Here is a 110,969-nt window from a genome sequence, read left to right as displayed (position 1 = left end):
ATAATTAGATCCTATTCAAGCCACCTGATCTCATTAGGTTTAACGACACTTCAGAGATGGGTGATTGTCAAACGTTAGCATGAATCATTTTCAGATGTGGCCATGGGTTAGGCAGCTGATTGGTGACATCATGTTTTGATAGGTATTTCTAAACATCTATAGCTCTCTACCTATAATTTTCTGCTTGGATTTAGGATACCTTTCAATCAATAACAGTTGCTGCAGAATCTGTTACAACAGCTCTCCTTATTAGCATGAAGATTACACTTATTTTAGTTGCAAAAGGCTGCACAGCAACCAGAGATGGTGCTCAACAGTATGAAGCCTTCATGAAGCCGTTCCCTTATTTGTAAGCAAAGTTGAGTGAGGTTTTTCATGATAAAGTCCTGATGCTGGGCTTCTCTGACTATGCATGAGATATAATCCTGGACTAGATAACATCTCTCTGACCCAACAAGGTTCTTTTTTGTATTTAGATAGATTTCATGGATATGTGGTACACTAGGATTTTAAAATAATTCTGACATACTATAAAGTTTGGGATAAAATGGATTACACAGCCCTTGATTATTTTTTTTAAAAATCTCTTCCTCTGTTATTTGTGTGGCATATGGTCAGAGGTAACCTCATTAACCCGGATTAATGTGATAATATCTTGTTGACAAAGATCCATCACTAATGAGACAGCATCAAAAGACACCTTCCTATTTTTTCCCATCAATAGAGTGTATAAAACAGGAAGAAAAAAAAAGCATCAGACAAAAGCATCTTCAGATCCATCAGTGAGCATCAAAGAAAAAAAATCATCAGGAAAATGATCGTGACAGGGATATTTTTGTGTTTTTTGCTGCTTCCTCTGCAGATTCTCTTCTTCCTGAAACAACTCTGGTCCCGAAGACATTTGCCTCCTGGTCCTTTGGCTCTACCTCTCATTGGCTCTGTCTTGGCAAGCGGGATTTGGCTCCGTGAAGATTACTTCCTTAAGGTATTTAATTCTGACCAGTAAAACGCAAGATCATTCTCACTTGTTTTCTTTATACCAAAATTGTGGACAAATGTAGTAAAACGTTCTCACACAATGAAGAATACATTTCTTCAAATGCTAGGGATGACGCTTGATTAGTTATTTTCCTCACCATTCCAGAATATTCAGGAAAGATTTGCTTATAGCTGTTTCACAGAGCATTATGTGAAATAATGGGGCTGAATTTTTAGAAGGCAGATTCTAGTTCAATCTTATCAGAAATATTTGATAATGGAACCAATTCTTCAGAGAGAAGGTGGGTTCCCCTTCATTTTGTTCAAATGAATCTAGACATTCTTCTGTTGAAGATGCTTTGTTCTATATTCCTGCGGTGGACAATAGGTGGAACTTTATAGCCTAAATAGACCCTTATAATTCTTCAATTCCATAATAATTTATAAAGCTTTTTGGATCTGAATTCTAGACAAAATTTATTTCCACTGTCTGCATGAGTCATATACAGTATGACAAGGAAGTATTTTCTCCTCAAGATGGCTGCTGAAGGAAATGTGTATCTAAAAAAGTTTGGAAACTTGGAATCCCTACTTGAAAGCCTTTTTAAAAACTTAAAAAGTTTGATGAACTTTTCCACAAAAAGTTTGTGGAAAATATTCAGATGCATGTAGCTGTGGATGAATTAGATTCAAAAAAGGAATGTGATTGGAAAGCAGCAAATTCATTGGAAAAAAATATGGACTGTACAGACTTAGAAAAACCAGAAAGTCCAGTTGCCTCTTGAAAAAGCACCTTTGGGTACAGACTTAAAAATAACTGAGTTGATTGCACACATCTCCCTGAATTCTTTACAACAGGAGAAACCTGAGTGGAGAAGTGAAAAATTGGTTTTCTTTAGGAGGATTGATGGTGATTGGGGAATAGATTTATCCCACTTAACTGGAAAACAATTTGATCTGGACTTTTATGGGAAGATAGACCAACTTTGGAGATTGGATTTATTATATTTAATCAGACAACAATTGATAAGAGATGGTATTTAGAAACAAATATGGATATTTAATTTTGGTTGAATCGCTGTTAACTTCTGAGATGATTTGGGATAGATAAGATGCCATGATAAATTTTCTGAGTTGATTACAATAGCAGTTTGTAAACAGAGGGCTTTAAAGCTTTAATCTTGCCCTTTTTATTATCATTGTTCTTCTTGTTAACTATTTTTTTCATTAATATAATATATAGATGATAGATTAATAATTTGCAAATATATTTAGTTTAAAAATTTTAGGAAACTAATATTGTAGCAATGAATAAATCAGTATAGAACTGGAGGGAATAATATAGAATAAGAAATAGAATGGAATGGAATGGAATAGAATGGAATAGAATTCTTTATTGGCCAATTAAGATTGGACACACAACGAATTTGTCTTAGGTGTATATGCTCTCAGTGTACATAAGGAGAATAAAATATAAAATAAAAAGATACAACACAGTGATAGTCAAGGTTACTAATAAGTTATCAAATTGTACTAGGAAACAAATAAAAACAATATAATTGAAAGATACAAGTGGGAAGAGATAGATACTAGTAAGGAAGAGAAGAATAATTTATTTCAATTTTATTTTTATTTATTTAGTTTGTCAAGCATGTATGAGAAAACAAGTATAAGTATGAACATAACATATAAACATTTAAGTATAAACAGGTATAATTATATACATCAGGGGTGAAATCCAGCACGTTCGGAGTACATAAAAGAAAAGATACATTCGTCATGAATCATAAGGTACAACACTTAATGATAGTCATAGGGAACAAATAAGCAATCAATCAGGTTCTGACAGGTTCTGGAGAACTGGTAACGGAAATTTTGAGTAGTTCAGAGAACCAGCAAATACCACCTCTAGCTGGCCCCAGAGTGGGGTGGGAATGGAGATTTTGCAATATCCTTCCCCTGGAGTGGAGTGGGAATGGAGATTTTGCAATATCCTTCCCCTGGAGTGGGGTGGGAATAGAGATTTTGCAGTATCCTTCCCCTTCCTCTTCCCCTTCCCCGTCCACCAAGCCACACCCACCAAGTCACACCATGCCCATCAAGCCACGCCCACAGGACCGGTAGTAAAAAAAATTGGATTTCATCACTGATATACATATTAAATAAATATGAATAAATGGGAATAGTAGGACAGGGACAGTAGGCACGCTGGTGCGCTTATGCACGCCCCCTTATAGACCTCTTAGGAATGGAATGAGGTCCATGGTAGACAGTTTAAGATTAAAGTTTTGGGGGTTTGAGGATGTAACAACAGAGTCAGGTAGTGAGTAATATAGTCTTAGTTTGTAATACAGTAATAATAGGAATAAAGTCTTAGTTTGACAGTGTTGTGGGAATTAGTTGTTAAGCAGAGTGATGGCATTTGGCGAAAAAACTGTCCTAGTATCTAGTTGTTTTGGTGTGCAGTGCTCTATAGCGTCTTTTTGAGGGTAGAAGTTGAAACAATTTATGTCCAGGATGTGAGGGGTCTGTAGATATTTTCACAGCCCCCTTTTTTTTGACTTGTGCAGTATACAGGTCCTCCATGGAAGGCAGGTTGGTAGCTATTGTTTTTTCTGTCTTCTAATTATCTGTTGAAGTCTGTGTTTGTCTTGTTTGGTTGCAGAGCCAAACCAGACAGTTATGGAGGTGCAGATGATCTCAATAATCCTCTGTAGAACTGGATCAGCAGCTCTTTGGGCAGTTTGAGCTTTCTGAGTTGGTGCAGAAAGAACATTCTTTGTTGAGCTTTTTTGATGATGTTTTTGATGTTAGGTGTCCATTTTAAGTCTTGAGATATGATAGAACCTAGAAACTTGAAGGACTGTATTGTTGTTACTGTGTTGTCTAATATTGTAAGAGGTGGTAGTATAGAAGGTTTTCTTCTAAAATCCACCACCATTTCTACGGTTTTGAGTGTGTTTAGTTCAAGATTGTTCTGGTTGCACCACAAGGCTAGTTGTTCAACCTCGCATCTGTATGCAAATTCATTGTTGTCTTGAATGAGACCAATCACTGTTGTATCATCTGCAAACTTCTGTATTTAACAAATGGATCTTTTGAGATGCAATCATTGGTTTATAGAGAGAAGAGAAGTGGAGATAGCACACAGCCCTGGGTGGCTCCTGTGCTAATTGTACAGGTATCTGATGTGATTTTGCCTAGCTTTGCCTGCTGTTTCCTGTCTGTTAGGAAGCTTATGATCCATTTACAAGTATGGTCAGGTACAGCTAGCTGATTTAGTTTAGTTAGAAGAATATCTGAATTATGGTATTGAATGCTGAGTTGAAGTTTACAAAGCGGACCCTTGCATAGGTCTTTGCAGATTCAAGATGTTGTAGGATGTAGTGCAGAGTCATATTAACAGCATCATCTGTTGATCTATTTGCTCGGTAGGCAAATTGCAAGGGGTCTAACAGTGGATCTGTGATTGTTCTCAGGTGGCTGAGCACTAGTCTTTCAAAGGTCTTCATAACTATAGATGTTAGAGCAACAGGTCTGTAGTTGTTCAGTTCCCTGATGGTGGGCTTCTTCATAGTAGAGCATTTGAAGCTGGAAGGAACACAAACATCTCTAGTGATTTATTAAAGGGTGAAAATGAGGGCCAGTTCAGCATAAATTTTTAAGCAAGAAGTGTTATCTTGTCTGGACCTGGTGCTTTTCCTGGCTTTTGTCTGTGAAATAGGCTTTGCACCTCATTCTCTGTAATCACCAGAGGTGGTGGGCCCAATGGGATAGGGTAGGTTGTAGGAGGTTTAGCTGTTGTTGGTGTGTCTGCGATGGGGATTGTGGAGATGGGTGTAGTAGTTTTATGTGTATGTGTATGTGTGTTAGTTGTTTTTTTCTTTTTGTAATGCACTTTTTTAAATTTCTTGTTTGTTTTATAGTTGTTTTCTTTTAACAACTCACCCAATAACTCAGATGGATAATTGCTCTTGTGGCCCAATTTTAATTCAGATTACAACCCATAGGGTTGAAGAACAATTTTTTAGGGCAGCCCATAAACTCTAGAATAGCAATAGCACTAGGATTTAGACTTATATAACACTAGATTTTAGGTAGAAACATAGAGAAAGGAACATCGGAGAAAAATAAATGAAGCATAAGAACAAAAGTTCTGGGCAGGAATCTTAGAGAAAATAAATTTCTAAAGAGTAGACAATTGCATATGGTGAAAGGTCTTGGAATTGAGGATTTAGGAAAGAATGTATTTTATTATTATTAAAATACTTTATTAAAGTATTTTATTATTAATAAAATACACTTTGGCACATTAACTATAAACAATCTGTTTTATTTGATTGTAATATTTCTCAACTTTGATTCACTTGGCAGCCTGCAAAACAATATGGAAATATATACTCTTTGTGGCTTGGATCTTACCTTCTAGTAGTGCTGTCTGGATTCAAAACTGTGAAAGAAGTAATGACCAGCTTCCCAGAAGAATTCTCTGATCGACCAGAGTATGCATTCTTGAGTACTTTAGGGAAAGGAAGGGGTAAGTGCAAGTAGTAAAAAATTGTACCTAAATAACCACCAGACTATTATAGTTTTTGGTGATATTATGCATAGCATGGGGCGGGGGGAAGTAAGGGATAGTTAACAAAATGACTTAATGGCATGAGGTAAGCAAATAGCTATAATTCACTTTATACCAAATTATTATACATCTCCATTGCATTCTACAGTATCTGGTTCATTACATTCCTATATTCTTAGACATTTACTTCTTTTTCACTAAACATCCATCTTTTTCTTCTGAGGTTCTCAACATCCCCATTCAACTAAAACTCTCCATTTTCCTTTATCACTTTAGTCCTTTCTTTTTGAGTAATATTTTTTCCTCTTCCTTCAAATTTGGCCACTTTCTTCAAATTTTGCAAATTTGATTTTAACCAATTCTCTCTATATGATCATCAACCCACCTAAAGCATTACTTTCATATTGATTACCCACATAATCATGGAATTAGATTTAATTGGGATTTATTCTGAGCTAATAACATTTCTAAAATTGAAATAAAATCAGCAGCTTTAATGATCTTGCTTGAAATCAAAATAACAATTTAAATAACCACATTCAATACCAATATAAATGACACCTAAAAAAAGAGAAGAAAACAGTTTAAAAAAGAAAAAAAAATTTAAGCCAACAGGAGTTGGTACTTGATAGATCCTAAATTGAGCACGAAGTGAGCAAATCAGCGCAAGGCCATTCCAAAGGAATTGCACAGAAAGCAACATTTGTATAACAGTATGAATTGATCATCTCTTTAAAAGTTAGCAGTACTTTTGTTTCTGGGGTCTTTTATTAGTGCAGTCATTTAGGTTTTCAAATTCTCAATTTGCCAGATAATAAATTTGATGGTTTGTAATTAACATCATACTTTTGTTCTCATACCAAGGGCTGAAATTTTTCTCTCTCTCTCCCTCCCTCCCGCACTATCCTTCTATATTTTGAGCTCTCCTCTTCCCCTATGGAATAGTTCCTTTTATGAATAAATGCAATACAAAAAGTTTCACACCAAATTGAGTTATAAATTTGATTATCCCAAAGGTGCTTTTTCAAAAGGCAACTGGATTTTCGTTTCCCTTGAAGACATTTCGCTTCTTATCCAAGAATCTTCTTCACTTCTGACTAAATGGTACAGAATGGAAGGATTTATATTCTTTGCAGTCATCTAGTTGTTAAATCCTTCCATCCTTCACATCATCTCTGTGGAATAGTATATTTGGAGAGAGGGATGTATATGATTAAAATGAAAATTAGTTGACTTGCTAGAATTCTTATACCTCTATCCTTTGTTTTATTAAAGAGAATGGAATGATGTATTTCTAACTATTTTTATTCTAATTTATAGACAGAAGGTAAACTCATCAAATTTGAAGATGACACCACATTGGGGGGAAATAGCCCTTACATTAGAAGATAGGCTCAAGATGCAGCAGGATCTTGACAGACTTGAGCATTGGGCCTTATCCAATAAGACGTATGTCAGGCTTCGATGCTATCTCAAAATAAATGAACTTCCAAACTGCCAATCTTTAAGGAAATTTTCTCTTTATTCGAGTACAGCAACTGGATCCTGGCTCTTCGCGGTCAATACTGACCTTTGGCCCCCAATCCCTCCCTTTCCGATCCCCAATTCTCTGCTTCACATTGGCTATCTTCCAAGTCACTCTCCTGATTCCTTTTCCTGTCAGTTCACAGGAATGTTTCCCCCCTCCTCATCTCCAAGGAGACCGAATCTTCAAAGGGATTTAGGAGGCAAAAGTTCAGGCTTCATCCTCCCTTTTCTATGTCAGCGCTGAGACGCTGACAACGTAGTTCAAAGGAGAGAAACATTAGGTCCTGCACCGAGTCAGGAAAAACTAGGTGCATAAGTATAGAAAAATGGTCCCTGGCTCAACAGTAGTGCTTGTGAGAGGGATCTAGATGTTCTAGTGGATCTTAGGTATGAGCCAGTGTTGTGCTGCAGCTGCCAAAAAGCCAGTGCAATTCTAGGTTGCATCAAAACAAGGATACCGTCCAGACAATGAGAATTGACACTATCACTTTACACCATGCTGGTGAGACCATACTAAGATAACTGCATCCAGTTTTAGTCACCACAATACAAAAAAGATGTTGAGATCCTGTAAAGTGTGCAGAGAAGCTGAGAAAGGGTTAAATTGTATGACAATAGCTATATCTAGCCTATTTGAAGGGAAAGATTGAGGGATATGATAGTTGTCTTCTAGAACTTGAGAGGCTGTCACAAAGAAGAGGGGATTTGATTATTCTCTCTCTTTTAAAAAAGTTTTTAATTTTTTATTTTATACATCTCATTTCATGAATGTTTTGATTCCTGGGTTTCATACATTTCAATATACATTTCAATAAACATTACAATATTTTTCTTAATAATTACAATCCATTTTCATTTTTAATTTAACTAACATAGTTTCTACTGTCATCTTTAAACTCTAAACCTCCTCATAATTCTATCATACTTCATATCATCTTAATATCTATTTTTACTATTTTCCCCCTCATATTTCTACTTCTATTTTAGCCCTCTTTTTTCCCCTTTTGCTTATCATTCTAATAATCAAAGACGTGATCTTTCCTTTCTTCCTTATTCAATATTCTAATATATCAATCATAATCTATCTCTAGTTTTTCTTTAGTAATCACATTTTTTTGTTTATGTTTTCTCTAATCCTTCATTTCTTATATTAATTATGTTACTACATTTCTAACATATATTCAAAAATATTTTTTATCTCTTACACTACATATAAACAATTATCCAAGTTATATGATTCTAATATTCATGCACATTATTAAAATACTTTCATAAAATGTTTGCTTCACACTCCCTTTCTTTTCATTCTCCTTTATCCCACATCTTTCACCCTCATCCAAATTTTTAATCTTTTTTTTTTTAGGTTGCCTCCCATATACTTCTTTTAGTTCATTTATTCCATCTACTTTGAGGTCTGTATTTTGACTATGACTTCTAACTTTCTCTCCCCTCATCCTTTTCCCCTGTTGTTTTGTTCTATGACTACTTATTCTAGCCCCTTTTTCTTCTCCCCCGCTATCTTCCTGTTTCTCCCATTTCCTTTTCACATCTTCTAAGATATTTTCCTTTTCTTCTTTTTGATTTTCTGATTCTACAGTCTCCTCTTCTATTTCAGTTATTTCCGTTCTTTCCTCATTGTCTTGGTCTTTACTTGTTATTTCTTGTACTATCTTTTCCAGTTTTTGCTCTATACGATCCATACAGCCAAATATTTCCATCATCTCCTTAGGTTATTCTTTTATAAAATCCTTAATATCTTGGTATAGAATAGAATAACAGAGTTGGAAGGGACCTTGGAGGTCTTCTAGTCCAACCTCCTGTTTACACAGGAAACCCTACACCACTTCAGAAAATGGTTATCCAACATCTTCTTAAAAATTTCCAGTGTTGGAACATTCATAACTTCTGCAGGCAAGTTGTTCCACTTATTAATTGTTCTAACTGTCAGGAAATTTCTCCTTAGTTCTAAATTGCTTCTCTCCTTGATTAGTTTCCACCCATTGCTTCTTGTTCTACCCTCAGGTGCTCTGAAGAATAGTTTGACTCCCTCTTCTTTGTGGCAACCCCTGAGATATTGGAAGACTGCTATCATGTCTCCCCTAGTCCTTCTCTTCATTAAACTAGACATACCCAGTTCCTGCAACCATTCTTCATTTGTTTTAGCCTCCAGTCCCCTAATCCTCTTTGTTGCTCTTCTCTGCACTCTTTCTAGAGTCTCAACATCTTTTTTACATCATGGCGACCAATACTGAATGCAATATTCCAAGTGTGGCCTTACCAAGGCATTATAAAGTGGTATTAACACTTCACGTGATCTTGATTCTGTCCCTCTGTTAATGCAGCCCAGAACTGTGTTGGCTTTTTTGGCAGCTGCTGCACACTGCTGGCTCATATCTAAATGGTTATCCACTAGGACTCCAAGATCCCTCTCACAGTTACTACTATTGAGCAAGGTACCACATATATGATACCTGTGCATTTTGTTTTTCTTCCCTAAATGTAGAACCTTGCTTTTTTTACTGTTGAATTTCATTTTGTTAGATAGCGTCCAATGTTCAAGTCTGTCAAGATCCTTCTGTGTCTTGAGACTATCTTCTGGAGTGTTGGCTATTCCTACCAGCTTGGTGTCATCTGCAAGTTTGATGAGTTCCCCATCTATCCCCTAGTCCAAGTCATTGATGAAGATGTTGAAGAGCACTGGGCCTAAAACAGAGCCCTGGGGTACTCCACTGCATACTTGCCTCCATGTAGATGCAGTTCCATTGAGGACTACACGTTGAGTGCGGTTGGTCAGCCAGCTATGAATCCATCTGGTGGTGATGCTGTCTAACCCACATTTTTCTACTTTATCTAGTAGTAGGTTATGGTCTACTTTATCAAATGCTTTACTGAAGTCTAAGTAAATTATATCGACAGCATTCCTCTGATCCACTAATTTTGTCACTTTTTCAAAGAATGCAATAAGATTAGTCTGGCATGATCTGTTTTTGACAAACCCTTGTTGGCTTTTGGTTATTACTTGGTTTGCTTCTAGGTGTTTGGTGATTCGTTGTTTGATTATCTTTTCCAGAATCTTCCCTGGTATTGAGATCAGGCTGATAGGTCTGTAGTTTCCTAGATCTATTTTTTTTTTCCTTTTTTGAAGATGGGAACTACATCAGCTCTTTTCCAATCCTCTGGCAGTTCCTCTGTGCTCTTTGAAAGATATAGTTCAGTGGTTCTGAGATCTCATCTGCCAGTTCCTTCAGAACCTTGGGGTGTAATCCATCTGGTCCTGGTGATTTGAACTCATCTAGGGTAGACAGGTGTTCACTTACCATTTTCTTCCCTATTTTAACTTGTGTTCCTAATCTGTTTTTTGATAGGTTGGACTGTTTTTTCCTTTTGTGTAAAGACAAAAAATGAGTTAAATAGTTCTACTTTCTCCCTGTTGCTTGTCAGCTTCTTGCCACTTTCTCCCAGCAATGGGCTAATTGTTTCTTTGATTTCTTTCTTGTTTTAAATATGTTGGAAGAAGCCTTTTTTTTTTTGGTTATTTTTTACTTTAGTCGCAAGCCTTTGTTCATTGTGAGCCTTAGCTTTCCTCACTTCATCTTTACAGGCTTGGGCTATTTGCTGATATTCTGCCTTAGTTATTTGCCCCTCTTTCCACTTTTTATACTTGTCCTTTTTGTCTTTCAATTTGTTAGAGAGTTCTTTATGCAGCCATGCTGGTTTCTTTTGAGATCTATTATTTTTCTTCTTCATTGGTATTGTGCTAGACTGGGCTTTTATAATCTCACTTTTCAAAATTTCCCAAGCTTCTTGAGTTGTTTTCCCCTTGAGGATTCTCATCCATGGAATCCTTCTCAAGCTCTCTCTAAGTTTATTGAAATTAGCTCTCTTAAAGTCCAAGACTCTAGTTTGACTTTGTTCTACTACTTGTGTTTGCATAATGTTGAATTCCAATATTGTGTGATCACTTGCCCCCAAGGTTCCTGTAGCTTCAACACCTTCTATCATTTCATCTCTGTTAGTGAGAATGAAGTCCAATATGGCTGACCCCCTTGTTCCCTTCTCTACTTTTTGGGAAACAAAGTTGTCTGCTAGGTTTGTTAGGAATCTGTTGGATCTTCCACTTGGTGCAGAGTTTGTCTCCCAGTTGATGTCAGGATAGTTAAAATCCCCCATTACTATTGTGATGTGCTTCCTACATACATTAGTTAGCTGACTAGCAAAAAGTTCATCTACTTCCTCTGATTGGTTGGGTGGCCTGTAGTATAGACCTATGGCAATGTCATTTCCTCCCCCCCCACTTTAATATTGACCCAAATGTAGGTCAATGTACCCAAAGGTATGTCGGCTCTATATCATTATCTTCACTTATTTCTATTTTACAGTCTGTCCAATTTAAAAAAAAAAAAAACATCCAGGGGGTTATTCACGTCCTTTCCAATCATTTTTATTTGCTCAACAGTTTTGTAATTTTGAAATTTAAAGTAGATTTGAAGTAAATAAGCTGACTTTGTATAAAAAAGAACACCGCTTGTGGGGGGGCCGAAAGCCCTACTAAGCAGGTATATACAAAAGTATGAAGGCTATTGCTTAATGCATTGTAAGCCACCCTGAGTCTCCGGAGAAGGGTGGCATATAAATCGAACCAATAAAATAAATAAATAAATCCTTATAATCCAACAAAGATAAAAATTCCCATAGGTGCATAGTTCTCCTTTTAGCAGCAGATGGCGCTCATGATTCAGCTTGGTGTTGCCTCTCTGCCTAGTGCTGATAATCCAGTTTTAATTATTTTAGGTTTTAAATACAATAGGTGGGTGAACAAATAGTACTAAAATTTGATAGTAATAAAATGTAAACAAATTCCAGATCAAATTCCAATATTTTTTAAAAAATACCTTTTCAATGTCACGCCTTCACTTTGAGAGTTCAATTTTTTAACTTAGTTTTCTTTACAAAGTTTCTCTTCTTAAATATTATGACTTTTTTTTTTGTAAATGTGCTTATTCCGCCTCTAGCAAATAGTTTATTTATTTATTTAATTCAATTTGTATACCGCCCTTCTCCTAGTGGACTCAGGGCGGTGCACAGCCAGAACTAAAACACATACCAATACAAAATTTAAAATTATTAAATTCCAGTATGCTTATTAATATATAATTATTAAGTTCCAGTATGCTTCCCCCTTGTATTTCTTGGGGATATTTTCAAAGAAAGTTATTCTTTTGCCCAGTTCACAATTGACTGACTTTCTCTGCTCCTGCTCAGTCTTGTGTATTCAGGTCATCTTCGGCTACATGGCAGCCATATTTGCTGCTGCTGCTCTTTGTTGTTGGTGGAGGGGGCTTTTCTAGTTTGGGGGGGATGCGTCTCCCCTCTACCTGCTAGGTGGTCCCCCTTTGCTTCACCAATCCTCCGGGGTGGCTATGGTCTGGATTTGGACCCTCCGATAAGGAGAGATCAGAGCTGATCACAGAGCTCGCGGATCAGGCTCCGAAGGCAACGGAAGTAAAACCGGAAGTCCAGGATTTGGTTATTCTCTAGGGCACCAGAAGGCAGGACCAGAAGTAATGGGTGGAAACTTGTCAAAGAGATCCAACCTACAAATAAGGACAAATATCATAACAGTGAGAGAAATTAATTAATGGAATAGCTTGACTCCTGGGGTTTCAGGGGCTCCATTACTGGAGGTTTTCAAAAATAGACTGTAGAATCATGTGCATGGGATCGTACAGTATAAGGGTCCTGCCTTGAGTTTAGGATTGGACTAGTATACCTCCATGCTAGGCTTCCAGGATTCTATGATTCATAGCTTGTTTTTCTGTAACTAAATATACAATTGTATAATTAGTATTTCTCATCTTTTTTTTTTCTTTTTATGACCCTGTAATCTCTCAAACTATTTTTATTTGTATTGATGATAGCTTGGTTGTTCCTATTACCAACCTGCAGCTATAGCCTGTTCTAGGAAGATTCATGTTTTCTTAAGTGCAGGGAGACAAATTGCATTTGTCAGTGAATTGAAATTTCTTCTACATTTTCTGACTGGTATATGATTAAGAAGAAACCAAAATTGTAGTTAAATTCTAAATTTAAGCAATTGGTTTCTTAGAGATTAGAAAGTGGTCCTTTTTTCATAATGTAACTTAGTAATATCTTGATAAAACTGCACTCCTATATCTTCCTGATTTATATCTTCCAGCCCATGAACTTGGCTAATATTTTCTGTCAAATGGGCATTAGCAAAGTTAATACATCCTGGCTTTTTCTACCTTGCTGCCTGATTTCATAAACTCTAGAGGTGATTTCCTTGAGACATTAATGATGTCCAGCAAATAATCATTTTGCTTTGTGGCAATGAAGCTAACAAGGTCAAACCAATCTTATTTCATTCTTTGATAAAGTGACTAAATTAGCAAACCAGAGAAATGGTGTGGACATAGTGAAGTTAGAATTCAGTAATGCATTCGACAAAGTAGATCACAATCTACTTCTTGGTACACTAGAAAAATGTGGGATAGACAGCATGACCACCAGATGGATTTGTAACTGGCTGACAAACTGTACTCAACGGGTAGTCCTTAATGGTACTACATCGACATGAAAGGAAGTAAGCAGTTGAATGCCACAGGGTTCCATTTTAGGCCTAGTATTTTTTAATATTTTCATAAATGACTTAGTTGAAGGAATAGAAGGGGAACCCATTCAATTTGCAGGAATAGCCAACACCCCAGAAGACAAGCTCAGGATCCAAAAAGATCTTGACAGAGTGGAACAACGGGCTGTTATTACTCAATCAATCACCTCCATTGCCCTATTAATGTAGAGAAAAGCAAGGTTTTACACCTAGGCAAGAAAAACCAAAGGTACAAGTACAGATTAGGTGAAACCTGGCTCAAAAACAGTAACTCTGAGAGGGACCTTGGAGTCCTAGTAGATAATGACTTAAACATGTGCCAGCAGTGTGTGGCTGCAGCCCAAAAAGCTAATACAGCCCTTGATTGTATAAACAGAGGCATAGAATCAAAATCACATGAAGTATTAGTACTGCTTTATAAATCTTTGGTGAGACCACACCTGGAATATGCTTCCAGTTTTAGTCGCCACATTACAGAAAAGATGTTGAGACCTAGAATTTGGGTAGTGAAAAGCCTGCAAGAAAACACTCAAGCTCAGAGAGCATCAAGGGACCCCCTCATTTCAACTCTGAGCTACAAATAGTCTCCTTTATTAGTATTTTGATTAAACTTGGTGAATAAAAAAGCAATTTGCCTATTTTGCTGGTTAGTTTCAATCTCGTAGGAGGAAATTGCAGATGGATCCTGTCACATATAAATTAGGGCATACAAAACTTTTGCCCTGCCTATACTTGAATACTGCTCACCTGCCTGAAACCCTCACTGTATTTCAGACATCAACACATTAGAGAGGGTCCAGAGATATTTTACTAGAAGAGTACTCAAATCCTCTGCTCAAAATAAACTTCCCTATCCCACCAGGCTTGAAATTTTAGGCCTCGATAGCCTCAATTACATCGTCTATGTTCCGACCTAAGCTTAGTTCATAAGATTATTTACCAAAACATCCAACCTGTAAATGAGTACTTTAATTTCAACCGTAATAACACACAAGGGCTATCAATAGATTCAAACTCAATATAATTCACTCAAATCTTGATTGTAGGAAATATGACTTCTGCAATAGAGTAGTTAATGTCTGGAACACTCTACCTGATTCTGTTGTTAGTTTCTTTAATCCCCATACTTTTTACCTTAAACTGTCTACCGTAGACCTTTCATGTTTTTTAAGAGGTCCCTAAGGGGACATGCATAAGCGCACCAGCGTGCCTACCATCCTTGTCCTACTGTTCCCATTTATATGTACTCATCTTATGTGTTTATGGTTATGTTTTGCTTATTTATTTCCTTTTATTTGTGAGAATTTTTTTTCATGTGTCCATGTCTATGTCTATACTGTTACTTGTTTCCTTGTACTTGTTGACAAACAAACAAACAAACAAACAAACAAACAAATAAATAAATAAATATGTTTTCTTTCATGAATGTTTACATCATCTGAGAAGCTTTTGATGTCCATCATATAAGATAGAGACTGACAAGCATTGCATCTGGGGTCACCATACCACATGCCTCTCCCGGTATCTATGTGACTCCCAAAATGAATAAATATTTTTACATAAAAAAATAACATAGCCAGAATCTTACGAAGTGGCAACATGCCAGTTGGGTGTCCTCCTGGATTCACGGCTGGGCTTGGTGGAGCATATAACAGCCGTGACCAGGGAGGCATTTGCCCAGGTTCGCCTGGTGCGCCAGTTGCACTCATACTTGGACCGCGATGTCCTATGCACAGTCACTCATGCGCTAGTCACCTCCCGGATTAATTACTACAATGCTCTCTACCTGGGGCTGCCCATGAAGACCACTTGGAGGCTTCAGCTGGTGCAGAATGCGGCCGCACGGGTTGTGATGGGAGGATCCCGATACTCCCATGTTACACCTCTCCTGCGTGACTTGCATTGGTTGCCACTGTCCGGGTGAGATTCAAGGTGCTGGTGATGACCTATAAAGCCTTACGTGGTTTAGGCCCAGGATATCTGTCAGACCACCTGCAAACAGCATCGACCTCCCATCTCCCGGTGCGTTCTCACAGAGAGGGCCTACTCAGGGTGCCGTCGGCTAGACAATGTCGGCTGGTGACCCCCAGGGGTACAGCTTTCTCTGTGGGTGCGCCCACCCTCTGGAATCAACTTCCCTTGGGTCTCTGATTGGCCCTGGACCTTTGTACCTTCCACCGCGAGCTTAAGACATGGCTGTTTAAACGTCCTAGCCTGGACTGATGGGGTCTACTGTTTTAAATTGGTTTTAGTATGTTTTAGTATGTTTTAATGTGTATTTATTGGGATTATTTCGCTAATGTGAGCTGCCCTGAGTCCTTTGGAGAGAGGGCGGCATATAAATCCAATAAATAATAATAATAATAATGCCACAAGGGTTTGGTATTTCCACCTGAAATCCAGAGACATATTTCTCAAGAACTAAACTTAACTGGTTTTTTAACATGAATGTCATCAGGAATCATTTATCATTTTCTGCTGATGCCCTCAGGAATTCTTAATTCCAATGGTCACATCTGGAAACAGCAGCGACACATTGGTATCACTTCTCTGCGGAAGCTGGGCCTGGGCAAGAAAAGCATTGAGCATCAAATAGAAGATGGAGCTCAGACATTGGTGGAGATCTTTAGACAAACAAAAGGTATGTAATTTGGGGGTAATGTAATGGCTCAAATCTCTGTCTGCAGAAATTTTTTTCCATTTTGCATATTTCAAAAAAGAACACATGTATTTGATTTGATTTTTTTTTTTACTTTTTGAAACAATTGGTAGAGTTCCCAGTTATATTCCTTCATCCCCTTACAAGCTCTCTTCCTTAAACATTCATTATAAAATACCTTCATTTCCAGGACAGCCATTTGACCCATCACTTCCAGTAATAAATGCAGTTTCTAATGTCGTATGTGCGTTGAGTTTTGGACATCAGTTTGCTCCTGACGATGAAAACTTCCAGAAGTTAATTCAAGCCCTTGAATCTCTTGTGAAATACACTGGTAGCTTTTTTCATGCGGTGAGTCATGTTTTATATTAAAGCTCCCACAAAGCCTACCATATATTTATATCAATAATTTCATGTAAACATGAATAGTATCCATGAAGGACGTCTTGGAAATCATCTATTGTATTGTACTATTATTCCCAGTAGGTGTGTCTGCCCTTAAATCATCTTCACTCAAGTTGAAAACCTGGACAAATCTTTGCAGTTTTCTTGTCCAGGTTTTGGAAGTGGTTTTTCATTGCCTACTTCCTAGGGCTGAGAGAGCAGGACCTGTCCACCATCACCCAGTTGACTTAGTGCTTGAGTTGGGAGTAGTACTCACAATATCTCAGTTTCTAGATTGGTACATTAACCACTGTACCAAAGTGGTTCTGCCCATGAAGAAATCCATCATTTCAGTTTCACCAGTAGATGGCTGTCCACCCCATGTTTAAACTGCTCTCGAAAAGATGGTCTATCACTTCCTGGGTCAGTCCATAATTGAACAGTTCTTACAAATTTTTCCTAATATGAAACCAACATCTGCTTCCTTATCATTTAAATCCCTTGCTTCCATCCGAACTTCTAGAACTTCTTTGAATGTAGCCACCAAAAAAGCCAACAGAGTCTTAGGCCGTATTAATAGAGGGATAGAGTAGGGTAGGGTAGGGTAGGGTAGGGTAGGGTTGGGTAGGATAGGGTAAGGTAGGGTAGGGTAGGGTAGGGTAGAGTGGAGTGGAGTGGAGTGGAATAGAATAGAATAGAATAGAATAGAATAGAATAGAATAGAATAGAATAGAATAGAATAGAATAGAATTCTTTATTGGCCAAGTGTGATTGGACACACAAGGAATTTGTCTTTGGTGCATATGCTCTCAGCGTACATAAAAAGACAAGATACATTCGAATCATAGGTACAACATTTAATGATAGTACTAGGGTACAAATAAGATAATGTGAAGCATTAGTACCCCTTAATAATACCTTGGTAAGACCACACTTGGAATATTCAAGATCTCAAAAAAAGATCTTGAGACTCTGGAAAGAATGCAGAAAAGAGAACTAGGATGATCGGGATAGAGGATAAAACATAGAGGGAATTAGGTATGTCTAATGTAGTGAAAAGAAGGAGTAGGGTTGACATGATAGCAATGTTCCAATATCTGAGGGGCAACCACATAGAAGAGGGGGTTAACCTGTTCTCCAAAGCCCCTGAAGGCAGGATAAGAAGCAATGGATGGAAACTAATCAAGGAGAGAACCTATCTAGAATTAAGGAGAAATTTCTTGACAGGGAGAACAATTAACCAATCGAATGGCTTGTCTTCAGATGTTGTGGGTGTTCCCTCACAGGACATTTTAAAGAAAAGATTGGACAGCCATTGTTTGAAATGATATATAGGGTCTCCTGCTTGAACAGGGGGCTGGGTTTAAAGACCCACAAGGTCCCATCCAACTCTGTTGTTCTGTTATGAAAAGCTAGCAGATTGAAACTCCAACCCATACATGGTTTAGCTTGGCATGTGAATCCAGTTGGTCTAATTTTTTGAATCATAGCTTACTTAGCTATCGGTAACCATATTTACAAAGTCTCCTGGAGAGAATGAGAGAATAAGATAATTTTATAATAGCTTTATAATACTTAACCTGCCTCTATAATTATTCTTTTCTCCAAGAATTTGGGATGGGCTTTTCTGGAGGATTTTTGAGGTCTGACATCATGTATGATTTGCCATGTTTTAATGCACTTGCAATGTTTTTCTTTGGTTATTAAGTGTGGTCTATTACTGTGAGCTGCTTAGAGTCTTCTTTAATTGTAATGGGGAATAAATAAACTTTTCCTTTTCCATTTCTATTAGCTGTTTATTGTGTTCCCACGACTAATGAGCTACTTTCCAGGCCCTCACAAGGAGGCCTTGGCTTCTATAGAGGTGATCACTTCCTTTGCAAAACAGGAAATAGAGAAACACAAGGAATCCAGCGCTCTGCATGAGCCACAAGATTTCATTGATCACTATCTTCTTCAGATTGACAAGGTATGGTTTAATACATAAATAAGGAATATTCTTTGCTATAAGCAAACAGGAGGGGCTACTGAAATTTATTTCACTGGATTTTTTTTTTCTTTTTCATTCAACTTCTATTCTGAATTTAGCCCATGTTTATTCAGGTTACTTCTAAATAAGAGTTATATTCAGACGTGGGTTTCAGGAGGTTCTGACCAGTTCTGGAGAATCAATAGCGGAAATTTTGAGTAGTTTGGAGAACCGGTAGTAAAAATTCTGACCGGCCCCACCCCCCTCTATTCTCTGCCTCCCAAGTCCTAGCCGATCAGGAAGAAATGGGGATTTTGCAGCAACCTTCCTGTGGATTGGGGATGGAATGAAGATTTTACAGTATCCTTCCACTGGATTGGGGATGGAATGGAGATTTTACAGTATCCTTCCCCTGTCACACCCACCAAGCCATGCCCACAGAATCTGTAGTAAAAAAATTTGAAACCCACCACTGGTTATATTGTACTTCTGTAATCTTTTTTTATTATTAAGATTTTATTTTATTATATAAAATACAAAGAAGAGAAGAAAAAATAGGAAAATAAGGGAGGGAAAGGAAGTGGGGGAAAGGGGGTGTGAGATGCAGGGGGAAAGAGAAAAAGAAAGAAAAGGGGGCATTGACTTCCAACTCTACCTAGCTCAGTACAAGATAAACACACTCCAACTTCAACTTTGGGCTTTTACACATTAATATATAACTAGCCATTCCTATAATACCAAATCTTTCTAATCAACAAAGCCAAAGTCAGAGTTTCATTTTTTTTTCTTCACAAACACAAATTCCAGAAGTGCTATCAAAATAAAAACATACTTTCCTCTTTGAATAAAATAATCAATTTAACCATTCCTGCTTTATGTTCCTTCCTATGAAAATAATGTGTTTTGAATTTGCACCTAGTAATCTTTGTGAACTGTTACCATTTTATTTACAAAATTCATTGTATTCTTCCAAATTCTTTGACCTTACTGAAAAAAAAGAGGTTTTTTTACCCATTTTTCCCTTCAAAATAATAAACTTAAAAAAAGCCACTTTTTAAAATCAAATCTTTCTAATACATTTTTTTCTTTGACTTCTTAACATATAAGCTTTAAACTTCAGTATTATGTTTAGATCCCTCCCTCCAAACTACCCTTATAGAATAATATTTTTTTACATAAACATCCTTTTTAACACAGAGAGTTTTTCTTTAAAATGGCACATCATTTTCTTTAACTTTCTCTTAATATATGTACGCTCGATTACATTTTCAGTACCTTTTGCCTATGTTGAGAATTACTTAAGCATTATATATTTATATCTATATATATGTAAAAAAAATGTACATTTTGAAATCTTGGGTTAAACCTTTCTTTCAGTTGCATATATCAAGCAGGAAATTTCACTGTCATTCCAGTTAACTCATTAAGTTTAAGTCATTCCTTCCAGCTTATCTTCATGGAATAAAATCTTTTTCTTCTCTAGAAGTTTTATTAAAGATTTATAGGTCTTTCTTTTTATCATGAGATTCTCAACCTTGTTAATGTCCTTAAAGAAAAGCCCCATTTTTTTTTCTTGATGCTCTTATTTCAGTTGAGAGGTTTATAACAATAGTAGTGAAAGTTAATATCAGGTTCTTCCAAAAGTGTGATACACTCCTCTGCATTTTCAGCTACTTGTGAAGATGCCTCAGCAGTTTGGTGACATTCTCCACATGTTTGCATTTCAGAACAAATTTGAGAGGATTTTTTATCATCAGAGAATAGCTGGTCAACACATTGGCACATTTTATTTAGAGGCCTTTCAAATATATCTCTAATACTTTGCTTCACCATCTTGACTTCCTTTTTTAAACAGGATCAGAAGATTTTAGCCACCCACAGCTAAGAAGATCAAGCTACCAGTTACTGCAATAGTAAACTAAAACCACAGCTTCCAATCTTCATCTTTCTCCATCAGCTTTTTTTCTTTTACCACACTTCCTTAATTTGGCTTGCCTTATCAGCCTTCTTTGTTCTTTGAGACAAAAAGAAATCCCTAAAATGTTGCAAGTCTTCAAAAAGATATAGAGGCTATATTTAGAAAGAGCCTCTTTTTGGGTTGACTTAAAAAAGATTAAAAGTTGTTGAAGGTGATTAAGAAGAGCCTTGGTAGTACAGGGGTTTAAGGCACCCTGTTATTAAGCTGGTTATTAAGACCAGCTGCCTGCAATTACTGCAGGGTTCGAATCTCGCCAAGGCTCAAGGTTGACTCAGCCTTCCATCCTTTCTAAGGTAGGTAAATTGAGGACCCAGTTGTGGGGGCAATAAGCTGACTTTGTATAAATATACAAAAAGGATGAAGGCTATTGCTGAGCACATTGTAAGCCGTCCTGAGTCTTCGGAGAAGGGCAGCATATAAATCAAATAAAAAAAAAAAGAAGAAGAAGAAGAGAAAGACATAACTTACTGTCTGTTTGAAAGGTGAATTTCAAAACAGTGCTTCTTCAACCTCAAACAGATTGGAGCCCCTCTCCTCCAAGGTTTTGGCATACTGATAGCTTTGGGGTTCAACTCCAGAAGCTGTTTGCCGGTTTACAGCTGTATTGGAGGGTTCAGAGGGTAAGTTCTTCGACACAACCTGGCCGGGAGGGTCATAGAAACTGATGGGATGCCAGTTAAAAAGCAGAAGAGCTACACCCCAAGGAAAAAATCCTTCAGAGATCTCTCCCTGGGCAATGTGCTCAGTTAGCCATCTTCCCAGAAGTCCGTACTTTTGCAATCTTAAACTCTCATTAAACAAGGGAGATTCTTTGTGGAGTAAGCTAGAATTATTATCATTTGTCATCCTCTCGTGTTTGCCTATCACTTCTTTCCCCTTTTTATAAAGTAATTCCATTAAGAGGGAGAAGAATTAACAGGGATTCTTGATTGATTTATACTGAAATGATTATTTTGCCTGAAATGTTCAGCAAAGGACAGATACTTTTACAGTCTTAACCATCTGTAAAATGTAAAACAGTTTGAAACAAGGAAAAAAGGTCTTCCTCTCCAATGTTTTCAGAAAAAGGTTCTTGATTTGAAGTTATCGTGAGTCACTTTATTTACAATTTCATTCCATCAGTCTTGAGTGGATCATTGGTCTGGTTAACACATTCAAGCTATACAGTCCTCTTAATACTGGCCTTCATTCCTAAACCATTAAGGCAGGTTTTCCATCTTTGAATGAATGGTTCAAGGGTTCCACTCTCTACATGATATCATCAGCATATAATAGCATCCATGGGTGTTGTAATTGAAGGTTTCTGGTTACAGTGTACGTACTAAGTATAAAGAGCAATGGTGAGAATTGGACCATTTGTGGTTGAGAAAGAAACAGGCCATGTGGTAGTTGTTTAAAAGCTTTTTCTAGCTCAGTGACTGCCATATTTGTAATGGTTTGCTTATCACGATGAAAGCTGATGCAATAGGAATGAAGCAACACGGTTACTGCTGCTTTAAGAAGCTGGGTAAGAAGCTGCCTATATAAGGGAAGCCATTAGACGGTGTTTCCTTTTCTACTCATGTTCTCTCTCATGGTGTATCTCATTGCTCTCCTTGTGTCAGTAGCTGTATGATAAGGTATTTACCACGTATAAGTCTATATATTTAGCTGTAGATAAAACCACTGTTAATTATCTAAAGGCTCTGTGTGCTGTGTTTTGCTCCTGGGTTTATCTCATAATACTAGTCACGCTGCCTAAATTCTGACAATTCTCTATCACTAAACAAATGGCCTGTATTGTATCAGTTGTCCCCCAATTCTTCACAAAGTTGCACTGGTTTGCTGCAAAGTTAATGTTGTCTCACAAGACTCTAGCACAGATAGCCTTCAACCTGCAACCACAGCTGAGCCCAAAATTTCTGTTGCTAAGCAAAGCAGCTATTAAGTGAATTTTGCCCCATTTCTTGCCAGACCTGTTAAGCGAATCAGTGCATTTGTTAATTGAATCATGTGATCATTAAGCAAATCTGGCTTTCCCCATTGACTCTGCTTGTCAGAGGCCAGCTGGGAAGGTTACGAATGGTGATTGCATGACCCCAGGGTTAGGGTTAAGGTTAGGGTCAGGGATGCTGCAATGGTATGAAAACCTGTTGTAAGTCACTTTTTTCCAGTGCCATTAAAACTTTGAATGATCACCAAACGAATGATAGTAAGTTGAGGATTATCCACATTCTAAACATTGCATAAATTATCATGGTGTTTCATAATAGCCACAAAATCTGATAATTAGAGCAGTCATATGCATCAATTTGGGCATAACTAAGATAGTGGCTTAATGTGAACCTACCAGTAGCAATATTATTCTGCATTGTTATTCCTACATAACCACCAGGAATGTATTTATTCTCTAGACTTGAGATACAAAGATAAAAAATAACTACAGAAAACCTGGATAGAATTTGTTGTAATTTTTATTTTCCATTTTAAACTTCAGAGCAAGAATGACTCAGAATCGACCTACAATGAAGAGAACCTGGCTCTGTGTATTTATGATTTTTTTATTGCTGGAACAGAGACAACCATGATTACTCTGATGTGGGCACTTCTCCTCTTGACCAATCATCCCAACATCCAAGGTGAGACAGGCATGGAACAAGAGTCACTCTCAGGTTTTAAAATACACTGAAATTATTTGAAATCAATTCTTCATAATAATTTCCAATGTAGATTCTTGATTCTATAAACAGGAGTATGAACTTGGCAGGATTAAAGGAAATGTACACATAGAAAGCCTGCCATATGCTAAATAAGTGAACAGAGAGCCTTCTTTGAATACTCAATATAATATTTAGCGAGGAACTAAAAACTGGAAATCAGTGTAAATCAGGTCAGATTTAACACTTTCAATGCAGAAGTCTACCAAGCTTGAGATGGAAGGGGCAGAGCCAACCTAGGACTGTTGTCTGAAGCACTGAGGGACATAACCAGGATGAGTGTAATGGATCCTCCTGCAGACCACTTTCCTGATGTGAATTCAGAGGAGGAAGAGAAGGAGGAGCCGGGTCTTGACATTTCGGGGAAAGAGAGCATGGCAGCAACGGAGCGAGATGGAACAGGGAGTGGAGAGTTCCAGCCTGATGGGGCAACCACAGCCAGGACTATTGGATGAGTGGTAGGCTGAGACAGTGCCGAGGGAGCCACAGCTGTGACAGGTGAGCCTGGATGATCCAGGCAGGGATCACGAGTATCTGCTGGCAGTCAAATGAGGTTAAGGAGGTGGAGTCCACACTTCGTCCTGATCAAAGGATATGCATGGCCAACAGGCACAATGCTGGTTGGCCAGGTTATTCACGATGAGGCAATCTCACCCATTGTGAGGGACTGTACTGGCATTGCCTATTGAATCCCATCCAAAGTGTTGCTGGAACAATGTGTCCGGCTTCTTATCTCCTGTTCTTTGTGACTTGATTTGCAACCCTGTGTATGGGACTGGCTTTGGACTTTGTTTGTCATTTCTTGGACTGAATCTTATTGAGATTTTGTCTCATGCTGAGCTTGGTAATCGACCTTTGGTTTACTGCTGAAACTTTTTGGGATGTTGTATAATAACTTTTGAACTTTCCATTGGGAGCATATGTGCATGAGAGGGGCAGCACAATGAGGGACTGGTAGGAGGTAGCGAGCCTACTGTGAGTCTAACCCAGTGCTAGTCAGAAGACATTACAGGCCTGGAGGTCAAGATGGAGAGTGTGTGCTAAAGGCAAAAGGCTGATGAAGGTGTATTGAAAAGCGAGCTTGGAGTCAGAGCTGCAGCCCAGAAGAATGAGAAGCTAGGGGAAGTGGAAGCAAGAACTGGCCTAGAGAGTCAACAGGGACCTTGGCAGAGAAGTACACGGCCCAGATCAGAGATCAGTGGGAAGAGTGCAATGCCCAGAGATCAGAGATAGATTTGGAGTTTTCGGTCAGGTGGTCTGGTGCAAGTAGAAGCATAAAAGTCCATGAGCTGGCAACAGGCATTGGAGGTCCAACTGGGACTGCAACTTTGGAATTCCAATTGACATGGAGCCTAGAAGCTGGCAATAACTTGAAGGAGAAGGCCAGAACGTTAGTGGCAACAGGCTTGAATGAACAAAATAAAGCTTCATTTCCATTATTTTTTCTAGAGAAAGTCCAGAAGGAGATTAAAGATGTGTTTGACATCTCACAGTCAATTTCCTATCAGGATCGGAAGAAGCTGCCCTACACCAATGCTGTTATTCATGAAATACAGCGTCTAAAATATGTCTTGCTAACTGGGGCTCCCAGGCAAAGTACAATGGATGTGAAGATCAGGGGTTACCACATTCCAAAGGTGAGGAACATGTTCAGGCTGTATTGCAGTAGTCCAGCATGGAGGGAAAATCAGAATATGACATAAACTCTTTGTTTGTAAACTGCCAATGTAGTCATGCAAAATTGAATAACCAAGAATAGCAAACTTGTGAGGATGGATTATGAGTTTGAATCCAAAAATGTCTTAGATTTTAAAGTTAGAACCATTAATATTTTCTATTCTAGAAAGATGATAAGTGATTAAAGGCTGAAGTTAAGTTAAAAATTGTAGTCATGACCAGTATTGGATTCAGCCGGTTCGCACCGGTTCAACCAGACCGGGTATTAAATTTTGCATAGTTTGACAAACCGGCTGAATCCACCACTGGCTGGCCCTTCCCCTCCCAGTCACTCCTCACATGGCCTGAGAAGGTAAGGGCGATGGTGGGGGAGGGAGACTTGCTCCGAGTGCAGGTGGAAATCTCCGCTGTACAAGAAGTGTGGAAAGAGTATTGCAGCCCTCGCCAGCTGGAGTGAGGTAATGGCACTGTTGTGGCAAGGTGGGGCAGTGCAGGCAGCTGAAGCACAGTGGCAATGGCTGGAGCCTTAGTGCAGAAGCAAAGCACCCCTGTACTTACCTTTGCTCAGCAACAGGGTTTCAACATCGTTGTGGTACATTTGCGTTCAAGGCAGCCCTCGCCTCCCGATGCTTTGGGCTCGGAGCTATAATCCATGTCTGGGAAGCACTGCAGTGGAGAGAAATGGCAGTCTCTGATTCTCCGGCACCTCATCTCTTGCTGGGTTTCACTGCCCGACAGTCAGGGTTTTTAAAAGTTTTTTTCAGCAGGAAATGGTGAAAGGCTACTTCCGGCCTTTCTTGGTGCAGCTGGGCATGCATCGGTCGCCCAGGGAGACGCACAACCTGCTCTCCACCCCAAGACACTGGCCTGCCATGTTTGCTGCAGCAGTGGCCATGAACATGGCAGGCCAGTGTCTTGGGGCAGGGAGAAGGTTGTGCATCTCCCCGAGCGACTGATGCATGCGCAGCTGTACCAACAAAGGCCAGAAGTAGCCACCTGTCGTTTCCTGGGGCAAAAATCTTTCAAAAACCCTGACTGTCGGGCAGCAAGATCCAGCAAGAGATGAGGCGCCAGAGAATCAGACCCATCCGCTTCTCTCTGCCGCAGTGCTTCCCAACACGGCTTACAGCTCTGAGCCTGAAGCAGAAGGAAGTGTGGTTTATCATGAGTGCAAATGTACCGCAATGCGGAACATTGCTGTTGCTGTGCAAATGCCAGCACAGGGGCACTTTGCTCCTGCACAAAGGCTCCAGCCACAGCCGCTTCGGCCTGCCTGTGCCACCCCACCTTGCCGAGAGTGACATCAAATTGGCCATGCCCACTCAGAGACATGACAACCCCCCAGCCATGCCTACCCAGCAAGTTATTAGGGAGAACAGGTTGTTAAATTACTTGAATCGCATCACTGGTCATATCTGGATATGTTTTTTGTCCATTTCTTGGAGCAATCTGATGTGATAAATAGGCACCCAGCTCTCTGTTTTAATGGAAGGGATGGAAGAAAGGAAGCTAAACGTTGAGCAGCTACTGCTCTCTGAAACTGCTCCCGAAATGTACAAATGTGGGTCCATAAAAGCAAGCTAAAACCAAATGCTTCATCAATATTGTTAGTACTTTTTTACCTGTTGCAATTATGAAACTGTTCTATTTCATCCTATATTTTTTTTACAGGGGACCGTTATTATTCCAGACCTGCGCTCTGTTCTTCTTGATCCTGAGCAATGGGAGACACCTGAAGAATTCAACCCAAATCACTTTTTAGATAAGGATGGGAAGTTCATTGAACGGGAAGAGTTTCTGCCCTTCGGAATAGGTACATCTATGAGCCCAAAGCATCTTATTACTCATAGATTCTCACCATCCCCACCCCTGAGATGTTCTGAGGTCATCATGGCCTGAACAGGAAAGCAAGGAATCCTTATTCCTTCTAGTTTCAAAACTAAGAGAGTCTGAAATTCCCTTGGGCTATAAACTTCGAACTACAAAGGAATAGTCAGATGGCAATTCTACCATTGGAGCTTTGTAAGATATGGATTAGATTGTACAGTTAACTCTGGTGTTTGGGGAGAATTATTAGCTAAATCCAAAAACACTCACTTAGTTGTAGCTTCTTACTGATGATCTGGACCACAGAGTTATTACATTCCTTGCAGCAAATCCTTCCATCCTCCACCATTCAGTCAGAGCTGAAGAATCTTCTTGGATGAGAAGCAAAACATCTTCAAACAAAAAAAAAAAAACACACCCAAAGTCTGGTTGCCTTTTGAAAAAACACCTTTGAGACAACCATGACCTGAATGCCTGAGAATCTCCATAGACATTTTCTCAGTCAATTAAAAGGCCTCTCGAGAGGTTTTAGGCAAGGAGAGATAGAGCTTTCTATCTCCATACCTTGGGTGGTAGAAAATATTAAATATGGGATACTATTTTAGTGGCCCTTCATCCCTGCAGAACATGGTCTGTAGAAGGTAATCTCCAATTATTGCAAAGATTGATTTCCATTCAACATAATGGCATCTACATCCATCTATGGCTATAAGAGTTATCCTGGTTCTTGTTCAGACAGAAACAAAAAACCAACCTCTGGGGTCCAATAGTAGTTGGAGAGATCCATGGCAGTCACAGCAAAGCTGACATCCTGGACTATTTCTCCCCAATTCCTAGGCAGCACTAGGAATTGAATCTGCTAGAAGATACCAGAATTCAACATGAAAATCTATTTCATCTGTTACAGATCTTTTCAAATTCCCTTGCTAATGGGATATATTCTACAGAAGTGATTATTATTCCCTTTATGAATGCTTTGTCTCATCTGCAGGTCAACGTATATGTGTGGGAAAGCTTTTGGCAAGAATTGAGATCTTCATCTTTCTGACCAACCTGTTGAGGGCCTTCAGCTTCCAGTTGCCTGAAGGAGTGAAAAAACTCAACGAAGCACCTGTTACAAAAATGGCAATGCAACCACACCCTTACAAACTGTGTGCTATTCCCACAAAGGCTTAAACTTAAACAACATAAAAAGAATACAATTATTAAGAGTAGCTATTATGATAAATGTTTCCTCTATATATCTATTCACTTAATATTGTGCTTTGCTTCTATTTAGTCAGTATCGAAACTTGTTAAATATATTGCTTAGTTTACACAATACACCTAACAAGGTCAACCAAAGACTAGGAGGCTCTGTATGAAAAATGTGCTTTTCATTTGTTTAACCTTTGTTTCCTTTGGGTGTTTCAAAAAGTGTATTACTTTCCATTTAGTTTTAATACCTATTTTTATTATTACTAGATTTCTCTTATGGACTTCACATTCTCCAGCCAGAGCAAACTTCAGAGATAATCTAAAATGATACCATGCTTGAAGCGATGAAATGCTGCTGAGAGAATTAACAGAAGAAGAAAGGGGCTTCTATCCACCCACATTCCAGGGTAGAACATCCACAAGAGCAACCAATGCATTTTTTTAATCCCATACTTAGGCCTGAATGTTTGCTAAGAAAAAGACCAGACAAAGTGTGTGCTGCTCAGTGTGAGTGAGGATCATGATAACGTTTTGGTTTTGTCTTGTTGGTCATGAATTTCTGAGTCACTCAGACCCTGCCCTGATGGCCTAGAGATTGATAATTTTGAATATAGAATAGAATAGGATAGAATTCTTTATTGGCCCAGTGTAATTGGACACACAAGGAATTTGTCTAGGTGCATATGCTCTCAGTGTACATAAAAGAAAAGATACGTTCATCAAGAATCATAAGGTACAACACTTAATGATAGTCATAGGGTACAAATAAGCCATTAGGAAACAATATCAATATAAATTGTAAGGATACCAGCAACAAAGTTACAGTCATACAGTCATAAGTGGAAGGAGATGGGTGGTGGGAACAATGAGAAGATTAACAGTAGTGCAGACTTAGTAAATAGTTTGACAGTGTTGATGGAATTATTTGTTTAGCAGAGTGATGGCATTCGAGAAAAAACTGTCCTTGTGTCTAGTTGTTCTGGTGTGCAGTGCTCTATAGCGTCGTTTTGAGGGTAGGAATTGAAACAGTTTATGTCCAGGATATGAGGGGTCTGTAAATATTTTCACAGCCCTCTTTTTGACTCGTGCAGTATACAGGTCCTAATTGGAAGGCAGTTTGATAGCAATTGTTTTTTCTGCAGTTCTAATTATCCTCTGAAATCTGTGTCTGTCTTGTTGGGTGGCAGAGCCAAACCAGACAGTTATAGAGGTGCAGATGACAGACTCAATAGTTCCTCTGTAGAAGTGGATCAGCAGCTCCTTGGACAGTTTGAGCTTTCTGAGTTGGTGCAGAAAAAACATTCTTTGTTGTGCTTTTTTGATGATGTTTTTGATGTTAGCTGTCCATTTTAGATCTTGCGATATGGTAGAACCTAGAAATTAGAAGGTCTCTACTGTTGATACTGTGTTGTCTAGTATTGTGAAAGGTGGAAGTATGGAAGGGTTTCTCCTAAAGTCTATCACCATTTCTACAGTTTTGAGTGTGTTCAGTTCCAGATTGTTCCGGTCACACCACGAGGCTAATTGTTCAACCTTCCGTCTGTATGCAGATTCATCATTGTCTCGAATGAGACCGATCACTGTTGTGTCATCTGAGAACTTCAGTAATTTAACAGATGGATCGTTTCAGATGCAGTCATTGGTATACAGAGAGAAGAGAAGTGGGGAGAGCACACAGCCTTGGGGGGGGGTCTGTGCTAATTGTACAGGTATCTGATGTGATTCTTAGCTTCACCTGCTGCTTCCTGTTTGTTAGGAAGCTTATGATCCACTTACAAGTGTGTTCAGGTACCTGTAGCTGGTTTAGCTTAGTTAGAAGTGTGTTTGGAATGATGGTGTTGAATGCTGAACTAAAGTCTACAAAGAGGACCCTTGCATAGGTCTTTGGAGATTCAAGATGTTGTAGGATATAGTGCAGAGCCATATTAACAGCATCATCTGTTGATCTATTTGCTCCGTATGCAAATTGCAAGGGGTCTATCAGTGGATCCGTGATCGTTTTCAAGTGGGACAGCACTAGCCTTTCAAAGGCTTTCATAACTACAGATGTTAGAGCAACTGGTCTGTAGTCATTCAGTTCCTTGATGGTGGGCTTCTTCAGCACTGGGATGATAGTAGAACATTTGAAGCAAGAAGGAACATAGCATATCTCTAGCGATTTATTGAAGATACGGGTGAAGATGGGGGCCAATTGGTCAGCACAGATTTTTAAACAAGAAGGAGTTGTCTGGGCCTGGAGCTTTTCCTGGTTTTGGTCTGTGAAATAGGTCTTGCACTTCCTTTTCTGTGATCACTAGGGGTTGGGAAGGCAATGGGATGGGTTAGTTGAAGGAGGCTTGGCTGTTGTTAGTGTGTCTGAGATGGGGGTTGTGGAGATAGGTGGCTGTTGTTTCCTTTCAAACCTGCAGTAAGACACATTCAGGTCATCTGCCAGTTGTTGATTTCCTTCAGCCTGGGAAGGAAGTTTGCCATAACTGGTGATATTTTTAAGAGTTTTCCACATGTTTGCTGGTTCATTTGTTGAGAACTGATTCTTTAGTTTTTCAGAGTAGCTTCTTTTTGCTCTGATCTCTCTTGTTAATACATTTCTGGCCTGATTGTATAGCATTTTATCACCTTTTCTGTAGGCTTCCTCTTTGGAATGACATAGCTGCTTAAGTTTAGCTGTGAACCAAGGTTTGTTGTTGTTGTATATTCGCTGTATATTCGTCGGTACACATAGGTCTTCACAGAAGCTGACATATGTTACAGTCTCTGTAAGTTCATCTAAGTCTGCAGAGGTACTTTCAAAAACATTCCAATCAGTGCAGTTAAGGCAGGCCTGTAGCTTTAACTTTGCCTCCTCCATCCTGGTCCTCACTGATTTAATTGTTGGTTTTGTGGTTTTAAATCTTTGCCTGTAAGCAGGTACAAGGTGAATCATGCAATGATCAGGATGTCTCACAGCTGCTCATGATAAGGACCGATAAGCATCTTTTAGTGTTGTGTAGCAATGTCTAAAGTATTCTTGCCTCTAGTGGGACAATTGACATGCTGAAAGTATTTTGGTAGCTCTTTCCTTAAGTTTGCCTTGTTTAGATCTCCCAAAATAATGGCCAGTGAATCGGGGTATTTGGTTTCAGCCTCCATAATCTGGTCAGTTTGAGTTCATAATGCCTTGTTTACACAGGCTTGTGGGGGGACATAAACAGCAATTAGTAGAAATGAGGAGAACTCACATGGAGAATAAAATGGTTTACAGTTGATAAGTAAAGACTCTAAGTTTTCATCACAGAATTTATATATTATAGTTATATTCTGAGACCAGCTGTTGTTGATATATAAGCATAAGCCTCCTCCCTTCTTTTTACCGGATGATTCTGCAATTCTGTCTGCTCTCTGTATCCGAAACCCTGGAATTTGCATGCTGTTGTCATCAATATCATCATGTAACCAGATTTCAATAAAGCATAGGGCAGCTGCTCTGTGAAAATCAGAATTGTATCTGTTTAAAAGGAGTATTTCATCCATCTTGTTAGCAAGTGTACACAAATTTGTCAGGAAGATCGAAGGCAGACCATATAAGAAATTTGGTTAAATTTGCCAACATCAGGGCAATGAAGTCAAAGGCCTGGGCAATGAGGAAGACAGTACAGCAGCAGTACTCACAGTTTATACTTGATTCTTTATTCAGGGCCCCACAAACAGTTACCTAAGGAGCAAAATATCTTGATACCGCTTTTTTTTTTTTTAATTTGATTTATATGCCGCCCTTCTCCGGAGACTCAGGGCGGCTTACAATGCGTTAAGCAATAGCCTTCATAGCCTTTTGTATATTTATACAAAGTCAGCTTATTGCCCCCACAAACTGGGTCCTCATTTCACCTACCTTAGAAAGGATGGAAGGCTGAGTCAACCTTGAGCCTTGGAGAGATTCGAACCAGCAGTAAATTGCAGGCAGCTGTGTTAATAACAGGGTGCGTAACCACTGTACTATCAAGGCTCTTGGTCTCATTTCCATCTCTCTTCCTCTGACTTGGAATTTGGTTGGTATAAGAGCTGAAATCCTGGCTGGAGAATCTCAGACAGTGGCACACCACCTGATTTTCATGAACGTTCCAAATTATTTAGAAACAATTTAGAATTTTTATTTGTAAGCATGACCCCAGGATATTTAACTTTTCTCCACCTTAAAACGTGACTTCTTCATCAGAAGTTCAGTCTTGGCTATTTTCATTTTTAACCAGCATTTTTGTTTTTTGCCTATTTATTTTGAAACTGGTTAAACCTACAAAGTCATTTAGCTTCTTCATCAGATATTCCATATCACTTTTGACATCTTATAGAAAAATAACTAAATCATCAGCAAAAGCTCTCAGTTATAAGTTTCATTCTTAATTTTCATTCTTAATTATTTTTCTTTGTTGAAAACTTCCAGTACTAAAATAAACAACAGTGGAGTCAGAGGACATCTTTGTCTTATACTTTTTTGGATTTCACACAGCTCATTTAAATCACCATTACTCCCATTAACAATGTGTATTTGTTGACATGTATAAATTGAGTTCTCTTCAACAAATTTCTATCCAAATACTAGTTTTCATGTACTCTTGTCCAGGGGTGGGTTCTAACCGACTTTACTACTGGTTCTCTTTGTGCGTGTGCTTTGCGCGTGATCGCCTCTTGTCTAAAAGGAACATTTTAAGTGTGATACTTCAGAGATGTGTGATTGTCCCTGCTAAAACTTTAGCATGAATCATTTTCAGATGTGCTCATGGGTTAGGCAACTGATTGGTGACATCATGTTTTGATAGGTATTTCTAAACATCTATAGCTCTCAACCTACTGTATAATTTGATACTTGGTACACTAGGATTTTAAAATAATTCTGGCATGTTGTCAATGTTTGGGATAAAATGGATTGCACAGCCCTTGATTATTATTTTTTCATCTCTTCCTCTATTATTTGAATGGCACATGGTCAGAGGTAACCTCATTAACCCAATTAATGTGATAATAACTTGTTGACAAAAACACATCACTAATGAGACAGTGTCAAAAGACACGTAGCTTATTTGTTTCCCATCAATGGAATATATAAGACAAAAGTACACAACCTTCAGATCCACCAGTGGGCATCAAAGAAAAAGCAGGAAAATGATGGTGACAGGGATATTTTTGTTTGTTTTGCTGCTTGCTCTGCTGATACTCTTCTTCCTGAAAGAACTCTGGTCCCGAAGACATTTGCCTCCCGGTCCTTTCACTCTACCTCTCATTGGGACTTCCTTGGCAAGTGGGTTTTGGTTTCATGAAGATTACTTCCTAAAGGTATTTAATTCTAACCAGTAATACACAAGATCATTCTCACTTGTTTTCTTTATACCAACTTTATGGACAAACATTAATCTAGTAAAATATTCTCACACAATGAGGAATACATTTCTTCAAATGCTAGTGATGACACTTGATTAGTTATTTTCCTCATCATACCAGAATATTCAGGAAAAACTTGCTTATAGCTGTTTCATAGAGCACTATGTGAAATAATGGGGCTGAATTTTTAGAAGGCAGATTCTAGTTCAATCTTAAATATTTTCTCCTAAAGATGGCTGCTGAATGGTATGAATTTTTAAATTATTTTTGCTGCTGCCAATCTGCTGATTTTGCTGCCAAAGCTGGTTTTTGGCAGTCCTGCTCCTCAATTTAAATGAAAGCACTTAGAAATGACCCAAGACAGCTTTTGGACAGCCATAGATTCTCCTGGGAAGATTCCAGTTCCCTGTGGGAGTGGTCAGAAAAGCCACCACTCATCCATCTTCCTCTCAGCAGGTTAGTTTTCTTAAGCATTCCTGGGTTTTAACTTCACTTTTAGAATTGTTTGCTTCACTTTACTTTTTATCTTTAAAAATTGACTGTCTGGCTGCATGCTGATTTATTTTAACTTCCTGCTGGACTGTATCAGTTCTTTTTTTCTCTCTTTAACTTATGTGGTTGTTTTGAATAAGGTTTGTTTTTGTATAAGGAAACACAGTGTGTTCTTGGGTAGTGAAAGTGCTTTCATTTGATTTACAACTATATTGGACACTCACCACAGGGTTTTTGCATTTTATTAATTTTCACAATATTTGGAGCTTATTTTTTAAATTTTCCTTTTAATTTTGGATCAAAATATCCAGAAAAATATTTTCCCTGCTTCATTATCTATTTCTTTACTTTCCTTCTGCATTTTTTGTTTCCTGTGTTCTTTTATCTATTATTGCTAAGTTAAAGAATAACAATGTATTAGATTATAGTCAAGCAAATGTGGATATCTAAAAAAAAGTTTGCAAACATGGAATCCCTAGTTGAAAGCCCTTTTAGAAATTTAAAAAGTTTGATGAAATGATAATGGCTATGGAAAGTATTCAGATACATGTAGCCGTGGATAAATTAGATTCAGAAAAGGAATGTGATTTGAAAGCAGCAGATTCATTGGAAAGAAAAATGGACTGTACAGACTTAGAAAAACCAGAAAGTCCAGTTGCCTCTTGAAAAAGCACCTTTGGGTACAGACTTAGAAATAACTGAGTTGATTGCACACATCTCCCTGAATTCTTTACAACAGGAGAAACTTAACTGAGTGGAGAAGTGAAAAATTGGTTTTCCCTAGGAGGATTGAAGGTGATTGGGGAATGGATTTATCACACTTAACTGGAAAACAATTTGAGCTGGACTTATATGGGAAGATAGATCAATTTTGGAGATTAAATTTATTATATTTAATCATACAACAAGAGATTGTATTAAGAAACAAAGGATATTTAATCTCAGATGAATCATTGTTAACTCCTGGGATTATTTGGGATAGATAAGGTGCCATGATAAATTTTCTATGAGTTGATTACAATAACAGTTTGTTAACAGAGGGATTTAAAGCTTTAATCTTGCCTTTTTTATTTTTGTTGTTATCTATTTTTTCATTAATATAGCATCAAGATGACAGGTCAATAATTTGTAAATAAATTTGATTTAAAAATTTTGAGAGCCTGTTCACAATGAGTGGGAAACTACTATTTATGAATTAATCAGTATTCAACTAGGGGAGATAATATGTACATGTGTGTTAGTTTTTTCTTCTTTTTTCTAATGTACTTTTTAAAACAGCTTTTTGTTTTGCAGTTTTTCATTTTTTTCATATTTTTTGAATTTTGTATTTTAACTTTTCTTTTGAATAAAATAAAAATAGAACAACAAAAAAAGGAAGTTGATCAATTGTTTTAACAGCTTACCCAATTGTTTAGATGGAGGTTGTATTACTCCATCAATCCATTAGATGAAGAACAATAGTTCATGGCAGTTCATAATCTCTAGAATAGAGGTGTCAAACTCATTTTCATTGGGGGCTGCATCAGGGTTGTATTTGGCCTCGAGTGGTGGACTGGGTGTGGCTGGGATAGGCATGGTTAGCTCAACGTCATTCGTGTCTGGGCACCTGTGGTGGCCAAGTGCTAAGACAGGACTTTCCTCAGATCCTCCTGCATTCTCATTATAATCTTCCTTCCTTCCTTCCTTCCTTCCTTCCTTCCTTCCTTCCTTCCTTCCTTCCTTCCTTCCTTCCTTCCTTTTTTCTTTTCCCTTCCCTCTTCATTCTTTCTTCTTTCTTCCCCTCTTTCCTTATTTTTTACTTCCTTGCTCTCTTCCCATCTTTTTCTTTCCTCTTTCCCATTCACCTTTCCTGTCCCTTGTTGCATGCTCAAATGCAAAAGGGGAAACATTTCTCCTTTTGTTTTTAGTTTTAGAGAAAATGGAGCCCTCTGCCAGTGGAAACAAAGCTCATGGGGGGGGGACCTCTTGAGCTCCGTTTTTGCTAGCAGAGGCACTGTGGGCTGGTCCTTTGCTGTTTCCAGGTCTAAGCACCCCACGAGCCGGATCCAGCCCGCAGGCGTTGAGTTTGACATCCCTGCTGTAGAATGTACTATCAATGTAATTGCAGTTGGAAAGCTGAGGAGTTGATGGCTGAAAAAAGCAGAAGGCAAAGAGGTTGAGAAAGCCTCTGAAAACCATCCAAATGGTAGTGTTCAAAAGATGTGACTCATAGACAAGCTATGGCTCACCTATGTGGGGCTCAGTAGTTCGAATGCAGTACTTCAGGTTACTTCTGCTGACTGCTGGCTGCATTTCTGAAGTTCGATCCTGACCAGCTCAAGGTTGACTCAGCCTCCCATCCTTCCAAGGTGGGTAAAATGAGGACCCAAATTGTTGGGGGCAAATAGGCTGACTCTGTAAACCACTTAGAGAGGGCTGTAAAGCACCGTGAAGCAGTAGATAAGTCTGAGTGCTATTGCTATTTGTCAGTCGCAGAAGGACTGGGTAGTAAGAAGCAGAATGGGACAGTTTGCCTCAGTCATCTTGCCATGGCCAACTCGACACAGTCAATTTGTTGTGGACAACTCACCATGGCCAACTCACTATGGGACAACTCCCCATGGCTAACTCGCCACAGCATAATTCAACAATTCAATTTAATTATTTAACATAATTTAAAAATTCTAATTTTTGTCATCCACATTTTATTTTGTCCCTTCTTTGGCATCCTTTCTTTAATGATTCTATTGAACTATTTCTTCAATATTAGGGTAACTCTTTCCACGGCAAGTTGTCCTGTGGCAAATCGGCCATTGTGAGTTGTCTCGTGATGAGTTGGCTGCGGCAAGTTGGCCATGGTGAGTTGTCATAGATGCAGTAAGAAGATCATCTCTCATCCGAGCAATCGGGAGATGGTAGATTTCAAGTAGAAACATAGAGAAAGGAACATCTGAGGAAAATAAATGAAGCAAAAGAGCAAAAGTTCTGGGCAGGAATCTTAGAGAGAGAAAATAAGGTGAAAGGTCTTGGAATTGAGGATTCATTCTGGCACATTAACTATAAACAATCTGTTTTATTTGATTGTAACATTCTCAACTTTGATTCACTTGGCAGCCTGCAAAACAATATGGAAATATATACTCTTTGTGGCTTGGACCTCGCCTTCTAGTAGTGCTGTCTGGATTCAAAACTGTGAAAGAAGTAATGACCAGCTTCCCAGAAGAATTCTCTGATCGACCAGAGGGTGCATTCTTAACTACTGTAGGAAAAGGAAGGGGTAAGTGCAAGTAGTAAGAAATTGTACCTAACTAACCATCAGACTATTATAATTTTTGGTGGTATTATGCATAACATGGGGCAGGGGGAAGTAAGAGATAGTTAACAAAATGACTTAATGGCATGAGGTAAGCAAAAGTATATATAGCTATAATTCACTTTCTACCAAATTATTATACATCTCCATTGCATTCTATCTGGTTCATTACATTCCTATATTCTTAGACATTTACTTCTTTTTCACTAAACATCCACCTTTTTCTTCTGAGGTTCTCAACATCCCCATTCAACTAAAATTCTTCATTTTCCTTCCATTAATCCTTTCTTTTTGAGTAATATTTTTTCCTCTTTCTTCAAATTTGGCCACTTTCTTCAAATTTTGCAAATTTGATTTTAACCAATTCTCTCTATGTGATCAACCCCAGGGGTGAAATCCAGCAGATTCTGACAGCTTCTGGAGAACCAGTAACAAAAAATTTGAGTAGTTTGGAGAACTGGCAAATACCACCTCTGTCTGGTCCCAGAGTGGGGTGGGAATGAGGATTTTGCAGTATCTTTCCCCTGCCAGACCCACCAAGCCATGCCCACCCAGTCACAGCATGTCCACCAAGCCATGCCCACAGAAACGGTAGTAAAAAAAATTGGATTTCACAACTGGATCAAACCACCTAAAGCAGTGGTCCCCAACCTTTTTATCGCCGCGGCCCGCTGAGCGCGCGCAGGGGTGGGGGCACGGCCCAGGAGCTTTTGCGCACGGCCCATTGCGCACGGCCCAGGAGCCTTTGCGCTGCAGCGTTCATGTCCCCTGGCCGCTGCGCGGCCCGGTGCCAGGTACTCCACGGCCCGGCACCGGTCCGCGGACCGGGGGTTGGGGACCACTGACCTAAAGCATTCCTTTCATATTGATTACCTACATAGTCATGGAATTAGATTTAATTGGGATCTATTCTAAGCTAATAACATTTCTAAAATTGGAATAAAATCAGCAGCTTTAATGATCTTGCTTGAAATCAAAATAACAATTTAAATAACTACATTCAATACCAAAATAAATGACAACTAAAAAAAGAGAAGACAACAGTTTTTTTAAAAAGAAGTCAACAGGAGTTGATTCCGTTTTAGGCCCCATTAATATCGTCATAAATAACTTAGATGAAAGAATAGAAGGAGAACCCATTCAATTTGCAGATGACACTAAGCTTTCAAGAATAGCCAACATCCTAGAAGACAAGCTCAGGATCCAAAAAGATCTTGACAGACTGGAACAATGGGCTGTTATTACTCAATCAATCACCTCCATTGCAGAGGTGGGTTTCAGCAGGTTCTGACCTTCTAGAGAACCGGTAGTGGAAATTTTGAGTAGTTCAGAGAACCAGTGGTAAAAATTCTGACTGGCACCACCCCCATCTATTCTCTGCTTCCCAAGTCCCAGCTGATCAGGAGGAAATGGGGATTTTGCAGAATAGAATAGATGGGGATGGAGCCAGTCAGAGATGATATTTACTGGTTCTCTGCACTACTCAAAATTTCCGCTACCAGTTCTCCAGAACTGGTCAGAACCTGCTGAATACCACCTCTGGATCTCTTGCGTAAGCAGGGGTTTGGACTAGAAGACCTCCAAGATCACTTCCAGCTCTATTCTGATTGATTGATCTTAACATTTGCAATGTTTTCTCTGACACCCTGCATTCAAATATTTCATCCTGAAGATCATCCATACATGGTCTAATGCCCAGAAGATTGTTTTGAGTCCTTTTTAAATATGAGATTCTGGACATTTATCCTTTTCACAAGGACTATCAAAAATGTCATACATTTGTTTAGGCATTTTCTTAATTTGTTTATACATACTAAATGTCAGCCCACGGCTCTCCGTGCCGGGGCTGCCATTCGGGCGGGGATGGAGAGCCGCCAGCTGGAACGCGCCTGCTGAAATTCACACCCAAAGCCACACCTGCCGAACGCTGCTGACAGCCTGCAAGCCACACAGCTGAACCACGGAGTGGCCATACATACCACGGGTCTCCCCTCGTGCTGTAGGGAGGGTGGGCACAGCCCTGACAAGCCTGCCACAGCTAAAGAGCTCTCAGGAGGCCGTCATCGTAAACAGTTGATGCACAGTAGACCATATGGGTGGCAGACTAGGCACAGGGAGCCTGGCATGCCGAAAACATGGCATGCCAGATGGAAAACTCTGCAGCTGCAAGGACACTGGCAAAGTGGTGGCGTGTGAGGGGTGGTAATTATATGGGGCGGGGCCCAGGTGGTGGAACTGTGGGGGTGGGGTAAAGGGTATTTAAGGGGTGGAGGGTTAAACCACACTAGCACTGACTTTATTTTGTTTACTGTTTGTCACTCTGTGCCGGGTTTCCGGATTGCCAGATGAAAAGTACCCAAGTAACTTTCTTGTTTGCATTTCTTGTCTGCTAAACACCGGAACGTGACACTAAACCTATTGCTTCATTTATTCAATCATTTTGTACCCTTCCATCTTGCATCTATTTATTTTATTTATTTATTTTATTTTATTGAATTTCTATACCGCCCTTCTCCCGAAGGATTCAGGGCGGTGAACAGCCATGAAATAAAACACATACATATACAAAATTTAAAATCGAATAAAATGAATTAAATAAATTAGGCTGAATTGATACCCATAATTTAAAATACCCATATTTTAAAATACAGTAAAAATTTAAAATTTACACTTAAAAGGGAGAAGATTTAGGCGAGGCCAGCTTGATGAAATAAAAGAGTCTTCAGCTCGCGGCGAAAGGTGCGCAGATCCGGAATCCTCCGTATCTCTGGGGGGAGCTCATTCCAGATCATCGGTGCCCCCACAGAGAAGGCTCTCCCCCTAGGGGCCGACAGCCGACATTGTTTGGCCGACGGCACCTGGAGGAGCCCCTCTCTGTGGGAGCGTACTGGTCGGTCGGAGGCTATTGATGGTAGTAGGCGGTCCCGTAAGTAACCAGGTCCTAAGCCATGGAGCGCTTTAAAGGTGGTAACCAGAACCTTGAAGCGCACCCGGAAGACCACCGGGAGCCAGTGCAGCTCGGGCAGGAGAGGTGTTACATGGGAGCTCCACGCTGCTCCCATAACCACCCGCGCGGCCGCACTCTGCGCCAGTTGGAGCCTCCGGGTGCACCTCAAGGGGAGCCCCATGTAGAGAGCGTTACAATAGTCCAGACGAGAAGTGACAAGGGCATGAGTGACTGTGCGTAACGAGTCCCGATCTAGAAAGGGACGCAACTGGCGAATCAGGCGAACCTGATGATGTATCTTTGAAATATATTATTCTCTAACTCCTTAATTTGAAGTTTTTAAAAATAAAGTATTGATCATTTATTATCACACATGCTTAAAACGCACTATCATATGCTGGTTCACAATATAATAAGCTTAGTTAACTTTAAGTAAACTTTACTTATAACTGTTCCTTAATTTATTGATAGCTTATATAAAACAATTTAAAATGTTGTACTTAATCATTGGCATAACTTGATCATAAGCACTGATAATGTTACCTAGAATTTGGGTAGTGAAAAGCCTGCAAGAAAACACTCAAGGACCCTACATTTCAACACTGAGCTACAAATATTCTCCTTTATTGCTAATTTGATTAAACTTGTTGAATAAAAAAGCCATTTGCCTATTTTGCTGGTTAGTTTCAACCTTGTAGGAGAAAATTGCGGATGGATCCTGCCACCCTTGAGAAGATCCTGTCACATATGTTCTCTTTCATGAATGTTTACATCAACTGAGAAGCTTCTGATGTCCATCATATAAGATAGAAGCTGGGGTATTGCATCTGGGGTCACTATACCACATGCGTCTCCCGTTGTGACTCCCAAAACGAATAAATATTTTTTAAATCAAAAATAACATAGCCAGAATCTTACAAAGTGGCAACATGCCACAAGGTTTTGGTATTTCCACCTGAAATCCAGAAACGTATTTAGCACTTAAGTGGTTTTTTTTAACATGAATGTCATCAGGAATCATTTATCATTGTCTGCTGATGTCCTCAGGAATTATTAATTCCAATGGTCACATCTGGAAACAGCAGCGACACATTGGCATCAGTTCTCTACGGATGTTAGGCCTGGGCAAGAAAAGCATTGAGCATCAAATAGAAGATGGAGCTCAGACATTGGTGGAGATCTTTAGACAAACAAAAGGTATGTAATTTGGGGGTAATGGCTCAGGTCTCTGTCTGCAGGATTTTTTTCCATTCTGCGTATTTCAAAAAAGAACACATGTATTTGATTTGATGGATTTGATTTTTTAATTATTTTTTTTTGAAACAATTGGTAGAGTTCCCAATTATATTCCTTCATCCCCTTACAAGCTCTCTTCCTTAAACATTCATTATAAAATACCTTCATTTTCAGGACAGCCATTTGACCCATCACTTCCAGTAATAAATGCAGTTTCTAATGTCATATGTGCATTGAGTTTTGGACATCAGTTTGCTCCTGACGATGAAAACTTCCAAAAGTTAATTCAAGCCCTTGAAATTCTTGTGAAATTCTCTGGTAGCTTTTTTCATGGGGTGAGTCATGTTTTATATTAAAGCTCCCACAAAGCCTACCATATATTTATATCAATAATTTCATGTAAACATGAATAGTATCCATGAAGGACGTCTTGGAAATCATCTATTGTATTGTACTATTATTTCCAGTAGGTGTGTCTGTCCTTAAATCAGTCTTGACTCAAGGTGAAAACCTGGACAAGTCTTTGCAGTTTTCTTGTCCAGGTTTTGGAAGTGGTTTTTCATTGCCTACTTCCTAGGGCTGAGAGAGCAGGACCTGTCCACCATCACCCAGTTGACTTAGTGCTTGAGTTGGGAGTAGTACTCACAATATCTCAGTTTCTAGATTGGTACATTAACCACTGTACCAAAGTGGTTCTGCCCATGAAGAAATCCATCATTTCAGTTTCACCAGTAGATGGCTGTCCACCCCATGTTTAAACTGCTCTCGAAAAGATGGTTATCACTTCCTGGGTCAGTCCGTCATTAAACAGTTCTTACATATTTTTCCTAAGATGATACCAATATCTGCTTCCTTATCATTTAAACCCATTGCTTCCATCCAGACTTCTAGAACTTCTTTGAATGTAGCCACCAAAAAAGCCAACAGAGTCTTAGGCCGTATTAATAGAGGGATAGAATTAAGATCATGTGAAGAGTTAGTACTGCTTAATAATACCTTGCCATGTTTTAATGTGCTAGTAATGTTTTTCTTTGTTTATTAAGTGTTGTCTATTACTGTGAGCTGCTTAGAGTTTTCTTTAGTTGTAGTTGGGGAATAAATAAACTTTTCCTTTCCCATTTCTATTAGCTGTTTGCTTTGTTTCGACAATTAATGAACTACCTCCCAGGCCCTCACAAGGAGGCGTTGGCTTCTGTAGAGGTGATCACTTCCTTTGCAAAGCAGGAAATAGAGAAACACAAGGAATCTAGCGCTCTGCATGAGCCACAAGATTTCATTGATCACTATCTTCTTCAGATTGACAAGGTATGGTTTAATACATAAAGGAGAAATTATTATGTTCCTTGCTATAAGCAAACAGGAGGGGCTACTGAAATTGTCTTCACTGGATTTTTCCCCCTTTTGCATTCAATTTCTATTCTGAATTTAGCCGATTCAGGTTACTTCAGGTTAATTCAGGTTACTTCTAAATAAGAGTTATATTGTACTTCTGCAATCTTTTTTTATTATTAAGGTTTTATTTTATTATATAAAATACAAAGAAAAGAAGAAAAAAATAAGAAAATAGGGGAGGGAAATGGAGTGGGGAAAAGGGGGTGTGAGATACAGGGGGAAAGAGAAAAAGAAAGAAAAATCTTGGGTTAAACCTTTCTTTCAGCTGCACATAACAAGAAGAAAATTCCATCCTAATTCCAGTTAACTCTTTAAGTTTAAGTCATTCCTTCTAGCTTTTCTTCATGGAGTAAATTTTTTTTCTTCTCTGGAAGTTTTATCAAAGATTTATAGGCCTTTCTTTTTATCACGAGATCCTCAACCTTGTTAATGTCCTTAAAGAAAAAGCCCCAAATTTATCTTCTTTCTCGACACTCTTATTTCAGTTGTGTTGAGAGGTTTATAACCATAGTAGTGAAAGTTAATATCAGGTTCTTCCAAAACTGTGATAAACTCCTCTGCATTTTCAGCTACTTGTGAAGTTGCCTCGGCAATTTGGTAACATTCTCCACATGTTTGCATCTCTGAACAAATTTGAGAGGATTTTTTTTTATCACCAGAGAACAGCTAGTCAACAAATTGGCACATTCTATTTAGAGACCTTTCAAACATATCTCTTATACTTTGCTCCACCATCTTGGCTTCCTCTTTTAATCAGAATCAGAAGATTTTAGGCACCCACAGCTAAGAAGATGAAGCTACCAGTTACTGCAATAGTAAACTAAAATCACAGCTTCCAGCCTTCATCTTTCTCCATCAGCTTTTTTTCTTTCACCACACTTCCTTAATTTGGCTTGCCTTATCAGCCTTCTTTGTTCTTTGAGACAAAAAGAAATCCCTACAATGGCATAAGTCTTCAAAAAGGTACAGCGGGCTGTACTTAGAAAGAGCTTCTTTTTAAGTTGACTTTAAAAAGATTAAAAGTCGTTGAAGGTGATTAAGAAGAGAAAGACATAACTTACTGTCTGTTTGAAAGGTGAATTTCAAAACAACTGCTTCCTCAACCTCAAACAGATTGCAGCCCCTCCAGAGGTGGGTTCTACTTACCTTTACTACCAGTTTGCAATGGGAACGCGCGCAGATCGACAATTATGACATCATGGCAGGTGGGCAGAACTTCCTGCTGGTTTTACTACCAGTTCTATAGAACCGGACTGAACCGGGGGCAACCCACCACTGAGTCCCTCCCCTCCCAGCTTTTGACATGCAGATAGCTTTGGGGTTCAACTCCAGAAGCTGTTTGCCGGTTTACAGCTGTATTGGAGGGTTCAGAGGGTAAGTTCTTCGACACAACCTGGCCGGGAGGGTCATAGAAACTGATGGGATGCCAGTTAAAAAGCAGAAGAGCTACACCCCAAGGAAAAAATCCTTCAGAGATCTCTCCCTGGGCCATGTGCTCTGTTAGCCATCTTCCCAGAAGTCCGTACTTTTGCAATCTTAAACTCTCATTAAACAAGGGAGATTCTTTGTGGAGTAAGCTAGAATTATTATCATTTGTCATCCTCTCGTGTTTGCCTATCACTTCTTTCCCCTTTTTATAAAGTAATTCCATTAAGAGGGAGAAGAATTAACAGGGATTCTTGATTGATTTATACTGAAATGATTATTTTCCCTGAAATGTTCAGCAAAGGACAGATACTTTTACAGTCTTAACCATCTGTAAAATGTAAAACAGTTTGAAACAAGGAAAAAAGGTCTTCCTCTCCAATGTTTTCAGAAAAAGGTTCTTGATTTGAAGTTATCGTGAGTCACTTTATTTACAATTTCATTCCATCAGTCTTGAGTGGATCATTGGTCTGGTTAACAGATTCAAGCTATACAGTCCTCTTAATACTGGCCTTCATTCCTAAACCATTAAGGCAGGTTTTCCACCTTTGAATGAATGGTTCAAAGGTTCCACTCTCTACATGATATCATCAGCATATAATAGCATCCATGGGTGTTGTAATTGAAGGTTTCTGGTTACAGTGTACGTACTAAGTATAAAGAGCAATGGTGAGAATTGGACCATTTGTGGTTGAGAAAGAAACAGGCCATGTGATAGTTGTTTAAAAGCTTTTTTTAGCTCAGTGACTGCCATATTTGTGATGGGTTGCTTATCAAGATGAAAGCTGATGCAATAGGAATGAAGCAACACGGTTCCTGCTGCTTTAAGAAGCTGGTAAGAAGCTGCCTATATAAGGGAAGCCATTAGACAGTGTTTTCTCTTCTACTCATGTTCTCTCTCATGGTGTAACTCATTGCTCTCCTTGTGTCAGTAGCTGTATGATAAGGTATTTACCATGTATATGTCTATATATTTAGCTGTAGATAAAACCACTGTTAATTATCTAAAGGCTCTGTGTGCTGTGTTTTGCTCCTGGGTTTATCTTATAATACTAGTCATGCTGCCTAAATTCTGACAATCTTCTATCACTAGACAAATGGCCTGTATTGTATCAGTTGTCCCCCAATTCTTCACAAAGTTGCACTGGTTTGCTGCAAGGTTAATGTTGTCTCACAAGAATCTAGCACAGGTAGCCTTCAACCTGCAACCACAGCTGAGCCCAAAATTTCTGTTGCTAAGCAAAGCAGCTATTAAGTGAATTTTGCCCCATTTCTTGCCAGACCTGTTAAGCGAATCAGTGCATTTGTTAAGTGAATTATGTGTTCATTAAGCAAATCTGGCTTTCCCCATTGACTCTGCTTGTCAGAGGCCAGCTGGGAAGGTTACGAATGGTGATTGCATGACCCCAGGGTTAGGGTTAAGGTTAGGGTCAGGGATGCTGCAATGGTATGAAAACCTGTTGTAAGTCACTTTTTTCCAGTGCCATTAAAACTTTGAATGATCACCAAATGAATGATAGTAAGTTGAGAATTATCCACATTCTAAACATTGCATAAATTGTCATGGTATTGCATAATAGCCACAAAATCTGATAATTAGAGCAGTCACATGCATCACTTTGGGCATAACTAAAATCGTGTCTTAATGTGAATCTACCAGCAACAATATTATTCTCCTGCATTGATATTCCTACATAACCACCAGGAATGTATTTATTCTCTAAATTTGAGATACAAAGATAAAAAATTACTACAGAAAACCTGGATAGAATTTGTTGTAATTTTTATTTTCCATTTTAAACTTCAGAGCAAGAATGACTCAGAATCGACCTACAATGAAGAGAACCTGGCTCTGTGTATTTTTGATTTTTTTCTTGCTGGAACAGAGACAACCATGATTACTCTGATGTGGGCACTTCTCCTCTTGACCAATCATCCCAACATCCAAGGTGAGACAGGCATGGAACAAGAGTCACTCTCAGGTTTTAAAATACACCAAAATTATTTGAAATCAATTCTTCATAATAATTTCCAATGTAGATTCTTGATTCTATAAGCAGAATTATGAATTTAGCAGGATTAAAGGAAATCTAAGAATGTCGACAGAGAAAGCCTGCCGTATGCTAAATAAATGAACATAGAGCCTTCTTCCTTCTTTCAATAAAATATTTAGCTAAAAACTGGAAATCAGTGCAAATCAGGTCAGATTTAACACTTTCAATGCAGAAGTCTACCAAGCTTGGGGTAGAAGAGGCAGAGCCAGCCAACAGGTGGTTCCAGAGGGGCTGAGGCCTAGGACCATTGTCTGAAGCACTGAGGGACATAACCAGGATGAGTGTAATGGACCCTCCTGCAGACCACTTTCCTGATGTGAATTTAGAGGAGGAAGAGAAGGAGGAGCCGGGTCTTGACATTTCGGGGAAAGAGAGCATGGCGGCAACGGAGAGAGATGGATCAGGGAGCGGAGAGTTCCAGCCTGATGGGGCAACCACAGCCAGGACTATTGGATGAGTGGCAGGCTGAGACAGAGCCGAGGGAGCCACAGTTGTGACAGGTGAGCCTGGATGACCCAGGCCGGGATCACGAGTATCTGCTGGCAGTCAAAGGAGGTTAAGGAGGTGGAGTCCGCACTTCATCCTGATCAAAGGATATGCATGGCCGACAGGCACAATGCTGGTTGGCCAGGTTATTCACGATGAGGCAATCTCACCCATTGTGAGGGACTGTACTGGCATTGCCTATTGAATCCCATCCAAAGTAATGGGTGTTGCTGGAACAATGTGTCCGGTTTCTTACCTCCTGCTCTTTATGACTTAAACATAAGTCAGAAGTTTATTTGTCAAGCATATATATGAAAACAGGTAAAAGTATAAGCATAATTTGAATACATGAAAAGAGTAAGTAAAAAAGGAATATTAGCACTTATGCACGCCCTTACAGACCTCTTAGGAATGGGGTGAGGTCAACAGTAGACAGTTTAAGGTTAAAGTTATGGGGGTTTGGGGAAGAAACTACAGAGTCAGGTAGTGCATTCCAGGCATTGACCACTCTGTTACTGAAGTCATATTTTCTGCAATCGAATGCGGAACGATTTACCTTCAGTTTGTATCTATTATTTGCTCGTGTATTGTTGTGGTTGAAGCTGAAGTAGTCATTCACAGGAAGGACATTGTGGCAAATAATTTTATGTACTATGCTTAGGTCAGACTGAAGTCGGCGTAGTTCTAAGTTGTCTCAGCCCAAAATTTGGAGTCTGGTGGCATAAGGTATTTTATTGCGGTTAGAGAAATGGAGGACTCTTCTTGTAAAATATCTCTGGACTCTCTTGATTGTATTTATGTCGATATGCAGTGCGGGTTGATTTGCAATCCTGTGTATGGGACTGGCTTTGGACTTTGTTTGGCATTTCTTGGCCTGAATCTTATTGAGATTTTGTCTCATGCTAAGCTTGGTATTCAACGTTTGATTTAATCACTGAAACCCTTTGGGGTTTTGAATAATAACTTTTGAACTTTCCATTGTGAGCATGTGTGCATGAGGGGGGCAGCACAATGAGGGACTGGTAGGAGGTAGTGAGCCTACAGTGAGTCTAACCCAGTGGTCAAGGTAGAGAATCTGTGCTAAGAGTGAAAGGCTGATGAAGATGTATTGAAGAGCCAGCTTCGAATCAGAGCTGCAGCCCAGAAGAATGCGAATTTGGGGGAAGTAGAAGCAAGAACTGGCCCAGAGAGTCAACAGGGACCTTGGCAGTGAAGTACCAGATCAGAGATCAGAGACTAGTGGGAAGCGTGCAATGCCCAGAGATCAGAGATAGATTTGGAGTCCTTGGTCAGGTGATCTGGTGCAAGTAGCAGCATAAAGGTCCATGAGCTGGCAACAGGCATTGGAGGTCCAACTGGGACTGCAACTTTGGAATTCCAATTGACATGGAGCCTAGAAGCTGGCAATAACTTGAAGGAGAAGGCCAGAACATTGGTGGCAACAGGCTTGAATGAACAAAATAAAGCTTCATTTCCATTATTTTTTCTAGAGAAAGTCCAGAAGGAGATTAAAGATGTGTTTGACATCTCTCGGTCAATTTCCTATCAGGATCGGAAGAAGCTGCCCTACACCAATGCTGTTATTCATGAAGTACAGCGTCTAAAATATGTCTTGCTAGCTGGGGCTCCCAGGCAAAGTACAAAGGATGTGAAGATCAGGGGTTACCACATTCCAAAGGTGAGGAACATGTTCAGGCTGTATTGCAGTAGTCCAGCATGGAGGGAAAATCAGAATATGACATAAACTCTCTGTTTGTAAACTGCCAATGTAGTCATGCAAAATTGAATAACCAAGAATAGCAAACTTGTGGGGATGGATTATGAGTTTGAATTCAAACACCGCTCAGATTTTAAAGCTAGAACCATTAATATTTTCTATTTATTCTAGGAAGATGATAAGTGATTAATGGCTGAAATTAAGGTAAAAATTGTAGTCATATCCAGTGTTGAGATTCAGCAGATTCAGATTCTTGGTTCCCAGAGAAAGGAATGCTAATTCTCCACTGACTCCTTGAAATCCCCCCTCCTGTTTTCCCAGACACTAAATGTGGCAGCCAGAAGCTCCAAAAAAAAAAAAAGATAGCTTCCAGGGCTGACAGTTAAATTACTTAAATCGCATCACTGGTCATATCTGGATATGTTTTTTGTCCATTTCTTGGAGCAATGTGATATGATAAATAGGCACCCACCTCTCTGTTTAAATGGAAGGGATGGAAGAAAGGAAGCTAAACATTGAGCAGCTATTGCTCTCTGAAACTGCTCTGGAAATGCACAAAGGTGTGTCCATAAAGGCAAGCTAAAACCAAATGCTTCATCCATATTGTTGGTACTTTTTTTACCTGTTGCAATTATGAAACTGTTCTGTTTAATCATCTCTTTGTTTGCAGGAGACCATTATTTGGCCAGACCTGCGCTCTGTTCTTCTTGATCCTGAACAATGGGAGACACCTGAAGAATTCAACCCAAATCATTTTTTAGATAAAGATGGGAAGTTCATTGAACGGGAAGAGTTTCTGCCCTTCGGAATAGGTACATCTATGAGCCCAAAGCATCTTATTACTCATAGATTCTCACCATCCCCACCCCTGAGATGTTCTGAGGTCATCATGGCCTGAACAGGAAAGCAAGGAATCCTTATTCCTTCTAGTTTCAAAACTAAGAGAGTCTGAAATTCCCTTAGGCTATAAACAAAAAACCAGCCTCTGGGGTCCAATAGTAGTTGGACAGATCCATGGTAGTCACAGCAAAGCTGACATTCTGGACAGTGGTGGGTTCCTCCCAGTTCGGTCCGGTTCGGCCGAGCCGGTAGCGGTGACGATATGACGTCACCGAACCGGTTCTCCCCCCCCTCCCACCCACCCACGTTATTCTTACCTTTTATTTGGTCCCACCCCCAATCTATTGCTGCCTCCTGAGTCCCAGCTGATGACTAGAGGGAAAAAAACTGTTTAAACTCTTGCCGGGGGGCTTCAAAGGGCCGCCCTACAGCTGATCAGTGTTAAAAGCAAACAAATGAGTCGGGTCGTAAGTCGAGGACTTGGTCGTAAGTGCGAGAACCTTCCAGAAATGACTCTGACCAGCTAGCCACATCCACCTAGTCACATGACCTCCAAGCCACACCCAAAAAATAAGCCACGCCCACAGAACCGGTAGTAAAAAAATTTAGAACCCACCCCGATTCTGGATTATTTCTCCCCAATTCCTAGGCAGCACTAGGAATTGAATCTGCTAGAAGATACCAGAATTCAACATGAAAATCTATTTCATCTGTTACAGATCTTTTTAGATTCCCTTGCTAATGGGATATATTCTAGGAAAGTGATTATTATTCCCTTTATGAATGCTTTGTCTCATCTATAGGTCAACGCATATGTGTGGGAGAGCTGCTGGCAAGAATTGAGATCTTCATTTTTCTGACCAACCTGTTGAAGGCCTTTAGCTTCCGGTTGCCTGAAGGAGTGAAAAAACTCAATGAAGCACCTGTTGTAAAAGTGGCAATGCCACCACACCCTTACAAACTATGTGCTATTCCCACAAAGGATTAAACTTAAAACCCCCCAAAAAGCATACAATTATTAAAGAGTAGCTATTATGATAAATGTTCCCTCTATACATCTATTCACTTAATATAGTGCTTTGCTTCTATTTAGTCTGTACCAAAACTTGTTCAATATATCGCAAAACATATCTAACAAGGTCAACCAAAGACTAGGAAACTGTGTATGAAAAATGTGCTTTTCAATTGTTTACCCTTTGTTACTTTTGGGTGTCCAAAAAGTGTATTAACTTTCCATTTAGTCTTAGTATCTATTTTCATTTTTACTAGATTTCTCTTGTGGACTTCCCATTCTCCAGCCAGAGCAAACTTCAGAGATAATCCAAAATGATACCATGCTTGAAGCGATGAAATGCTGCTGACAGAATTAACAGAAGAAGAAAGGGGCTTCTATCTATCCACCCACATTCCAGGGCAGAAGATCTACAAGAGCAGCCAATGCATTTTTTATCCCATACTTAGGCCTGAATGTAGACTGGATCCAAATGTCTCATCTAGAGCCCTTTCTAGTTATAGTATAATCACTTTCTATAGGAGACATTTTTCCCAATATTGCTCCACTTGTATTTTCTGGCAATTCCTCTTCCAGAATTATTTGATTATTCAAAATCTTCTTCTGAATCAATGCAAAGAAAGCGGTCCCTTGGGGTTAATCCTGCCTAGTCTCTATCCCTGTATTCTGGAGTAGATTCCCAACAGAAGGCTTCTGGGACCTTTCCCCAAGTGCTTCCTGAAAACCAGTTGCATCTGAATGATTTGATCTAAATAGATTTAAATAGATCTAAATAGCTATCTTCTATAAAAAGTCCATAAATCTAAAAAATATTCAAGTTACACAAGAATTCGCTCTTTCTAAGACCATCATCTGCGAGCTGTCCTTAAATACCATATTTTGCTTCTTACTTCTTACTTCTTCTTAGCCCTTGATTATAACCTTGACCATGCAAACAAGCTAACTTCACTATTAACATGGGCAGCCTCCTGCCCACACCCTCTTATCTTTCTTATCTATCTCTCAATCTACCTCTTATTAATTGGATCATAAATGAATGTACAACTGAACCCATACATGCAACCCTGTATAATGCTGTCACTAATCTAGGACTGGATCAACTAGTAAGTAACAACTCAACAACTGCCTTGATCTTATCTTCTGCAACAGTTTAAACTCAATGTATGGTCTACAAATAAAAGAACCCTTTTCCAACAGTGATCACAGCATGATTGATTTTTGTCTCAATATACGTCCTTACAAAGATAATTATAACAACGGGTTCCCCAATTATAACTTTAAAAAAGCCAACTATGATCTCATAGATGCTGATCTCTTATCTCTTGACTGGCAAATTCTGTTCACTGACTGTAATACTACCGAAGACCATCATCTCGGAGACTGATTTAACTATGTTTTTTCCCCTTTCTGTCTAAGAGTGCGATCATCCAGGGAAAAAAATCCTGCCTTTCCCCTGAATAGATTTTAAAATTTCAGCTCAAGAATAGTTTCTGTTGCCATTTCAACAGACGTACCCTGAGTGAAGGCTGAAAGAAACAACCATAGCAGCAATAAACCAGCTTTGCAGTATCATTTCCATATGCAGAATATTTTTTTTATTCATTTATCAAATTGATACATGGCCTATTTCATCTAAGTCAGTGGTTCCCAAGCTTTTTTTGACCATGCCCACCTAAGCATCTCTAAAATCCTGATGCTCCCCCCCCCCGACATATAATTCTTACTATTCAAAAAGTGAACTCCTACTCACGCGGAGGAAGCTTAAAAGGCCATTAACTAAAATAAATAAATAATTAAATAAAATAAAAGAATGAAAGACAGTAGAAGTACTTAGGAACTTAAAAAATAATAGTATGAAGGCATATGAAAAAACAGCAAAAAAGATTGAAAACATGTAATAGAGAACTAAAATGCATAAATATAAAATAATTTTAATGAAAGCTTTTTCTGTAATACTTTGATCATATTAATTACTATACATATTAAAATAAAGGTACCTAACAAATTCAAAATACAATTTGAGCTCACCTCAAGATCATATTTACAACACAAACTTCCGGTTTGGCATTGCAGCGATGCAGTCGGGGAAATACTGGGCTCTGATGAGCCCTGCGAAAACCCCGACTGACGAACCGCCGTCGATGAGTCTTCGGACTGAACCCATCTTGCAGGGACAGGGGAAGAAGAGAGGTGCCTCGGATGGTCGAGAGGAACAGGCAAATTCCTCGGAGGCCAGAAGGAACCCTTTGAGTCGGTGGCGGGGGGCGGCAGCCATGGCGGCTGTCATGAAGCTGCGACAAACTGGGAAAAAAATTGTGCAGGAGGAAAGAAGAAAGAACGGGGTACTTCGAAGCCAGGTGAGTGACACCAACCCTGGCGGGAAACAACACTTGAGTATGGACTTTTACCAATAAGATCCCCAGCTTTAAATAGCGGCTGTAGATTTGTGGGGCATGAAGATCTGGCAAAGTAATTAGAGGAGACAAAGACCCATTAAGGAATCTGCCTTGGTACAGGCTGACTTGGTAGAATTGATTATTAATATACCAGAAAATTGGATTTTTCTTTAAATTGGAATTGATTTGATCCTTGGAAAAAGAAAATAGCAAAAAATGATAACTATGGATTTAACACCTTTAAAAGCTAAAAGAAGAGAGACAAATGCTGTGACTAAGTGAAAGTGTGGATTGTAGAGACTCGCCTTCTGCTTGAAAAAGAAATATTCTGACTTGCTACTTGTTTTGGATTATTTTGAAAATACTTATGGACTTTTGGATTTTGGAGATTCCTATTCTGTCTATGGGTGATTTGATAAAGAAAGAAGAAATATAATGGAACTATTAAAATTGAAACTAACTGGCGCAGGAATAAAAGATGTGGTGTAGGAACAAAAGAAGGGAAGCTGATGGATTTTATATGGAACAGATGTTACAAAAGAATTAAAATGACTTATAGAGTTTCAAACATGGAAACACAGATTTTGAAGTGGAATGTTTATGGACAGATAGGGAAATGAAGAAATAAAATAGATAAAATTAAAATGTAATGTTTAAATGTTCAAATGTTTAAATGACTTTTATTTATTTATTTATTTATTAATCAAATTTCTATACCGCCCTACTCCCGAAGGACTCAGGGCAGTAAACAGCCAAGATAAAATACAGACAATACAAATATTAAAAATCCCTTAAAATTATTAAATATTTCGGCCGAAACACAGATTAAAACACCCAATTTATAAAATCACGAATTCAAAAATTTAAAATTTAAGAATTTAAAAGAGGGGAGTTAGGCCAGGCCAGCTTGCTGAAATAGAAAAGTTTTGAGAGCACGGCGAAACGTGCGCAGGTCCGGGATCTTCCGTATCTCTGGGGGGAGCTCGTTCCAGATGGTAGGTGCCCCCACAGAGAAGGCTCTCCCCCTGGGGGCCGCCAGTCGACACTGTTTGGCCGACGGCACCCTGAGGAGCCCCTCTCTATGGGAGCGTACTGGTCGGTGAGAGGCTATTGGTAGCAGAAGGCGGTCTCGTAGATACCCCGGTCCGATGCCATGGAGCGCTCTAAAGGTGGTAACCAAAACCTTGAAGCGCACCCGGAAGACCACCGGGAGCCAGTGCAGCTCGCGCAGGAGGGGGGTCACATGGGAGCGCCACGTCGCTCCCATAACCACCCGCGCGGCCGCATTCTGGACCAGCTGGAGCCTCCGGGTGCTCCTCAGGGGGAGCCCCATGTAGAGAGCATTGCAGTAGTCCAAGCGGGAAGTAACAAGAGCATGAGTGACCATATTTAACGAGTCCCGATCCAGAAAGGGACGCAACTGGCGAATCAGGCGGACCTGATAAAAAGTCCCCCTGGCCACGGCCGTCATATGCTCTTCTAAAGACAGCCGTGAGTCCAGGAGGACACCCAAGTTGCGAGCCCTCTCCGTGGGGGGCAATGACTCGCCCCCAATAGTCAGTGATGGCGCCAACTGACTATATCGGGATGTCAGAAACCACAGCCACTCGGTCTTGGATGGGTTGAGCCTGAGCCTGTTCCTCCCCATCCAGATCCGCACGGCCTCCAGGCACCGGGACATCACTTCAAGGGCATCATTGGGGTGGTCCGGGGTGGAGATGTACAGCTGAGTATCGTCAGCGTACTGGTGGTACTTCACCCCGAAACCACGGATGATCTCACCCAGCGGCTTCACATAAATGTTGAACAGAAGGGGCGAGAGGACCGACCCTTGTGGCACCCCACATACAAGGGGCCTCGGGGTCGACCTCTGCCCCCCTGTCAACACAGACTGTGACTGGTCAGAGAGAAAGGAGGAGAACCACCGTAGGACGGTGCCCCCCACCCCTAACTCCTCTAGCCGGTGCAGCATGATACCATGGTCGATGGTATCAAAAGCCGCTGAGAGGTCTAATAGGACCAGGACAGAGGAACAACCCCTGTCCCGAGCCCTCCAGAGATCATCAACCAACGCGACCAATGCCGTTTCCGTGCTGTACCCAGGCCTGAAGCCCGACTGGAACGGATCCAGATACGACGATTCATCCAGGTACTGGGGGAGCTGTCGCGCTACCACACTCTCAACAACCTTCGCAATGAAGCAAAGGTTGGAGACTGGACGATAATTTGCCAACACTGCCGGGTCCAGGGAAGGTTTCTTGAGGAGAGGCCTCACCACCGCCTCTTTCAAGGCGGCAGGGAAGACACCCTCACTCAAGGAAGCATTTATAATCTCCTGGAGCCAGCCTCGTGTAACCTCCCGAGAGGCCAGCACCAACCAGGAGGGACACGGGTCCAGTAAACATGTGGCTGCGCTCAGTCTGCCCAGTATCCTGTCCACGTCTTCGGGCGTCACAGAATCAAAATATATTAAATATAAACAGGAGGTGCTTATAGAATAATAAAGATAGAGAATAAAAGAAGGTAATTAAAATAGAAAATTGATGTAAAGATGGTTAAAATTGAGATCTTTATAAAAATACAAGAGTATATACTAATAAGAGATAAACCTAAGAAAATTTATTAGATTATGCGAGAATAAGAGAATATGCCTGATATAATATGTTTTAATTTTAAATTGTAAACAAAGTTGAGAATGGTAAATATGATTATATTTGAATGATTAATGTATTATTGGATGATAAAACAAGATATACAATTGTGATTGAACTTAATGTATGCTGGAAATGATTAATATTAAGAAATATGTTGGGAGTCACCCTGGAAGAGTATGTTAGGAAATAGTTAAATAATAGATTAAATATATTGAAAAGAAAACAGTTAAAATAAGATATGCTTCATATCAGCCAAACAAGAGGTGGAGAGGTGGAGGAGAATATGCTGGAAATCAGCCAAAACAAAATATGCTGGAAATCAGCCAAACAATAGTCGGAGGTATGGGGGAGAATATGCTGGAAATCAGACAAAAAATAGGTGGAGATACAGAGGAGATTATGCTGGATATCAGCTAAAATAAAATATGCTGGAAGTCAGCCAAACAAATAGTTGGAGATATAGAGGACAATATGTCTAGAGATTAAGGAATATGGATAAAATTTTGATTTATAAGTTGAAATAAAAATAGAGTTGTACATATTTGGGAACTAAGATTTGTGGTGATAAAATGGTAAGGTAAACATTTAGATCAAGATGTTAGAATATTTTTTAAAATTTGTGTTTTTGATTTTAATGTTAAAAGATGTAAGGGAGGGAATTAAGCTAGATAGAATTTTGATTTATAATTGGGTATAAAAAATGAGTAGAGTTTATTTGGAAATTAAGATTTTGGTGATATAATAGACTGGTTTAGATTATGATGATGATGATGATGATAATGATGATGTTAGAATTTGTGTTAAAAACGTTTGTTTTGATTTTTAATTTTAAAAGATGTAACGGGGAAATTGGGAATAGAGCTTGTTAAAGGAATGTAAGCGATTGTACTTATCTATGACCAGATCAAGACTTCGTTCTTAAAAGATATATTTTATGTTTATGTTTGGAAAAAATAAAAAAATATTTTTCAAAAAAAAAGAGATATCATACTTACAACATAATCCTATGCATGTCTACTCAGAAGTAAGTACCATTGTCTTCAATGGGGCTTGCTCCGGGAAAAATGTTGTAGAATTGCAGCTTTAGTCTACTTAAGTTAGTGAGATCCGTGTGCTTGATGCCTGCTGCAGAAAGATTTTATATTAGGTTCCAATTTAGTCAGCTTCTTGTGAAACTTCTACTGACAATTTTTTTTCTCCGCTTGCACTACTCATTTTATGCATAGGGTTTGTGACTAGAAGAAATAAATGTGAGAAAAACTTATGAAATGATGAAAATTATTAAAAGAAATAACTATTAAAAGAAGGTACAGAAAGAGGGAAATTAAAAACAACATTCTTAGCTTAATTTATGAATAATAAGATTGTCATGAACGAAAGCGGGGTTGTAACCTACGATTATAAAATTTACAACCATAATTCAACCCTGAAATTTGGTCATAAATCATTGCTGTCATATGTTGAGTTACTATGTGATTGGACTTCATTTTCAACTTTCACAACAATGGTTGTTAAGTGAGCCACCATTAAGTGTACAACGTGCATAATTCCTGGAGGGATATGACATCATCTAGCTCCAGTCTATAACACAATCCTTTCAATAGTTCCAAGAAGGCTCCACACCTATTGTCATCATCAGGTAATCCAGAGGACACAGATCAACCGTCAGATGGCATTAATGACTCACTAAAAGAATGCAAATGACCAGCTGTCTGCAAGGAGTATAAATCCTTCCATTCTCCACTAACCTGTCAGACCAGAAGAAGCTTCTTGGATGAGAAGTGAAACATCTTCAAAGAAAAACCAGAAAGTCTAGCTGCCTCTTGAAAAAACACCTTTGGGGCAATTGATGGAAACTAATTAGTGATAGATTAGAATTAAGGAGAAATATCGTGATAGTTAGAACAATTGACCAGTGGAATGACTTGCCTCCAAAAGTTGTGGGTGCTTCATCATTGGAGGTTTTAAAAAACAAATTTGGATAGCCATTTGTCTGAAATAATATAGGCCCATAATGGCGAACCTATGGCACCTATTGCCCTAGTTCAGCTCTGGCCCGCACATTTTCTGGCCTTCCGAGCCCACCGGAAGTCGGGAAACAGGCTGTTTCCGGCCTCCAGAGGGCCTCCAGGGTGTGTGGAAGGGCCGTTTTTCACTCTCTCCAGGCTCCAGAGCCTTTCTAGGAGCCTGGGGAGTGCAAAAACAGTCTTCCCCACCCCCTAGAGGCCCTCCGGAGGCCAGAAATGGATCAGAAGTTGGCAAACGGGCCATTTTCAGCCTCTGGAGGGCCTTGGGGGGAGGGTGGCTGTTTTTGCACCCCCCCAGGCTCCAAGAAAGGCTCTGGAACCGGGGGGGGTGCATGAAAAATGGGCCTACTGGACCCAATGTGCTTTCACATGCCAAAAGCAAGGGGAGCATGGCGGGGGTGTCACGCGCCTGCACAGGGGGCAGGGCACATTGAATTATGGGCATGGGCACACGTGTGCGTGATTTCCCCCACGCTCCCACTTTTGGTACGCAATGACAAAAAGGTTCGCCATCACTGGTATAGGCTCTCTTGCTTGAGCAGGGGATTGGACTAAAAGACCTCCAAGATGCAGTATTCCAAGTGTGGTCTTACCAAGGCATTATAGAGAGGTAGTATCACTTCTCATAATCTTGATTCTATCCCTCTGTTAATACAGCCTAGGAATAATTGAAATCTGCTAGAGGATTGTTTACAAGTGTCCTCAAATATTCCCTTCACAGAAACATCTCCATTTTTAGGCTCCGTGAGAGATAATTTGTCTCATTAAGACAGGAAATTCTCCTCCCACTTCTGTAACACATAGCATCGTCCTGTCTTTCCATGTTAATTGTCCTCAACATTTCTCATGCTCAAGAAGAAACTTTTACCTCAGAGAAACTTACTACAGGTGGTGGCTTAGGGTGTTTCTGGGCCAAAACCTGTCAGAGAATTGTGCAGCAGGTGACTGAATGAAGTCAGAGATGCTGATACGAAGATGTAGTTTTATATTTTAAAAATATATTTTACATCTGTTTTTCACTCTCTCCAGGCTCCAGAGCCTTTCTAGGAGCCTGGGGAGTGCAAAAAAATTTGGATTTCACCACTGATCTGGACCACAGGCTTATGTTTTTAAATGCATTAAGCTCTATCATATTAATAATTGCACGGTTCCTCCTAATGAAGGCCTTCCAGTCCTATCTGGTACTGCATGTATACCAACAAATCCTTCTCCTTTGCTGATAGCAAAGGGCATAAAAGACACAGCTTCAGTTATGATAGATATGAAAAGCTATTGTTGTCTCAGAAAGCTCAGCTCCTTTTACCCAACAGGTTACTGTTGGGTAAAAGGGGATTTGGCGCGTGCATGTACTTTCCAATTTGGGCACTCACCACTGAATAGGTTCGCCATTACTGCCCTATACCAATTCAGACAAATGGTTATCCAATCTCTTCTTAAAAGCCTCCAGTGATGGAGCACCCATTACTTCTGGAGGCAAGTCATTCACTGATCAATTGTTCTCGCTGACAGGAAATAAGTAAGTCAGGTTTGTTTGTTTGTTTATTCATTTTTCTGTCCATATCGCAATGAAACAGCTCTAGATTGTTGTAGAATAATTAGACCAACACAACTTTTCTAGGTTAGTCAGAGACAGTGTATTGCGCAATAGGTTCAGAGCCAGTTGTACATGAAGCTTTGAACAAAGACAGAACTTAGTTACAATGGTTTTATACACTTCTAAGACAAAAGATTCTGTTAACTCAGCAGTTTTATCATTGCAGACATTCATTACGTTATCTTTGCCAAACAGTCATAATTCTTGTAAGTCACCGAAGCACAGATTCAAATTATCTCTTGTTGATATTTCATGTGGTCATCCTTGGTCTCTTTAACCTTCAAACTGTATATCACCAAATGTCTCTATCTCTGACAACCGAGGGGCCCCTCTTATAGAATGTTTCTACTTCAAAGGAATTTGTCTGCCTTTGTACTATGTCAACTGGATACATTTGCTTAAACAAGCACATTTTCTTTCTTACAATACTATGAATAAAGAGGGCCCTTCAGTGATCATCTAGCTGGACCCACATTACCTACATTAAGATGGCTTAGTTCAGCTAAAGGTTACAAGTTAAAAGTTTACAAGGTAGGCTAAGACTTTATCGTTATTTTTTTAATAAAAATGTTCCTTATTAAAAAACCTTCCTAAGCAATTTGGTACCCTGATCCTGCCCATCATTGTTATGGTCGGGCATTCCTGAGCAGGAGACAAATAATCTACACAAATTGGTGTCATTTCTGTTTAGCAAAGCAATTAAACTAATTAGCTAATTACACCAATAGATTCAAAGTGCTATCCTCAAAATCTATTCCTGTTTACTAAATAATGATGTGCTAGATAATAAGCAATACCTTAATACATGAATAGTTTATCAATGCATGAATACAATTGAGTTCAAGCTAACTGAATTGGGCAATCATTATTCTTATAACAGAATAACAGTCCAAACCCCTGCTCAGGCATGAAACCCTATACAATTTCAGACAAATGGTTGTCCAATCTCTTCTAAAAAAAAACTTCCAGTGTTGGAGCATCCACAACTTCTGGAAGCAAATCGTTCCACTGATTAATTGTTCTAACTGCCAGAAAAATTTCCTTAGTTCTAGGTTGCTTCTCTCCTTGATTAGTTTCCATCCATTTGTTTCTTGCCTGCCTTCAGATGCTTTGGAGAATAGCTTGATTCCTTCTTCTTTATGGCAACCCCTTAAATATTGGAACATTGCTATCATGTCTCCCCTAGTCCTTCTTTTCATTAAATTAGGCATATCCAATTCCAGCAACCGTTCTTTGTATGTTTTAGCCTCCACTCCCCTAATTATCTTTTTGCTCTTCTCTGTATTCTTTCTAGAATCTCAACATCTTTTTTACATCATGGTGACCAAAACTGGATGCAATATTCCAAGTGTGGTCAAATCAAGGCATTATAGAGTGGTATTAACACTTCATGTGATCTTGATTCTATCCCTCTGTTAATCCATCCTAGAACTGTGTTGGCTTTTTTGGTAGCTGCAGCACACGGCTGGCTCATATTTAAGTGATTGTTCACTGGGACTACAAGAACCCTCTCACAATTACTACTATTGAGGGAGATACCATCTATGGTATACCCATGTTTTTGTTGTTGTTTTTGTGTGCCTAAAGATAAAACCTTACTTTGAATTTCATTGTTTTTAGATAGGGCCCAATGTTCAAATCTGTCAAGATTTTTCTGTATCTTAACCTGTCTTCTGGAGTATTGGCTATTCCTGCCAGCTTGGTATTGTCTGCAAATTTGATGAGTTCCCCATCTTTCCCCTCATCTAAATCATTGATGAAGATGTTAAAGAGTACTGGGCCTAAAACAGAGCCTTGGGGTAGCCCACTACATATACTTCCCTCCATGTAGATGCAGTTCCATAAACGACAATGCGATGACTATGGTTGGTCAACCAGTTATGAATCTGTTCTGTCCCCGTATCACGCACACACCCAACCAGCCAGCCGAGGGTTAAATAAACTCTTCAAACACACAACGTCAGTGATAAGGAACTTGGCAGCAACTCCATGGCTGCCTGCCAAGAGCTTTTACTCCGATAACACAGACAAAAATACACACAGTTTGAATAGTCCAGTTTGTAATTAAATCCACGGCAAATAGGCGTTGTGTCCAAAGATGCAAAGTGACTCGCCAGAGATTATCTTTGTCCGTCACAGAGTCCGGATGGCCACCACACTCCCTTTTATAGCCTGTGGGGCGTGGTCCAGTGACTCAGCTTAATCTCTGGCACGCCTCCTTTTCTGCTGCTCATGCTTGTCTCTCCGATGCTGGCGTGGGTCCAACCACAATGTTTCTTTGTCACTATCCGATGGCTCGGAAACACCTGGCTCCTGGCCAATCTCTTCTCCTTCAGGAGGCACCTGAGGCATTGCCAGAGAGGAGGGTCCTGGAGAGGGAGGCCTGGCCATCTCCTCTCCTTCATGTTCGGAGTCTTCTTCCTCCGATAAGATAGGCTCGGAGGACGGAGCCACAACAGAATCCATCTGGTGCTGATGCTGTCTAACCCACATTTTTTTGTCTTATCAAGTAGCTGGTTGTGGTCTGCTGAGGGCCAGAATAAAATAAACCTTCCTAGGTAAAATTCTCCATACTCAGAAAGACACACGGGATTCCAGTAAACTGACTTCTGGCACTGGAGAACTTTCCAGTGTTCCTGAAAAGAACTTGTGAAGATCGAAGCTGGGTATTTTTTTTCCAGCTGGGTTCTGATGTGTCCATCAGGAACTTTTGGCAAACATCACATACACACACAATGTCAGGGAATTGTGCAGCCGGTGTCCAAATGAAGTCAGAGATGCTGACACAAAGATGTAATTTTATATAAACAAATATATTTTACATCTGTATTTGCAACAAACAAGATAGTCAATCAAACAGGAGCTGTCAAGACTGAATTTTAAGTGGGTGTGGGATTGTTTTATCCTGGAGTGGATACAAACCACTATGCTGTGTTTGTACCCAACCACAGCATAGCTAGCTGATGAGTCATGTACATTCCTCACTTGACTGGAAGGAGGAGTTCACCTTAACTGGCTCACTTGACTGGAGGAAGAGAAGGGGAGAAGTCACCTGTTGTGGTCCGCCAGCAGCCTGTGAAGCTGCAGTGGAGTCGGACAGCGATGAGGCTGAGGAAGAACATGGACCAGTCCTGGAAGCTGGGGAAGGCCCGGATGAGGGCTCTGCGTCAGAGACAGAGATGGGACCAGGGCCATCGGGGAGTGAGGTGCGGACTCCAGAGCCTCCAGAGACTGATAGGAGTGAGGCAGAGGAACAGGAGGAGCCTGTTCCTAATGCACGCATGGGAAGAGCTGCCAGAAGGCAAGAGCAGCTCAAGCAAAGAGGACAACTCGGGAATAGGGCCAAGAGATGATTGGCCCCTTCCATAAGGCTTAAAACAGACCAGCAATAGCGTTTGGGCTCTGCCGGAAAACAATGTTGGTAGCTTCGTCTTCTTCATCTACTTCTTGCATTTATTTTTGTATCTGTGACTTCTGAATGTTTGCCAAGAAAGGCCTTTGGCAGTTTGCCTAATTGGATCAAGGTTTGCGATAGGACTGAGGAATTTTTGTTGGGAGGAATTTGCTTTAATTTAGTTTTATGATGCTGGGAATGAAGTCATTCTCAGATGTTCGAATAAAGTTTGTTTGTTTTTTCACTGACTGATTTTCCTACTATTTACTTGGGCCTGGGTCACAACATCACCAAGCAACCAGTTCCCAGCTTGGTTGGACAACATGACTGATTGTTTTGGAAACTTGAGAAAACTGAAACTTATATTGATGTGAAAAGCTCGGGAACTTTAGTACTGACTTTTCACTAGTTAGTGCCAATATGGTGTATCTAAATAAATTTGTACTTTGAGAAAAGGAATGCCTCAGAATTCAATTTGTGAAAGATGCATTACTTGGAACCTGTCAGGAGCATCATGAGGTAAATCACAGATCGTACAGAGCAAACAGAAGAAAAAGGCGGGGAAAAGAGGAAAAAAACCCCTCCCCCTCCACAGCAACCAATCATAGGGCAGATTGCCTCATGCAGGAGCCAACCAATCAATCAATCAATCACAACTGTGTGTTCTGGCTCACTGCATAACCCTTCACTGCTCCAGCTACTAAATTTAAATATCTTAACACGCAAATCTCAAATACACTTTCAATCATCCCATTTTCTCCCTGTCTTTAGGATGGCTCTTCTCCTCTCACAATGTCAGCCTTTGTGGTCACCAATCTTTGCAAATGTCCCTGCAGGAGGCATAACCCCATTAAATGGCTCATTTGATCGGCTGTCGCTGGGGCGGGAGGTGGGAGGTGGGGGTGTTTTTATTACATTAATCTATCTGATTTTTTATTAGTTTTATTTATTTATTATTTATTTATTAATCAAATTTCTATACCGCCCTACTCCCGAAGGACTCAGGGCGGTGAACAGCCAAGATAAAATACAGATAATACAAATATTAAAAAATCCCTTAAAATTATTAAATATTACAGCCGAAACACAGATTAAAACACCCAATTTATAAAATCACAAATTAAAAAATTTAAAAAATTTAAAAGATGGGAGTTAGGCCAGGCCAGCTTGCTGAAATAGAAAAGTTTTCAGAGCACGGCGAAACGTGCGCAGGTCCGGGATCTTCTGTATCTCTAGGGGGAGCTCGTTCCAGATGGTAGGTGCCCCCACAGAGAAGGCTCTCCCCCTGGGGGCCGCCAGTTGACACTGTTTGGCCGACGGCACCCTGAGGAGCCCCTCTCTATGGGAGCGTACTGGTCGGTGAGAGGCTATTGGTAGCAGAAGGCAGTCTCGTAGTTACCCCGGTCCGATGCCATGGAGCGCTCTAAAGGTGGTAACCAAGTTTTATTCTTTTTAAATGTGGTTTTTATATTCTGCAAGCCACCTTGAGTCGCCCTGGGCAAATAGGCGGCAATATTAATTAATTAATTAATTGAATGAATGAATGAATGAATAAATAAATAAATAAATAAATAAATAAATAAATAAATAAATAAATAAATAAATAACAGAGTTGGAAGGGACCTTGGAGGACTTCTAATTCAACCCTCTGCTCAGGCAGGAAACCCTGTACCATTTCAGACAAATAGCTGTCCAATCTCTTCTCATTAATTGCCTTTTCCTCTCCACTGGCTTCCCATACTCATGTACAAAAAATAATGTCTGCCTGCCTGGAAAGTCTGACAAAAATTTTCCTAGGCAGCTAAAAGGCATCTGAAGGAGCTTTCAGCAAGGAGTCATAGAAATCAAACCGAGTTTCTATCTTGCTAAGCAGGCAGAAAAGCACTTGTATATGCAGCAATTCTTATCAATAACACCTGAGGGCTACGAACCTCAAACCTACTCTTTCTGGGAGAGTTTAGTCTCACCCCAAATAAATTCCACCTTATTCCCTGAGTTTAGCTCTCTCCTTATCTGTTGTACTTCCATTTTGTTTGGGTTTGGATTTAGCTTCAGCTTGTTTTCCTTCAGCCAGCCATTTATCAAGCTGGGTGGTAGGGAACATTAAACATGGGAGTCATGACATACTGATGTCACTCTGCTTCCACATTTTTCTCACCCATCATAAATCACCAAAGCATATAGTAACCCCCCAAAATAACCTTCTGTACATAAGTCTGTGGAAACCACTTTCTGAATATAGTCCAACAGGAAGGACTGGAACCACTGTTCCCACAAAAGCCAACTCCAGCCAATGGCCCAGAAGGCTAATTGGTCAATGAAATGAAAGTAACTGATGAAGGCAGGAGAATTACCTCTTCCCGCATCAAGTTTCTGCCATAGCTTATTTGCCAAGAGAACCAAAATAGATTTAGTATCATAGGCAGATAGAGCTGCAGTTCAAATGGCCAGTTTCTTTCAAATTCATCAGGAGACTTTTTTTTTTTAATTTTATTTATATGCCGCCCTTCTCCGGAGACTCAGGGCGGCTTACAATGCGCTAAGCAATAGCCTTCATAGTTTTGTATATTAATACAAAGTCAGCTTATTGCCCCCACAAACTGGGTCCTCAATTTACCTACCTTAGAAAGGATGGAAGGCTGAGTCAACCTTGAGCCTGGCGAGATTCGAACTTGCAGTAATTGCAGGCAGCTGGTCTTAATAACAGGGTGCTTTAGACCACTGTACTACCAAGGCTCAAGACATTGCTTTCTTCATTACCTGAAACATTACAAAATGGTCTATAATAATAAACCAAAATGTGATTTAATTCTACTAGTGAAAAATTAACACTGATGTTGTAACTGCCCAGGCTACAGTATTTCCATATTTTATAAATCAGCCTAAACTCCACAATAGATGAGATGTACAATTCCCTTCGTGTATTCCATCCAGACCTATCTGTTACCTGAACCGGACTATTTTGGTAGTCCTTCATCCCTGAACAACATGGTCTGAAGAAGGTCATCCCCAAGTACTGTATTTTTCGGCATATAAGACGCACCTTCCCGCCCCCCCTAAAAGGGGGTGAAAATTTAGGTGCGTCTTATACACAGAATGTAGCCCTGCCCACTCACTGGCCCCTACTCTTTGGCCTCTGCCTCGCAGCAGTTACCTCCTTGCAAGCAAACAGCAAGAAAAAACAGCTCCTTTCAGCTTCAGCACAGCCTAATTAGCACAAGTTGATTGGATCGGCCTCCTGACTCTCAGCTGATTTGCTCTCAGCTGTTTTGCACAGGCTCTGCTGCTTGCTGCAAAGAGATAAATTGCTGGAGCAAATTTTTTTTTTTCCCTGTGCTAATCAAACTATGCTGAAAATGTAAATGAAAGTAAAGCAGGCTGTTTGCTGTTTGCTGCAACGAGGCAAAATTGCTCAGAGGCAGAGGGAGATTTCTTTTTCTCCTTTTCCTCACCAAAAAAGGTAGGCGCGTCTTATACTCCAGTGCGTCTTATACTCCGAAAAATATGGTATTGCAGATTTCCACATCTGTCCATAGCAATAAGAGTTATGCAAAGCTGTTCTTCTTCAGACAGAAACAAAATATCAAAGCCCAATTGTAGTTGGGACAGATCCATGGCAGTCAGAAAGCAAAGCTGACATCCTGGGCCATTCCTGAACTGACAATCTGAGCATGAATATTGAAATCCCTGAGGAAAAGATAATAAAGGTAATCCAATGCCACATTAGCCGTTACTGTTATGTGGCCAGGTATAAAGGCATCCCACCTGAAGAGCATGAATGGAGTAAAAGGGAGAAAAAAGCTCTAGAAACTGAATGTACTAGAAGTTACCAAGATTCAACATGAAAATCTATTTCATCAGTTACAAATCTTTTCATGTTGCCTTTCTGATGGGATATACTCTGGAGAATCAATTATTACTCCCTTTGTGATGTCCCTTTGCACGCGCAATTTTGGACGCTCTGCGCATGCGCAAAGCCTTCTGCACATGCGCAGAGCAGTGGTGGGTTGCCCCCGGTTTGCACCGGTTCTATAGAACTGGTAATAAAATCGGCATGAGGCTCCGCCTACTGACCCTGATGTCATCAGAACGCTTCTGCGCATGCGGCCCCATTGCGAACCAGTAGTAACGGTAAGTAGAACCCATCCCTGGCGCAGAGGGTCAAAAACAGGTTACTTCCTGGTTAAAACCAGGAAGTAACAATGTCCGAGCGGGTGGGCGGAGCCTCACGCTCCCGCCACTACCAGTTCTCTGAACCACGTGCCACCGCCGCTACCAGTTTGCTCAAACCGGTGCAAACTGGTACCATTTCACCCCGATCCACACCCTTATAAACTGTGCTATTCCAACACAGGCTTAAACTTAAAACACCAGAAAAGCATACAACTAAATACAAAATAGCTATTCAGTATGATAAATGTTTCATATAATGTATATACCTATTCATTTAATATTGTGTTTTGCTTCTATTTACTCAATAGTGAAACTTCTTCAACCTATTGCTAGGTTCACACAACATATGGACATGTTTGTAAGGAGCATTTTCAGTTGTGTCCATGGATTATTAGGCAGTTTGTATGGTGAGATCATTTTTAGACCGGTATTTCAAAACACCTACTGTACAGCTCTCTACCTATAATTTGATCCTTGCTTGCCCTTCAAAAACTGTGCTACCATAGTTTTATTTGATAACATCTTGCTCACAAAGTGTCAATGCTTATTAGACAGGGCATTAAAAGACATCTTCCCAGTCTCTTCCCATTAGCGAAATAAAGAACCAGCAAGACAATGATGGTGATGGGAATATTTCTGTTTGTTTTGCTGCTTGCTCTGCTGATTCTCCTTTTCTTCAAACAACTCTGGTCCCGAAGACATTTGCCTCCCGGTCCTTTGGCTCTACCTCTCATGGGGACCTTGTGGACTTACGGGTTTTGGCTTCGCGAAGATTATTTCCGTAAGGTATTTCATTCTAAATAATCAGCAAGTCATATACAAAATAATACTCAACTGTTTTCTTTGTACCGCAACTATAAACAAATGTATTAACCTAGCAAAATGATGAGGAATTTAATTAATCAAGTGCCGGTGATGATGTTTGATTAGTAATGTACCTCATCGAACCAGAATATTCAAGCTGAGACCTGCTCACCAACATTTCACAGAGCAGGGTATGAAAGAAACTTCACAGAGCAGGACTGATATTTTAGAAGGCAGATTCTAGTTCAACCTTACTAAGAAATGTTTGATAATGGAACGAATTCACCAGAGACAGAGGTGGTTTCCCTTCACTCTGCTCAAATGAGATTAGAGATTCCTCTGTTGAAGATGCTTTGTTTTGTGTTCCTACAGTGGATAATGGGTGGAACTTGATAGCTTAAACGACCCCTTCTAATTCTGCAGTTCTATAATGATTTCAAAAACTATTTCTGGATCTGAGTTCTGAAGGGTAACTGCTGTTTTAGATAATGATTCATATGCAGCTATTTGGAGAAGGAAGCAATAGAACAGGTTTGTCTGTACAGATATGACATACCAGTATGTGCTTGGTATCTGGTATAGCTATGACCTAGATATTGGTGGTGATACAATCTAATTGAACCACCTCTCTACTTTTGGCAGATTTTCCTGCACCAACGCTCTTAGCAGTGTAAGATACCTAACTTTTTAATACTTCAGAAGTAGTTTTCAGGAAACTTTGTGTAATGGGGAGAATCATTCAGTTGGGCAATACTGTTGGTGGAATTACCATACTCTAGTAATATTCCTCCAATAGTCACTAGCAAAATTAGTCACTGTGTGCTAAATCCAGTTGAAACAACCCTTTTGTCTAGATAATGAAAGCTACATTCTTCTTTCAAGTCCCACTATTTCATCAAAAAGTCAGAAGGAAAAGAATCGTCCAATTCAAGATGTAGGTTACGAACAGAGGTGTGTTCTACTTACCTTTACTACCGGTTCGCAACAGGGTCGCGCACACTCTCTCTTCTGCGCATGCACAGAAGCGTTTTGATGATGTCAGGGTCAGTGGGCGGAGCCTCCCGCTGGTTTTATTACCGATTCTATAGAACCGGTGCGAACCGGGGGCAACCCACCACTGGTTACGAAACCAAAATAATTCAGGAGCAGATTTTGAGGTTGCTGATCCTGTAGAATTATTTTGGAATGCTAGAATAATACCTAAACATCACAATTTTATCCTCAGTGAAGGACAAAAAGGCTTTTCTTTAAACAAATGTATCACCAAGAAAAAGTTACACAGAACAGAACAAAAGTGTGGGGGGGGGACAATTTATGAACTGGAAATGTTGTTTATGACTGTCTTCTACCCAACACATGTGCGTTCTTGGAGAAGAGAAAAAAGCTCATTCCCTTTCTCTTCTTGGTCTGAGAGAAGCCAGTTTACCAGATTAACGATCTGAAAAGTAGTTGCAGAACAATGCCGAAAACCATGCTCACTATCCACTTCTAGATTTGTGCTCCTTTCTCAGAGGCTAATTTAACCATGTATTTTTCTTTATGTCTAAGAGTGGGATCATCCAGAGGGAACTGAAGAAGCTTCTCAAATGAGAAGCAAAATGTCTTCAAGGAAAAAACAAAATCCAGTTGCCATTTGGAAAAGCACCTCTAGGACAATCCATAACCTGGATGACTGAGAATCTCCATAAACATAGACAAGGGAAAAACCCTTCCTTTCCCCTGAATAGATTTTAAAATTTCACCTCAGGAATAGTTTCTGTTGCCATTTCAACAGAGGTACCCTGAGACGAGTATCTCTGAAAGAAACCACTGCAGCAGCAATAAACCAGCTCTATCAGTGATGGCTAACCTTTTTGCTGTTGTGTGCCAAAAGCAGAGGGAGTGTGGGGGGTGTTAGGATATGGTTTGAGCCTAATAAGTTGTCCAGGCAATATATGTGTTCTGTGACTTTAATATGAATATGTATCGTGTGACTTTAAAGTTTTACTGCTGATTCATTGTAATGCTGAGTCATGCTGTAATTAGATAATTACTGGTTGTGAATGTATTTAAGAAAGGTACTGTAACGTATTCAATTGATGATATGCTACCATTGTGTGAGGAGTGCTATCCATTGTGCTATGATCGTTAGATGGATCTGCTACCATCGTGGTTTGTGAACCAGAGTGAGTTTGTTATTCTAACCAACTACTGTTTGTGTGGTAAGAAGATTTTTGTATCACTGGACTGATTTAACTGGCAAAGACTTGGATTGATTTAAAGACTATGAGATTGTTTTTTCACTATAAAGTAAACTTTTGATAAACCAGTTTGCACATCTCTTATTCATTGCAACGTTTCTCTGTGCTCTACACTCTGCTGGTTGGTAACACAACAACAATATCCTTAACAGGGGGCTCACGCGCATGTGTGCCCACACCCATAATTCAATGTGCCCTGGACCATTTATGGCCTCCGGGGGTGGTGGGGAAGGCCATTTTCTTTCACCCCAGGCTCCTAGAAAGCATCTGGAGCCTGGGGAGAGCAAAAAATGGGCCTTCCTCACCCCCTGGAGGCCCTCTGGAGGCTGGAAACAGACTGTTTCCAGTGGGCCCAGAAGGCCTGAAAATCAGCTGGCCGGCATGCAGATGAGTGCTGCAGCTGAGCTAGGGCAATGCTTGCATGCCTGCCGATATGGCTCTGCATACCACCTGTGGCATACGTGCCATAGGTTTGCCATCACGGAGCTATATGGTATCATTTCTGTATACATAATATATTTTTATTTGATTTATTTATCAAGTTTATACACAGCCCAGTTCATCCTAAGGGAATTTGGGCAGTTTACATACAGCGTATGTAAAAGAGACAGAGATAGAACATGTTAAAAGCAAGAGTGAAATAAATTTAGAACTTGTTATACTTGCAGCTGATTGTCTCCAGCTTTTCTGTCTTTCTCTGGAGCCAGAGAAATGGATTCTTGACACAATCTCTGCTTCCTATTGAGCAAAGTGAAGCAATGCAGGTTCCAGCGAGTGCAATTGTCCTCTCTTGAAGATGACTTCTTTCTCCAACAGTGCAATAACTGTGCAATAAGGCTCCTTAAAGTGTGAATGGGTGTGACCAGACTCTTTTTTGATTTGGGGTGACTATTGAATAACAAGGCTCTCCTCTGCACACTCTGCATGTCATCAATCGTGAGGAAGTTTATTTTAACATCTCACCCAATAGTTTGTATAGAGATTGTTTTGCCCTTGTGGACAATCTTAATTCAGGTCACAACCCGTCTGATGAAGAACACTAGATCATGGCACAACAAAGTCTCTAGACCAGTGATGGCTAAGCTTTTCCCAAAGCACACGCCCGAACCCCCAAAATGCAATGTGTGTCTGCCCCCCCCCCACATGCGCCCCACACATGCACAGTTGGCTGAACTGGGGCAACGGCTTGTGTGCCCACAGAGAGGGTACTGCGTGCCACCTGTGGCACACCTGCCATAGGTTCGCCATCACAGCTCTAGACTGTCCTGTCAATATAACAATCAGTTGGACAGTTCAGAAGTTGATGGCTGAAAAAAGCAGAGGGCAAAGAGGTTGAGAAAGCCTCTGAAAAGCAAAATGGACTGCTTAAAAGATGTAACAAACAAGCTGTTTGTTGTGACCCAGGCCCAAGTAAGTAGTAGGAAAATCAGTCAGTGAAAAAACAAACAAACTTTATTCGAACAGCTGAGAATTACTTCATTCCCAGCATCTTTCAACTAAATTAAAGCAAATTCCTCCCAACACCAATTCCTCAGTCCTATCGCAAACCTTGATCCAATTAGGCAAACGTTCAGAAGTCACAGATACAAAAATAAATGCAAGACGTAGACGAAGAAGAAGACGAAGCTACCAACGTTGTTTTCCGGCAAAGCCCAAATGCCGTTGCTGGTCTGTTTTAAGCCTTATGGAAGGGGCCAATCATCTCTTGGCCCTACTCCCGAGTTGTCCTCTTTCCTTGAGCTGCTCTTGCCTTCTGGCAGCTCTTCCCATGCGTGCATTAGGAACAGGCTCCTCCTGTTCCTCTGCCTCACTCCTATCAGTCTCTGGAGGCTCTGGAGTCTACACCTCACTCCCCGATGGCCCTGGCCCCATCTCTGCCTCTGACACAGAGCCCTCATCGGGGCCTTCCCCAGCTTCCAGGACTGGCCCATGTTCTTCCTCAGCATCATCGCTGTCCGACTCTGCTGCCAACTCCGCAGGCTGCTGGCGGACCACAACATTGTTTGTCAGGCCTGGAAGCCATCTTGGGCATTGAATCAGCAGGCCTGCCACAATTATTGTATGGAGCTGGGGAGGGGGGATTGTATGGAGCTGGGGAGATATATAGTCAAAATAACATTCCTTTCTCTGAGAGTCAAGGCCACTCTGCCTTGCACCTGGAGGGGTGTGGCTGGGAAGCATCTCCAGTTGGGACGGTGCATTGATTGGACCATGTGATGGACATGTGGGTGTTGGGGCAGGGACTTGGACTTTTTTTTGGGTGGGGAAAACCTGGAAGCTTTCATATCCAGGTTTTCCCAGATGTGCCAAGATGACATCTCTAATAAAATGGAACTTTGAGGAATGCCTAGCCTTGGAGTCTTCTTTCAGTGGGGGGTGTTACTTGGAACCCGGACACTGCTTCAGACAATTATTGGCTCACCTATCTGTCATTCAGAAGAGGGGTGGATAGTAACAAGATCATCTCGCATTCAAGGCAAAGGAGAATGGAGCAAACAGATTGGAGATAGTGTTGTGACTCCGACCCCTGAGGCCGACTTATCGGAGGGAGAAGGCTCCGAACATGAAGGAGAGGAGTTGGCCAGGCCTCCCTCTCCAGGACCCTCCTCTCTGGAAATGCCTCAGGTGTCTCCCGAAGGAGAAGAGATTGGCCAGGAGCCAGGTATCTCCTCGCAGTCGGACAGTGACGGAGATAAGTCTTGGCTGGATCCATGCCAGCGTCGGTGAGACAGGCGCACGCAGCAGAAAAGGAGGCGTGCCAGAGATTAAGCTGAGTCACTGGACCACACCCCACAGGGGATAAAAGGGGGTGAGGTGGCCATTCAGACTCTGTGACGGACAAAACAAACTACTAGCAAGTCACATTGTATCTTTGAAACAACGTTATCTGCCTTGGATTTAATACGGACTGGACTTGACAATTCTTGAACTGTGTGTATCTTGTTTGGGTTTATCTGTCGGAGGAACAACCCCTCCCTCTATGAGTAAAGTTCTTGGCAAGCAGCTACTGGGTTGCTGCCAATCCTCTTATCGAAAGAATTTGTTGTCTGCCAGTTTTATTTAACCCCTGGCTATCTGTTTGTATGTGTGTGTGAGACGGGGACAGAACAGATAGTGGATTTCAGGAAGAAACAAAGAGAAAGGAACATCCCAGGAAAATAAAGGAAATGTGTACCAATTTTTTTGGCAGGAGAGAGAGAAAATAAGTTTCTAAAGAGCAGACAGTTCCATATGGTGAAAGGCCTTAGAATTGAGGATTCAGGGAAGGCGGTAGGTGGCATATTAGCTGTAAATGATCTATTTTATATGATCGTAACATTTTACAACTTTGATTGACTTGACAGCATGTGAAAGAATATGGAAATATATACTCCATGTGGGTCGGACATTACCTTCTAGTAGTGCTGTCTGGATTCAAAACTGTGAAAGAAGGAATGACCCGCTTCCCAGAAGAATTCTCATATCGACCAGAGGATGCTTTCATGACAGCTGTAGGGAATAGAAGGGGTAAGTAGAAATAATAAGGAATTATATCTAAATAACTATCACACTGTTACAATTTGTGGGGATAGTATGTATAGCATGGGGGTGGGGGGGGGGGGAAGTAAGGGATAATAAACAAAATGATTTACAGTTATGAGTTAAGCAAAAGAAATATTGCTATAATCCAGTTTTCACCACATTATTTATTTATTCAAACTTCTATACCGCCCTTCTCCTTTCGGATTAATTCATTATTGCATTATTGTGCATCATTTCATCTTGCCTGTCACATTGACTCAGACATTGCATTTCCTTTTTGTAATTATTTGATGTTTCTTTAGGTAATACGTAAAACCACATATGATTGGGCTCTATTTTTTTTTTTAAAGAATAAATGAATATGTAAATATTTTTTTTCTGCGTGGTGGCACAGTGGTCAGAGGGCAGTACTGCAGGCTACTTCTGCTGGCTGCCGGCTGCCTGCAATTTGGCAGTTTGAATCCCATCAGGCTCGAGGTTGACTCAGCCTTCCATCCTTCCGAAGTCCGTAAAATGAAGACCCAGATTGTTGGGGGCAATAGGCTGACTCTGTAAACCGCTTAGAGAGGGCTGTAAAAGCACAGTGAAGCGGTATATAAGTCTAAGTGCTATTGCTATTGCTATTCTTTACATATTTTTTTTTTTAATTTGATTTATATGCTGCCCTTCTCCGGAGACTCAGGGCGGCTTACAATGTACTCAGCAATAGCCTTCATCCTTTTTGTATATTTATACAAAGTCAGCTTATTGCCCCCACAACTGGGTCCTCAATTTACCTACCTTAGAAAGGATGGAAGGCTGAGTCAACCTTGAGCCTTGGCGAGATTCGAACCTGTAGTAATTGCAGGCAGCTGGTCTTAATAACCAGCTTAATAACAGGGTGCCTTAGACAACTGTACTACCAAGGCTCGTTTCATATTCTAGCACTGATGACGTTACCAAGGTAGGGTAATCTATCTTGGGTAATGAAACATCTGCAAGAAAAAAAAAACAAGCTCAGATAGCACCAAGGGCCCCTCACACAATTATATAGTTAATATTTCCCATATTATAATTATGCAAATTCACACTATTTTTTATTCCTATTCATGGTTGCTTGATTGGCTTGTTCCTCTTGCCATCTTCTAGGAAGATTCATGTCTTCTTAAGTTCAGGGAGACAATTTCCATTTGTTGATGCATTGAAATTTCTTCCCCATTTTCTGACTGATATATGATTAAGAAGGAACCAATTTTTTTAGTGAATTCTACACTTAAGTAATTGCTTCCTTAGAAATTAGAGTCCTTTATAAAGAATATAACTTACTTATCTCTTAATGAAAATGCACTTTTTATATTGTCCTGATTTATCTGTTCCAGTTCACGAACTTTTCTAAGAGTATTTCCCCTCAAATGAGCATCAACAAACTTAATATATTCTGGGGGGGGGGGTTACTCTGTTGTCTGACTTCATAAACTATAGGGCTGATCTCCTTATGACATTAATGAAGTTCAGGAAAGAATGATTCTACCAGGTAAAGGTCTATGGAGATTCTCAGTCATCCAGGTCAAGATTTATTTATTATTTATTTATTAGTTCAATTTATATGCCACCCTCCTCCGAAGACTCAGGGCAGCTTACAATGCACTCATAGCAATAGCCTTCACTCTTTTGTATATACCTGCTTATTAGGGCTTTTGCCCTCCCCCCTCCATAAGCGGTGTTTCTACAAAGTCATCTTATTGCCCTCACAATCCAGGTCCTCAATTTACCTACCTCGGAAGGATGGAAGGCTGAGTCAACCTTGAGCCTGGTGAGATTTGAACTCGCACTAATTGCAGGCAGCTGGCAGCTAAGTGCTACATAACAGCACTTAGTCCGCTGCACCACCAAGGCTCTTCTAAGGTTGCCCCAAAGGTGCCTTTTTAAGAGACAACTGGACTTTCTTGTTTTTCAAAAGGACCTCTTGAAAAAAGCACCTTCGGGATTCTACCATGTAGCAATGAAACTAAGAATCTCAACATTTGCAATGTTTTCTCTGTCCCCCGGAATTCAAATATTTCATCCCGAAGATCAACCATACATGGCCTAATGTCCAGAAGATTGTTTAGAAGCTTTTTTAAAAAAACATAAGGATTCTGGACATTTATCAGTTTCAGGATAGCTGTCAATAATAGCTGTCAATAAAACACTTATTTAAACATTTCCTTAATTTAAGCAGGTTGGACTAGAAGACCTCCAAGGTCCCTTCCAATTCTCCTATTCTATTCTATTCTATTCTATTCTATTCTATTCTATTCTATTCTATTCTATTCTATTCTATTCTATTCTATTCTATTCCATTCCATTCCATTCCATTCCATTCCATTCCTTGTCCTATTCTATTCTATTCTATTCTATTCTATTCTATTCTATTCTATTCTATTCTATTCCATTCCATTCCACTCCACTCCACTCCACTCCACTCCACTCCACTCTACTCTAATTCTTCATTCTATTCTATTCTATTCTATTCTATTCTATTCTATTCTATTCTATTCTATTCTATTCTATTCTATTCTATTCTATTCTATTCCATTCCAACATACTAAAACTTCATTTCTTCAATTGTTTTGTACCCCTCCAACTTGCACTTTTCTTTCAAATATATTATTTTCCAGCTCCTTAATTTAAAGTCATTGTTTTTAATAAACTATTGGTCATTTTTCCCTACTACATGCTTGAATAGGTCAGATAAAGACTACCACATTCTGGCTCAGAAGATAATAAGCTTCGTTATTTTTAACGAAGCTTTTCTTATAACTGTTTGTTCATTTATAGACGGCTTTCATAAAAGCAGTTTAAAATATCGTACTTAATTATTGGCAGGAAAACCCAACAGAAATTTTATTAAGGGGACCTTGGTGCTCTATGAGGTTAGTTGTTTTCATGCATTTCATGACCCAAACTAAATAACATCAACTCTGGTCACTTGATTAAACTTGGTGAATAAAAAAGCCATTTGCTTATTTTGCTGGTCAGTTTCAATCTTGTAGGAGGAAGTTGCAGATGGGTTCTGAGATCCCTGAGAAGATCCTATCTCTTGTGCCTATAACAAATATCCTTGTACATTAATGCTTACATCATCTTAGAAGGTCTTGATGTCCATTGTATAAAATTGAGGTTGGCAAGCACTGCATCTGTGGTCACCATACCACATGGGGGTGTCCATGTGACTCCCGAAAAGAATAAATATTTTTGTAAAAAAAATAATAATAATAACATAGCCAGAATCTTACAAAATGGCAACATGTCATAAAGTTTTGGTATTCCCATCTGAAATCCAAAGAGATATTTGGCAAGAACTGTACAACGAGCCTGTAGTACAGTGGACTGTACAGTGCAAGCACTGTTATTAACAGATTAACATCTGCTGCTTGCAATTACTGCAAGTTCAAATCTCACCAGGCTCAAGGTTGACTCAGCCTTCCATCCTTTCAAAGGTAGGTGAAATGAGGACCCAGATTGTGGGGGCAATAAGCTGACTTTGTATAAATATACAAAAGTATGAAGGCTATTGCTTAACGCATTGTAAGCCGGCCTGAGTCTCTGGAGAAGGGCGGCATATAAATTAAAGCAAAAAGAAAAAGAAAAAAAGAAAAAAAGAACTGGACCTAACTGGGCTTTTAAAAAATATGAATGTAGTCAGGAATCATTTATCATTGTCTGCTGATGCCTTTAGGAATTATTTTCTCCAATGGCCACATCTGGAAACAGCAGCGACACATTGGCGTCACTTCTCTGCGGAAGCTGGGCCTGGGAAAGAAAAGCATTGAGCATCAGATAGAAGACGTGGCTCAGACGTTGGTGGAGATGTTTAGACAAACAGAAGGTCTGTAATTTTGGGTAACACTCAAGTCTGCATCTGCCAAAATCTTTTTTATTCTGAGTATTTTAAAGAAAAAGAGATTATTCGATTTTTTTTTTTAGTTTTGAAAGTTCCCAATTTCCATAGAGTTCCCAATTTCCTTCCTTCCTTCCTTCCTTCCTTCCTTCCTTCCTTCCTTCCTTCCTTCCTTCCTTCCTTCCTTCCTTCCTTCCTTCCCTCCCTCCCTCCCTCCCTCCCTCCCTCCCTCTCTTCTCCTGTTCTTTAATAATTCATTTTGGAATCTTATCTTTGTTTAAATATCTTTGTTTGCAGGACAGCCTTTTGATCCTTCATGTGCAGTAGTAAATGCAGTTTCCAATGTCATATGTGCTTTGAGTTTTGGACATCAGTTTGCTCCTGAAGATGAGAACTTCCAGAAGTTAATTAAAGCCCTTGAAATTATTGTGAAATTCTCTGGTTGCTTTTTTCATGTGGTGAGTCATGTTTTCTATTAAAGCTCCCCCCAAAAAATATGTTTCCAATAGTTTTTGTTGTTGTTAGCTGCGAAGTCGTGTCCAACTCATCGCGACCCCGTGGACACTGTTCCTCCAGGCCTTCCTGTCCTCTACCATCCTCTGGAGTCCATTTAAATTCATGCCTACTGCTTCAGTGACTCCATCCAGCCACCCCATTCTCTGTCGTCCCTTTCTTCTTTTGCCCTCCATCTTTTCCAGCATTAGTTTACAATAGTATTTTCATGTAATTATGAATGTAAGGCATGGAAGAAGCCTTGGAAATAACCAGTTGTACTTCTAACACAGTAAGTGTGTGCACCCTTGAGTCAGATTCGACTCTTGCCTGATAAGAGCCTCAACAAGCCTTTGCAGTTTTCTTGTCAAAATTTCAGAAATGGATTCCCATTGCCTACTTCGTAGAGCTGAGAGACAGGGACTGGTTCAAGGTCATCCAGTTGATTTAGTGCTTGAGTGGTGACTAGAACTTAGGGCCGTGATGGCGAACCTATGGCACGCGTGCCACAGGTGGCACGCAGAGCCATATTAGTGGGCACGCCAGCTCAGCTCTGGGGTGCATGTGCGTGCCGGCCAGCTGATTTTCGGGCCTTCTGGGCCCACCAGAAGTAGGGAAACAGGCTGTTTCCTGCCTCTGGAGGGCCTGGGGGTGGGATGGGGAAGGCCCATTTTTCTTTCTTACCTGGCTCCAGATCCTCTCTGTGTATCTGGGAACAGCGAAAACAGCCTTTCCCACTCCCTTGGAGGCCCTACGGAGGCTGAAAGGGCCCATTTCCCTACTCCCGGTGGGACAGGAAGTGACATTTTTTCCTGTCCCTAGCCTCCAGAGACTCCTAGAGAGGCTCCTAGAGACTCCTAGAGAGGCTCCTACAGACTCCTAGAGAGGCTCCTACAGACTCCTAGAGAGGCTCCTACAGACTCCTAGAGAGGTTCTGGAGGCTGGGGACAGCAAAAAATGTCACTTCCTGTCCCACCGGGAGTTGGGAAATGGGCCCTTTCAGCCTCCGTAGGGCCTCCAAGGGAGTGGGAAAGGCTGTTTTCGCCGTTCCCAGATACACAGAGAGGATTTGGAACCAGGTAAGAAGGAAAAATGGGCCTACCAGGCCATCATGTGCCAGGAGAGGGGGAGGAGGGGGTTGCACACACATGCGCATGGGCATGTGCACGTGTGACCCTCCCCCACCTCCCCTCTCCTGGCACGCAATGGCAAAAAGGTTAGCCATCACTGACTTAGGGTATCTAGTTTCTAGGCTGGTGCATTAACCACTACACCAAAATGGTTCTCCCCATGAAGGAATCCATTATTTCAGTATCACCAGCAGATGGCCCTCCATCCATCCATCCATCCATCCATCCATCCATTCATCCCATGTTTAAGCCATTCAAACAAAAGGTGATTGACCACTTTTTTTTTCATGTGGTGAGTCTGTTTTTTATTAAAGCTCTCCAAAAACCTATGTTTCCATCAGTAGTTTCATGGAATCATGAATGTAATTCAGGGGGGAAGCCTTAGAAATTGCCTATTGCACTGTTATCCCCAATAGGTGTGTCTGTCCTTGAGACACACCTATTGGGGATAGTACAGTACAGAGAGCCTTGGTAGTACAGTGGTTTAATGCACCCTGTTATTAACACAGCTGCTTGCAATTTCTGCAGGTTCAAATCTTACCAGGCTCAAGGTTGACTCAGCCTTCCATCCTTTCTAAGGTAGGTTAAATGAGGACCCAGTTTGTGGGGGCAATAAGCTGACTTTGTATTAATATACAAAAGTATGAAGGCTATTGCTTAATGCATTGTAAGCCGCCCTGAGTCTCCGGAGAAAGGCGGCATATAAATCAAATAAAAAAAAAAATCAGTCTTGACTCAAGGTGAAAAGCCTGGACAAGTCTTTGTAGTTTTCTTGTCAAGATTTTGGAAGTGGTTTGCCATTGCTCACTTCCTGGGGCTGTGACAAAAGAACTCTTCCAGTGTCATATAGTTGAGTTAGTGCTTGAGTTGGGACTAGAACTCAGAGTATCTGAGTTCTAGTCCCAACTCAAGCACTAACTCAACTATATCTAGTATCTAGTTTTTAGCCTGGGGCATTAACAACTAAACCAAAATGGTTCTGCCCATGAATGAATCCCTCATTTCAGTATGACCAGCAGATGGCCAACCATGATCCTCTGTTTACATTGACATTTATTTCTATTTTATTTATTAGTTTGTCAAACATGTGCAAGATAGCAGGTATAAATATGAACATGGACATGAATGAAGGTAATGAATACAGATAAATAGGGACAGTAGGACAGGGATGGTAGGCATGCTGGTGCGCTTATGCGCGCCCCCTTTACGGACCTCTTAGGAATGGGGAGAGGTCCACGGTAGACAGTTTAAGGTTGAAGCTGTGAGAGTTTGAGGATGTAACAATGGAGTCGGAGATGTAACAATAGAGCATTCCAGGCATCGACCACTCTGTTGTTGAAGTCGTATTTTCTGCAATTGAGTTTGGAGCGGTTTACCTCGAGTTTGTATCAATTGTTTGCCCGTGTATTATTGCAGTTGAAGCTGAAGAAGTCGTCGACAGGTAAGATGTTGTAGCAGACAATTTTGTGTACTATGTTTAAATCAGACCGCAGGCGGTGCAGTTCCAGATTGTCTAAGGCCAAAATTTCAAGCCTTGATGGCATAGGGAATTCTCTTCTCTTCTCTTCTCTTCTCTTCTCTTCTCTTCTCTTCTCTTCTCTTCTCTTCTCTTCTCTTCTCTTCTCTTCTCTTCTCTTCTCTTCTCTTCTCTTCTCTTCTCTTCCCTTCCCTTCCCTTCCCTTCCCTTCCCTTCTCTTCTCTTCTATTATTATATTATATTATAGCTCTAGATGGTCTACCACTCTTTGAGTCTGTCCATGATTGAACAGTTCTCACCAATTTTTCCTAATACTGAACCAACATTTGCTTCCTTACAATATAAACACTAAGCAGTGTGCAGCAGCCACTGAAAAAGCCAACACAGTGGAATAGAATCAAGATCACATGAAGTGTTAGTAACACTTTATAATGCCTTGGTAAGACCACACTTGGAATATTGCATCCAGTTTATTCACCATGATGTAAAACAGATGTTGAGACTCTAGAACAGGAGTGTCAAACTCACGTCATCATGTTGTCATCACGTGACGTGTCATGACTTTCCCCTCCCCCTTCACTAAACTGGGGGTAAGCGCGTGACGCATCCGGCCCATTGGCCACGAGTTCGACATCCCTGCTATAGAAAAAGTACAGAGTGCAGAGAAGAGCAACAAAGATGATTAGGGGACTGGAGGCTAAAACATATAAAGAAAGGTTGCAGAAACAGAGAAGAGGTGGTTAATCTATTTCTCAAAGTACCTGAAGAGATTGCAAGATGCAAGGGGTGGAAACTAATCAGACAGAGACCTAGAACTAAGGAGAAATTTCCTGACAGTGAGAACAATTAGGGAATTAAAGGCCCTGGGAATGGACATTGACAACTGGGAAACCTTGACTTCTGATCGTTCAGCTTGGAGGCTAAAGACGCAGCATGGCCTTCTCCAATTCGAAGAGACACTTGTTCGCCAGGCTGAGGCAAAGGGACAGTCCCGGAACCGGTGAAATCTGGCGGCTGGGCAGGGGACAGAATGTATCTGCCCTCCGTGTGGAAGGGATTGTCACTCTCAAAATGGCCTTTTTAGTCACACTACATGCTGTTTTAGGACCTCTTTCCAGAGCACAATACCATAATCGCTTGAGACTGAAAGATGCCAATGAATGAGAACAATTAGCCAGTGAAAAGACTTGCTCCAGAAGTTGTGGGGGCTCCATCACTGAGGTTTTTAAGAAAAGATTGGACAGCCATTTGTCTGAAATGTCAGAGGGTCTCTGGCTTGAGCAGGGAAGGGGTTGGACTAGAAGACCTCCAGGGTGCCTTTCAACTCGGTTATTCTGTTATTAAACTTAGCACACTGAAAATCTGATCTATGTAGTTAATTCATTGTTTAGCCTGGCATTTGAATCCAGTTGGTTTAATTTATTAAATCATGGCTCAGTTAGCCATAGGTGTTTAGGATGGCTCCTGGAGAGAATGAGACAATTTTATAATAGCTGTATAATAATCTATTTGCCTCTGAACTTGTTTTCTACAAGAATTTGGAAATAGCTTTTCTGGAGAGCTTTTGAGGCCTGACACCATGTATGGTTTGCCATGTTTTAATGTGCTTGCAATGTTTTTTTTTTTTTTTGCTTATTAAGTGCTGTCGGTTATTGTGAACTGCTGAGAGTCTTTTCTAATTGTGATGGGAAATAAATAAATATTTTTTTTCCAATTTCCATTTCTATTAGATGCTTTTTGTGTTCCCACGATTAATGAGCTACCTCCCAGGCCCTCACAAGGAGGCCTCGGCTTCTGTAGAGGTGATCACTTCCTTTGCAAAGCAGGAAATAGAGAAACATAAGGAATCCAGATCTCTCCATGAGCCACAAGATTTCATTGATTACTATCTTCTACAGATGGAGAAGGTATGGGTTTATTGTGGTTCAATACATCGGCAAGGAATTATTACTTTACTCACTATAAGGAAACAGGAGGAGCTACTGAAATTGTCTTTATTGGATTTTTTTTCTCTTTCATCTAGCTTCTATTCTGAATTTAGTCCATGTTAATTCAGATTGCTTCTAAATAAGAGCTATATTGTACCTTTGCAATCTTGAACCCTCCTTAGACAAGGGAGTGTAGGAAGTTAGCACCCACCCCTCTCCTAGGAAAATGGGATATTTCAGGAAATATTAAAAGGGCAGAATATTTCCCCTAAAAGGGAGGCAGAAACTCAGTCCCCCCCACCTTTGTCAATGGGCCATTAAGGCCTGGGCCAATCTATTCTACATAACAAAGATCTATCTCCTTCAGGCATAGTAAGAATTGCCCAAAGCCCTTTCATTACATCATCACCCAGCAAGAGTCAACCAAGCCTGGAACATAGACAACCTATAAAGTTAGCCCTGCATGGCCCCATGGGAGTGTGACAACCAATCAGAATACAAGCTTAAATTCAAAGCTGAACAGAGGGTAGAAATCTCTCTCTCTCTCAACCATGTGCTTTTTGCCCAGGACCTCAAACCATGTGGTCCTGTCCACCATTAAAAACCATCTTTCCAATCAGCCACCATGTTTCCAGTCCCTTTCTCCCCACTTGGAACTGAACCCAGATGGACATTTCTTCCCACAGGAGATTCTTTGTGGGGGAAGTTAGAATTATTTTCACTTGTCATCCTCTCATGTTTCCCTATCATTTCTTCCCTTTTTTTCTGAAGAAATTCCATTATGAAGGAAAAGCATTAACAGAGATTTTGTAATTTATTTATTTATTTGTTTGTTTGTTTGTTTATTTATTTGTTTATTTAATTTATTTATTGGTTCGATTTATATGCCACCCTTCTCCGGAGACTCAGGGCGGCTTACAATGCGTTAAGCAATAGCCTTCATACTTTTGTATATACCTGCTTAGTAGGGCTTTTGGGCCCCCCTAAGCGGTGTTCTTTTTGATACAAAGTCAGTTTATTGCTCCCACAATCCGGGTCCTCATTAATGACTACCTTCCCTGAAATGTTCAGTAAAGGACAGATACTGTTACAATATTGAATTTAGTACAATATCGGAACAATTGTACGACAGGCCAGAGCACACAGCGGTAGTGGATTCGTTAGTCTCCATGAAGCCCAAGACTTCCTTGGTCACTATCTAATTCAGATAGAGAAGAAATGGATTTATTGTAGTTTAGCACATAATTAATTTGTTGATAAATAAATAAATAAATAAATAAATAAATAAATAAATAAATAATAGTTTATCTGTAATTAAAGAAGGGGAGGTATTGGAACTATTTTCTTTGGAGTTTTTTTTTTTAAAAAATTCAGTTCCCATTCTGAATTTAGCCCGTGCTAAATTCCGTTTGCTTCTAAATAAGAGCTGTAATGCAGCTTTGCAATATTAGGCAAGAAACAATGGTTGGGAATTAACCAGGGGTGAAATCTAGCAGGTTTTGACAGGTTCTGGTGAACCGGTAGCAGAAATTTTGAGCAGTTCAGAGAACTGGCAAATACCACCTCTGGCTGGCCCCAGAGTGGGGAGGGAATGGGGATTTTGCAGTATCCTTCCCCTGGAGTGGAGTGGGAATGGAAGGATTTTGTAGTATCCTTCCCCTGCCATGCCCTCCAAGCCACACCATGCCCACAAGCCACGCCCACAGAACCGGTTGTAAAAAAAAATTGGATTTTACCACTGGAACTAACCAAAGGGAGAAGCAACCTGGAATTAAGGAGAAACTTCCTAACAGTGAGCACAATTAACCAGTGGAACAGGAGTTACCTTCAGAAATCATGGGAGCTCCATCCAAATAAAAATGATTCATTAGAGAGATTGCGCTTGAAAATGAAACTTATTTAAGATAGCACCGAAACCTGACAGGAGGTTTATAAGAAGAGACTGGAGAGTCACTTATCTGAAATAGTATAGGTTCTCCTGCTTGAGCAGGGGGCTGGACTAGAAGACCTCCAAGGTCCCTTCCAGCTCTATTCTATTCTAATTCTAGACTCTAATTAGACATGGGACGTTCTTTGTGGCGGATGTTAGAAATGTTTCCGTTTGTCATCCTGTCTTCTTTACCTGTCACTTATTCCCCCTTTTTCTAAAGAAGTTCCATTAAGAAGGAAAAGAATTACCCAGGGGAGGACTTTTGATTAATTCATACTTAAATGAATGCTTTCTCTGAAATGACAACTGGGCCCAAAATTTTGACCTTTCTTGCTACAGTTGTTATGCAACTCACTGCATAACAGTGACATGAATCATGTGATTGTTAAGCAAATCAGGCTTCCCCATTGATTTTGCTTGTCAGAATCTAGCTGGGAAGGTTTATTTATTTTATTTATTTATTTGTCAAGCATATATAAGATAACAGATAAAAGTATAAACATGATTATGAATACATGAAAAGAGTAAGAGTAAAAAGGAATATTAGGACAGGGACGGTAGGCACGCTGGTGCTCTTATGCACGCCCCTTACAGACCTCTTAGGAATGGGGTGAGGTCAACAGTAGACAGTCTTAGGTTAAAGTTTTGGGGGTTTGGGGAAGAAACCACAGAGTCAGGTAGTGCATTCCAGGCATTGACCTGAAGTCATATTTTTGTGACCAAACGATATGGCAATCGAATTTGGAGTGGTTTACCTTAAGTTTGCATCTATTGTGTACTCGGGTATTGTTGTGGTTGAAGCTGAAGTAGTCATTGACAGGTAGGACATTGTAGCAGATAATTTTATGTACTACGCTTAGGTCTGACCAAAGGCAGTGTAGTTCTAAGTTGTCTAAGCCCAAAATTTCAAGTCTGGTGGCATAAAGTATTCTATTGCAAGCAGAGGAGTGGAGGACTCTTCTCGTGAAATATCTCTGGACTCTCTTAATTGTATTAATGTCCGATATGCAGTGCGGGTTCCAGACAGATGAGCTGTATTTGAGAATTGGTCTAGCAAATGTTTTGTATGCCCTAGTTAGTAGTACAATATTACCAGAGAAGAAACTATGCAAGATTAGGTTAACAACTCTTAATGCCTTTTTGGCAATGTAGTTACAGTGGGCTCTGGCACTTAGATCATTAGAGATGAGTACTCCAAAGTCCTTGACAGAGTGAAGGTTGTCTACAAGGTTGTGTCCATCCAGCTTGTATTTTATGTTCTGATTTTTTTTTTTTTTTTGCCAATATGTAAGAGAGAGCATTTGTTGGTTGAGATTTGAAGTTGCCACTTGTTTGACCATTCTGACACATAGTCAAGGTCCTTTTGAAGAGTAGCAGCATTTTCGGTGGTATTGAATAATTTTATATCATCAGTGAAGAGAACACAGTTGCTTTTAATACGATCACAAAGGTCATTTATATAAAGTATAAAGAGTGTTGGTCCTAAAACGCTGCCTTGGGGAACACCGTTGTTAACAGGTGCAGGATTTGATAGAGTGCTTCCTATTTTGACCACTTGTTGCCTGTTTGACAGGAAAGCAGCTATCCATTTATGCACGAGTCCAGAAATGCCATAAGATTTTAGTTTTAGAAGTAGTTTGTCGGGTACCACTGTTAAGAAATTTAGGAGGTTCCTTCTGGATCGTGACCCTTACTCACTTGCAAACACATCAAACAAACAAACAAGCCAGAGTGGAGTTTTAGAAAAGCTAAAACTAGTTTAATAGAAACGAACAAACAAATAAAACAAAGCCTATAAAAATACCAATAGTCATCTCTCTTCTTAGCAAAGGTCCATTCAACTCTCTTGGAGTCTCTCCATACGATTTGAGCCCAGCTCTTCCTTCCTTCCTCAGAAGTAGTCCGGAGTGACTTCAGCTCAAGCGGGTGTGTGTGTGTGTGTGTGTGTGTGTGTGTGTGTGTGTGTGCTCAACTCAGCTTGCATCTCAGTAAGGTGAGTAGGTCAGAGGCCTGCTCTGCTCTGCTCTGCTCTGCTCTGCTCTGCTCTGAATGGCCGGTAAGTACTGTTAACGAGCAACTGCTTAAATGCTGAGTCATGGTCAGTTAGGAAAGGTCCGGGAAAACTCAGAGCCAAAAGCTGCAGTCTGACTGGCTCATTCAAATGTTCAAGCCAGGATCCAATCAACAGGTCACAGCAAACCTTGAGCGGAACTTACTCTCACAATCCCCTTCTCTGTGGCTATTGATTATAAATACATATACATAGAAATCATTGGATACACACATCACAATGGTAAGTGGCACACTTTCATATAACCATAGATATCTTATCTAGGAGATATTGATGTTGATCCCGGGGTAGTGGTTTAGTAAGTATGTCTGCTATCTGTTCCTTGGTCTCACAGAAAACTGTCCTGATAAAACCTGTCCTTGACAATTGCCTAACATGCTTATACTTAATGTCAATGTGACGTGACGTTTGTCCCACAGCATCAGCCTGCGATATATTGATAGCAGCCATTTTGTCCTCATGGATGTTTATAGGGTATACAGGTTCTTCCCACAAATTCATTAACAGATCATCAAACCAGATCAGATTGTTTGATGCTTTAGATAAGCATACATACTCTGCCTCAGCAGTGGAAGTAGCTATTAACTTCTGTTTACCTGAGTACCAGTGAATAGGACTTCCATTCAAAAATATAACATAACCTGAGGTACTCTTCCTGGACTTAATGTTCCCTGCCCAATCTGCATCTGAGTAGCAGCATCATTCTGGTTTGTCTGATATATCTGGCTCCCCAAAAGTGAGTGGTTTACAGTGCTCTTTAAATACCTCAAAACCCTTTTGAAACTGTTCCAGTGATATTGTGTGGGATTTTCAGGATGTCTGGATAAAACATTTACGGCTAGACTAATATCTGGCCTTGTCCAACCTGCAATATACAATAACGACCCTATCACGGATTTGTAAAGTGTCTTTTGTTCAAAAGCTGCACTTTCAACGTACATGTTCTTAAGAAAATCTGTTTGCATAGGGGTGTCACAAGGTTTAGCCTCTGACATCTTTCGATCAATTCCATGATCTTATCCTGCTGAGAAAGTTCAAACCCCTTCTCAGTTTTTACAAATTGGACTCCTAAGAATTTATCAATTCGACCCAGAGGCTTTAGGGCAAAATTCTTACTTAACTCATTAGAGAACACTTTGCATCTGTTCTCAGACTTGCAGATATACAAGATATCATCCACGTAAACCAAGATTGTTTCCTTAGTACCCTGGTGGTTTCTAATGAACACACACTCATCAGCCAATGAGGCTGCAAAACCTATTTGTTTTAAACTTTTGGTAAGACATTCATACCACCTCCTGCCAGATTGTTTGAGACCATATAGACTTTTGTTCAAAAGCCAAACATCACCTTCCTGATGATTTATACCTTGAGGAACCCTGACATATAGTTTCTTATCTAACTTAGCATGCAAGTAAGCAGTCTGTATATCAAATTGATACACGTTCTCTCCTTGAATAGCGGCTATGGTGAGTGTTGTCTTCACACTCTTTGGGCGCACTATGAGCGAGAAGGTGTCAACTTAATCATCAGGGAACCTTTGTGAAAAGCCCTGTGCAACCAATCTTGCCTTATAAATGAACTTCCCATTATCAATAGGTTTCTTCTTAAAGACCCATCTAGTGCCAGTTACTTTCTTGTCCTTTGATAATTCCGTTGGTGTGAATACTTCTAGCTTTTTCAAACTTACCAATTCGGTATCCATCGCAGCACGCCAATTTTGTTGTTCTCAATCAGATAGAGTCAACACATCCTCATACCTCTGGGGTATGACTGAAACCTGGTCAACAGAAGTGACAAAACCTTCATACTTCTTTGGCTTCTTGCCCCTAGTGGACTGAACTGGCATACTTACTGGTTCTTCATCTACATCAGAACTGTCTGATGAGTTGTCCTCCTCATTGCTATCATTTTGAATCTTTAAAGTGGAGTGCCCTTCTTTCCAGGTTACTCCTGCTCTCTGTTTTAATATACCCTTTAAAGGTGTGGGGGGGATACATGTTCCTCATCATCCTCAAAATCAGATGTATCACTATCACTAGATAGATTTTCTGATGCATCTTCCACCTGTTGGTCCAGATCACGAGGAGGGGTTTGAGTCAGGATCTCATTAGCGTGGGTCCTGCTCCAATTCATGCTTTCATAAAAGGTGGCTGACCTAGATATTACTATTCTCCTGTTTGAGTCCACAAACCTAAAGGCCTTAGAACCTGTCTCATAGCCAACGAACTTCAGTTGGATTGAGACCCTATCCCCCTTCTTTCTAAGTTCTTTTGGGATCGGCCATCACTCCAAATACATGAAGATGCATCAATCTTGGCTTATGGCCATACACTATCTCATATGGGGTCTTTTGCACCACACTAGACCATACCCGACTGAGAGTGTAATTTGCATACAGAGCTGCTTCCGCCCAATATGAATAGTCTAGATCAGCATCCTCAAGAGCGCACCTGTAAGACACCGTTCCTCCTTTCAACCACTCCGTTCTGAAATGTGGATGGGGGGGGGCGGTCCGTAAATGGACTATACCCTTTTCCTTTAGCCAACCAGAGAACTGGGCTGAATTAAACTCAGTTCCTCTGTCGGTCAAGATTTTCTGAATATTGACCTTCTGCTGATTCTCGATTAAACTGCAGAACTCCTTAAACTTAGATAATGCCTGATCCTTGGATTTAAGAAGGTAAACAAATCCAAACCTACTATGGTCGTCAACAATTGTCAGGAAGTAATGATTCTTGCCAATGGAGGGTTTCAAGGGACCTAGCAAGTTCATATGTACCAACTGGAATATGTGTTCAGAATATCTCTGAGACTTCCTGGGTGTGGGCTTAATTTTGGATTTTGCGCTCCTACAAATAGAACAATCTAGAAAGGTGTTACAGTCCTTAATCCTAACTCCTTTTAAACATTCAGACATCTTTTGCACAATAGGAAAACTCATATGACCCATTCTACGATGCATAAGGTGAGCACATTCATCAGGTAATGGTTTGCCAATAGAAATTGAATTGGCATTGTCAGGCTCCTCACCATTTTGTTCAAGATTAAAACGTACATACATTTTACTCTTTAAAACATTTCTACAATTACCATTAAAACTCCTCTTTTCTTGAGTACCCTTAAAATCACCATCTGATTCCAACTCGGATTCATCATCGCTGTTAAAAGTGGTGACATGGTTACTAACATTAAATTCCTCAGCCCTTATAATGGGGGAATAATAAGGTAAACCATTAATCTTCAACACTTCCCCAACCACACATTTATCATTGGTAACAACAGCAGTTCCCCCTGTAAACAACACTTCTATTTCGGTATCCTCACTTATCTTCATAGTGCTGAGCAAATTATGATCAATCTCAGGTACATATAAAACAGCACCAACCTCCCCAAACCCAGGGATAAAAATCTTCCCAATACCAGTAACTCTTGCCTTTTTACCGTTGGCAACTTTGACCATAGACTTATGTTCTTCTAACTCAGTAAACAATTTGCGATCACTTACAATATGTCTACTTGCCCCACTGTCCAACAGCCAGAGTTGCTCTCGTTGCTTCCTTGAGAGTCTTGATTCAACAGTCTCAACTACAGCAGCAAAATTAGTAGTAAACTTAAACTTATCCCTTTTGTCACCTTCCTCTGGCCATTTACCCCTTCTCTTGCTGGAAGGGTTACCTTGTGGCTTTCTATGTGGGGTAGGTGATCTCCTTCTATACCTGTCACCTGAAGGTGCCCTCTGGCGTGCCCTAGCGTTAACATTACGCGAGCAATCTCTTTTGTAATGATCCCTGGATCCACAGTTAAAACATTCCCCAACAATATATGCATTATCAGGGCTATTGGACTTTCTTGATGGTCTCTTTTTCCTATGGAAGGCCGCCCTGTCCTTCCTTAGATTATCCTCTGCAATGAGTTTACCAGACTGGACTTCCAGGGACATATCCTCATAGCTGGTATTATCCGATTGGGAAATAAAGTTATCCCAGCTAGAGTCTAAAGAATTGATTATGATGCTAATTAAACTCTGTTCAGATACAGATTCCCCCCTTAAGATCAATTCTTCTGTCATCATGTTAAGCTCACACAGGTGTTCGTTCATATCCACCCCTGCCCTCAATTTAGCAGAATGGAACTAGAAATCCTGCTAGTTGCATTAGAGTTTTTACAGCAGAATAAATTAAACAGTTTTTCCCGAACCTCACATATCCTTAAACCATGAGGGATACTTAGATACAATGCTGGATCAATTGACAATAACAAGATACAAAAAGCCTCATGATGTAAGAAGTCAATCTCCAGAGTCCAAGGTTTGGAGGGAGGCTCTAACAACAATGATAACACATTTTCTTTCATTAATATTACTTGTATACATTTTACCCATTCTTTTAAGTTTTCTCCATTAATGCTTAGGGTTTTAAAACTGGGCAGCAGAATGCTGGCAGTTGCAGGCATGGATGGAGAAAACTGCTGCTGTCCATGATGTTGCAAATTTCAAAAAGGACAATACGGCATAGGTATTGAAGCAGCCGGCTTGAAAGCTACTTGCCGGCTGCCCAAAGATTGCTCCTCCCTAGTGGGAGGGGTCAGAGCACCAAACTGGGCATGCTCACAACTCATTCTTGTCTGGACACCAAGATGTGAAGATCTCCTTGATCTTTCCTCAGCAGAAAGCCTCCGGCTGGCCTCTGGGACCTCAACCTCGGCCGGTACAGCCCCAGAAATGGCCGCAAAAGCTGGAGACACTGCAGAAGGACCTGCTGCGCCCGAAACAGGCAGGGAGCGAGTCACAGTCATCAAAGGTGTATCAAGACAAGCCGTTGTCATGCTCTGGGTAAAAGGTGGCTGGAAATTACCCCCAAAAGCTGCTGTTAAAACTTCTATTGCATTTGCAATTTCCAGTTCGGTGGGCGAACTTCTTAAGCCATCAATAGCTGGTCGGGCAATAGGTGGCGCCATATTAACTTGGTCACCCTGAATTGGGGTTTGGCTGGGTGCTAAATTTAAAATGGGCAGTCTATTATTTCCCACCTTTGATTTAGAGTCAGTAAAAGGGGTTGCAGGACAGGATTGGGTATCTCTTACTGGTCTAGCACCATCCTGGGTTTCTCTCCTGTCCCTTGCTGCTGTTTCCGTGGCCACAAACTGCAATAAGGCACTAATATCAGCAATTGGGTCCTCACTTGTTTCTGGCAAGCCAAAAAACTGAAGCATCACTATTTTCATCTGCTCTCTTCCTCCCAAAGCTGCATCTGGAACCAGAAGGGGCATCCCTCTGTTCTCACTCTTTGCAGATGGAGGACTTTTAGCAGCAAATGATTCAAGAGCTAGGGCACTTGCTTCCAAAGCCATCGCCCCCCCCCACTCTTTGATGCTTGAAACTCCTCAGTTAAAATCTTCCTGGTTTCGGCTTCCATCAGTCTGCTTTGTTCTGCCTTGCTTCTAGTGGAGGCTTGAGTTACAATCTTCTCTTTTCGGGTTGGCTTAATCATAGACATGCTTGTTTAATGTATTGCAACGTGAATAGGGTCTACAACCATCCTCTGCTACCAATTGTTAAGAAATTTAGGAGGTTCCTTCTGGATCGTGACACTTACTCACTTGCAAACACATCAACAAACAAACAAGCCAGAGAGGAGTTTTAGAAAAGCTAAAACTAGTTTAATAGAAATGAACAAACAAATAAAACAAAGCCTATAAAAATACCAATAGTCATCTCTCCATATGATTTGAGCCCAGCTCTTCCTTCCTTCCTCAGAAGTAGTCTGGAGTGACTTCAGCTCAAGCGTGTGTGTGTGTGCTCAGCTCAGCTTGTATCTCAGTAAAGTGAGTAGGTCAGAGGCCTGCTCTGCTCTGCTCTGCTCTGCTCTGCTCTGCTCTGCTCTGAATGGCCAGTGAGTGCTGTTAATGAGCAGCTGCTTAAATGCTGAGTAATGGTCAGTTAGGAAAGGTCCAGGAAAACTCAGAGCCAAAAGCTGCAGTCTGACTGGCTCATTCAAATGTTCAAGCCAGGATCCAATCAATAGATCACAGCAAACCTTGAGAGGAACTTACTCTCACAATCACTGAATCAAAGGCTTTACAGAAGTCTATGTAAATTGCATCTATTGCTTTGCCCTGATCAAGATTTGTAGTCCCATATGTTTTTGCAGTATAGTAGTTGCAGATTACAGGATAATTTTTTCTGAAACCAAATTGTTTGTTGGAGAGTTGTTTGTTTGTCTCTAAGTAGAGGGTAATGGATTGGTTAATGATTGATTCCATGACTTTGCAGGTGACGCAACATAAAGAGATTAGTCTGTAATTTTCAAGTAGGTTGGGGTCTCCCTTTTTGAAGATAGGAATGATCGTGGCTAGTGACCATTGGTTGGGCAAGGAGCTGGTCATGAAAGATTTTTCAAAGATTATGCTTAGAGGTTCTAAGCTTCTAAAGCTTGTTTAAGAAGTAGGCACATAGTCCATCAGATCCAACAGAGAAGGATGGTTTTAGACTGCATAGTGCCTTTTCAACATTGGCTTCTGTAAAATCGATATATATTAAATCATTGTAATTGCTGTAATTATTTTAGATACGACTGGGAAATATTGGGTTAGTGCTGTTGCTGTTTACAAAGACTGAGCCAAAGAATGAGTTAAAGAGGTTGGCTTTAATGGTTTCGTCATTACAGTCTTTATCGTTTGGTTCTTTTAGGGGTGGGATGGATCTCGAGTCTTTAAGTTTGTTGTTTACAAAATTATAGAAGACACGGGTGGATTTTGTGTGCAGAAGTTTTTCCTCTTGTTTGATGTGATAATTGGTGCATTCAGTCTTTATCTGGTGGCATGCGTTTTTGTAGCAGCTTTTAAAGTTAGCTACATAGTTTTGTTTTTTCGCTAAACAGATGTTTTTTGGATTGGAGCTTCCTTATTGTCATGGCTAATTTGTTTTTTCTGGTTTTAGGGGTTATTAGTGGTATGTATAGTTTAATTAGTCTTTTGACTTCGAGCAAAAAAATATTATAATGGTCTTCAGCAGCATTACAGCCAGTGAATAGAAATTGCCAATCAAGAGATGAGATTTCATTGTCTATGAGATCATAGTTGGCTTTTTTGAAGTTATAACTGGGGATCACATCACTATGATGATGTGGCACGGCCCTCCCGAGCTCTGTTTTCACTGGCAGAGGGCTGCAGGAGGCCATCACAGCCAAAATGGTTCCAGCAAGGCCACACGCAGCCCTCCTGAGGTCTATTTTCACTGGCAGAGGGCTGCAGGAGGCCGTCACAGCCAAAATGGTGCCAGCAAGGCCACACGCAGCCCTCCTGAGGTCTATTTTCACTGGCAGAGGGCTGCAGGAGGCCGTCACAGCCAAAATGGTGCCAGCAAGGCCACACGCAGCTCTCCTGAGGTCTATTTTCACTGGCAGAGGGCTGCAGGAGGCCGTCACAGCCAAAATGGTGCCAGCAAGGCCACACGCAGCCCTCCTGAGGTCTATTTTCACTGGCAGAGGGCTGCAGGAGGCCGTCACAGCCAAAATGGTGCCAGCAAGGCCACACGCAGCCCTCCTGAGGTCTATTTTCACTGGGAGAGGGCTGCAGGAGGCCGTCACAGCCAAAATGGTGCCAGCAAGGCCACACGCAGCCCTCCTGAGGTCTATTTTCACTGGGAGAGGGCTGCAGGAGGCCGTCACAGCCAAAAATGGAGTTCGAGAGCCCATTTTCTCTGGCAGAGTACTTGGGCCACCACAGGTGCCCCTGGCATGAGTGACATTGAGCTAGCCATGCCCACCCTGGCCATACCCACCTCGGCCCCCCAAAGTCAAACAACCCTGATGCAGTCCTCAATGAAATTGAGTTTGACACCCCTGCCTTACAGCATCATCCTGTGGTAAGAAGATGAAACAGTTTATGTCCAGGATGTGAGAGGTCTATAGAAATAGTTGGAAGAAATGTCCATTTGGGTTAAGTTCCAAGTGGGGAGAAAGACACTGGAAACATGGTGGCTGATTGGAAAGATGGTTTTTAATGGTGGACAGGACCACATGGTTTGAGGTCCATGGGAGAGAGAGAGATTGATACCCTCTCTTGGGCCCCGCCTTGGAACTTCCTGTTCCTGTGAAAGAAATGTATTCTGATTGATTGTCAGACTCCCATGGAGCCATGCAGGGGTAACTTTGTAGGATGTCAAGAGTCCCAGGCTTGGTTGAACCTTGCTGGGTGATGCAATCTCCCCAGGTGCATGTGGCGAGTTCTGTTGCTAGATGGGTAGAGGGCTAATCTTATCATGTCCTTAGGGCTATGTCTTAATCCCATCACCCTGGAGCTGAAGGGGGAAGGGGCAGGGAGCTGCTTTGTCTTTAAAACATGTTTCTCCTTTTCTCATCCAGGGAAATATAATATTCTGCCTTTTAATATTTCCTAAAATATTTCATTCTTCTAGGAGGGGGGTGGGTATTAACTTTCTATTTTCACAGCCCTCTTTCTGGCTCGTGCAGCATACAGGTCCTCAAGATAGTGTCTTACTATGAATTTACCACTTTAATTATTGCTCTCCTGCATTGACTTGTGACACAGAAACAAAAGTAATTACAAAAAAAGCTGCATAGAATTCATTGTAATTTTCATTTTTCCATTTTAAACAGAGCAGAAAAGACCCCAACTCTACCTACAGTGAAAAGAACCTGGCTCAGTGTATTTTTGATTTTTTTGGTGCTGGAATAGACACAACCTTCGGTACTCTGATGTGGGCACTGCTTCTCTTGACCAATCATCCCGACACCCAAGGTGAGACAGACATGGCTAAAGGAGCAAGAGTCACTCTCAGGTTTAAAAATACACAGAAATTATTTGAAATCTATTCTTCATAATAATTTCCCTATGTAGATTCTTGATTCTATAAGCAGGAGAATGAATTTAACAGGATTAAAGGAAAGCAAAGAATATACACACAGAAATCCTACCATATGCTAAATAAATAAACAGAGAGCCTTCTTTGAATCCTCAATAAAATATTCAGTGAGGAGCTAAAAACTGGAAATCAGTACAAATCTGAAACATTTAATAATTTCAATGTAGAAATCTCCCATGGTTTTCAGATTTCTTATTTATTTATTTATTTTATTTATTTATTAAATTTTTATACTGCCCCCTCTCCCGAAGGACTTGGGGCGGTGAACAATCAAAATTAAAAACACACAATACAAATATTAACATACATTAAAACGAAATTAAATTATCTTTGGCTTCTCCAATTTAAAACCCCTTGCCCATAAAATTCCCCAATTAAAAGATTTTTAACCCAGCCTGGCTTGCTGAAATAAAAAAGTCTTCAGGGCCCGGCGGAAGGTACGGAGGTCCCTTCTTATTTGTTTCAGGCGTAAATTTAAATTGTCTGAACATAGAAATCAAAATGGCGGGCACGAGCCGATACACGATGCAAGGTTCCCTGCCATGAAGAGAAGAGATGGGATAATTGTGTGTGTGTGTGTGGGAAATTCTTGCCATTCACAGCACCAAATAAACCCCTCAATCATCTCCTTAACCCCACTTTCTTCCTGCTCTGTTACTGCCTGGCCTGCTAGTTGACTGAGACTTGGAAGTTGAAGAGACTGACCTGGGATGGCATGGTGAAGACAGGATTAGTCCAGAGTTGGGAGCCAGCCAAGGCTTATATATGAAGTTTCTGAACGATGCCCTAATTAATTCATGAACTAAGTTTCAAAAGAACTCCAGTCATTTAATAGGAGCAACATTCCAGCAATTACTCAAATTGAGTCAGCTCTGACCTCCCACGTGATTTATGACCCTGTCTCTCCCCCCCCCACCTGGGGAGGTCATAAATCACATTCTCCAATGGACCACGTTGGCGGGTAGGGCTGTAAAAACCCTACCTCTCCTGCTGACTCCGGTAACCTAGGATACAGGATACAATCTGAAAAAAGGCATGTGTGGAATGTATTTTCCATTGGGGCAGCCAAGCAGCTTCATCAGTTCTCCCCCTCCTACTTATGGCAACTTGAAAGCTGGTCTGGAAAACTTTGCAAGTTGACATTTGGCTCCCCTCACTTCCCAAAGGTGACCTGCACAAAGCAAAAACAATTTGAGTACAGGTATAAAATTTAGGGACGTGACCCCCACCCCCAGGCTTGTTTGGATTTTCCATGTGAAATTTGGCTATAAGGCGATCAGCCTGGATGTTTTGACTCTTTACCCAAGATGTCTTTGATAAGGGGTAACCCTTCCACTTGATTAAGTATTGGAGTTGTCTCCTATCCCACCTCGAATCGAGGATTTGCTACACCTCATAATGGGCTTGGCCCCCTATGACCACGGGGTCCAGGGGCTCACGGGGTAGTGGCCTCAAGGTCAATCTGACCACTGATTTTAAGAGGCTACTATGGAAGATTGGGTGTATCTTCCCTAGTAGTCGGGGTAATTTCAATTGCACTGTGACTGGGTTGATTATCTTTACTATTGGGAATGGTCCCATAAACTTTGGCCCCAGTTTCTTGATAGGGAGTTTTAACTTCAGATATTTTATGGAGAGGTAAACCTTGTCCCCAATTGAAATGGCCATTGGGGAGCTCAGAGTTTGTCCGCTTGTTTCTTATAGGTTTGTGCCGCTTTAGCTATCGCTTTCTTGACATTCTCCCAGGTCGCTTTCAACGTTGACATCCACTTGGTCAAGCTGACTGAGGAGGGGGGATCCCTTGGGTATTCAGGCATTGGGATGAAGTCTATGCCGTTCACTATCTTGAACGGGGTTAGTCCTGTGCTACTGTGAACAGCATTATTGTACACGACCTCAGTCAACAGGACGTCCACCCAATTGGCTACTCAGTACCACTTGGAGAGTCAGTTCAGGATGTCCCGGTAAGCGGTTACCTGGGTGATTTGCTTGTCCAGGCTTGTTCTGAAAAAGTGCACTAACAGTCGCTCTGGTAAAGGAGGCAGCTTCCTGATGACTCTACTGAATTCATGGATGTGTTCCTTGATGGGTCGCCCCCTTTGTGCACCCTAGATTTCTGAGCTCATCTTCCACATATGGGTCCTCCTCCACCTCTTCAAACCTGGCCTCTAGAAGTTGTAGGAAGTCATCTGCATCTTGCAGTTGGGGAGCTCTCCTCTTGTGGAGGGCTGCTAGCCATTACCTTGCTTCTTCCTCTAGCCCCTCTGCGATGGTGTTCACTATGGCTCTGGGGGATGGGTAGAGGTGTCCATAGTGTTCTAGGTGGATCTCGACCGAGTCAAGGAATAGAGCTTGTAAATCATCTAGTCATCTGGTCACCAACTGGTGGTCTGTCGACCACTGGTGGTCTGCAATAAAATTTTGATGGTTTGCAGAAAAATTATTTGCATTTTTAATATTGCACTAAATCAGGGGTTCTCAAACTACAGCCCCTGGGATAGATACGTGCAATGAACATTTGTGTTGCTGCAAAGAGCCTCTCCCTTCGGGGTCTTTTTGTGTAGGTCAGAGGGGGGCAGAAATTTGAACTTGGGATCTGCTTTGGCCTCCTGGTGCAGGGCTTTGGATGAAGGCTGGAGGGAAGTGACGCTGCTGGTGAAGAGCTGAAGAGGCTTGCTCCAGTGGGACTGCATCATGGCCTGGAACTGGCTGACCATCTCAGCCCACTAAGCCTCCAGGCGCCGGAACCTGGCAGGTCTTCCCTTTACTTGAAAAGCCTATGCTCGTAATCCTCATTGAGGTGCTCCTGCTGAGCCTCCTTCTCGTCTGATCCAATTTGAATTGAGCTGTTTTGCCAACTCTTTCTCGTGGTGGCTGCTTAGCTCCAACAACTGCTTCCTGTTGGGGCCCTAAGGAGCCCAGGCAAGGAGGTGAGGAGAGTTGGCCATGCCCACCCAGTCACATGACCACCTAGTCACACCCACCCAGCCGGTCATTAGACAGATAATGTTAGTGGTCCATGGGATTTAAAATTATGAACTTTGTGGTCCCTGATGTCCGAAAGGTTGGTGACCCCTGATCTAGTCCAACCCCCCCCCAGTCGAGCAGGAGACCCTACACCCATGATGGTAAATCTATGGCACACGTGCCATAGATGGCACACGTAGCTATATCAGTGAGACTGGAAGTTGGCAACCGGGTCAGTTTTTGCCTCCAGAGGGTCTCGGGAGGGGGGGAGGAAGGCTCTGGAGGCTGGGGACAGCAAAAAACAAGCCTTACGGTCCCACCAGAAGTTGGCAAATGGGCCGTTTCTGGCCTCCAGAGGGCCTCGTGGGGGTAGGGGTGGGGAAGGCTGGTTTCACCCTCCCCAGACTAGAAAGGCTCTGGAGCCAGGTGAGAGAGAAAAACAGGCCTACCGGGCCATCGCGTGCCAGGAGTGGGGGGGGGGGTCGTACACGCCTGCGTGGGCGTGGGATGCATACACCATTATTCCACCAGTTGTGGGATAACAATCAATGAGCTGGTGACTGGAGTTGAGGGTCTGGCTGGGTCTTCAAACGTGGGAATCCCAATAGACATGGAGCCCAGAAGCAGATAATAACTTGAAGGAGAAGGCCAGAAACTTTGAAGAACATTGGTGGCAACAAGCCTGAATAAATAAAATGAAGCTTCTATTTCCATAATTTCTTTTCTAGAGAAAATCCAGAAGGAAATTGAAGATGTGTTTGGCTTCTCAGGGTTGATTTCCTATCAGGATCGGAAGAAGCTACCCTATACCAATGCCGTGATTCATGAAATGCAGCGTTTAAAAAGTGTCTTGTTAGTTGGGCTTCCCAGACAAAGTACAAAGGATGTGAACATGAGGGGTTACCACATTCCTAAGGTGAGAAACGTATTTAGGCTGCATTCCAGTAGCCCAATATGGAAGGAAAAGCAGAATATGGAACTTAGATGGAAGCTCTCTGTTCAGGAGCTTCCAATGTAGTCATACAAAATTGAATAAGCAAGAATAAGAAACTCTTGAGGGGGGATGGATTATGGGTTTAAATCCAAATGCCTTTCAAATTCCAAAGAACCATAAGCATTTTCTATTTATTCTAGGATGTTGATAATAGATTAGGGGCTGAATTTAAGTTCAGAATTGCAGTCATATTTGGACATGTTTCTTTGTCCATTTCTTGGCTCAATCTGATGTGATAAATATGCACCCAGCTCCAGTGGTGAAATCTAAAATTTGTTATTACTGGTTCTGTGGTCATGGCTTGGTGGGGGGGTGGGGTAATGTGACTGGGTGGGTGTGGACAATTTTTTTTTCTTTTAAAACCATTTTTTCTACAAGAGGTTGTAAAAAAATGCTTTCAAAAGGCTCTGACGATCCCAGCTGAGTTGCCTGACCGGCAGAGGCTTTTTTCCTTCTAAATGCCTCTGCCGATCAGGCAACTCATCTTGGATTGCCAGAGGCTTTTAAAAGAAAAAAAACCTCTGCTGATTAGACAACTCAGCTTGGATCTTCAGAGGCTTTTAAAAGAAAAAAAGCCTCTGCCGATCAGGCAACTCAGCTGGGATCATCAGCTGACGATCCCTTTGATGATCCCAGCTGAGCCGCGCGATCATCAGAGGCTTTTTTTTTTTTTACTTTTAAAAGCATTTTTTCGGCTGAAGAGGTTGTAGAAAAAATGCTTTTAAAAATTAAAAGAAAAAGTCTCTGATGATTGTGCGGCTCAGCTGGGCATGGGGGGGCGGCAGGGATTTTTGCTTCCGGTTCTCCAAACCACCTGCCTCCATTGATACCGGATCAGGCGATCCGGTCCGAACCGGGAGCATTTTTCCCCTGCCCAGCTCTTGGTTTTAATAGAAGGGATGGAAGAAAGGAAGCTAAACAGTTGAGCGGCTACTGCTGTCTGAAATCGCTCTGGAAATGAACAAATGTGGGTCCATAAAGGCAAGCTAAAACCAAATGCTTCATCCATATTGTTAGTACTTTTTTACCTGTTGAAATTATGAAACTGCTCTGTTTAATCATCTCTTTGTTTACAGGGGACCATTATTATCGGAGACCTGCGCTCTGTTCTTCTTGATCCTGAGCAATGGGAGACACCTGAAGAATTCAACCCAAATCACTTTTTAGATAAGGATGGGAAGTTCCTTGATCGAGAAGAGTTTCTGTCATTCGGAATAGGTACATCCATGATTCCAAAGCAGGTTATAACTTGTAGATTCCCAACACTACCACTCCTGAGGTCATCATAGTTTGAATAGCTTGAATCCTTATTTCTTCTAGTTTCAAAACTAAGAGAGTCTGAAGTTCCCCCTAGGCTATAAACTTTGATGTGCAAAAGAATAGTAATCTTATAGTGGTACTTTGTAAGATATGTACAAGATTGCACAACTATCACTGGTATTTGTTGTTGTTCTTGTTGTTAATTGCAAAGTCATGTCTGATCCATTACAACCCCACGGACAATGTTCCTCCAGGCCTTCCTGTCCTCTACCATCTTCTAGAGTCCATTTAAGCTGACACCTACTGCTTCAGTCACTCCATCCAGCCACCTTGCTCTCTGTCGTCCTCTTCTTTTTCTTTTGCCCTCAATCTTTCCCAGCATTAGGCTCTTCTCCAAGGAGTCCTTCCTTCTCATTAGGAGGCCAAAGTATTTGAGTTTCATCTTCAGGATCTGGCCTTCTAAAGAGCAGTCAGGGTTGATCTCCTCTAGGACTGACCGGTTGGATCGCCTTGCAGTCCAAGGGACTTGCAGGAGTCTTCTCCAGCACCAGAGTTCAAAGGCCTCAATTCTTTGATGCTCAGCCTTCCTTATGGTCCAACTTTCACAATCATACATTGCAAACTCTGGGAAAACTCTGGTATTTAGGAGAGGATTATTAGCTAAATTCAAAGAAAAGTAGTCTAGTTTAACTTCTTATTGATTAACATAATAGAACTTAATGCATTTAGAAACATAAGCCTGTTGTCCAGATCCACAGGCTTATGTTTCTAAATGTATTAAGCTCTATTATGTTAATGATTGCAGGGTTCCTTCTAATGTAGCGTTTCCAGTCTTATCTGGTATTGCACATATGCCAATGACCCCTTCTCCATTGGAAACCAACAGGAAACCAAGGAATCCTTTTCCACTGCTAGTGCAAAAGACACAGTAAAGCTAGGTATGAAAAGCTATTGTTGCCCCAGAAAGCTCAAATCCTTTTATCTGGCTTGCAGGCTCAATGAACCGCACCAGACAGGTGGAAAGGAAAAGAAATTTGCAAATAAAAGGTCTGCCCAAAAACAAGTTCTAAATGAATAAAAGGGGACATTAGGACAGGGATGGTAGGCACGCTGGTGCTCTTATGCACGCCCCTTACAGACCTCTTAGGAATGGGGTGAGGTCAACAGTAGACTGTCTAAGGTTAAAGTTTTGGGGATTTGGGGAAGAAACCACAGAGTCAGGTAGTGCATTCCAGGCATTGACCACTCTGTAGCTGAAGTCATATTTTCTGCAATCGAGTTTGAAGCGGTTTATCTTGAGTTTGTATTTATTATTTGCTCCTGTATTGTTGTGGTTGAAGCTGAAGTAGTCATTGACAGGTAGGACATTGTAGCAGATAATTTTATGTACTATGTGTCAGCATTTACTCTAGTGCTGACACATAGTACAAAAAATTATGTACCTGACACTATGCTTAGGTCAGACGGAAGGCAGTGTAGTTCTAAGTTGTCTAAGCCCCAAATTTCAAGTCTGGTGTCATAAGGTATTCTATTGCGAGCAGTGGAGTGGAGGACTCTTCTCATGAAATATCTCTGGACTCTCTTAATTGTATTAATGTCCGATATGCAGGGCGGGTTCCAGGCAGATGAGCTGTATTCGAGAATTGGTCTAGCAAATGTTTTGTATGCCCTAGTTAGTAGTACAATATTACCAGAGAAGAAACTTCGCAAAATTAGGTTTACAACTCTTAATGCCTTTTTGGCAATTGTTACAGTGAGCTCTGGCACTTAGAGCATTTGAGATGAGTACTCCAAGGTCCTTGACAGAGTGAGGGTCATCTATGAGGTCATATCTGCCCAGCTTGTATTTGATGTTCTGATTTTTTTGCCTATGTGTAATGTGTAAGATACCAGGGTTATCGTGGTCATCTATTTCTTCTGTTATGAATCTTTTAATGTTGCCTTGCTGATGGATTTTAACTCATTAAAATCCCCTTTATGCATGCTTTGTCTCATCTACAGGTCAACGTTCCTGTGTGGGAGAGCAGCTGGCAAGAATTGAGATCTTCATCTTTCTGACCAGCCTGTTGAGGGCCTTCAGCTTCCGGTTGCCTGAAGGAGTGAAAGAACTCAATGAAGAGCCTGTCGAAAAAGTGATGACACATCCACACCCTTACAAACTGTGTGCTATTCCCTTACAATCTTAGGACTAAACGCCATAAAAAGCATAAAATTAGTTACAGAGTAGCTATTCAGTATGATAAATATTTCTAATATGCTGATAATCCCTTAATATTGTATTTTGCTTCTATTTACTCAATACTGAAACTTTTTCAACCTATTGCTGGGTTCACACAACATACCTAAGAAGGTCAACCTAAGATTAGGAGGATGTGGGGTGAAAAATGTACTAACTAAGCTTTCCAAAAAGCAACTGGACTTTCTTGATTATAAAGAATATAAATCCTTCCATTCCCCACCAGTCAATTAGAACTAAAGAAGCTTCTTGGATGAGAAGCGAAATGTTTTCAAATAAGATAAAAAACACCCAAGAAAGTATAGGTGCTTTTTGCAATAAAGCACCTCTGGAATAACCATGATCTGGATGATTGTGAATCTCCATAGATGTTAAAATGTTTATGTTTCACCTTTGTTTCTTTTTGGATGCCAATAAAACGTATTGCTTTCCATTTAGTTTTAGTATCTACTTTCATTTTTAATCAATTTCTCCTACGGACTTCTTATTTATTTATTTATTTATTTATTTATTTATTTATTTTTATTTATTTAGTTTGTCAAACATGTATGAGATAACAGAAACAAGTATAAACATGGATATGAATACAGTAACTGGGTATGAATAAATGAGGACAGTAGGACAGGGACGGAAGGTACACTGGTGTTCTGTCCCCATACCACACACCACCCCCCACAAATGGCCCGGAGTTAATAAGCCACACGACAAAACTCTTTGAAGATAAAGCTGGCAGCAACCCAGTGGCTAGCTGCCAATTCAGACTTTACTCACACAAAACAAAGATTAGACTGCAGGCATTCCAATAAAACAGGCAGAGTGTCAATAATACAAGGATTAATCCAAATGCAGTCCGATAAAGCAGGCAAAGTCCAGTGACGCAGAGATCATGGAGTATTTCCAGTTTTTGCTCGTCACAAACTGAACCGGCCACCACACCCACATTTATACCCTGTGGGGTGTGGTTCAGTGACTCAGCTAATCTCTGGCACTCCTTCCCCTCTGCTGTGCACGCTTCTCCCTGCACCTCTGTTGAGGGTCCAGCCAGTACTTATCTTCCTCGTCGCTGTCCACCTGTGGCTGCGGGGACGTGCTTGGCACTGAGCCTATCGTTTGGCCTTCGGTGTCCTCCGGAGGAATTGCCAGAGAGGAGGGTCCTGGAGAGGGAGGCCTTGCCAACTCCTCTCCCTCACTCTCAGAGTCTGCATCTGTCAATAGCCCAGGCTCAGGAAACGGAGCCACAACAACTGGTGTGCTTATGCACGCCCCTTAAAGACCTCTTAGGAATGAGGTGAGGTTGACAGTAGACAGTCTAAGGTTAAAGTTTTGGGGGTTTGGGGAAGAAACCACAGAGTCAAGTAGTGCATTCCAGGCATTGACCACTCTGTAGCTGAAGTCATATTTTCTGCAATCGAGCTTGGAGTGATTTACCTTAAGTTTGTATCTGTTGTGTGCTTGTGTATTGTTGTGATTGAAGCTGAAGTAGTCACTGACAGGTAGGACATTGTAGCAGATAATTTTATGTGCTACACTTAGGTCGGACCAAAGGCGGTGAAGTTCTAAGTTGTCTAAGCCCCAAATTTCAAGTCTGGTGGCATAAGGTATTCTGTTGCGAGCAGAGGAGTGGAGGACTCTTCTCATGAAATATCTCTGGACCCATTCAATTGTATTAATGTCCGATATGCAGTGCAGGTCCCAGACAGATGAGCTGTATTTGTGAATTGGTCTAGCAAAAGTTTTATATGCCCTAGTTTGCAGAACAATATTACCAGAGAAGAAACTTCGCAAGATTAGGTTTACAACTCTTAATGCCTTTTGGGCAATGCTGTTACAGTGAGCTCTGGCACTTATCCACACCCTTACAAACTGCGCTATTCCAGCACAGGCTTAAACATATAAAACACCATAAAAACATAAAATTAATTGCAGAATAGTTGTTCAGTATGTTACATGTTTATAATTATGCCTATTCACTTAATACAATGTTTTGCTTCCTTTTATTCTACACTGAAACCTCTTCAGCTTATTGCTGGGTTCACACAACATACCTAACTAGGTCAATGAAGTTGGGTATGAAAAATGTGCAAAGTAAAATTGCTACTTTGATAATGGAACCAATTCACCAGAGAGAGAAAGGGTGATTTTTCCCTTTACTCTGTTGAAGATGCTTTGTTTTGTATTCCTGCAATGGATAATGGGTGGAACCTGATAGCCTAAATAGGCCCTTCTAATTCTTCAGTTCCATAATTATTTCAAAAACTATTTCTGGATCTGAGTTCTGAAGGGTGATCTCTGTTTTAGATAATGATTCATATGCAGCTGCTTGGAGAAAGAAGCAATACAACAGGTTGGTCAGTATGTGTGACCTAGATCTAGTATGATCTAGATATTGGCGGTTATAAAATTTAATTGAACCACCTCTCTACTTCTGGCATGCACTAACACTCATTGCAGTGTAAGATACCTAACTTTTTAATATTCAGAATTTAGTTTTCCTCTTCTGTGTGATGGAGAGAATCATTTTGTTGGGCAATACTGTTGGTGGAATGATCGTATACTAGTAATATTCCTTCAATAGTCACTGGTCTATAATATAATAGATAATTATAACGTAATTAGTCATTGTATGCTAAGTCCAATTGAAACAACTCTTTTGTCTAGATCAGTGGTTCTCAACCTTCCGAATGCCGCGACCCTTTAATACAGTTCCTCATGTTGTGGTGACCCCCAACCAGGGGTGGGTTCTAAGTTTTTTTACTACCGGTTCTGTGGGTGTGGCTTATTTTGTGGGCGTGGCTTGGAGGTCATGTGACCGGGTGGCCATGGCTATGTGTACAGGGACTACTCAGAGGGCTAAAAAAAGTCATTTCTGACAGGTCCTCACACTTTTGACTGGTCCTCACACTTATGACCATCCTCACATTTATGCCTGTGCAGCATTCTTAACAACCATGTCACTCATTTCACAACTGCTTCTCTTCAACATGGATAGGATAAGATAGGGCAAAAAATGTAAAATGTGAGGACAGTCGTAAGTTTGAGGACTGGTCAAAAGTGCGAGGACCAGTCAAAAATAACTTTTTCAGCCCTCTGAGTAGTCCCTGTGCACAAAAGGACTACCCAGAAGGCTGAAAAATGTGATTTCTGACAGGTCCTCGCACTTTTGACCGGTTTTCGCAGTTATGACTGGTCATCATTTATGCCCATTGTACAATTCTTAACAACCGTGTCACTCATTTCACAACTGCTTCTCTTCACCATGGTGACAAGATAGGGCAAAAACGTAAATTGTGAGGACAGTCGTAAGTTCGAGGACTGGTCAAAAGTGCGAGGACCAGTCAAAAATAACTTTTTCAGCCCTCTGAGTAGTCCATATGCATAAAAGGATACAGCAATAGAGAGGGATGAAGGAAGGGAAGGGAAAATAGAGTAGGAATGAGGGTAAGAGAGGGAGGAAGAGAGGAGGAGAAGGAGAAAGAAAGAGGAAGTAAGGAGAAGAAGAAGAGGGGGGAAGAGAAAGTAAGAAAGAAAGAAAAGACAGAGGTGGTAGGTTTGAGGAGAAAGATTGCTGTACAATAAAAAAGATGAAAGGGAAGAAAGCCAACCCCAAACAAATATAAAGATATTAAGATAAAGAATGAATTGTTAAACTTTAAAGAATAAAAGAGAACAAATAGCAATAAATAGCAATAATTAGAAACACACATACAAACATACAACGTATTTTCTTTGAACAGAGTATTTGGCCGGTTCACAAATTTAAACAGTTGTAGGAGGTTAGCACCCACCCCTTTCTTAGAAGAATGAAATATTTTGGGAAATATTAAAAAGGCAGAATATTATATTTCCCTGGATGAGAAATGGAGAAGCATATTTTACAGACAAATCAGCTCCCACCTTCCTGCCCCCCACCCTTTGTTAATGGGCCAGAGGCAGAAAGTCAATCCTTTGTCAAAGGACATTTGCAACACAATAGCAACAGAAACTAACACAATGGGCCCCCATCAAGCCATGTGATCCTGTCCACCATTAAACATCTTTCCAAGCAGTCTCCATGTTTCCAGTGTCTTTTACCCCACTTGGAGCAGAACCCAGAAGGATATTTCTTCCAACACAGTATTTAGTCATTTCAATTAAATTTACAATTTCTATATTTCCTTTTTACCATATTTATTCCTCATCTATTTTTTTAAAAAAACCAATATTACCCTTCATCCTCATCTCTAATCTTAATCAAATTCAATTTTTCCCTTCTATTCTATACTATACCCCTTCGCATTGTCATCTATTTTTATATCCATCCTTACATTGGTTAATTATGTAATTATGTAACACAGTTGTTTAATACAAATTCAACATTTTAATATAAATCAATTAGTTATATAACTATCTTTTTTGTATATTAATCAATATGAACATGAATATTCCAATTATTTCCATGCAATCCAATTTCTTACACATCAATTAATTATATTTACCAATAATAATAAACCAAATAATTTCCCCCATATATTCCTCCAAACCACAACTTAACCAATTAATAGTATCTCAATTATTACAATTCCCTAGTTAAATAGAGCTTTTTTTCTTTTGTGTTTTAAAATCTTGAACCTCCTCTTTTGCCCTAAATTTCCCATTGTTTGCAGTTTTGCACTTACCTTTTTTGGTGAGGAAAAAGAAAAAGAAATATCTCTGCCTCATTTTGTCACGTTGCAGCCTGCTTACTTTCAATTTCGCTTTTTCAGCATAGGTAGAGGGGAAAAAATTTGCTCCAGGAATTTACCTCTTTGCAGCTAGCTCTTTGAAGCCCCGCGGCAAGAATTTAAACAGTTTTTTTTCCCTCTAGCCATCAGCTGGGACTCCGGAGGCAGCAATAGATTGGGAGTGGGCGGGGTAAGCGAACGGCGACCGGGCGATCCAGCAGAGGCAGAGGGTGAGGGTGAGTGAAGGCGTGGGGGGGGCGAGAGAGGGCTTTGACGACCCTTGGGAAATGGCCGTTCGACCCCCAAAGGGGTCGTGACTCCCAGGTTGAGAACCGCTGGTCTAGATAATGAAAGCTACATTCTTCTTCCAGGTTCCACTATTTCATTAAAAAAAAATTACAGGGAAAAGAATCATCCAACTCAAAATGTAGATTACAAAACCAAAAAGTTCAGGATGTGATAGCAGATTCTTTTGAAGTGGCCGAGTCCTATAGAATTATTTTGGAATGCTAGAATAATACACAAACATCACAATTCTATCTTCAGTTTTTTTTTTTTTTTAAATTTTGATTTATATGCCGCCCTTCTCCGAAGACTCAGGGCGGCTTACAATGTGCTCAGCAATAGCCTTCATCCTTTTGTATATTTATACAAAGTCAGCTTATTGCCCCCACAACTGGGTCCTCAATTTACCTACCTTAGAAAGGATGGAAGGCTGAGTCAACCTTGAGCCTTGGCGAGATTCGAACCCTGCAGTAATTGCAGGCAGCTGGTCTTAATAACCAGCTTAATAACAGGGTGCCTTAAACCCCTGTACTACCAAGGCTCTCAGTGAAGGACCAAAAGGCTTTTCCTTAAACTAATGTATTTCCAAGCAACAGTGACACAGAAGAAAAAAAAGTGGGGAAAAAGAATTCTATTCTATTCTATTCTATTCTATTCTATTCTATTCTATTCTATTCTATTCTATTCTATTCTATTCTATTCTATTCTCATTCTATTCCATTCCATTCCATTCCATTCATTTCGGATCTGCTTCTGATAAGACTATCGTTAAAGAATCTGCTTCCAGATTTACTTTCCTTTCTCTGAGACTAATTTAACCATGTTTTTTTTTTTTTCTTTCTATCTATGAGTGGGATCATCCACGGAGAAAACCCTGCCTTTCCCCTGAATAGATTTTAAAACTTCTGCTCAGGAATAGTTTCTGTTGCCATTTCAAGAAAGCCAGACTCCTTTCAAGTCTTAAAATTGCCAAGGTTGGAGACCCCTCTTCTAGAGCATTTACATGAGAGCAAAACTCTACTAATTTCCATTTTAATGGGTGACCATTCGGCTGCCTGTAGGCCTATCAGAGTAAGTTGACAGCAGAGAAGTGGACTTAAGGATAAAACACTTTCTCTGTTGTCCCAAAGGTGCTTTTTCAAGAGGCAACTGGACTCTGGTTTTTCTTTGAAGACGTTTCGCTTCTCATCCAAGCGGCTTCTTTCAGTTGCCTCTTAAAAAAGCACCTGTGGGACAGCCATGACCTGGATGACTGAGAATCCATGGCAAGCGCTCCATGGCATAGGGCCTAGCTATCTTCGAGACCGCCTGCTGCCACCGACGATCTCCCATCGACCTGTGCGCTCCCACAGAGAGGGCCTCCTCGGGGTGCCATCAGCCAAACAGTGCAGGCTGGTGACCCCCAGGGGGAGGGCCTTCTCTGTGGGGGCACCTACCCTCTGGAATCAGTTGCCTCCAGAGATAAGGAGAATCCAAGACCTCGGTGCCTTCCGCCGTGCCCTTAAAACCTTCCTTTTCCAGCAAGCCGGGCTGGCCTAATTTTTTTAAGTGTTTTTAAGTGTTTTGTTTATTGTTTTTAATTAATGGGGCCAAATTTATATATGTATATTTTAACTGTATTTTAATATTTGTACTTGATGTTTTTACTTGGCTGTTCACCGCCCTGAGTCCTCAGGGAGAAGGGCGGTATACAAATTCAAAATAAAATAAAATAAATAAAATAAAATAAATCTCCATAGACACTTTCTCTGTTGGTATTCCAATTTCCCATGTTAACTCTATTAAGTGATTGTGTAGAGCAACCCAGTTTCAAGGATTTGAATATTCCAAATTTGCCTCTCCCTCTTTTCATCGCATATCGATTGGGGATACTCTTTCCTATCGCTGGTACAATTGTTGCTATTTTCTTTTATCTAATGCTTTAGCTTTTCTTCCTGAATGCTGTACTTCATTGATTGGAAACATATAGCAGCATGTCTTTTGATCCTCAGTCTAATTAGTGCTGGTATTTTTGTCAACAAGATGTTATCACATGAATTTACATACATGTGATCAAATGTTGCATGTATAGGAGGCAGAGTGATCTATCTTTTCCTTTTTAATCAGTGGCAAGATCTGGAGTGGGAGCAAAACCATTTAGGGAAATGTATTATGTACCATCTAGAATTGTATGCCATGTATTGTATACCATCTAGAGTCATTTTGGTGAATGAGACAATTTATATGTGAAGTAAATTATTAAATTAACAAGAAGCAAGGAGGTGATTCAAGCAGAGAACTGGGGGATTCTTATCCTTTTTTTTTTTTAAATCAAGTTTTATTGATTTTCCCCCCCACATTCACCCGCATATTTTATGAACAGAGTATTGGCCAAATCATATCTTATACAATTTATCATATTCAAATACATTGTACTCAATTACAATTTTTGCCAAGATCTTCTTTTTCCATTTTTTAATCATATCTTAATATTTCTATGCTTAATTGTATAAACAATATCTTCATTTGCCCTCAAATTCTAATTTTTCTGTTTACTCATATTTATTCTCTTTTATTTTTTAACAATTCATTCTTTATCCTAGTGCATTAATATATGTTCGGGGTTGCCTTTCTTCCATTTCATCTTTTTTGTTGTACAGCAATCTTTCTTCTCAATCTCTTCCATCTCCTTCCCTTCTTTCCTTCTTACTTTCTTCTTCCCTCCTCTCCTACTCCTTCTCTACTTCCCCTTCCTTTCTCCCTCTCCTCCTCTCTTTCTCCCTGTCTAACCCTCTCTCCTACTCTGATTTCCCCTCCCTTCCTTCCTCCCCTCTCTTCCATTCCTCTCTCTCCTTCTCCCTCCCTTCCATCCCTCTACTCCTTCTTTCATCTCTCTCTATTGCTGCATTCATTTTCAGTTTGCTATTTTCCACTATGGTGTCCAGGCAACCCCGACTTTTCTTTAACTATATTTCTCAAAATTCCCCTTATCTTTTAATTATTAACAATATATTTCAACTTATTTTTATCTTAAATCCTTTGCTAGAATAGCCTTCCAACCCTTAATCTGTTTTACTTTTAACGATAGTAAAGTAACCCTTACCTTCATCATTTACTAACATTCAATTTTGTTCAATTTTACATTTCAATTTTCCATCTTGATTTCAATTAATTCTATTTTTGCTATTATTTCTTTCCAATTAGTACATCCTCCAACAACAAAAACATATAATCCATTCTGTCTTTCACATTGCATCTACTGATCTATTTTACATTAAACAGCATATTTCTTCTTTTTTACTTCTTATTCACATTTCATTTTATCCTTACTTATCTCCCTTTTACAATAATCTATATCCTCCTTCTAGATTACTTTTCACCTACAATTTCTACAACTAACATCCTTCTCTTTATTAACATATTAATATTTTTACTATTCCCTAACCATTTTCATTTATTTATTTATTTATTTATTTATTTATTTATTTATTTATTTATTTATTTTATTAGATTTCTATACCGCCCTACTCCCGAAGGACTCAGGGCGGTGCACAGCCAAACAATAAAAACACATACAATACAAAATTTAAAAATAGAATAATCTCTTCACAATTCCATTT

The 110,969-nt window shown here is 40.5% G+C and overlaps 2 protein-coding genes across 2 annotated transcripts; both read left to right on the top strand.

Moving 5' to 3' along the window:
• The first annotated feature begins 814 nt into the window (after positions 1-814).
• LOC139318038 (cytochrome P450 2J5-like) lies at positions 815-28,081 on the top strand. The gene is made up of 9 exons (XM_070945282.1): positions 815-985; positions 5,353-5,515; positions 16,207-16,356; positions 16,565-16,725; positions 18,551-18,727; positions 23,182-23,323; positions 24,851-25,038; positions 26,750-26,891; positions 27,897-28,081. Exons 1-9 carry the CDS (start codon positions 815-817, stop codon positions 28,079-28,081), a joined length of 1,479 nt encoding a protein of 492 aa, XP_070801383.1.
• Positions 28,082-33,238: 5,157 nt separating this feature from the next.
• On the top strand, positions 33,239-102,335 carry LOC139318626 (cytochrome P450 2J6-like). The gene is made up of 12 exons (XM_070946175.1): positions 33,239-33,409; positions 42,550-42,726; positions 46,046-46,187; positions 48,269-48,456; positions 72,974-73,136; positions 76,852-77,001; positions 77,311-77,471; positions 81,843-82,019; positions 94,663-94,804; positions 98,624-98,811; positions 99,966-100,107; positions 102,151-102,335. The coding sequence occupies exons 1-12, from the start codon at positions 33,239-33,241 to the stop codon at positions 102,333-102,335; spliced, it is 1,986 nt and encodes a 661-aa protein (XP_070802276.1).
• The last annotated feature ends 8,634 nt before the right edge of the window (positions 102,336-110,969 follow it).

Source organism: Pituophis catenifer, unplaced genomic scaffold, assembly GCF_029215685.1.
Source record: "Pituophis catenifer annectens isolate HBS135680 unplaced genomic scaffold, rPitCat1.0.hap2 SCAF_6, whole genome shotgun sequence".
Lineage (NCBI taxonomy): Eukaryota > Metazoa > Chordata > Lepidosauria > Squamata > Colubridae > Pituophis > Pituophis catenifer.
The sequence above is the reverse complement of the archived record's forward strand: the minus strand, read 5'-3'. Positions and strand labels throughout refer to the sequence as shown.

Excerpts from the sequence above, each read along its gene's own strand:
- LOC139318626 (XM_070946175.1), top strand. The coding sequence starts at position 33,239 with ATGATGGTGACAGGGATATTTTTGTTTGTTTTGCTGCTTGCTCTGCTG. Across the intron at positions 48,457-72,973 it reads GGGGTTACCACATTCCAAAG|CATGTGAAAGAATATGGAAA; the intron begins GTGAGGAACATG and ends TTGACTTGACAG. Across the intron at positions 100,108-102,150 it reads GTTTCTGTCATTCGGAATAG|GTCAACGTTCCTGTGTGGGA; the intron begins GTACATCCATGA and ends TCTCATCTACAG.
- LOC139318038 (XM_070945282.1), top strand. The coding sequence starts at position 815 with ATGATCGTGACAGGGATATTTTTGTGTTTTTTGCTGCTTCCTCTGCAG. Across the intron at positions 16,357-16,564 it reads GATCTTTAGACAAACAAAAG|GACAGCCATTTGACCCATCA; the intron begins GTATGTAATTTG and ends CTTCATTTCCAG. Across the intron at positions 18,728-23,181 it reads ATCTTCTTCAGATTGACAAG|AGCAAGAATGACTCAGAATC; the intron begins GTATGGTTTAAT and ends TTTAAACTTCAG.